Source organism: Hoplias malabaricus, chromosome 1 (assembly GCF_029633855.1).
Source record: "Hoplias malabaricus isolate fHopMal1 chromosome 1, fHopMal1.hap1, whole genome shotgun sequence".
NCBI lineage: Eukaryota > Metazoa > Chordata > Actinopteri > Characiformes > Erythrinidae > Hoplias > Hoplias malabaricus.
In genome coordinates this window covers 38,339,350-38,483,528 of record NC_089800.1, presented here as the reverse complement: position 1 = coordinate 38,483,528, position 144,179 = coordinate 38,339,350, and the positions used below count along the sequence as shown (strand labels likewise).

Here is a 144,179-nt window from a genome sequence, read left to right as displayed (position 1 = left end):
GATTATGAGCACAGCATCCAAATTTACCATGATCCCCATGTCCATGAGTTCCTGAAATGACAAACTTAATCTAGAGGAAGAGGTTTTTTGCCAAAAGCTAAACTGAACAAATGGGTTTTGAGGCTAGATAAAAAAATAGTGACTGTGTCTGCGTCCCAAAAACTAGCTAGAAGATTGTTCCAGAACTAAGGGACTTTGTAGGAGAAAGCTTATCCCCCCGCTGAAGTCTTATAATCCTGTGAATTATACTGTCATCTAAGTAATCGTGATGGTTCATAGTGCATGATGAGGTCTCACAGGTATTCAGAGGCAAGACCATGCAGGGCTTTATATGTTAGTAAAAGAATTTTGTATTCAATACGGAATTTAACTGGAAGCCAGTGAAGGACTGGTAAGACTGGGCTGATATGATTATATTTTCTGGTTTTAGTGAGGACATAGGCTGCAGCATTTTGAATTAGCTGGAGTTCACTTAAGCTTTTGCTATAGTGCATTGCAATGATCTAATCTCAATGTAATAAAAGCATGTACTAATTTCCTTTCTCTACGTCTGGCAGAGATAAGGCATTTCTTAACTTACTGATGTTACAAAGATGTAGGAAAGCTGTTTTTGTCATGTTGATCAAACGATAGTCAATTACGATACCCAGATTTTTAGCTGATGGACTAGGAAGAACAGGGAATCAGCAAAAAACTGTTTAGTAGAAGGAAGTTGTGTGACATCCAGTGCTTCACATATTTTACACAGTCCTCCATTTCCTTTAGTGTTGGTTCGTTGTCTGGTTTGGGTGATATGTATAACTGTGTATCATCAGCGTAACTATGGAAGGTAATGCCATGCCTGCTAATAACTCTGCCCAGTGGAAGCATGTATAATATGGAGGTCCTGAAATGGAACCTTGGGGTTTTTCAAATATACTTTGTTATACTTAGGTATGAGCAAAGTTGTTGAGCCACTGCTTATTCTAAGATCTTAGATATAAATGACAGGTTAGAGACAGGTCTGTAATTGGATAATACACAAGGATCGAGATTTGGTTTCTTGATCAGGTTTTGATCAAGTTTTTTTCTGTTGTAGTTTTTATGCTTGGTGATGCTACACTATCTAAAGTTAATTGAAGTGAATTATCTAAATAATCTGTCTATGTTTAATGGGTCTAATGGGCAACTAACAGAGGTTAATAAATCTGTGATGTTTTCAGCAAATTTAAGGGCTGTAGATGGGGTTAATATGCATTTTAGATTGTAACATGGGCATGAAAATATTTTGTAATTTAGACTTAGTTCAAATGAAAGGTAGGTGTTCCTAATCCAGTGACTGTTCAGTATATACAGTTCCATCTCTTTAAAACCACACTAATGTGTGGTAGTCACAGGATTCTGCTCATTATTGTCCGTTATTTATATAATGTCCATCATTATTGGAAGCAACATACAGAAAAACAACAAACACAGAGGCCACCCGAGCAACTCAAGCAGCTTGGAACAAAGTAAAATGCAGTTTCTGTAATCTGGATGTATTTTGATTTTGGTGAAGGCAACACTGAACATAAAGAAGTCAAATGTAAACACTGACAGTGACCAAATTTAATCCCACCAGGCTGTTTTAGCACTTGAAGCACAATCACATCACCAAACATGAACACTGCAAGAAAAGAGAGACATTAGAATGAATATATCCCAGCTTTAAAGGCAACGTTCATGGTTTAAATTAAAACTAACTTTTTATATAAAATCTGTAGATATTTCTTTACAATTTTAGCTCTCCAGTCTCCTGAATATTTAAAAGCATGAACCAAGATGAGGATATTGCTTTATTCCTACTCCATAAATTGGTAATATTGACTTATTTTTGCAGCTTTGTATGGTTTGGTTTCATACACATTCCGAATATACACCGTGAACTCCTCCCCAAAAACAACTGAGTTTACCTCCCAGTTTCAGGCTTGGTCTATGGGCATGGTCTTTACTAATAAATTCTGGAGATGGCTAACTGCATTCTGTGTAGAACTGCATAGAAAGTTCTAATAAGCAAAACACCTTGAATTACAAACTGAGTTTCTGCGGTAATTCAAACAGTGAATAAAAACTTACAGACAAGTTCATCTTCAGCCACGTACAAATTACAGTTGTTTTTTTTCATTAAACATACTGTTCCAACTTAAAAGATGCTTAAAAGAGCATCCCCTTTAATACCTGAGCACATTTACAGTACTTGTCAGTGAACTTTGAGGGATAATAAATAAATAAATATATAAATAAATAAATAGTTAATCTTAACTGAGGTTATAACACCCAGGTCTACTTTGGACATATAGCTTTAAAAAAAAGAGGCACATATCAGAGACCAGAGATTTAAACTTTTCCACTGCTCACAACACACTGCAGCTTCAACACATCCACAACACATAAGGTGAGCATATAATGATGTAATACACAGTAAAATGTGCTAACAGGCTAATAAATAATGAGCCACTGAAGGGTCTGTTGTTTCAGTACAACCATAACATGCAGCTATGGGGACCTGGGGACATCCCACCTGTTTTAATAAAACACCTGCAACCACAAAACACTTTTACAGTTTCACTTGGTTTGATTTTTAACTTCTAAATCCTTCAGGTTGAGTTTCTATGGACCTCGAGAAGAATGCTGCATAACACTGCATACTTCATCCAGGCTACATAAATAGTTTATGTGGCAATTATGGGGTGTTTGTTCTTCATAATTACACAAGATGTAAGTTTACAAAATGCAACTACACAAACGCTAAACTTCCTGATCACGGCAGGTGTGTAATTACAATGCTAAAGTATACACACTGCCTAAATGTGTAATTACTGTTTAAGTGTATATACGCTTCTGTTTAAAGGTATAATTTTGGATGCAGTTTGAGACATTATAACAGCATCAGTTTTCCTAAAGTGTTCTGAGACGCATAGACACTAAGTGATTTCAGTTACTTTATGGTACACTCATTCCTGACAGGGGTTCAAATGGGTTAAAATAATCTTCATTACTAACAATTGTTTTTAGAAGACTACCCAACATTTGGACATGTACAAAATAAACGACTTTGCATGAAACCATACTTAAATTATAACAGTTAATACCTGCATTTGAATATATGCAAATCAGTTTAACTGCCTCACTGTGTTAGATATGACAGGAAACACACCACTCCAATTCACTGATTGAGATGTTAATAAAATCAGTCTGAACATTTTGACATGAATTATTTTTTGCAGAGAAACTGCAATGTAGCCATTTTATTATAATCTATAATAACCACACAGACCCACACAACACCCTGGACCTTCTCAATTTTTTTCTCATAGAATCTCACCCACAAGTACATGCACACACTGCCACAGACTCTCAACAGAAAATTCTCTACAGAATCCCCCCACAATGGACTGTCAATATATATAGCTCATAGTTTTGTTTACAGACTGCAGGGTCACAATTTACACATTGCACTTTACAGCCTCTTTAGAGTCTCATCTATTGTCTTATTTGGTGGTCCAAAGTTTTATAATGTTTGGTCTCGCATTGTCCCACTGAATTGCACCACATGTGTTTTAGTAAATTTATATATATATATATATATATATATATATATATATATTAGATCTGCCACAGCCTGTGCACTTTTGGGGGTGGGAGGATGTGGGGGGTTCATTTACTATGAATTGTTCTAAGGACAATGTCCAAGTATTAAAAATTTGTTCAAAAGTATGAAAGCATAGGCCACTACTGCATAGCAGCTGTATCTGAGAGATCTGAAGCATAATGAGATATAAAAGTATACAAAAACCAAAACACTTCAGAAGTGTTTTTCACTTGAAATAGTGACTGAGCTCATTTTTAAAGAAGCATAAACCCACCCTGGTCAAATTTATTACAGAGACTGACATAAATAGGAGAATATTGGAGAGTCCGTATGCTTTATTTAGGGTGGTTTTTCAATAAAAACAAAAATCACTATATGTAGAAATGACCAAAAATTAAGCACAAAGAAAAGAAAATCCCTTAATATTAACTGATGCAAATAGCTAAAATATATTTATAACAGTAAACACAAACCTCTTTCCCATATTTTTGGGATGAATTGGAGTGGCATTTTGATCCAAAATGAATCCTAATATTAACAGCTGTCCTCACCTGCTGTGGCTGAATACAATCAAATATTAATAGCAAATAACTAGTGCAAAATTTGAAACAAATGACTTTAGTATCCTTAATTTTAGAAAAATGTTAAATAAGCAAGTGTCAACATTTAGACACGTGTAGTAAAACATTGCAGCTGTAACTCAAGACATTACACAGCACTGTTTATAACAGTACTAGTTCTTATTAACATGCATTTATGTCTGCTGACCAACTTTACGGGGTGTCACCAGTAAACCTTTGCCCTTCCCTGCCCCACAAACTATTCAATTTACTCCCTGTTTGCACACAACACAATGAAAAGCCCGGAACACAAAAAGTCCCTGCTGGGTGTGCGAGTGTGTGTGTGTGTCTCAGCATGGAGGATAATGTGCTCCATATGTTGAAACCTGACACTAAATCCCAACAGGAAGTATAGGCCGGCCGGTACTAGACGACTCCCTGAAGCTCAATCAGTGCTGGGCATGGAACCCTGGCCGGTTGGAGCTAAAGCTTAAGCTAAAGCACACTCCCCTACCCCTACACTGGGTTATAAATGCTGGGAGCAGGGGAGTGTGGTGTAAAGGAGTGATTTAAAGCTAGTTGTCATGGCCAGCAGAGCTTTACAGCACAGCACATCTCAGGGCAGTCCCCTGCGTCCCTTCACTGCATCCACCCTGAGAGATGGTTGTGAGAAGAGATGATTTATCATATATATATATATATATATATATATATATATATATATATATATATATATATATATATATATATATATATATATGTTTACTTCTTATTTTTTTCCACCGCACCACATTTGGGCCCCTTCCTCATTTCCACCACTGACCCTTCTTCTTCATGTGGATGATGAACATTAGAAAAAGACATCCAGTGTCAGGTCAATATCAGCAGGTCAATGACAAGGGAAATGAAGAATGAATATGATCCCATACTGTAACAAGTCTAACCTTAAATAGCACATATGTTGTGAAGTGTGTTTTTCTTCTGTGAAGTAGTGGAGGGTGTATTACAGCAAGTGATTTTTAAATTAAGTGCTTAATTTAAAAACAGCTTATTTTAAAGCTTAGAGAGCCCAAAGTCTCACTTTTGTTATTGGTATCAGAAATATATTACTATGTGCCCTTTCACAAGCTTTTTGGGACCAGCACTACTGTGTCTGATCCACTTGTACCAACACGCACTAACACACCAACATGTCAGTGTCACTGCAGCAAAGGAGAAGTGCTCACAAACACTTTTGACAAATTTGTGAACAATATTTGAGAGACAAAAGCTTTTTGTGTACATAAAAAAAGTCTTAGGTATTTGAGGTCAGCTTGTGAAAAATGGAAGCAAAAACAAAGGTGTTGCGTTTATATTTTTCTTCAGTATACATAAAAGATATTTTAACATGCCACATAAAGCTAATGACCTACAATATGTTTCCTGCAGACAGCTAGCACAGAAAGATAAAATATATTATCCTTTATTTAAATGAATCCTATGTCCTGTTTTGAGACTTGATTTTCTAGAAATATTACATCCCGTGTTTGTTTTCAAAGAGAAAATAAATTATATAAAATGTACTTGCTGATTCAAAATTAATAGGTGTTGCTTTTCAGTCTACACTTGGTGGTCCACCATCGTTTTCTTACTGCTCTGAACTTAAAAGCACGTGGCCATATTCCTCCAAAGCCAATAAGCAAGAACCTATGCCTGCTTGTTAATTGGAAACAGACTAACTGGACTGGCTCCCAAACATTAGTCAAAATTGTTCTTTTTTTTACTTTTGAAAAATTTGTGAATTAACATGTGAGCGTGTCTATCAGAAAAAAAAAAGAGTTTATTTATAGTCTGGCTGAAAACTCTAACAGAGAGTTCAAATTTTAATTTGAAAAAGGCAGTTTTGTATGAGACTTTGTACACTTCTTGTGTTGTTGATTTAGGCCCACTACAACACTCTCTGATCATTCCCAGTGGTTTGAAAAATTGTTTCTTGTGACCGCAGAGTGGATGTGTTCCAAGCAATGTCTCCTAAACACTGTGTCTTTTATGGATAATGGGTAAAAGTGGGGGCTTATTAGACACTGAGGCAACATTCTGAAACAGTGTCACCAGGGTGTCTTGCTCTTCTGTGTGTGTAAAAGTGTGTGTGTGTACGAAGGAATGGCGCCTGGCTGCGCTCCATGGCCATGGCTCCAGATGTGCTCTGACTTTCAGTGAGCAATGGACACACACATATATACATACATAAACCAAAAAAAATAAATAAATAAACACACACACACTATGAGAAAACAAGCCATGAATTGAATCTGGGATATGAACAATTGTCTCTTAGTTTCATCCACATTTGAAGAAGAAGAAACATCTCTATTGATCCCCTTAGGGAAACTGCTTCTCTGCATTTGACTCTGTGAACACACACACAACCAGAGAAGTGAGCTACCAACCACCCCAGTGGCCGGGGAGCAGTTTGGGGGTTAGGTCTCACTTAAGGGCACTTGAGCTGTGAATGAACTCTTCCTTACCGATCCCGGGAACTGAACCGGCAACCCTCCGGCCTCAAGCTCGCTTCTCTAACCTCAAGGCCACGGCTGCCCCCATTACTCACCCCACCCAGAGAGAAACATGACTCGTACATGTGAGCTGGAACTCAGCCTTTTACTATGAACTCACCACAACATCAGTCTACCAGAAGCTGCTGAGACTAACTCCGTGAGATTAGAACTAGAATTCCAAGACAAAGTTGGGGATGCTTATATTTTTTGAAAACTGCATAAACATTACAAATAATGTTTAAATATTTTTAGCAATAACACTATGTTTAGCAGAGTAAAGATTCTCTTAAAGGGACCATAACATTATACATGCAAATGTTTGTAGATGCCACTTATAAATGAATTCAGTTACTTTAGGTGCACCCTTTTGTAGATATTCAACTATATATACACAGATACTAAGGTATAACATTTAATCTATGTCACTTTTGAGACACCATTGTTTTTTTTTCTCTTGGAAATGACTTTTAAATGTGTAACTCTGATGAACAATAATTTATAATAATATTTCTGTAATTCTGACTTTTAAATGTCTAATTCTTTAAAATTCAGAATATTTGAATATGCAAACATTGCCCAACCCTCTCCATGTAGCCTGCTGCTCTGAAGGCCTGATGTGCAATTTGACAGGATTTGTTTCTTACATTTTAGACATAAGAAACCCTGGCTTTCTGAATCCACCCATTTGAGACTAGCTTTGGACCCCTGCAGGTGTTAAGCTTATTTCTCTCGCAGTATGATTTCTAGTGTATTAACACCACACTAACATGTAAACAAGGAGAAGTCTTTACAGTTTAAAAATACCAGTTTTATTCTATTACTCAGTGTAATGAAAATCAAAACACTGTCTTAAACATAACCACTACAGATTTGGGAAATTTAACAAATAATAAGTCTACAGAGGTGGGTGGAGTATTCAAAAATTGTACTTAAATAAGAGTAGAGAATGATAATTTATGTAATATACAATATAAGCCAATATGGCCATTATTGAATACGCAGATAAGTTTACAAGTGTTTTTGTTGTTTTTTTCTTGGTAAAAATGTTCCCAGGGTTCAAAGAGAGTCCCTATAGTTACGCACTTTAAAAGTTACAATAAGTTCTCAATTTATATAGTTTATATTTTAAAAATCCAATGTTGCACACTCCACACAAACAGATTTCATTTAAGATTTAATTAACTGCACTTTTTAAGAGAATGAGTTCATTGGTAATAAAGCATTTCAAGCGTTTAGTATGACATGCATGGCTGTGTGCGGCCCGCCCCACAGGAGTCAGGCCTGTGGTGGTCATGGACCAGAGGAGCTGTTTTGGACATCCCTTATTTTCATTTCTGAAAGGTGGTAACCCTATTTATAAGTACAATTTATCCAAAAAATTACTCAAGTAAAAATGCAACGGAGTAAATGTAGTGTGTTATTACCCACCTCTGTAAGTCTGAAATAAGCATGCCTCAACACATTAAAGGAGGTCAATGTCCAAAGAAACGCATGTATCTCCAAAATAGTAACTTCAAAGGAGTTGGAGAAAAGTTTAAAAAGTTTAAAGACATTTTGGAGCATTTCTCTTGGTTCATGCATAGTGACATTGTCACACAATGTGTCAAACACTAGTAAATGAGAATCAGGGGGGAAAAAGGAAAAACAGAACGTTTTTCTGATTTTTTTTTTGTTTATTCACTTTTCATGTTTTGGATTGTCAGTGGCTGGTGGCATTGCAAGTTATTACATTAACTTTTTCATAGTTTCATGATGTCTTAATAAAGTATCTCTAGCATGTTTTGGTCAGTATACCACAAGGATGATACCTCGCAACACTTTTCTTACACTGTCTAAACAGCCTCTTTCAGAACAACCAATTTCAGTGCTTGTTGAGAATGAGACTCCCTTTACTTTAAATGCAAGTAGTCCTGGGGTGAGGGGTAACAATTAAAAATGTTTTTAGTCATTTTAGCTAGTCTTTCTTCTGTTTTCTTGTTTTTTCCCCCATTTTTAATATTACAGGTATCTGTCACTTATTGTGTTTGTTGTGCTTGCTCTCTTTCACCTCATCTTTGTGCTTTCACATGGGTACAGCTCTGTCACTGGAGATACTCTGACAAGAAAACAGGACAATTCTGAAATGGCAGATATCTACATAAGACACAGCACAAAATCCCAACCACATTTATTATCCTATGTTTTCAGGCTTAAGCATAAGACCAAAAAATAATTTCAGTCCATAGTTTGTGGGTTGGTAGGTACTCCAAAACTCAAAATGAATGTCCTAAAGCTTCTTGTTGAGTTCCACTGACCAGACAGGAGCACTTTCTAGGTTATTAATTACAGACAATAGTCCATTTGTTGCTCTGTATACATAATTTTCCCTCTTTCACCCTGTTCTTCAATGGTCAGGACCACCACAAAGCAAGTATGATTTGGTGGTGGATCATTCTCACTGCTGTAGTTACACTGACACAGTGGGGGTTGCACTGCTACGGGTGGACCAGTCACAGCAGTATTGCTTGAGTTTTTGAAAAACTGTGTCCACTCATTGTGCACTTGTTTGTCTACAATGTAGATGTAAAGTCAGAACCATTAGCTCATCTGTTGCTGCACAGTTCATTGTCCTCTTGTGCTTCTGAATATTATTGGAGAAGCATTTTATTCCAGGTAGGTTCTGGAACCACTGTGACCCTGAAGAGGATACAGCATTCATTCATTCATTCACTGTCTGTAAACGCTTATCCAGTTCAGGGTCACGGTGGGTCTGGAGCCTACCCAGAATCACTGGGTGCAAGGCAGGAACACACCCTGGGGGTTTGTTGCAATCTGCCAAGCCCAGATGTTTTTCTTCCTTTCTTTTTCTAAAAAAATTACATAAGTTCCTCTCAAATAGGGCTCATGAAAAAGTGGTATGCGACACTAAGCTCAAATCTAGACCCCCCCTCAACAGGACTTTCCCTTTCAACGAGCATGACATCTTGCAGATTGGACAAATTGGAAGTCTTTCTTTGTAGCATTAATTCCACCACCTAATTATAGACTGACACTAAATGTATGCATGCTATTAGCGACATGAGTGGCAGACATTTTCCTCAAACCATTGTTGTCATGGCCTGACAGATTAACACAATTAAAATCCTTCGTCCTCATTGCCTCCCACATTCAATTACTCATACATAACCAACTGTATGTGTCAGGCAGTTTTGGGTATTGTACAGTGAGGGAGACGGCAGTACCGGCGGCCATCTGACATTAGTGCATTATTAATGCCAATGGATTCATTAACAAAAGATTTTGCACTCAGTGAGGTTTCCTGAGGCCTCATACATGTGCCATTGTCTTATGTGTCTGTGTGATCCTTAGTCTTGCTGGCAGTAACTGATGAGTTAATGGGGATGGTGAAAGTGACAGCCAAGATGGCAGGAGGTCAGGTTTGTTTTGATGCTCCAGTAATGTTGACCTTTGTCCTATCTCAGTGTGCCTATCACACAGCTGTAATGTGTGTAATCTTTGTGTAAATCCGGACAAAGTATTTTTATTCCTTTTAAAAATATTTGTTTTTTAAGGGAAATCATGGTAAAAGTGGACGCTTAAAAAATGTAAATGTATTGTTCATCATAAACAAGACCCCGACTCACAGAGCCAGTAACCCACTAACAATCAAAGACGTATAATCATGTGATAAAAAAAAAAATTAAAAACAGCTTCAGAGATGGGGTTACCCTTGTCAAAAATGAAAGTCGCAGTCACACAGCTCCAGGGACCTGGAGGTTGTAGGTTCTAGTCCCGCTCCAGGTGACTGACTGTGAGGAGTTTGGTGCGTTCCCCCCGTGTCCATGTGGGTTTCCTCCGGGTGCTCCGGTTTCCTCCCACAGTCCAAAAACACACGTTGGTAGGTGGATTGGCGACTCAAAAGTGTCCGTAGGAGTGAGTGAGTATGTGTGTCGCCCTGTGAAGAACTGGCACTCCCTCCAGGGTGTGTTCCTGCCTTGCGCCCAGTGGTTCCTGGTGGGCTCCAGGACCCACCATGACCCTGAACTTAATAAGTGGTTACAGATAATTAATTAATATTTGATATATATATATATATATATATATATATATATATATATATATAAAAATTTTACAAAAAGATTATAGCCTAAGAAATCCCCAACACATAATTTTGTTTTTAAATAATCAGTTCCATTTTATTCCAGAAAAAGCATTGCTCTCATAATGCATTCAGTTGGTTTGGGTTTGTTTTAAAGATCTGCAGATGCCATGGGTGTTTTTCCCAAATGTCAGTTTAAGGCTTCCGTTGATGTTGAAATACGATGCAAAGCCTAGATGTTGATGGCAGATGTTTAGGGAGGAAAGAATGATATTTGAGCCTCAGCACAGATGTGGGAAAGTAACTTATGTAGACAAAGGGTGTTTCTGCATATTAAGATGCATATATTTCTGACTTTAAGCATGATACATATCGTTATTGTCCAAGGAAAAGCATGCATCTCCAAAATGGTAACTGTATAGCAGAAGGAAAAAATAATTTTGGAGCACTTTTATTGGAATTTTCATGAAATTCTCACACACTGTGAAGGAGAACTGTTAAACATTAAATAAATAAATAGATAAATAAAAATAATATTTTAAAATGTTAAAGATCTTCTGGGCTGTTCTTGATTTTGTTTAAACATATCTTCACTTAGGCTCCGGACCCACTGCGACCCTGAACTGGATAAGTGCTTACAGACAATGAATGAATGAATAAATAAACCTCTCACTGTAGGTTTACACATAATCCATGTATGTCAACACAACTTTCATGTAAGAAAAGCTATATATTCTGGCAATGTGGAGTTTACTGGTAGCATATCAAACAGAGTGTAAGTACTGCAGGCTGGAACGGTTTACAGAGAAGGGAAATCTAATCTAGAGGTTTTAGTCATGATGAAAGAGGGCATAATACAGTGAAACACATCTTGGCAGCAAGACTGTAATACACTTATTAAAATGTGTCATAGTCCCATGGTGTGGGCTTCTGAAAGTGAAATGTGTGTGTCTTTATTAAATTAAAAATTTCACACAGTTGAATATATTGATTTTCTGATCTACTTTTGATGTAAGCACTGTATTTGGCTTTAACGTAACATTTTTTTCAGAGCAAATCTCTAAACTAGTGTGCATTTTCGTAGCATTAGAGGAATTTTACTAATTGATATTATTTTCACTTCTGAGTGTTGCAAAGGGAGAAATCAAAAATCAGATGAGTATTTGAATCAATATATTTCAAATGGTTTGTAGTTTATTATTGTAGTTTATGAACAATAACCGGATCAATTTCTCTAGAAGTAGCAAGGAGACAGATACAAAACAGCCAAAACAAAAAATGTCCAGTTGAAATAAACTCCAGTTGCTAACCTTCCCTCATTTCAGTTCAGAGTAAAATATCTGGTGATACTTTAAATTACAGCCCGCTAATTACTGGGTAAGTACAGAGTATGTCCCTGTTAAGTAAGCTGTAATATAAAATAAGTACTGAGTAAAAAAATTAATAATTTCGTCATTAGTCAGATATGTACATATAATGCCTCAATACATAGAGGCTAAACAGTGTAAAATATCTCCAGAGTATGTGATGATGTGCTGAACCTAATGAGTACAAAGCACCATGAAATGAAAGTAGCTGACCATGTCCTTCTCTGTAGGTTCACAGTAAAAGTACTTTTAAAGGATCTACAATTACATTCAGAACTGCAGTGAATTAAAAATAGTAGCAGCATTTCCTTATTTATAAAAATGACAGTAATAGTCACTTGCATAAATTCTTTTAATCTATAATTATGCTGAGCAGTACAATGGACTCAGAACATATTTATGTGCCTTATTTGTAAAGTGTTTGTAAGATATACCAAGTAATAACCACATATTTCTAGAATCATACACTTTACTTACTCTGTATTTACATTTTCTTACACCTTACTTTACAGGTACTTACTCTGTACTTACGGCATGCCTTATTTGTAAATTGCTTGTTACCCAGTAATAACCATATATTTCTATTATCATGCCCTTTACTTACTCAGTACTAATTTTATCTTACAGATTACTTAAGAGGTACTTTCCCAGTAAATAGCGGGCTGTAATTTAAAGTGTTACCGAACACAGTTGTCCTTCGTATTGTGTGAATTTCATGATGAATGGCCCAATAGAATTGCTCCAAAATTACTTGGAATAAAACCTTTTATGGATTGACTTCCATTGAAAGTACATTTTTTTCCTTCTACTATTAAAATTTTTGGAGAGAATTTTTTTTTCATGGGATAGTGATGATGTTAAAAATACTGGAAGATAACATTAAATATTCATTTTGAGTTTTTCTAACCAAAAGTATAATGAGTTAAAATAAATGGATGTGCAGATATATACTGCTCTAATAAGAGACAGTGCATGCTTCTCCTGAAGAGTCATGATGATGCTCAATTACAAATAAAAAAAACAAAAAAAAAAAAAAAAAACTAGCTGAAACTGGAGACAGTGGCCAAATATACGTCAGTGGTACACAATTTACTGCAATTCCTATGGTTGTCATATTGCAGTCACTTAGAAGGTCATGCTTAACATCCAGCTGAGCTCACATTTCTATAGTGTCTCTGTAGTGCTTGAAGGTTTTGATGTCCGCTGTCCTCTCTACTTCCACGCCTCGGTCCACCCCATCAGGGCGGATTACAAGCCTCTCCGTCCCAGCTACAATGCAATCACTCAAAGCCTAAAGCCAAAACACTGGGATGACTAAGATTAACTCCAGAATGCCCAGCTAAAGAGATTTGGACTAAAGCCAAAAGTGCTGAAGAATTTAGAGTAGAAGCCATTCCAAAAGGAAAAAATGATGTAGTTTAATAGCAACACAGAAAAAAACAGCTTCAGGATCACATTGCAAGCAGTGATGAAAATTTACTGAAGGGAATGCTAAAGCTAACCTAATAAATCTCATTTCAATACTTTGGAACTAATAAGAAGTAGAGCTTCCTTACACGGCGTACACTTATGTTAACTCTCAAAATAAATTCTTAAAAACTATTCTGGCCTTTTCTTTGAAACAATGCATACATTTAAAAAAACTTTTAAAAGGAATGGCAATATATCAATAGCCATAACTCCCAAATACAAACATATACACATCTGATCTTGAAGGTGTGAGAATTGGATTTTTTGAGAGGTAGACTATTGGAATTTTTTTCCCCCACTAGACACCTAACGTATAAAGAAAGACTATTATTACTGAAGCATGGGTTTAGGAGATATTTATACCTCATTGCTCTCCAATTACAAAGACAGATTTCCCAAAATAGTAACTTTACATGTGCAGGAAAAAACTTCACAACTTTCAGTTTAAGTTAATGCAAAGAGATTTTATTCCAAGTAATTGTGCATTTCTATTGGTTCATTCACCATGAAATTATCGCATAATATAAAGGACAGCTGCAGTGTTCAAATGCTTTCTTTGTACATTAGGTATCTAGGTGTGTGTGCCTTATCTTGCTTCTTGGTATTGCATTGGTATGGCTAAGCATTGAGAACAGTAACTATCCTGAGCACAGTTAAAGGTTGATTTACACATTATACAATGGACAGAGCAGGGACAAACTCAGCCACAAAAGCGAACAAGAATGTGAAGTGAGTCGTGGAGGTCAGCCACACTGATTCTTGGTTTTCTCTGAATATAGCCTTTCCTCCATCTTTCATCTCCAGAATCCACCGCTGTGAGGGCAGAGACTATCCTCTCTGACCTCACACACATTCTGAGCCACAGTTTCCTGGCTTGAGAGAAATGGCATTCTGTTCAACAGGGAAAAGCACACATTAAGAGTGCTTTTTTCATGAGATAGTGAGGTGGCAAGGAGGATTTCAAAAGAAAACAATAAGTGAATGAGTAAAGCGTATGTTTAGTGCACAGCCTTTCTGAGTTGTTGAAATTAAGGAGTATGGAGTCATTTAAATGACTGGATTCTTTTAAACTCAACCCATTAAGTGAATCAAACTGACTTCACACTGATTTAAATGTTGCACCCGACTCATACTATGCTACTTCCATGTCTTTATATAAGTCTGTTCTTTGAGGCCAAGGAGAAAGTTAATTTAAGTGATAACAGTAACCCAGCTACAGTTCATCATACACAACTCAGCTTTAGCAGTTGTTTATCGAGATGACTGTGTTTTTGTGTCTGTCAAAGTAGTCATGAGCCTGTGTGGTTATTCTGACTACAGATAAATTACAGATCTCCATGCAGTGCCATTTCAGGGATCTGAGCTCAAAGTAACAGAATATAATTATTGAGCTTAGGATTGAACTCTTGCCCTCTATGCACTGAAATTTCCTCCAGATAAATTGAATATTTTAATTAATTAATTAATTAATGCATCCCAAATTTATTTTGAATATGTTGCAGTCCTAATGGAAGAAATAGATACAAATTGAATATTATTAATTTTCAATTTTACTTATAGAGCAATTTTACAGCGCTTTTCCACCAAAGTAACTCTGGTTCTTGAACTGGTTCCGTTCCTGATTCTTGGAACCTTGGTTCTTTCCAGTGAACAACGAGTTGTGCTACCTTTGTCGAAATTTTCAACCCGTTTAGATGGGAACCAGGAATACGTCATCAGCGGGCAGCGGCACTGAGGCTGAATACAGCGCCAGAGCCACAGATAAACTGTTAGTCATGACAGGGGAATTACAAAAATCCAAATGCGATGTTGGAAACATGACCAAACTGCAGCCCTGAACTTATCTGCAATGTGGGAGCTAAAGAAATTTTTAATTGTCATATGAGTGAAATTTTCGTTGTGCAGATTGTGTCATTCATGCATTCATTGTCTGTAACTGCTTAATTAGTTGATGGTCATGGCGGGTACGGATCATACACAGAGTCACTGGGCAGAAGGCAGAGACACACCCTGGAGGGGGCGCCAGTCCATCGCAGGGCAACACATTTACACCTGGGAACACTTTTGAGCAGCCAATCCACCTACCAACGAGTGTTTTGGGATCGTGGGAGGAAACTGAAACACCCAGAGGCAACCCGGGCACATAGGAGAGAACATTCCACGCAGTCAGCCACCCAGAGCAGGGCTCGAACCCACAATCCCAGGACCCTGGAGCTGTGTGACAGTGACACTACCTGCTGCGCCCCCATGCCACCCCTAATTGTACAGATACTCAGGGTAAGGGTACCAAGTAGGAAGACACTGTGGGAATTAAATGGACTTTTTTTACATTTATATTTATGTTCTACTTCTATGTTGAATTCTTAAACAAAAAATATTTCAATTTGGTTATAGCCCATTTCACTGAGTGTTATTCATGATAAAAGGGACAGTGACGTCAGGGTGCCGGAAGAAGAGCCCAGTCTGAGCTAAAATGAAGTGCACTCCACACAGTGTCCACAGTGACTGGCACAGGCTCCATGATAAAAACGTGTTATTAGGTTTTTTTGTGAAAGTCTGTCTAGGAGCTCTGGCTCACAAAAGCTTTTCTGAATCACAAGACCATTGTTTCGTGCAAAAGGCCTTCATCACGCTTTTTCTAGCACAGACGTCAAAAGAATCACTGCCTATTTCAAACACAAACCATGTTATTTGTAGTTTCTGAAGGGATTTTTTTTTACAAAGTTGAGTCACAAATTTAATGTCTGTAATGCAAACTGTTGAAGCTGTTGGTCAAAATTTTATATTTCTAACTAAATTATAGTTTTGGACAAAACCTTGTTTGTCTGATTTTGTCCTTTGTTCTTTTTTCATACATTATTTGAAAACTTAAAAGGATATTGGTAAAAGGTGCACCCAGGTGTGAGAGGAAAAAATAAATAAAACCATACCACCAACAAAAATCACCAACAAAAATCATAATAGAATGTCCTGAGAAATAAAATTAAGAGAAATCACTTTCACAAATTGCAAATTGTTCTCTTCATAGTGTTTTAAAAACCTTCTCAAGATACAAGCAGGCAGGGAGCAACAATGAAGACCCAGGATTTCAGAATCACAGTAAGGGTCACAGCAACATCAACTATTGCAAAGAACTGCAGAAATGAGCTTGGAACTGTGCACAACCTTCACAAAGGCTGAATACAGCCATAGAGGTATATACAGGTGTCTGATGAGTCAAGAGAATAACCTGCACGTGTGTGAGGGAGGAGATGGACACAGAAAGGAGACAATTTAACACTGTAGCATTTTCATTCATTCATTCATTCATTATCTGTAACCGTTTATCCAATTCAGGGTCGCGGTGGGTCCAGAGCCTACCTGGAATCATTGGGCGCAAGGCGGGAATACACCCTGGAGGGGGCGCCAGTCATTCACAGGGCAACGCACACACACATTCACACCTACGGACACTTTTGAGTTGCCAATCCACCTACCAACGTGTGTTTTTGGACTGTGGGAGGAAACCACCCAGAGGAGACCCACGGGGAGAACACACCAACTCCTCACAGACAGTCACCCGGAGCGGGAATCAAACCCACAACCTCCAGGCCCCTGGGGCTGTGTGACTGCTACACTACCTGCTGTGCCACCGTGCCGCCCCTGTAGCATTTTGGGTGTTTGTATTTCTTTTCTGTTGTATACTAGAAAAATATGCTATAAAATAAATGTTATTATCAGTAGTGTTTTATTTTAAAATTTAATTTTTTTTATTATACACCATACAAAATAAAGCTTATGAAATATGCCCGTAGTGCTCACTTTAAATACTTAAAGACATTTACGATTACAAAATTTTGAGGATGTTTTCTCACCATTTGCTATCTGTCCAGTCTGTTTGAGTGCTCAAAACGGATCTAAAGTGTTTACAAAGCCCTAGTGTCTGTAAATGGGTTAGAAAAAAAAAGTGTCTCAGTCACATATGCTAGGCTTTCTATCTCTGCTAAAATGGAATTGGAGGATTTTAGGCTCCTCCGTAAGATGGTAATATTGACAAATTTTTGCTGTAGATGGACCTGATTCTAAATCCATGAGTAAACAGTAAACAGAGACTGAAAGTGCTACAGAACTAAACAACTCAAGTAATAAACAGTGAATAAGAACTTATTTTAAGTTAAAAATAAGCCGAGTGCAAACTTTTTCTCTCAAACATACTGTTCCACCTTAAAAGACGCAGCTTCTGAACCTAAACAAACCAGAGAGAACAGTGTTTCCCCACAATAATATACATTCCCTTTAATGTGTTGGATCTGCAGAATACAACTTAATATTGATAGCCTGTCTGTATTCAGTAAGAGAACAAAATATTTTGCATTAAATTCAAAATGAACTTATACATCTATAAATACATTTTGAATAATTGTATTTTTCCTGTTTTTACTAAGAATTCTTGAAGACCTCCTTTAAGGTGAAAAACAAAATTGTGTCATCCTGATGTTAGAAATCTTAGAAGTCTTTTGAGATGGTCTCAGTATTTCAAAGTGGGGGTCATTGTAAACCAGTGGAAATTCTCACATGGGTGTTAAATACTGGTTTTCCAAGTAGAAGCCACAGAGAAAGAGAAGCAGGAAGAGGTTCCAAAAGACAAGGCATTTTTCAGAACACTGGAGTTTGAACAAACATTGCAAGTGGTTGCTCTGAAGCAGCTGTCCATGAGCCCAAGTTCACCATGCTCAATGCCAAGCAAGGGGTATAAAGCCCCTGGGCTTTGGAACATTGATCACTAGAGTGAAGGGCCTACATGTAATACTATAAGTAATTCAATGTTGTTGCTGAATGCTATTGTTTGGAGAGTAATTGATTTGGGATGAAAATAATGCATATCCAGTCTTTAACCATGTGACAATATGGAGTCTGCCCTATTTTATTTGTGTATATCTTAATGTATTTATTTTTGTTATTGACAACCATTCTGATGAACTGCAAAATTCCTTTCAGGGAGAAGGCAATCTATTTAGTTTCATGAAAAATTAAACTAAAATTCTAATAAATTTTTATTTATTTATTTTTTTATTTATAAATTTTTATTTATTTATTTAAAGTACAGTATGTGAGTTTAAAGACAACACATTTGTAAATATACTATGGTCAAAGTTTTTTTTTACATAATAAAATTTGTGGGGGTGGGTTGTGGTGTTGGTAAATAAGGTTGGGGGCCTTCATATCTACTTAGTCTATGCTTGTCACTAAATATGGTAACCTTAGACTTATGGGCATCTGCTCCAAAGCATCCCATTCTAAATGCCAATTATTTTGTACAGAGCTTATACAAACAAATACGTATGGATCTACCATTAACAGCTGAATTCTTTAAGAAGAAGAGGTGTCCACACACATTTGGACATATTGGAGACAACACATGCATGTGAAAAATCACAAGGCTCTATAATTCAACCTTCCACACTTCTCTCACTCACACTGGAAGCTTTCATTCATCAGTATGAATTACAGAGGGGTGGGGTTTGTCCTCTGGTTACACCTAATGGTCTCCTGTGATGTTCAACTGACTATAGAGAGATAAACACTCCCTGTCAATTAACCATGAAGCAAATCACCAGGATGCATTATGATGGAAGATCTTAAAAATCATTCAAAACAAGTACAACCTACCCTATATACAGTACTTTAAAGAGAATGTATTAAAGATTTATCTTCCAAAAACAGGGGAAGCAGCAAAAACTTTGTTTTTTTTTTTTTTTTCTGACTGTACCTTATGAGAAAAATATATACATTTCCTCTGATGCTTTTTGGCTGCTCTGTATTGCACCAACAAAAACCCGATAAGGTTGATACTGGCTTAAAGGCAATGTTTGCTATTTTAATCCAGCAGACTTTTTTTTAAACGCAGCCCTGGCTTTGAAAATTAGAAAAACAATGATTGTCTGAAATGGCTCAGGTTTTCTCTCTGTGCCTTGCTGACTGAGCCACGGCTGAGGTGTCTGGACAATGGGAAGAGCACTGAAAGTTGAAAAGCATGTTAAGGAATGAGGTTGTTGGTCTATTCCTACTCCATAGGTCCTGCCACCAACCTTCCAAGAATGTCCTCTGAAGTGCTACAAAACTAAAAGGCTTTAGATACAAATGGGTTTCTCTGGTCACTTTCCACATTTAAGATATAGCAAAGACGGGTGGGGGGGGGGGGGGTTGTTTTGCTGTGAACATTAGCTCTCCAACTAGTCTACGTTGCCTTTAACAATTAACATTAACACGTAAGACAAATGGCAGGGCATATATAAATGTGTATATTTTTGTGACAAAAACCAGCTGTTTATGCAGTTTGGCAGACGTTTCTAACCGGAGCAATTACAAAGTTTATTATGTTACAAATGTAGACAAATTTCGTGTTAGGACTCTTATAGTTATGTAGTTTAGTGTGGTTGCCTGAGTCAGGAATCAAACCATAGTCTCTCATGTAGAGGTCAATGTTTTTACCAACTCTTCTACACCATATGCTTATTTTGGAGCTCCTGCAGACTGTGTATTGAAGGGTTTTCCATGATATGAGCAGCAATTAAAAAAAAGTACATATAGTAGCAATGAGCTAATGCAGTATGGTCGTGTCATGCATGAATGTTTCTATTTTTTGGTGAATAAATGCAAATGTTTTACAGTAATCGAGAGGACACAGGCAATCCATTCATTACAAACGGAAAAAAATCACTGACATTCGAACTCTAAAGAAGGTTTTGTTGGTGCTGGCCTCTTGCCTTGGCTTTGATAATGTTTTGCAGCAATCTGTGGGAGAGAAGAGCCAGTCAGCAGATCTGTCTGGTCCCCCCCCCCCAGGTCCCAGAACCCTCTTTGTTTAACTTTTAACATGAGCAAGAGCAGCATGGCACAACTACAAAAGCTTACAGCGTTTGATGTGTGTGAGAGGGAGCGAAGTCCACTGAGCTGGAGTCCTCTACATGCTTCACTCAAGGCTGTACCGGTGGGAACGCTCTTGAACACTGGGGTTTGCCAAAGTTCTCTATATAAGCTCTCACCTACCGAGAACAATGAGGCAATGGAGCCCTCGAATATAAGCACAGAGTTCTTCTCAAAATTAATGGACTGCAAATGTACACCATGTGCAATCTTTTAACATTTTAAGATATAGTTGATTCTCACTGTTACTTGTCAAAAAAGCAAGTAAAAAGCTGGAGGAGGAGAGATAGGCTGGGCAAGGAGTGTTGGGAGAAGGTGACCTGTGCTGGAAAAAGTAAAGCTTGTGAGGGAGAGTTAAACTCTGCTTGTGGGCGGAGTTTTTGTGGGTGAGAATACATAGAGTGTGACATGGTTAATGGGCGCTCTACAAGGTTTTAGTCCCTACACAAATAGCTTGTAACCATGAATGAGAAGTGATTAAAAAAGTCCCAGTTCGGGTAGGTACCATGCAGTGGAAAAGCACCATTAGGCTAAAAAGGAGAGTTTGGCTGGAGAAGGAGATTAAATATGGGGAATGGGAAAGAAGCTGCAGAATGACAATCTGTTTTTTTACTGTGAATTTTTATTTGAATGTTCCCACCATGTTGGTTAACACAAACTACAAATTGTAATGGCTATTTTTTTAAGGAAAATGATTTAATCTAATATTTAAAGAACAATTTAAGGATGTTAATTCATTCATTCAATGTCTATAACCGCTTACCCAGTTCAGAGTCACAGCAAAAACACACATAAGAACCCTTGCCAGCAGCCATTCCACATACCAACACTGAGGAAACCCATGCAGACACAGGGAGAACTCAACAAACTCGAGTTGTGTGAGAGTGACACTACCTGTTGTGCCACCGTGCCACCCTTTAAGGATGTTTATAATTGCAAACATCGGTAAAAGATTAAATATTAACTAAGACATAATGTTTTAACTAACATACATAGATTGTTTTTTCAACAGAAAAAAAAATTCAACCAACATTAGGACATTTTTAAGGTTAGTTCTGAAGCAAGAGAGAATGTTTTTAGAACAAAACTAGCTGGGATGTAGCTGCTGAAGCATTAAAGGTGGAAATGGGAATAGAACCTAGCTTTTAGCTTTGTGTTGCCTCAGTACTGAAGCTGGAGTTTGAGCGCAAGCGGCATGTGACGTTACCTTTTTTAAACATTACTATTTTCTCATTTCTCCTCCTCTCAGAGAAACGCAGGACTGCTATTTGAACATCCCGTGTGCCAGGAAACTTTAGCCCTAGTCAGAAAGACTTGGGTAATTATGCTAAACTTTAAATAACTTTATGTTTGTGCTGTGGAAAATCTGAGGAGAGATTTACTGACGAGACTGAGAGAGATATAGACTCGCTCAGCTGTGAACATGACTCTGCAGTTTTTCAGGTTCTTTCTCCACAGTTTTAGCAGAGAGGCTGAGAACATAGGGCTTATTTAAGTCCCAGTAATAGTCTGCTTTGGTCATTTAAAGTGGAGTAAATGCTGTTCTCCTCGGGGTGGTGGAACTTTTGAGCAACTGTTTACCCCCTCCCCCGTTTCCATAAAGCTCCATGTTCACAGGCACAGAAAAGAACCGCCTGGCAAAACATCAAAGCGAAACACGTGTCTGCCTCACTTCCTCTCCCTTCATCCCTCCATTTCTCTGGCTGTTTACAGGAGAGAGAGGGGGAAGACTAGAGCTGGAGAAGTTTGTGCTTCTCTGTCTGTTTTGAGGAAAAGCCTTGCCGCCTTGGCATCCTTCACCAGAGCCTGGCACAGGTGGCAGTGGAGTAAAGACCGATAGTGAGAAATGTCTGAGAGGAGTTCAGCAGCCACCACAGTAAAATGCTTAGAGGAAAAATCAGTGAACACTCTCTACCTGTTCCTAAAGCCTGAGCAAATTACATAAAACAATTAAACTCCTGTATGAGACAATGACAAGTTCAACTTAAGTGAAGCAAATTAAAGCTGTATGAGTACTTATATGTATTCATTGAAAAAAATACAGTAATAAAATTAAAAAGCATGGGAAGGCACAGTGGCACAGCAGTCACACAGCTCCAGGGATCTGGAGGTTGAGAGTTAAAGTCCTACTCCGGGTGACTGTCTTTGAGGAGTTTGGTGTGTTCTTCCTGTGTACACGTGTGTTTCCGGTTTCCTCCCATGGTCCAAAAACAAGTTAGTCAGTGGATTGGCGACTCAAAAGTGTCTGTAGGTGTGAGTGTGTGTCGCCCTGTGAAGGACCCCTGTGTTCCTGCCTTGTGCCTAGTGATTCCGGGTAGGCTCCGGACCCACTGCGACCCTGATAAGTGGTTTCAGACAATGAATGGACGAATGAGTTGATTTAAAAAAACACTAAAGCCACACCCTTATAACACAGGAATTGCTTGATAAGTTTGACATATGGACATTTCCCCTGCATGGTACCCACTCTACTTTACTCTCTTTCTGGAACCTAGTATCTGTGTTGTTTCTTCACCTAGCAGTGATGTGAAGCATTTTTTACTCATTGTGTATTCATGTGTTGTTTTTGTTTTTTGGGGACTGAACCTGGCTCAATGTACCAGTTCAGACAGAGCAGTAGAGTATTTTCAGTCCTTGTTGCACCCTCCCGCTTTTGCTGGATTCTTTCTTCAGCCACCAACCAAGAAAGTCTTCAAGACCATGGTGTAATTTTTCCAGCTGCATTTGTGAGTTGAATAAAGACAAATATGATGTCTCCAGTAGGTTGGATATTGTACCAATGGCTAGTTTCTTTAACCAACTAGTGCCCTACAAGGTTTACATGTCACATGTTACAGGTATTTAGCCCCTGTGCAGCTTTCTTGGACTAAAAAAGTACAAGTACCAATTACCAGATTTACTAAAAAGTGAAAAAGAGCCAAGAGAGAGCACACTGCGAGGAGAGAGGTGCCCAATTAGTGATGTTCTGATGCTATCCACCTACCTGATGTCTCATTTACATGTAAGAAAAACCCAAAAGCTACACTGATGTTCACTCTCAATAGTCCTAAACCTTCTCCCTGCAGGTAGTGCATGTGGAGTCTCCGCGCTATTGCTACTGGGATGTAAGGATTATTTCAAGAAATAACAAAATCTCATTTTAAGACAAATTACTCTGTTTTTAATAAGTATATTGTCCCTGTTAAATGACCTAAAAGCTTTTACTATTCTAAGAAGCTTTTACATTAGTTATTGGATCATTGCTGTGAGGATTAGCTGGCATTCAGCCACAAGAATATTAATGTGATTAAGTGCAGATGCTGAATGATCGCAATTACATCCATCATTCCAGAGAAATCCACTGGTATACAACTCAACTTTGGACAGCTTCATAAATTTCTAGACCACTCTTAATGAAATGTCTGTGACATGCTTTGGTCAAAATATCACTAGGATCAAACAACACAGCACCTTTAACCCTGTCCAAACAGCCCTCTCCAGATGGATCTGTTTTAGTACCTGTTCATTTAAATGAGAATGAGGCACTGTTTTCTCCAAACTGAAGGCACCTAGGCATTATGAGCAGAAATGTCATTAGTTTCACGTTATTCATGTAATTCATGTTAGTAGGTGGATTGGCGACTAAAATGTGTCTATAGGTGTGAGTGTGTGAGTGAATGGGTGAGTGTGTTGATTTGTGAAGACTGGCACTCCCTCCAGGGTGTGTTCCCACCTTGCGCCCAGTGAATGGATAAGCGGTTACAGACGATGAATGAATAAATTTATTTATCAAATGTATTTAAACATTTGCATATGTTTTACTCACATTTTTTCTACTGCCATCATAGCCATAGGCATTTTATAGCCATCTGCTCTAATTGATCACTGAAAGTCACAGCATCCATGCTGAGGGCTCTTGTTAGCACTGCTTTGACATCTCAGGTGCACACAGTTGTGGACTGCAGGACTGTGCGTGAACCAATTAGCTCTTGCCCTCGGCTAGGTTGGACTCAGTGAGATTATTAACTAGCTAAGCAAACTTGAATGTAAAAAACAAAAAAGTCAGAGGCCAAAATACAAATACCACTCAGGGCAGTCTCTGATTTTAAGTTAGTAAATAAAGGGTTATGGGAAGATAAGGATAACGCTGACTAGCTAGAAACGTCTGTGTGGCTGATGTGCAGAATTTAAAGTAACAGTAGGTTAGAATTACTAGGTCAGAATTATGACTTCAAAATCATAATGGTTCACCGACCTGTAACAGGGAGAATAGAGCCTCTGTCATTACAACTCTGGGATCAGCATTGCACAAACTGCACTATGTAACCCTTGGATGAGGGTAGGAAACCACCTTGATTTCAGGACAATTCTGTATTAGTTAATTACACTCTGCAGTTGTAGGGGGAGCCCAAAATACCAAAACTTTTCAGTTGTTCCTTTAATAGGAATGTGTGCCTTCGAAAGTTTGGTTACACCTACAGATCAACAGCCACCCTTTTATTAGACACTGCTAACCCATACTCATCAGAGCAGCCTGCCTTGATATGAAGAGCAGGTTTTCTGCTAGAGACTATATTTCTAAGCATATAATTAATATATTTTTGTCTCAAAGTTGACCTAAAATCTTAAAGGTTTGAATGTGCTGATGAACAACATCTTGACTAAAGAATAAAATATATGGTTCTGGAATTGGTGATCTTAATTACACTTAATTTTTTGGGCAAACTACCAAAAACAGCTTGTCCATGGGGAAAAAGAAAACATTCTGAAAAGCTTGGTGTCCCCAATATTTTCAGTGGCAGTGTATGAGTGTCCAAATGACTGAACATGTCTTTGTAGCTCTGCCATTGTCTACTGCAGTAGGTAGGAGCTTTGTGTTGTCAGCAGTCGAAACCAAAAGGCATGTGATGTATGTGAACGGTAAATATTTGTGACAGAGAGGCCTATAAACAGTGGTGCAATGATCTGCCACGTGACAGAAACTTGCACAGCACTAAGCAGAGCAGAACCAGACCAAAGTACTCATTGTGCATTTGCCCCAAGTGCCAGCAGTGGATCGTGGACAGATTACACAAACATAGACAACTGCTATGGACATTTTATTTCAAGGGGAAAAATGACAAGCATCATCAGTCAACATATAAAAAACATTTTGCGCCATCGTGTGTGTCAAGCCTATGCGACAGCTTAAAATAAATACTTTTCAAGAGCATAGAGTACAGACAAATACGCAAAAAACGGACAGACGAAAAACAACTGAGAAACTCCAGAGGGACTGAAATTGAGAAAACCTTCAAAAAGTCCAAGAACAGTTCCCTACTTGTCAACCCCCCCAAAAAGTGTTGTATAAAACATTTTGAAGCATATTTGTAAAATACAGAATCTTGGACATGAAAAAAAAAATCCCACATTTTCTTAAAGTTATTGTGAAAATATTAGCTGGTATTATAGCGTGAGGAAATCAGGACTTTTCATGAAGAGTATAACAATGAGGATGTGCTTCCACAGGTCTATTAGTAAACCACACATTTAGTTATCCTCAAAGTCCTCCGTTGGTCCGTAAGGAGAACTGGCATATCCATATTGCACGAAGCTCGACTTCCTCAAATTTGTGGGGAAAAACACGCTTCTGGAATTGAGCCACTGAAACCCTTCCACCTGAGGCACCATCGCACTCCTCCTCCTCTTTGCTCTCAACTGAGAGTGACCGGCAGAGTCAGACCAAGAGAATTTTAACTAGAAAGTCTAGAGGTCCCACTCATCCCACCTTAGTCCACCTGTAGATCAGGAATGATATCTGCACCCACTTGAGCTCACATTTGATTTCTATATAAAACAATTTTGGTGCTTTGCCAGACGCAAAAATGCCCTCAAGGGACAGAGGTTTCAAGAGATCAGGTTACAGTACAAAATGTGGTGCACACTCTTCACACTCTCGAGTGTGACAACTGGGAGTCCGATGTTGGAAATAATTACTAGGCATGTCCCGATCAAGGTTTGGTTCTACCGCAATCTCAGTCTGAGTGATTATCATTAGTAATTCACTATTACAGATATACAACGTGGGGTGCTGTGCTGGACAGTGATTAAGCTTAGTCCTGGTCTATACCCTCCTTTCTATGGAAATTAACCATTCAAAATGTTGTGTAGTCCAGGACTTGACTTAATCCCTGTCTGGGAAGCCACCCCTATGTCCTGAATTTCATGGATCCTTTCCTATCCAAACTTGGGGTGATTTTATACCGTTCTAGCCAACACTTAGCATTTGCACAGTGACCTTAGGCTCTGTATCTGAGCCAGTGTCCCATTCTACTGGTCCGTGCTTTTTCCCACAGTGTGTGCAACTTAAAGGAACACTAAGCAAGATTTGGTATTTTTGCTCCTTGACTATGCCTGGATTTTCAAATGTATTTTTACAGCACTATTCTGAAATAAAGGTGGGGGTTGGGGTGTCGGTGGTGCTTGTTTCCTATCCTCCTCCAAAAGTTACACATTGCAGTTTCTGCTGTGCTGAGCCTCGAGTAGCAACAACAAATTTTCCCTACAGGTCAGTGAAGCATCAAATTGATTTTGTAGCTGTAATTTTAAAGGTACCTACCTACCCTTCCTTTAAAGTAGCTATGAATGTGTGAACACAGTATATGCTAGGCAACATTTATTATTATTATAAAAGGCTACAGTAAAATTTAGATTTATAACTTGCGCATTGCGATTTTCTCAGCCAAACATCTTTGTTGCTCTTTTGAACCACGCCATTTCCAAACACCATTCTCAGCGCGCTGAATGTGATTTTACTCAAATTAACGTGAATCCATTGTAATAGGGTGTCGATGAAATCTGGCTATGCTTAGCTACAGTAAAAACATTACAAGTGTCACTATTAAAAGTGGCTGTTAGGGCTATTTTCATTTTCCACTTAGAATTCCAGGAGACTCCCCACTCCAGACAGATCTTTTGAAAGCACTGGCACAAATCCTGGATGATGCCCAACAATGTAAATACCAGAATGTGATAAAACAGACATAACAAAGGTTTATATCACCAATATCGACACCTTGATTTGGGACAGACCTAATAATAATTACCACTCCAGCTCCACCTACTATTCAACCAATGCCTATTGATCGCATGTAAACACGTTCTTACATCATGGCTTTCGCGTCACACTCAAGTGCAGAGGACTGAACACTAGCCCCATCATACCCAAGAACGCAACCAGGAGATCTCATGCTTTTGACAAGGTGTTGAGAAAACAAGCCAAAGCGAGCTTTGCACACTGGGACACCCTATTAAACTTAGTCTGAAAGGGCTTTGGGTGACAGAAGGTGACAGAGTGAGACATGTTTACTTCACAGCTGCTATTAGTTTACTTGGAACTAGTTAAACGGGAAAACATGCCCCTTTCTGGTCCCCGTCGCAGAGTCTGTGTTCAAGGACCTTTGCCAGAGGGTGGGGGAGCATGTGTAAACAAAAGGCAAACGGGTTTGTGTGTGTATGCTGAATTCCTAATGCAGACCACACAGGTTTGGCGCACTGGTGTGTACCAAGAGCACTGCTGCTTTGTTTCCAAACAACGTTCAAACATTCTCCATGTGCAAAGGCTACAGATAACCCTTCACACCCTCGTTCAAACTCCCCTTTAGTTACAATAAATCACATTTATTTTAAAACAACTTTAAATTAAAATTCTATATATAAAAAAAACGTTCTAGGCACTATTGAATGTCCAAAGGCTTTGCTGCAAATTGAGAAAGTGTTGACAATGTGAATCTAAAAGAAGTACGTGCAATGGTTTCTCGGACCAGAACACTTTCCTACGTTCTGACATTTCAACATGTGGGGGGGTGGGGGCCTCACTTCCACGAGGTGGGCAATCCCTCTTTTGCTTGAATGTTCTGAATGGAAAACAAGCATCATTAAGAAATGGGAAGAAACGTCTTCCCATGAAGTCAACTGTTTCCTTCCTTGGTGCCTCTTCATTCAGGACATGATCTTCTGAGGGATCTCTATTGAAGCCTTGAGGAAGATGGCGTTGTCCCGGATGTAGTTCCTCTTGCGGATCTCCTCGTGCGAGATGAACTTGGGGTAGCCGAAGCCCAGTGTGCTCTCGTCCAGCGAGTTTCGGCTGCTGCATGGCTTCTGGAAGTTCTTCCAGTTAGGATCAGGGTTGAAAGTCTCTGTGATGTGCTGAGGCTTTGACAGCGAAGGGTCGCTCTGGTCCAGGATGGAGAAGGTCACCTTGTAGGCGAAGGGCCACTCCAGCAGGTTATCATACTCGCCGGGCAGCACTCGGATGTAGATGGACAGGTGGGAGCCTTCTCCGCTGCCATTGCCGTTGAGGAAGGCCGACACCTGCAGCTTGTAGCCGTAGCGGTGCGAGTAGAAGGGGGGACTGAAGAACTCGTGGTTGTTGTGCAGCTTGGCCTCCTGCAGTTTGCGCGAGTAGTCACTCAGCTTCCATATCAGCACGCCATCGTGACTCACAGACAGCTCCTCCATCTCTCGACGCAGCTCCATGATCTCCTGCCGCTGGCGCCCCACCAGGTTACACATCATTGTCAAGTGGGACTTGGTGGTCTCTTCTAGGTGACGACTGATTGCCAGTTTTGGGCACTGCAAAAAAGACAGATGGAGTTAAAACTCTTCATCTGAAAAAAAAATAGATATTTGACTGTGTCCCAAATGTGTATTACACACTAATGCTATACAGTACTAATGCACATTATACAGTACAATGTACAATGTACAGTAATATGTACTAATGTTAATAGCATGAGTTTGGCAGGCTAATACACAAATATTAACATGCTACACTGTTTCTTACTAACAAGTTGTGATGAACACATGTCATACCAAGCTGCAGCTGTAACTGTGTCCACCATTTTTTCTCCAAGACTGAATCTCAAATATCTTCCTCCACACTATATAGTGCACAGTGTATGTCATAAAATAATGTTTTCTGCAGCGTGGAGGACTTCCTATTTCTAAACTATTGTCTATGTGACACAATTTTTGTTCCCAAGTTATAACTATTATATTTCAACTGCTCAGGTATAAACTTAATAAAAAAAACAACACCAACATTCCTCACAAACTTTGATTTTGTGACAATGACCTACACTATTCTGGTATTTATTACAAAAAAATACCAGAATTGATAAAACATGAAATTGTCTTGTGCTAGTATGTTATCATAGAAACAATCAACAATTCATTCATTCATTCATTCATTCATTCATTCATTCATTCATTGTCTTAAACTACTTGTCCAGTTCAGGGCTGTGGTGGGTCCGGAGCATACCCGGAATCATTAGGCGCAAGGCAGGAAAATACCCTGGAAGGGTGCCAGTCCTTCCCGGGGTGCAATCAACAATTCGATACAAATATGCGATTATTATGAAACTTGATCAATGCTGTGTGTAATAGCTCAAAAACTAATATATTTTCTGGATTTGCGGCTGTACTATCACTTTCTCTGAGAAGGCCATTTCTTTCTGCAATCATGTGCACTTGTATCCAGGTGTTCTGACGAGTTGTGCTACCTTGTCGAAATGTGCTACTTTGCTGAATTTCATTTTAAATATATGTTTTTCTCCTGTGCATTACACAAGCATAGTTCATTGTTATTATTTGCTTGAGTATTCCAAAACTGAACACAGCAAATTAAACTATAAAAACATTTGTTATCACCATAATAATCTTATAATTTCTTTTATAAGGGGATTTGGGCTGTGCATATCTCCTGCTTATACTTCTGTAGGTACTTCTGATACACTACAATTAGGTCATTATTTTATTTAAACAACTGTACGTATAAAAGTACACCATGGCAGCACATTTCAACAAATTAGCACAACTCATCAGAATACCGGCTGTACCAGAGGCAAAGAAAACTTTGTGTAAAGGCATTGGAGGCCCACCAAGAATGACAGCATTTTAAAATACCCCAATCAAATCCCATCAACAAAGAACAGTATGCATTGCAAATTTACAAAGTTAACCAAAACCATTCAGAAGTGTGTGGTTATCCGAGTTTTACGACTGTACTGAAAAACACTTTCACAAATCCGTCCCCAAATATAGTCTCCTGTCATGTTCTTATTATACTAACGTATAATAAGGTAACGGTGTTCAAAGTTCATTACGTCCTGGTGAAAGCACTCGCCTTTCTCCACTGAATAAGCTCCCGTGTTCTCTTTGAATGTATCAAGATGGGCATCAAGGATATGGAGCCCATTGCAGCATAGTTCTTTATCAGAGTCTGAACCAGCTGTGCATAGTTTTTATCCTTGTGATTGCCTAGGAAGCCAACACCAACAGGCAGCCAAAGTATGCTTTGCAGGCCTTACACATCTTAGCAGATGCTTACTTTTTCACTCGTCTTTATAAATTGGCCACATATGTAGCAAAATGTGTCTGCTGAATGTATGTAACCTAAATTAACTGTAGCTATGTGCACAAGTTCACTTACTCAGCAGAACATCAAATAAAATGGTTAGTTGTAGATAACTGTATGTATAGTGCCATGTACACTTCTGGACAGTCCCAGAAAGTTCTAGACAATTCTGCACAGTTCTTCTTGAGAGTTGTCACATTTCCAGAAGCTTTTTGAAATCTATACTCAGCACTGAATATTTCATGAATATTCTTAAAAATAGATCAATTTCAAAATATCACTGTACTGACCTCAAAAGCAAAGTTTATGGGCAATTCAATTTAGGAACAAAGAAGTAGGAAAACACACTTAACACACGGGAACAATAAATATATGTAAAATTGTTACATAGTGTAATTACTGTACTCAAAAATCAACTGGTTCTAAATGTGCAATCTGAATTTCTTAACACACTGACACATGTAACTATACTACACACTAAATACTCAAATCTAGTTCTAATTAGTATTAAAAATGTACAAATGGGACTTTTAGGAAAAGACAAGAAAAAAAAACATGGGAAAGACAAGAGAAGTTAAATTATTTAAATTTGCACTTGGAGGACTTAGTTACTGTAACAGGTATTGGATTTAAAATGAAGTATGGTCAAATTCCAGTTTTCAAGATAGCGGTTGACTACAGTACATTTGTGTCAAACAATGCCAGAAACCATATAACCAGATAAATAAGTTTGTTTAACAAGGATTTAATCCATTTGATCCCGTGTTCTGTCCTTGTCTTTTTATAAGGGGTTAAATCTGATTTCTATCCACCTATTCCTTTAAACTGAGCATTGGAGTATGTTAACTATGCTGCTTTTACAACAACCAAAAACTAAATATTGCATGTGCTAGTCGGGGCCTCTGCTGGAAACCGTCTAGATAAATTTGTGTATTCTGTGTATACATTTATCTGCATTCTCATACACTGTTAGGAGGAGGGGATACATTCATGTGCTTAGTCAGACCATCTGCACCCTCCCCCCACCCCCCACCATGTGAAAACATGAGTGGAGCTGACAACATGAAGCCCATCTGCTTCCACAGACACAGGGCTATTCTTTTTTTTTTCACATTTACATCAAGTGCAGAAATAAACCAGAATGCGCTGTCAAATTGGAAATGTGTGATTCTCATTAAAAGACATCCTGGGGGCATGGAGCCAGTCCTCGAAGACAGCTATTGTTTGGGTGATGCTTTTTCCATTGGCTTTCATCATCCATGTGAAAAGCCCATACTTTTACATTTAGATGTGCAAAATAAAAACAACAAATGACAAATTACAACAAACAAATCCTGACATGCTCAGTTCCATGATGGAAAGCATGTAAACCTGCTCAGTAGAGCGAACTGAGTGGATCAGAAAGGGAAGGAACTCTTACTCTGTGTTTGCAGCCAGCGTCTTTAAAGGGGCACAGCACCAAGGCACTGCCGCAGTTTTCCTTCACGTGGGTGGCCAGGTCTTCTCGAGCTATATTGGGGGTCCCACACTGATTTGGACACTGTACTGGGAAGCGAGGGCAGTGGTACTGATGATTCTACAGAAAGAATGAGAATAAGAAGATAAACATTGTGTACTGGAATATATTGTTGATTGTTCTTGGCACACACTTTGGTATTTTAAATTCATTGTATATAATAATTAACAGAATGCCAATTTTACACAGTGCATTTACATTGTTATATTAATGTTTTGAAAGCACATATCTGGTGGCATTTTGATGCACTGAAACTACAAATGTAGAGATTGATATATTGCAGCTTAGAGTGGAAACACATCAGGGCAAAAACTCGGGCAAGACTCCTAACACTGCATTAGCCTAGATCTATGACATAATTAAAAACTGAGTTGCTCTGGAAAAGAGCATCTACCAAATGTAATTGTTGTAGCTATAGTCCTATTGGCTATTTATTAATTTATTACCTTCAGCAAAAACTTTATTTTTATTTAATTTTATGCACTTGTGTTATCTAACCATGTTTTTATAAGCCTAAAGCATTAAACTTGTCAGAGACAGTAAACTGAAATGTATGTGGAAGTTAACCATGCACGTGTTCATGAAATGTGGATGAAGTCATTTATATTCTGGAGGGGGACTTGCTGAGCACTGGGATATGGAAAAATTCACATTAGCAAATACATATTAACAGACTGGATGCATAGTTCAGAAATAATGCTAATAGTATGAAAATTATCTTTAATCGCTGATTATAAATGAGTGCACCATGGGGCAGAGTTTACTGTGTGAGAGACATATGTGCATGATGCATGGCTTGGAACTGTGTGTGTGTATGTGTGTATGTGTGTGTGTGTGTGTGTATATATACACAGGTGTATGTATGCAGAATGTCTTGCCAACTGAATCTGTGGCTGACTGGCACCAAACTCAGCTCTAGTATGAAAGCCTCCGTTCATGCAGTCATGGGCCTTCTGCCATCCCACACTATGAAGCCTTCATACCCCATAATACACCACTGAGACGCCACTGTTCCATTAGCATCCAAGTTCCAAACACACACCACTTCTCTTTATCAACACCACACCACTTTTTACACCCAAGGAATTACCCATCTGACTCCATAAACAAATACAACTTAGACAACCACTCCTCTAATAAACTGGTGGTGTTTGAAAGTTTGTGAACCATATCCAGATTTCTGAATAAATATGACCTAAGACATAATCAGATTTCCACACATGTTCTACACTTAGATCACGAAAAGCTAATTAAACAAACAAGGTCTTAAACCTAGTATGCTCTGCCATGTATGGAGGAAAATGACTTGATATTCTATACTGTCGCTGCCCATTGAAATACATGCATTTCCAAAAAGAGTAACTTTACAGGAGAAGGGAAAAAACCTTCTTAATTCAATGGAAGTCCATATAATAAGATTTAATTCCAAGTCATTTTGGAGTATTTTTATTGGTCCATTCATCATGACATTTTCACACGATGTGAAGGACAGCTGCACTGTTCAAATGAAGTACTAAATTAAAAATACACAAGTAAATGTTTTTCAGTAACCTTTATCGTTGTTTTCAGTTTCTGGTGTGACTTCTTTGTGCAGTAACTACTACAAATTAATATTTCCTGTAACTGTTGAGCAGTCCATTAAATCAACCTGAAGTCATTTTAGTCCACTCCTTTGTAAATAATAACTTGTGTCAATCTGTATGAATATTTGAGCATGACTTGAAGGCCTCTTTCTATAAAATGTGCAGGATTGAGGTATTGTTTGCTGAATGATTAACAGATTTTAGCTGTTCTCTTTAGCAGGGGACAGACCTGGATGGTGTCGTAGACAAACTCCTTGCCGCAGTACTTGCAGGGTTGTGTCCGCTTTGGACATTCAGCCATAGTGTGCTGTGCCAGGAGCCTCCTCATCATCCTCGCCCCACACTTATTCTCACAGTACACACTCTCCTGAGGACAGATCCCCTGGTGATTCTGAGAGAGAGTGTCAAAGAAAGGAAAGTTTAAACTAAATAAATAAATAAATAAATAAATAATTAAAAAAAGGTACACATTATTGTTTGTCATTCCCACTTGTATTTGTGTTTATAAAAACGACCAAAACTCAAAATCAGTTTCACAGCATATGCTAACAATTTGGGACAATTTTTTGGTCACGATTTAAAACAGAGAAAAGACAAGATTGTAATAAAAAAGACACATTAAACAAGAATGTGCCAGTTTTATAGACTGCTTTAAACATATGAAAGTGGGTGTGGTTACTGTCAGATCTTTCCATCAAGGGGCATTTTTTTTGCCCCTTTACTCTCAATATAAAGAGTAAAGGGCCATTTTGAGCTTTTTAAAGGCATTTTTCCTAATGTTTTTGTCAGAAGGCCTTCTCTGCTGAATTAAGAACAAAACTACAGTAAGCTTTTACAAACATGGTATAAAGCCCATGCCTCATGTTAATGGACAAACTACCATGACATGTTCCATTTTCAAAAGTGGGGCAACAAAGTAAAAATGTATTTTGTTTTTCTAGATTTTTCTGGTTTCATACATGACCAGACATGAGCCTGTGAAAACTCCACAGACATACTCTTTGACGATTACATTTTATTTATGCTGAAATAAATATCATAACTTACATGTACTACTCTCTTTATCAAACACACACAGACACACACACAAACAGACCGAGATCCTGTAGCATAAATGTTCTCTGTTAAAAAGTCTCTCCCTGAAAGTTTTTTTCAGCAAATTAAGAGATTCTAATTTTAAAAAAATCATCAAATCTACATTTAGGTATTACAATAAACTAAAAACAGTTTTATCACATTTATCTACCTCCTAGAAATACAAGGAATACAAGCATTTTAAATAAATTGTTGGGAGTTTTTAATCAAATAATATTAAATTTATATATATAGTTATAAAAGCACTAATTAAAGTTACATTTAGGGATTTCTGAAGATGTACTGCAAATAAACATGATTTGAATAAATGTTTATTGTTTTAAGTGTATATTACACCAGTGTTTTTCTGGTCAGGGAAATATTTTTGAAATTCCTATTAAGAGGACTTGGCAACACATACTTTCCAATGTCAAAACAATAACAATCCTCATTGTTCTGGCTTGACCTGAGAAGGGGTCATTAAAGAGGTTATCGACAGTGCTCGTACCTCGAAGGCCTCCCCTGTGAACTCGCTGCCGCAGAACTCGCACTTGACCTTGCGCTTGGGACAGTCATGCTGCAGGTGCTCCGGCAGGTCACGACGTGTCAATTTGACGGCACAGCGGTTGGGGCAGGGGATCACGTTGAAGGCGCAGGTGGAGAAGTGACTCTGAGGGAGCAGAACATACAACAAGTGTCAGCGAGCACAATGCACACTTCCCTCAGGCTCAGTATACAACAGTCATGCTCACTCTGCATGCCAGGCCTCTACAGTACCCTGTGGCAGAAGTGATAATGACAGAGGTCAAGTTAAAAATAGGAGTGCATTTAGAAAGATAAGAATTGAATACAGAGGACAATAAAAAAAGGAGAGGAGAGTAAACTGGGAGAGAAGAAAAAACAGGAGACTGATGAGTAACAATAAACTGACCTGTAGCTGCTTCATCTGACCCGTCCAGCGGCAGCCCTCCTCACTGTGGATGCAGCGGATGGCGAGAGCCAGGATCTGCTGCTCCAGCTCCGGATCAGGATAGATCTGAGACACATAAAACACACAATAACATTTACTCATACAAACATAAAAGGCTAAGCACAAGGACTGTCTGCTCTAATAAACGTGATACATTTAGACTGTGGTTTCATATATTCCAACGTTACTTTATCTCCACAATATCTGCAGGGCTGAGTCCAGAGTAGCAATATCAGAGGCTCTATTCCCTATTACAGCTCAGTTAAACATCACAATGATTTTGAAGTGGTCCATCCAGCAAAAGTCAAAAGTCTGAACACACCTACACAGGGTTTCTTTCTAGAATATTAACAAAGACATTAAAGCTACAAAGACATTATCTGGGGTACACAAGAGGCTGGTCTTGCATTGCCTCCCAAAGGAGAGTCTGGTACCTATCATTGTTTAATGTGGTCAAGAACCACCTACGACTGTGGGAAAAGATCATTAATGGACACAACAAAGGACCAACCACGAGTCTGCCATTCTGGAATGACGTGTATATCCCTTCTGCCTCAATGCAGTTTTACACTATAAGCTATTTTTTTAAAAAAAGAGTGATGAGTCCCTTCAAAACAAAAGGTTATTGTATGGGAGGACTCTTAAATTTGACATGTTAATGTAGAGATACTTATTCCAGATGGTATACGGCTGCATCTTTACAGAGTATTAGTAAACCCATGAAAATTACGGTGGGTGTGTAGCTGAATGATTGAGTGTGTATGTATGCATGTATGTGTGTGTGTGTGTGTGTGTGTGTGTGTGTGTGTGCGTGTGTGCATTCGCTACACACAGCCGCAACTGTATTTCCCTCTTGTTCGTAAAGATGAAGAGGGATGAGGCAGTGCTCTATCCAATCAGCCCAAATCCTTTCCCCCATCACAGAAAGGCAGGATTTACACACACACACACACACACACACACACACACACACACACACACACACACACACACAAGGACGTGCTGTGGGAGGATCACACACAGGGCAGCACTGAAGGCGTATCTGTCTGTCAGCCACAAGAGAGTCAAGAGGGGCTCAAGTTATTTTTCACTAGATCTGAAACCCAGTTCTAATCAGGGCGTAGCTTTTTCTGACACACTGCAGATTCATATGGATTCATAATATTATCTGAATCTTACTGACATTAGAATATAAATGTATATTAGTGAGGCCAGATACAGACATTTGATAATTAGTTATGGATCACATACACCACTCAATCTCCTAAATGCATGAATAGAGTGTCTTCAGTCCAGAGAACCCAGTTCTGCTGTTCCAAAGCCTAAGGATGGGAAGATTAATACCCTTACAGTCGACAACAGGCATTGGGAATGGAGGATTCAAGCCTTTCTATGGAGATTAGACAAGCTATATTTGCACAAATAAACATCAATGTCAGCAAGAGCTAGAAGAGCTGTTTACAAACATTTAGACATAATACAAGTATATTAAAAATTTGGAAATTGGCATTGGATAATACAAACCATAATCCACATATCAATTTCTGCTTATTACAGAGGGGACCTCTGTTTTTCAGGTCAAATAAGACCTTAGGTTTTAGCGAGTTTCTGATATCCATAAATGAACTGAGGGATTTGTGGGACTGTGGGTTTCTTAATAAAAGGTTTCTTTAAAACGAGGGAAGAAAAAAAAAGAAAAGTTAAGCATTATATGCCCCATCATATGATGAATTCTGTTCTCTTGCCACTATCCTGCATTATACAGGGCAACAGAGGCCAAATCCCAGCAATAAGATTTCCAGATAGAAATAGGGAGGGGGTAAAAAAAAAATCAACCTAAAACTGTCACGTGTAGAGAACCAAGCCTTTGGGAGAAAAAAAGAAAAGATCAGCTGAAGTAAATGCTAATGCTTATTCATTGTTCCAGTGCGGGGGATTGTGGAGGTTAGTTATAATAATAACCTTTTAATAACACTTCCTGTGTGAATCTCGGGGGCTTAAGCTGCTCCGAGTGGAAATGATTGGCTTCAGGGTTCATGCCATCTCCCTGAAGCTAATGGAGTCAGCTTACAGTCGCTCAACTACTTTCCATAGCTCTTTACCACAGAGTTTGGAGAGGCTGTTAGATGCTGGATGAAGAGTGAATTCTGTTCACTGCCATGTGTCTCAGTTCAAACACTTTGCACAATATTCTTACAACACACACTCTATACCTCTATCACTAACGCTAGTCTTACAAACTAAATCATGCTACTTCATGTCACTGACTCATTATTCATTCATTGTCTGTAACTGCTTATCCAAGTCAGGGTCGCTGTGGGGACGGAGCCTACCGGGAATCACTGGGCGCCCTGGAGGGGTGACACACACTCGCACCTACGGACACTTTTTTGAATCGCCAATCCACCTACCAACATGTGTTTATGGACCGTGGGAGGAACCCGGAGCACCGGAGGAAACCCATGCAGACCCTAGGAGAACACAGCAAACTCCTCAAAGACAGTCACCAGTAGCGGCACTTGAATCCACAACTTCCAGGTCCCTGGAGCTGTGTGACTGCGACACTACCTGTTGCACCACCGTGTCCCCCCCTGACTCTTTATTTAGTAATATTAGTAACCTAACATGGTTAAAAATGAGCTAACATAGCCTGGAATCAGCTCACATGTAACACTACTGCTGAATTTTCAGAATGACACACTATAGCATGAATTCCAAGCTAGTTTATACAAGCAAATCAACATCAAACATACAACATTACTAGTTTGGTACTAGTAATATGCCAGGTTTGCTAGCAGGATAAGAATAGGAAATTATATTTCCCACTCAGGGTTACGCTTAGTAAGTCTACAATAGCATTACCTGCATGAATGTATAAATAAATGTGTCGTTTTTTACAATTTTTTCAATATTTTTACAAATATTAAATAATATAACATACTGGAAAGTCTCTTGGAAATACATCAATCAGACATTTGAAATATTCAAAGTGTAGTTGCTTCCACTGTGTGTATCAAGGCGATGGCTGCTGAGGCCAAACAGAGTGCAATGTTCAACACTTCATTTTTTTTTTTTTTGTCAACATCACTCACATATCAATACACTAAATCTAGTTTCAGTTTACAGTGTAAACACATTACTTGCACTACAAGTGGCTTGTACATTACAGAAGAACGGAATTTGAAAGACAAGCCAAAGGCATAAAGGGAACCAACTGACTTTCCACTTAAGTAGAGGACCTTGAAAAAGAGAATCGATGATGGGCTGATATTATATCAGTCTTACACACATCTCTGGTGCTCTTGGCTTTCGATGAGAGTAGAGTTAGTCCATTGACCCCCCCTCACACCCAAGCTTTAGAGGATTAAACTGTAAGCTTTTAGAAACACATGCTGCATTCTCCACCTACATTTACATTCATACAGAACTGTGCACTGTCGGATGACTAAGCAACTAGCAGGTTCTTGAGAGTTACTAAAGTCAGTACTTAGGTGCAAAAGGGCTGTAATTGAGGCTATTTATGAGATCATGATAAAGATCTTGGCGGGATTAAACTGTAGGAGCGCACAGCTTCAATGCAGAACTAAGCCCTCCTCATCTGTTGAGTGGCATAGGAGAAAATGCTTTGAATTTTCAGCGCAGAAAGCTTGGTATTTCCCCTAACCATGGCCTGATTAAATGCTTAAAGGAGGGGCTGAAAAACAAGCCAAAACTTTAATTAAAGAGACAGGGTGGAATCCTCCTCTTTTGAGGGGTGTAGTGCAGATTATCCAAAACGTAGGTTGTAATTTCCTTCCATAAATAGTTTCTGAAACGCAATGAAGCTTTTGGGGGAATCTATATATCTATAGATACGTGTCTCTGAAATAACATCATCTCATTTTTAGCCTTTTGCCGCAATCTCCCACACAACTATATCCATAGCTTCTTACAGTTTTCTTAGTCTTGACATCACAGGCGTATCAAGCAAACAATGCCTGAGCCTGGAATCGCTGACGAAATTCAGACTTATTCATCTCAAGGGCTGTGATGTGACATTTTCCGTGCCGTCCAGGAGACGGCATATCTTCCCTTTTCCAAGCAGACGCAAATGGAGACTGAGACAAATTGCGATGATTCATTCCTTCTTCTCTCTCTCTCTTTCTCTCTACCTTCTCCTCCTACCTCTGCGCTCTTTCTATCCTCATCTGACAGTGCCTCAGTAATGAGGAACATACAGTGGTTGGTTAGTGTCATTTGCAGGTAGCTTCGCCTGGACCTCCTCTGTGAAGCTACAGTTCTTTGGCAGACAAAGACACCCTGCCACCTTCCCAGTGGATAGATACAACATGAGATGAGTGTGTGTAATCACATACGGCTTGCCCACTCCCACCTTGGGGTGTAATTTGATTATGGGAATAAGCTGTGTAGCAGCTGGAACAAGGCCCCGCTTCAAATTGATGCTCTCAGTTAAAAAACAATTCAGAAAAAAATCTAATTAGGACTATGTCGTCTTTACCTCACTGCAAAATACAATGCAGCTTCCAACTGTGCCCAAGCATAAAGTATGTATGATCCCCAATGAAAATAAGGAACTGATGGGATGATCAGAAGTAGCTCAAAAACATGAGCATACCCAATGTCATGTCCAACGCATTCACTGGAAGTATATATTGGTGCCCTGACCAATTTTTTTTTGGATGATCTAAACAAATGTTTGTGATCCAGACCTAACCGTCTAACACCAGTACACTTTTACTGATGTTATGTGACTAAATGTCATTAAATACTCACAGAAATGTCCCACCATCAGAAACCCTACACAGAATTGCTGTAGTAATGTGGAAAAAATACCTAGTATGCTTTATTTAATAAACATATATATATATAATTTTTGCAATGCTCAAATGTAGTTGGTGAAGACATTCAGTGTTTAATTCTGCAGTGGATGGGTGGTGAATACAGTATGTATTTACAGATAATAGCATATTATTCCGTATGTATTTATAGATAATAATATGTCATACAACACAGGGGGTCCGGCCTTGTAGCTTAGCAGAATCCTCCTAAGTATTCAAATGTTTACCCCTCATACAATAAACAATTATTCCTCACACAATATAGGGGGTTTTCCATCCACCAAATTTTTGCGAATTATGAAAATACGCATTTAAAAATTTAATTTTATTGTTCAAATCCCCAACCTATTAAATCAACCTGGTTTATATAAATTATGTTTCTGATATAAATGGCTGTAAAAACTATTCTCTTCAAAAAACAAAGAAAAAAAACCCACTTAAATCTGTCCATCTCCCTAGTTTAGATGCTGCACCTGATCACGGGAGCCTACGTCATCTAAAGTTTATTCGCAAAAGCGGATGGATTATTTATATACATTTATATGGGTATCTATTTATTGCGCATAACATTTATGAATTCTTGGACGGAAATCCAGTGTATGCTGAAGACATGGTCTGCAGAAGAAACAACAGAATATTTGTCTTGATGAGGTTGTGTGGTTAAGGTATATATATTAAAAAAAAGGGTTTATGCTCATCTCCAAAGTGCTCTAAACACAGAGCAGTATAATTGGGTACATCTATATTTTGGAAGTGGTTGATGCAATGTAGTGGGTAACACCACTGCTCTCTATGAAGGAAACTGGGCTTTGATTCCCAATGCAACCAGACCTCTCTACACCAAGTTGTTGGGCAAGACTGCATTCACCTCCCTGATTACCATTTTAATGGATGGTGGTCTGGATAAGCCAGTCTGCCAAATGGTATAAAAAAAATGGAACTGTTTCTTTGATTGATTGGAGCTTGTTTGGGGAGCTTGTGAGGCCAATTTTTGTGGTAAGTTGGAACTGATTATATTTTATTTTATACCAAATTATCCCTCAAAACCATGGGTCTGTGTTGATCGGAGAAGGTTTGGAGGTTTGTTACCTTGGCGTAATCCAGTGGTAGCTGGTCCTCTGGACACTTGAAGACCCCTTCACTGCAAAGAAGAGAATAAAAAAAAAACATATGTTAATACCATGTCTGTTCAACAGCAAACATCACTTTTGATCATAATTTTCAGACGGCCAGAATCCTAACCGAGGAGCCAGTTTACAAGGCTTTGTTTATTGTAACACATTGATGTGTGTGAGGAGACCAAAAATGAAGACCAGCTTCTCCACCCTCGCATTCCAGCAGGAGAGCTGAGTAATCAAACAGTGGCTTCAATCCAGCCTCAGCTCACACCCAAGCAACAGTGCATTAACTCATCCACATTACAATCCCGAGCCAATGATTCTTCTTGTCCACCTCTTTTTCTTTCCCTATGACGTATACACAAGTTGGCGCTTTTAAAACTTTTAAAGACAGTACAGACACTAACCTGAGCCACCTTTCTCCAAAAACGTACAATGGCTCTTGTCCAAAGTAACTTTATTTTTTTTAATAATCTCATCCCTCCTGTACGAAGCTTAAAGTTCCTCTGTTTTATTCAGACAGTAAACAGTGACAACTATGTGGGGTCTGGCATATTCATGACATAGCATTGCCTGAAGGGTCCTTTGTGCTTTGTGCCTGGTCTTTGCCCACAGGGGAAATATTGATTACTTATTTTCCTTGTTCAAAGGGTGGGGCAGGTGAGTGGGGAGTGACTTTGCTTTGTTGTAGCTTTCTGTGTTTATCAAGAAGGGAGAGGAATATAGGGATAAGGCTGGAAGGCTATTTGTGTCTATATTAAAAACTGCAGATGTAATTCTAGCCTTCATCTTGGACACATCATCACATTAGTGATTGATGCAATAGGGCTATTCACTGTATAGAACTGTGTACCAGCCCCCTCCCTTGCCCCATCCCACATTATGGTCTCAAACACATTAAGGTGGTGAGCGATTCTACAAATTAACTCTTGATGAGGCCACAGCTGGTCACTGAAAACCATTCCAGGTGACGACCTCATGAAGCTGATGGAAACAGTGTGCAAAGCTGTCATCAAAGCAACAGGGGGCTACTGTGAAGAATCTAAAGTATAAAATATATTCTGGTTTGTGTAACTGTTATTTGTTCACTACAAAATTCCATATGTGTTTCTTCATAGTTTTAATGTCTCCCATATTCATTTACAATGTAGAAAATAATAATAATAATAAAATCAAACAAACAAAAAAAACCTTTGAATGAGAAGATGTCCAAATCTTTTACTGGTACTATATACTGTATATTCACAATATGGAAAGTGGCCCAAAACAAAGGAAACCCTCTATGAGGGGGCAGGCATTTGACTGGTAGTGTGTATATATATAATGTCATAATTTGAGAGAGAGAGAGAGAGAGAGAGAGAGAGAGAGAGAGAGAGAGATGGGGGCGGCAGAGGAACAGTGTGATTTAGAGTCATTTTGGAGTGGAACAGCTCATTAGAGAAGCCCTACTGCCAGCAAGACCTGTCCACAGTACTACTGACACCATGAAATATTTACACTGGTAAATAATGGAATGAATGTGTGTGTGTGTGTGTGTGTGTGGTGTTGGTGTAGGCTTATAAAGGACGGTAATCCAGAAATGATCCAGAGATTACTTGAAGGAGATGTATGTGTGAATGCAACTTGATATTTATAAAAATGTGTGGCACACTGTATGGCACATTTGCTCGTATGGAACTTCACACAGAAAATAAAATAAATAAATAATTAAATTACAAAAAAAATAAAAAATAAAAAAAAATAAAAAAGGGATCCCCAGTGGTGAGATAATAAGCATGAGCTACTGGCCAACACACAGGGCTTTTCCAAAGTGTAGTGAACAGTCCTTGTATCAGAAGAAAAGGGTAGAAAATAGCCCCTATGAGCACTGAAAAGTAAAAACAACAGTGCTATTTCAGTTTGAGGAGAAGAGGCAATTCTTTGTGTGCATGTCTGAAAAGGCTGAAAGTACGTATGAATGCAGTATCTCAATTAGTTGCTGTTAAGCTGAAGGCTCCACAAGAAGCTTCTGATGAATGGGACTTTCTCCAATTCCGTAAACAGACTTGAAAACAATAGGATGCCCAATCAGAGCTGTGAACAGCGAGAAAATCCCACAATATCCCCATTGAGTCCCAAGGGCCCAAATCTGTAGGGGTGCAAGTCACCTGACGAGGGTCAACACAGGTCCTCAGTGTGTGGGGGGCACAGTCTGGCCCCAGCTGCATGAGACCTGATGACCAAAGCTTAATGTAACACACTCGTTTCACTCCATTAGGGTCAGTGTGTCAGCAGGGCACTGGGCGAGCACTTAATATCCTTGATAGGGTCTAAAAAAAGACCAATCAATTATTCGGCAGAGATTTTCACGACAGAATTACAGCCTAGCTGCTAAATAAAGCACTTTATGACTGGCCCATTAGGGCCCTAACATTCACACTCATGCTACAGAGAGGTGATTGTTCTTTACATCTGGACCCAAGGCCCCTGATTAGTGTGTTTTTTAGAAGTGTAAAAATGCAGGACCATCAGGTTAAAATCAGATTTATAAAACACACAATCTTCTGTTTCACCAGAGTTAATCTCATTAATGAAAAATATGATGAAAAATATTCACTGACCTACTATTCACAACAAAAACTAGATGAGAGCTAAATAATATTAGTAATTTGAAGACAAGAACTGTCAAAATGTTTTGCACTATTTGTCAATGAATAAAAATGAAATGATAATCATTATCAGATTCCTCACTTAAAAACAGAATATCACAAGCAAGTAAAACTTGAAAAACTCTCCACCTGTTTGCTGTTTCAGGGCTATGACTCCTGAAGGAAACATTAATTGGGAGTCAACTCTTCTTCACTATTTTTTTTTTAAACTGTTGGCCAATGATTCATAGAGTTAAAACTCCTGGCGTTGACTCAGAGCACTTTGAACTTAAAATGTTAATGTTAAACAAATGTAAAATGTATGTGAAAAAATGTGGCAATATTAATGACTTTTTAAACGTAAATTAACTTTTAAGCTATTTTTAACACTTAGTAAACAAGTTAGTAATAAATAATACCTGTTTTACCTAGTAAAATATTTTAAAATTAATTACTAAAATTCAGCTATTTTTCATTTAATATTTTTAGTTTCCATTGACTAAAAGGACACCTATTTTCCAAAAGAATAAGACTAAAATTTAAATCAAGATCAGCTGCCAAAATGAACACTTTATAACACTTTAAAGTCAAAATCAATTATAAAACCATTGTGTTCTTTAATAAATAATCTTTGCTTGGCAAATTTATAATAATATTTTTTACCCATATTATTAAAGGGATTATTAATTTAATAAATCTTTTTTAAATTATTAATTTCACTAATACATCCATTCTTAAAATGGTTTGTACTTTTTTTAATGACCATAATAAATTGGTGGGCTGTTGTTTGAAGCATATCTCAAATCTTAATGGGAACTTGCAGGAATTATTCTGAATTGTGCTAAGATACTAGACAAATATCAAATCATGAGGCCTTCCATCTTTCAATGAAGATATTCGTTTGGATAATTGTAAGGTTGTGGATGTACAGCACTAACGTTCATACTGAGAGAAGAAGGAGAATTAGTCACGGGGAGGGGGTAAAATGAGTGCCTCCTCAGCTGAGAGGCAGAAATCAGTGTGAGGACGTGGGTATTGCGCTGTCAGGCCAATTTCTTGCAGGCAGGATGAGAGATGCCCTGCAGCTAAACATTCAGATGCACATTCACTAACACTAGCTGACTACACAGCTCCAGCTCAGCCCCACAGAATCCTCCCTGCTCTCTGACCGCAAATTAAGATTTAGGCAAGAAGAGACAAAGACAAACAGCTACAGAGCAGCACAATCTCTATGACCCCAGAGCAGTGCTTTGCATCCTTCTAAAAGGTTAAGAGCACACATGGGGTGGGAATATATGGAAATGAGTCACCATTTTCTGCAGAAACCATTCTATTTTATACTGGGAATTTTAATATTTAATATATTTATTTTAATATACACTATATATTTTAATATTTCTGTGGGGATTTGATGCCAATAAACCATAGGAGCTATAATAAAGTCAGACAGTAATGTTACGTTATTAGTTCTTGATCAACAAGTTCACTCCCGCTTATCACAAAATTAAAAGATGGAGTTCCATCACTCTACAGAAGAGGTCTTCAAATACGGATCCATGTTTCAGGCCAGGATTTTAAAATGGCCAGTTTGGTCAGGTATAATCTCATACTGGCCGGCCACTGCAAAATCCCGAGCTGGAGACCACTGCTCTGCAAGATGCTGTTCCACTGCTCCACAACCAAATGCTGGGGACTTTATATCCCTCTAGTCGATGCCTGGCTTTGAGCATTTTGAAGTGCAGCAAGTCCGGCATACAATTTCATACCTTTTTTGGAGATTATTATTGAAAGCCTATGTTTAAAAAAAAAATGAAAATAAACATACACTTATGCATCCATAAACATACACTTTGACCCAAGGGACAAAAACACCTTGATTCACAATGCATAGTTTGAAAGAACTTATGAGTGACAAACAGACTAATGGCATACACTCTCTTGGAGAGGTGCTACGTCATGGCCTGGTGTGTTTGGTGAGGTGGCCACATTAAAATTTCAGAGCCCCGCTGGTCTCCTTTAACATGCAGACAGGCGTGACAGCTGCTCTACTGCAGCCATGACCAGTAGAGAACTGGACCCACGTGCTGCAGCAGCAGGACAGAGAGGGACACCCTGCTGGTTAAAAGCATACACACTCACGTCATCAAGGCTCTCCACCCACACTGACCACAGCAATCTGTCTCTCAGATGACCCCAAAACTACCACATATTACCAAGTATTACAGATTATTAAATTAATTTACAAATCTACATTTACAATTAAAATATTTGGAACCAAATACTAGCTTCTCTAACCATTAGGCCACATCTGCCCAGTGTAACTATTGTATGATAATTTTCATATTCAATTATTTATGATATAATAATATATAATACCATATTGACTATGCATTTAAATATTCCAAACAAAAAGGTTCCCAGTGCATAATTCATGAACACTGAATTGTTACTGAATCACCTAAATTCAAGTGCATGTTATAAATTACAGCCATGTTGCATTATGAACACATGATGCAAAACAGACTATTCTCATCTCAGAGGATCCTACCATCCTTTTTTGGGGTGACTGAACCTCCAATGTCCGCTTGAAAGAAGAGCATTCTCGGCTGTTCCTTCATTGGAGGGTCAGTCACTTCTGTTCCGCTATAGATGTGGACAGCCATCACAACACTGCATTTAGACTCACCACTACGCCTCTGACAGAGGCCCGAACAGAGCAGTGACCAGTCATGAGCGCACATAACAAAGGACGGTTTGGCAAAGGATAATGAAAGATTACTTATTTGGACCTTAAAAGTAGGTTAATGGGCTTCTTTAACTGATGTAGAGTATTATGCCAACATTGGACGTCCTGGTCAAACAGCTTGTTTTGTTGATTTTATATGGGTAAAGTTAATCCCTGGGCTCCTGGGTGGCTTAACTGTTGATCCCATCATGAGTACCACAACAAATAATAAGTTAGATGTCGAAGCTGGAATGAGGCTACACCCCTGCTGATCAAGTTCCAGTTAAACATTCAGAAGACTCTATGCGCTAGGTTTTCATTGTTAGCTTGTTCTTGGTTAGCACTGTTAGCGATACCAGTTGATAACAGCACATTATATGATCTTTTATGCATCAAAACCCATTAACATATAGGGGTTGGACAGTACCGGTGTATGACTGATTTAATAAGATGCAAATATATAGAAGCGCTAATAAACCATAAAACACTGCTGCTTTTATACAGTGATGTGCAGGCAGCCATCTTGGATTCTGAACTCAGGGTTGGTGAGGCTCTCCAGACTTATCCAGACAGCAGAAAATCCAACTTATGGGGGCGGTCTCGTTAAACCTTCCTACTTGGAACTGGGAAATTCTGACATCCGGGGTTGAATGGAATGTAGCCTTAACCAATATAATGGAACTGATGTTAGTGTTCCTCTCTGAGCATGTTAAGCTTTCCAAAGAATTTGAATTAGCAGCAGTTCACAAAAGTTAAGCCTGGATTCACACGTCTCAGAAGGAACATCTAGCTTTGGCCACCCTGTGTGAAGGAGGAATGCTGTGTTCAAATGATGTTATAAATTAAAATACATAAGAATAGAGATACATGTTTTTCTTTGCACAGCAACAGTATGTTATTTGACGAGGGGGAGCCAAATTTTGCACACAACTGTATGCTGCCTAACGGAACTGTTGAGTTAATTAAGACTACTGAAGTGAATCTTGCTGAGGACCCCTGCCAACTGTTCCTGAGCAGCACCTTTTGAGAGCTACAGTGTCTATTGATATGTATATAGGAAAGTGGAGTAGTATCTTGGTTCGTGATGTGTTTGAGTGCTCGCCAGAGGGTTTTTGATGCTCAACCCATTTGTTCGCCCCCTTATTTCACAGGAAAAGAAATGGATTAGCTTTTACATACAAACAAAACCTTAATGTGGTTTGTGTTCCAACTATTCAGCCTATCTGACTTTTTATGTCCTGGTAGATGTTTCTGTGTTTTAGCTCTCTGAGTGTTTGTAGAAAACAGGAGTCATGTTTCATCTCTGCTGGAGTTCCCTTAATCCCCCAGAATCCAGCTGAGTATGTGGGCTTCTGTGTGTGTGTGTGAGCGAGACAGGGAGATAGAGCTGTGCATCTGCCCACTGAACATATTCACCCCCAACTGTTCTGCTTAATGAAACTGTCACTACGTAGAATTGGACTACTGATAGGCAGCCATATTTACACATTCTTAGGAGCGCAACAGTCAAGTTCTTCTTACTTCTGAAAACATATGCATACAAATAGTGACACTGCCAAAAATGGGCCACTGAAGGCAATAGGCAAGAACTTTGTAGCATAAAGAACAAATTCTTTGTTTTCCATGAGGAACTTCAGCTCTGAAAATTCATATGGGATTCAGTCTATTCTACCACTGTCAGATACAGCTCAATGCTATGAGTCTGAAAGAAGACTCAACTCTGGGGGTGGTGGGTCCCTACAGATTTTATCAAAAAGAATAAAACTATAATCAAGGCAAAGAGAGGAACTAGATACAAACTTGTACTGATTTATGGTTTTGACTAGAAACTAAATAAATGTAAAGTGCATAAACTTAGAGGTGCTACTAGAGATATTACAATGGGGCCTTCATCCATCATCCAACCCTAAATGGTGGTGGGGGGTGGGGTGTTGTTGCTGACCTAGTGAAGGACCGGTTGGGACGATCCTGAAGTTAATTATTTATAAAGCATTAAATCAGTTTGAGCCAGACTTAAGACTTAAAGAAGTTTTCTTAAAGTCAGACAGTAGAACTCTATTTAAGAGTTCTTCAAAATCCCTGTCTCCTTCCTTTACATTTGTGCACTATTGCTGAATATGCCATGTTTTTGGTTTATTATAAAGCTAGAAATCACCCTGGGCCAGAACAAATCAGAGTTTTTCTTAAAGTATGATAGGAGGATGTAGTGCTGGGTGATAAAATGTTATTAATATGTTTCGTGATTAATTTTTACTCAGTAACGATGCTAAGCTTCGGGTAATAGAGCTCAATAAACTTTCATTTCTATTCCCAGTTTGCACAGCCAGCTGCACCCTATCGGGCACATATACTCATGCTATTACAGTAAATGAACAGGCGAGCGCATGAATGTGAGAACGTAAACAAATCTATATAATAGGTTTAATTCAAGTGCTTGTGTCTATGTATTAAATATATATATTAAAATGTTATAGTCGCCTATGTTTTGGGGTGTATTTTGTCTGGTAAGGCAATACCCTGTCAGAATACAAATGCAGAAATCTTCCCTCTCATGCAGGGAGAATTCCCTGTATGTGTATTTTCCTTCTGGGAAATATTTTCCCATTTGCCAGAGCTCGTTACGAAATCACTCGTTGCCTGACGTGGTTTTCCTCACATGTAATTATCTTCTCCGCTCGCAAAGATATCATACTATTTTGTGGTGAGAAAATGTTATTGTTGCAGTGAAAATTTCCTTGTGAATTTGAGTAATGTGCATAATATATATGTTGTATAGTAATAAACATTTGGTGTATTTAGTCTACATGTGTATATGTCCTTTTAGGACAAAATGCTTATTAGCAAAAGGGGAAATCCAACAGAGTAATAGTGAACACGCTAGGGGTAAACAGCCCAGCCGACAGGAACACATAGGCAAAACACAGTCATAAATCCTAGAGGCAGTCCAAATAGTCAAAATCAGAAAGAGAAACAAAGTCCAAAAAGGGAGAGGCAAAACCATAGTCAAGGAACAATAGATCAAAACCAGAAAACACAGATAGAAAAAAGACTTGGTACACTTTAAGAACAAGGACCATACTTCGCAAACACAACTTTTAGAAAGAGAGAGTTAATAAAGGGTTTGATACAGGTGCAACCAGTCAATACTTAGGAAAGTTAGATCTGTGATAGGTTGACTGGGTGGCTGGAGGAGTCATGTGACAGTCAGAGGAGTTCTGGGTAGTGGAGTTTTTGAGATCAGGATTCAGATTCGGTTCAACAGAAGGCATGAGGAGGTTTTCAACGGTTATTAATAATTAATTTAAATAGTCCCTTTCTCTCTTACATTTTCTTTATTAGCCCATGAAAATTGAAATATAATTTGCTCAAAAGTGAACACTCACTTTATTTTACTTCCATTCATAGTATCTGCAGCTCTGAATAAGGAGCAACTTTAGTCTGTGAATAAAGAACTAAATGAAACTCAATATGGTGTATATACTTAAGAGCCCTTAGAAGTTAACATAGGCAACCACACTGGGAAAAGCCATCTGTTACATGTACTTGATCTGAATATGTACATCACTTTTGTGTGTTTTTTTTTTTTTTTTTGTGTGCATTTTTGTACTTTACAAAAAAATGTAAAGTAAGTAGAAGGTAAATTAAAAGCCAAATAGCCAAACTCAGGTCACGCATCTGGCTTATTTCTCCCTCTTTCTGCAACACCAGCAGTGGTTACACTACATGCTGTTGAATACACTTGAAGAAGTTTGAGAAAGAGATTTTTGAAACAAATTCCCCATGCGGTTTGAGGGTCTGATGTTTAAAACAGACCTGCTTGGTGTCTCATATTTCCCACGCGTGTACTAGTGCATCTATAAAATCAGCTACGCTTGACTTGAAGTCAGAACTGATTGAATTTACAGCGGTTAAGTACAATCCACTTTTTTTTCCCTCTTAAATTTTACACGGCTGCAAAAACCATTGTCTTTAAACTGTGTGATGATGCAAAAGGCAGCAACAAAAATCGCCACAGGAGCAAACACACAGGTTTGTTTCGTGTTTCTTAAACTTTTCTGCTGCACCTCAGGCACAACAAAACTTCTCTGCCGATGTAGGTCAACAGTGTTGCTTTACAGTGTGGAAGATATCTGTCAAAGGAGTGACATTTCTGAATATGTTCTTAGCGTTACAATTACTTACTTCCATCTAGAGTATGGGGCTATATCACATATCATATTACATACAAAATGTGTTACATTTAGCATTTTAATCTAAGCTTTAGCTCATTACTTCAATGAGAATGGTGCAAATAACTTTATACTTTAATAACAAGTTTACACTGAATAAGCAGATACATGTAACATCACAAAACCAGAAACTGAAAATTCATTTTCCTCCCAAAGTTACATAGTGCAGTTTCTGCAGTGCTGAGCCCGGAGTAGCAAAGACAGAGACTCTGGTCTAAAGGGTCTGGCTCTGAAGTTGTAATTTTATGGTAAAAATACTACAGATATTACTTACCTATATACATTTTTTGGCTAGAATTGCTTTGTAATTCGTGATTTTTATTCATTTTATTCCCCTGAATAAGTTTTTTTTCAATGCATTTTTTACAATGAATTTTGGCTTTATATCTTTTATTTCATCCTATATAAAGCTAAAATATACAAATGAAGAACATGGTCATCCAAAGAAATAATAAGCATTTCAGCACTGCATATAATTTTGTAAATATTATGTCTCTGTAAAATCATATTATTTATGTATTTGTGAGCAATATATTTAAAGGCTAGACATACTTAACTTTCTTTCATTTTCCCCTATTATTATATCTTTCAGCCACAACTGCACTTCAGCTTATAAGACACAGCGTTTAGGCACCCCTGAAAAACACCCTGAGTATCACTCCGCTCAGTGAAATAGTGCAGGCGAGGTGCTGGTGGGCTGATTACTCAAAGGTAGTGTTGATCAAAGCACCGTATGGCATGTGACGCACTTGCTGTCTGAAACTGTAAAAAAAAAATAAATAAAAAAATTTGAACTCTCTCGCCAGTGACGCAATGGCACCTTCTTTTCCTCGCTTCTCCCAGCACTGAGTGTGTGTGTGGTGACATTTGGGAGTGAAAACCATCTGGGTCCAAGCACACACGAACCCGCAATGTTAAAGTTTAGCAGAGTAACACCATTCTTTGGTTCCGAATGGCAGACTGCTTATTTGAGGAGCTGGTCAGTACAGATTTAGTTCTCTTGTGACACTTGAAAATAAACACAAGTCAATACAATTAGGTTTAGTTCAAGTGTAGATTTGTTAGAGGTAACCAGCACAAAACTATGCAATTCATGCTGTTAAATAGTCTTTAATGTCTGAATATACTGGATACTGAGGTGTAAACTTACAGAGTTTGGTTTTTATGCATGTAAAGTAGCTTTGAGAATCACAAAATTGCTATATAAATAAAACGTATTATTATTAAAAATTATTGTTATTATAGTGACTGGATGGAAAAAGCTGTTTTTGGATAATGGAAAAATGACTGACTCTGATTTCTTGGCAATGGAGATAAAAGTTACCATGTAACATGCCCTTTTCACCATATAGTGCACTATTTTGGGGTTCGCTCATATTATAGTAGTGTCCAAAAATATTATTGACCATTCTTATTGTAGTCAAACACAATGCATCACAAAAAGTAGTGTACAGTGCACACTACTGGATGGTAGACACCCATGAAAAATAAGTAAAAACCTGCATGAGGTAGTGTATGAAATCAATCATTGCCCCTAGTTCAGTTCAGTTCCCCATAATAGTGCACACTATAGTGAAATTATAGTACTTATGGAACTTATATGGTAGGGAACAGTGAATAGGAAGCCATTTTGGACAAAGCCAAATCTTTACATTTAAACAAACAAATAAACAAACAGAAACCCTTCTTATAGTGCTATTTTGTCTTATGACCTACTGCATATAAATCTCTGCCAGGAATCTATTTTTAAAATCCAGGCTTTAGGCCAAAACCTTATCTTAAAACTATGTCTGAGACATGAGAGAATGTATTCATAAACATTTCATAGAGAAGCTTTCTCTTGGTGCTTTTAGAGCCATTATGCTTCACACGACTGGTTCCCATCACCTCCACTGTGAACAGTTCTGACTCAGTTTCTCTAAAGCAAAACACTTCACATCAAACCACAGTAAAAGATGTGTGTACATCTCATCCATTTCAATTATGCAGAAAAATGGTCAAACTCCCTAAGCTCTTCACAGTGTTTCTCTGGCCATAGCGAGCCTCTTAGCAAGGACCTTTGTTATTCTCTCATGTAAGAAAAATTCAAAATCATAGTTCATGGCCATGAAATGTTCAGCTAACTCAAATATCTTTACCAGGCCAGTTCCTCTAAAGGACTGCAGCATGTTGGCAGAAGAGAAATCAATTCCATTTCATTAGCTCCCACAGCCTTTTGCTGAGATCAGAGCTGATCTTACTGATTGCTGGAGCAATGCATGCAAGACTGCTTTTTCTAGTTTAATCTCACTGTCCAATGCAAACATCAACATCCTAGCCCTGGATAAATGTAGGAGAGATTTAATGGAGCCTTCACGAAGACTTCAGAGAGGGGAATAGATTTGGTGTAGGAGGGATGGAGGTGGGTAAGTCTTTTTAGTTAATGTGGGCATTTTGTGTGGGACGCTGAAGGTGTTGAATTCTCCCTTCAAATCATTACAGGTGTGAAACCTCAGAACTCTTGCTTCTTGGTTCTTTCACATCCATTTCCTCTTCCCTACTTCATTTTCTTATTCTTCTCACATGTGCGCATGTAAACTAACGGTGCTTTTTCACTGTATGATACTCACTCTACTCACTTGATACCTTCTTGTTTTTCCACTGTAACTTGCCACCCATCCTCCTCCCACAATGTAGCCAGCGACATCACAAAACACTGTCTCTAATGGGAGCCGCAGGTTTTGGAGATCACAAGGTGTGGGATTTTTGTTGTTGTTTCTTTGCGACTGAACAGGACTTTGCACATCAGTTCAGACAGAGCAATAGAGTTTTTTGCTTCTTGTTGCAACCTCTCCAAACCCCTTACAAGATGCCATTGTGTGTTGGATAGAAACTAATGTGATCACTAATGTATCTCAGAGATTTTTCATAGGGCAAGTTTGTGCTAAAATTTGTGCACTTTTCCACAGCAAGGTACCAACAATACTCTACTAGGGTCTACTCTGCTTTCTTGTTTGCTGTTCAATTAGGAAAATTTGGCAGCTGATACCAGAAACTGGATAATTGTTTAGTATCTGCTCACTTGTGGTTTCAACAAGCCGAGAAGGGACTACAACATGACAGGTAAACCTTGCAGAGCACTGATTGGCCGGAGAGACACTCTACATGGCAAAATGCAGACATCCAGCACAACTAGGCATTTATAAAATTTCCATTTGCAAAACTACAGGGTGGGCCATTTATATGGATACACCTTAATTAAATGGGAATGGTAAAACACAGAAATTTGTATGGGTGGGCAATGTTATCCGCAAAGAGCCGGTGAGGCTGCTGGTTTTCATTCCAACCAACCAGGAGGTCACATGATTAGATGTTTTACTGAGACTAAAGGAGTGAAATTAAAGGAGGTGTAAATGGACTTAAATCCAGCAACCACACCAGCCCTTTGCGTATAAGATTGCCCACCCCTGGATTACAGCCAAAATCTGCAATATTAAAATCATAATGACAGCTAAGAAACAATATGTTGTGCAGACACCCAATACACATGCACATGAAATGTTGAAGTAGAAATGGTAAACAAATCTCTTCACGGTCTCATTTTTTTTCCTTTTAATTACAGATGGCAGGTCTAATTTTAGTGTGGTGAGCAGGGAGGTCAGACTTTTGCGCTGTGGAAAAGGGCAAAACCCCTCAAGACATGCAGCGCCTCAGTAATCCTGAAGAACGCCAAAGCAGATCTGAGCAGTTTCTTGTTCTTGACGAGCGTGCTAAAAGGGACACTGCCTATACAAACGTGCCACTTGTGAAAGTGCCAGTAATCCCCTCTAAAATTCGGACAAAAGGATAACTCTGCCTTCAGGAGTCGCATCTTAAGTTAGAAGTGGTGCATAGGAGTCTCATAAATGATTGGAGGATTCAAGCACTAAATATAACTGTGGGTATTGAGGCGGTTTTTACAAGTGCTGCTCTAAGCTCAGGTACTCAGAAGCAGGATATCGTGTGGATCTTAAAGATGGCTCTATTTCTCTGACAATTCCCAGCATTTTGGATAGCAGGATGCTTGCTTTTCTGTCTCCAGACGGCGTGGTAAGCCCCATCGCCTTAGGTCATTTAAACGCAGCCCAAAATTCTCTTTATATATTACAAGAGTAAGAGACCATAGAACTATTCTTTTCTCTATTCTGGAGCTCTGGAAATATCTGATCTGCAAGATGTTTTGAAACAAAGCCATTCACTCTAAACTGGCTTTTGTAAATACTTCTGAAAAACTTTCACACAAATGAGGAACTGCCAAGAAAGCCCTCCTTCATGTTCACATATGCTGTTCCAGAGGGTTGGACGATGCGCATTTTGTGTGGTACGGCAGACCACAGTCAAACATCAATAACTGGAAAGTTTCCAAGCTTCTACTGTATTAAAAAAAGGCAGATGATGCTCTAAGCTCAGAGCGTGATGAATCAAAGCAGTCGTAAATGAACACATTCATCAGCGTGGGTGTTTATGGCATGCAATAGCGTCATATCATCTATTATTGAGGGCAGTGACGACCAAAGTTCAGACCTAAAAACTGGAAAATCTGAAAGGAAATCTTCTAGAAAGAAATAATTATAAGGTTTAATCTTCTCACACTGAGTGGAAAGGCCTAGCTGTGGAGTCATTTCATCGTAAGAATAAATAGACCTCTCCAAAATCTTGATAGAAAATGTGTACTCAATATAATATAAATACCAATACGGCCTTTATACAAGTGAGTACTGGTAGATGAGTCACATTTTGGCTCTCGGATGCTCTCTCATTGCTTTTTGCAATCTCTTAATTGGCTGCATAGCTCTTCTGACAGATTCTTGAAAACTTGCACAGTAAGCTGTGGACATTTGGCCAGTTTTAGAAAAAAAAAAGCTATATTGCCTTAAATTATGGATAAGATGGTAATTGTATGTTAAACTGTGGAAACAAATCATAAAATACTACAAAAAAAAAAAAAACATACATTTTTTATAATGCTCGCCTATTGTTCTTAAGATTTCTTGTTCAGTAAGCTGTATGAATTCTCTCCTAAGTACTACAGCTTTCACTAGCTATTTTGTTTGTAATAATAAATAGTAAATAATAATTTAAGAGGTCGCTGAGTGGCTTAGAGTGCCTAATCCAATTGTTGGTGTCTCTATAGCTGTCACGTGATGCAAATGAGAATTTTGGGCGGCACGGTGGCGCAGCAGGTAGTGTCGCAGTCACACAGCTCCAGGGGCCTGGAGGTTGTGGGTTCGATTCCCGCTCCGGGTGACTGTCTGTGAGGAGTTGGTGTGTTCTCCCCGTGTCCGCGTGGGTTTTCTCCGGGTGCTCCGGTTTCCTCCCACAGTCCAAAAAACACACGTTGCAGGTGGATTGGCGACTCAAAAGTGTCCATAGGTGTGAGTGAATGTGTGTGAGTCTGTGTTGCCCTGTGAAGGACTGGCGTCCCCTCCAGGGTGTATTCCCGCCTTGTGCCCAATGATTCCAGGTAGGCTCTGGACCCCCCGCGACCCTAAATTGGATAAGCGGTTACAGATAATGGATGGATAATAATTTAAATAATAATAATAATAATAATAATTTCAACTTGCTTTGAAATGTAATTAATTCGTTCATTGTCTGTAACTATTTATCAGGGTCGTGTTGGGTCCGGGGCCTACCTTGAATCACAGGGCGCAAGCACACATTCACACCTGTGGACACACTTTTGAGTAGCCAATCCACCAGTTCTTTAGTCAGTGTATTTACATGCACTTAATAATACGATAACAGATTTGGTGAGTTATCTCATTAACATGTTTACATGCACTTGGAAAATTTGATAATGGGAAATCTCAGAGTTGGGCTGGATGACATGGCCAAAAACTATATCATGGTTTATTTCTTAATTCCAGTATGCAATATAATTGTGATATCGATATGAACAATATAAAAGCCAATACAAAAGCCATCAAAACTTTCAGTATCGATGCTGCTCATGGTATGCTAAGAAACTATGTGATTACAAAGATTGTAAACATTAAGGTTCAATTCAAGCTGAGAACGGTAGACATTCAAATAAAGGTTACGCAGGGGCCTTGGCTATTTAGAGAGTTAATGGCAGTTCATAATCATATTCTTTTTGAACATGTTCTTCAACAGCGAGACCAATGTTCCCTGGTGGGGACAAAACAGGCACAACAATGCCCATCAAACAAGATCACACCATGACTGGAACACATTAGCATGAGGCTAATCCATGGTAGCTAGTGGCTGAGGGGGGATTACCTCAGTGTATCCGTGCTGCCTCTCCCCGTGATCCTACCCTACAACGGCAGGTGGGATGGCTGGATAATCCCAGAGCCCAATAACTTAACGCAGTGTTGCTTTTCGTCAGCTCACAATCTGCCACCCGTCCCCTTGGCATTGTGCACATATACGTTGGTGTTCAGGCTTTGTCTTTCTTTTGTATTTCACTTGAGCTTTTGAAAGCTATAATTTATTAATGTTCTTTCACACAATGCATGATGCAGCTTTCTTATTAGAGGCCTATTCTGTCATACAATGCATGTTTTTTCCTAGCGGCACGACCCAGCTTTTATTAGGTGGTATAATCCTACTTCAAATTCCCAAACCCACACACTTTCATGACAATTTTTTCGTCAGTTGTTAACTGTGGGTTGCAGTTTCACTGGAACAGAGTGAGTCAAAAGAACCAAAGGAATGCCCTCTTCATCACCCTACCAGCTCGAGCATGGACAGTACAAAAGCTTCTTAGTGTAGTGCCCTGTGTCCTAGTAAAGATGGATTAAATAAAATCTAAATTGACTCCATAAGTCTGCTGCAACTCTCCTGTTAGCTCTGCATGGCTACAAAAGTCTTCATTGTGCACTGTACATAATGTCAAGACAATGGTATTTAACATCCTAAAAAGCATTGCAAAAATAAAGTTTTCATGTTGTTGCATAAATCAGGATGTGTTTCAGTCAGATGCTAAGCCAAGTTGGTGTTGCCTGGGCTTGTGGCAGTAATACTTTTGGCATTCTGGTTTTATTGAGTAAGCTAGGTGGCCATCTCCAGCAACAAAGTTATGGTGCTTTTCCACCGCATGGGTCCGGCTCTACACGACTCGACACGGCTCAGCACGCTTAAAGCTTGTCGCTTTTCCACTGGCAGGGCTCCCCCGCGAAATGGAGCCGGTGACCTCGCAAAACCCCCGTCTCTAGGAATCGCTGGCTTTGAGAACCACAACAATGGCAGCGCTAAGTTAGGCGCTGTTTACTCAAAGTATTCACCTGTTGTTGTTTTTTTGGACTGAACACGGCTCTGTGCCCCAGTCCTCAGAGATCAGTTATTTCTGGTTGCACATTCGACATTCACTGAAAATGTTCGTCTACCATCGGCCAAATGAGCATTTAAATGTCTTCAAAACACCTCGAGGTAAAGTTGCGAGGTGCCATTGTGAGTCCGATAAAAATAAATGTGCAAGCTGCTGTAATTTAAAAGACTTAACAAAACGGCAGTTTGTGCTGGATTTGAATGAGCTCTGCATTTCATGGTGAGACACATCTCTCTGTCCAATCAGTGCTCTGCATGGTTTACACGTCACCATTTAGTACCTACTCTGCATGGTTGGAACCCGGAGCGAGTTGGGACTGAAACCCTACCCGTTTCCAGGGACCAGGTACCAGAAATGGCCAGTGAGCCGTGCAGAGTTGAGTAGAGTAGAGTTGTATAGGTTCCATGCAGTGGAAAAGCGCCATTAGTGTGAATCATTATCTGGGACCTGTGTGTTTTTAGAAAGGGGGTGGATTTTCTGACTGTCAGGACTGAGACTAGCCCACCAACTAAAAATATCCATTCAACAGCATCCTGTGTCCACTGATGAAAAACTGGAGGACAACCAACACAAACTGTGCTAAGACAGATGAGCTACTTACTCTCTGTCAGTGTCACTGTAGTTCTGAGAATGATCTACCACCCAAATCATACCTGCTCTGTGGTGGTCCTGACCTTTGATATCAAGGGTGAAAGGAGGCTAGCAATGCATTAAGAGCAACAAATGCACTACAATTGTATGGAATTGGTCTGTTATTGTAGAACTGCAAAGTGCTCCTCTATGGTCAGTAGAGCTGATGAAATGAACAGTGAGTAGGGAACAAGGCAAGTGTTCCGAATCCAGTGATCGTTCAGTGTAAATCCATGTTTAAACAATGCAAGTAGTCTCAGGTTTGCAGTAATATGATAATTCTTCCTAGTAAATTCAAGAGTGGTAGGTGTGAATGGAATGGCTTATCTTGGAAATGCTGGAAAGGAGGCATTATTAAGAGCAATCCCTGTGGAATTCAACCACACCCTCAAAATGCAACCTTACTGTCTAATTATGCCTTCAGCATCCCTATCCTCGCAGGAGACATGGGAATGTAAGCTGTAGACAAAGGGAGAAGACCTCGCTGGGCTTTTCCAGTTGGAGGGTTGATTAAAAAAAGTTGTTGGGAAGTGTGGCACTTATTTTCGGGGGAAGTTGAGGATACGGATTGTTATCTGCAGCTGAGTAATTGATGGGCTGAGTCACAGGCTGCTGGTGGATGGTGAGGGAACGCACACGCACCTAATCTGTCATGAGTCACTTCCACCATCCTGAGACCAGAGCTCTGAAACTTTTGCTCTTCTGCTGATGCTTTTGCACTCTCTCCCTCTCTATTTCTTAAACATCCCTTGAAATCAAAAGCCTCTTAAAAAGCCTGAGCAAGTCAGAATGGCTTCAAAGAAAAAGAGGGGCGGGGGTGCATTACGCATTACGTAATTTGAACGTTTCTTCTGCTTTGACTGCAAGTCTATAGATCAGAGAGAAGGCCTGGCGGGGGGATGGAGAGATGGGAGAGCGAAAGAGGGAAAGATGGTTCATCATTTATTTGTCAGCGGGCTCATTCATCTCTGAACGTCTGCTTTACTCCTCAGCCTGAACACCGATTGGCTGGGACCACCGCTTTAGTGGCCATGGTAACGAGGGAAGGTGAGGCTCTTTGTGTCAGTGAGAGAAGGGCGTTCATCTCTGTGTGTGTGTGTGTGTGTGTGTCTGCGAGAGAGAAAGCAGGCTGTGCAGACCTACAGCTGTTAAAAGCATGATCAAGCTCCTGATCACACCCTCAGGCCACCGTTGGTAGGTAATCCTCACTAAGACAAGCAAACGTTTAGGGAAACACAGTCTCTTCATTCTTCCCCTACCACTGAGCAATGGCTTAAACCTCCATTTGCTCCAGATGATGGGCCTCTTTGTAAAGCCATGACATCAAGCAGACTTATTTGTCTGTAAACAAAAACCGCAGCACATGTTTCTCGTGTACATAAATACAAGACAGTAAATAATGGCAAGCAATTTTCAGAATTCAAAACATCAGGGGGGAAAAAAACAACTTAATGGCATTTGACCATGCGCAGCATCAGATAGATGCAGCAAAAGAAATACAATGAAAGGCCCAGAGTCACCTCACCATTTTGCCACAAGGATTCAACACCACAGCTCCATACTCACCAAAGCTAAACTGGGGTTTCAGTGCCTGTTCCCTCAGTACAGTGTGAGAGCCCAGGAGTGAGGAAAGATGAAAAGGAGCTCTGGTTTTTATCAATTTTTCCTTTCATTTTCACATAATTTAAACAACCTGGAGGTTGTGGGTTCGATTCCCGCTCCGGGTGACTGTCTGTGAGGAGTTGGTGTGTTCTCCCAGTGTCTGCATGGGTTTCCTTCGGGTGTTCCGGTTTCCTTCCACAGTCCAAAAACACACGTTGCAGGTGGATTGGCGACTCAAAAGTGTCCGTAGGTGTGAGTGTGTGAGTGAATGTATGTGTGTCTGTGTTGCCCTGTGAAGGACTGGCGCCCCCTCCAGGGTGTATTCCCGCCTTGCGCCCAATGATTCCAGGTAGGCTGTGGACCCACTGCGACCCTGAATTGGATAATGAATGAATGAATGAATCTAATCTGTCCACGCTTACGCTTATGATATAACTCTAGCACTTGCTTTAAATGAGAGAAGTGTCTGTAAATTGTTTGCAGACGCATGGTTGTAACAACACAAGTCTGAATTTTACCCTGACTGCAGTACAAAGACGGAGAAAGTGGTAAGGGAAAACAGGAAGCCCATTAGATAATGAATTAAGTGGAAGAGGAAGCGCCTCAGCAATTCATTCAGCGGCGAGACCCAGGAGTATCCGGCCATGCATGTGAGGAAGTCTCTTCCTCCCCTCGCCTCTTTAAAGGAATCAATGGTGCAGCTGTGTCAGCCGAGGATGGAGGATTTGGAGCGTTGGGCTGTATTGACGCTGCTGAAAACTGACAGCGAGGCCATGGAGAGAGTGCACAGAGAGACTGCTGTGCTTGGGGGAGCTTCTAGAGAGACCACCTTGGCAAACAGTACTGGTCTGTTGAAGGGAATGGGCAGGAAGGAAACCATCACAGGTGTCCTTTCTCTCTGTGGAACGGAACTGGGGGCTATGACCTTAACACTTTCTGTGGTCCAGTTGAAATGGTGAATGAGTAGAGCCTTTAACCGAGGGAGTTGATCTCCAGCACCAACACCTGTTGCGGCCTATACAGGGACCTTTCACAGAGACAGGTGCCTCCTGCTGGAGACGCCTCTGCTCCTCCAGCTGCTTCTCTCCAAAGCCAGCGTACAGATTCTTCACATGCCTTACTGTCAGCTAGGCAACTCCAGCCCTTTCACGCCAGTGGACACTTAGGGAGCTGAGCCTAGCCTACAACCCTCCCTTCCTTTTCCCACATGAAATCACACAATCACCTTCTATGTAGACGCTTGTTAGTATGGTGAACCCAAGATAAGACATAGCAGGGTAACTGCGAACTGAAAATTACACTAGAGTTTAATGGCTTGTAATGGTAGGCCTGTCACAATAGCCGTTTTGGGGGGTTTTTGCGATCAACAATTAAAAACTATTATAGTCATGGTCAAGAACATTTTATGTCACTTATTAAAAAAAAAATAAATAAATAATGGCATAATTATGCAATTAGACCCTTTTAAAGAGTATATTTAAAAGACATTTTTAGCAAAAATGTAAAATATACGATATATACACACCTATGATCACTTCACAACATCGTAGCTGTCCAATGAAAAATATGCATTTTTGTGGATTCTTAGTTTACTACATAATTTGAACAGAATTGAACAATACCATTGTGTGATGGAAGAATAGTTTCAATTGTGAATGCTTTTGTAAATAAATAGGCTATATTCATGTATTTAACATTTAATTAAATTTAATGCTAGCTGCCATTTTATAAAAGCAACAAGCTGCTCAGAACTTGTGCGCTATTGCAGTTTTGTCATGGTGAAGGAAGTTTTAAGAATTCCGCTACATGTTGTGCCAAAAACACCCTAACCCATGACAAAATAAAAAACCCTGGTGGCTTATTGTTTTACTAAACAAACACACCAGTAAACAGTGCTCAATTATAAAGCCAATGTCTTTATACTGTAATAAGTATTGACAATAAACCAATATTATCATTTTTGTGACAGGCCAAAAGGTGAGGTTCGTGATTTTAATCAAAAACACCATTTGTATAATTAAAAAAAAAATTGTATAGTTTGTTTGCTCCACATTCTGTGTGCTCAAAAGCAGTCTAATGTGTTTTTGAAGTCCAGGTGTCTGTAAATGTTTAAAAGAAACAACTGTCTCAGTCCGGTATGCTAGGCTTTCTCTCTCTTGCTCTCTGTTCATGGCAAAAAAAAAAAATGCATTTTAGAGTGAACAGGTTCAAAACAACTGCAGTAACCTGTGCAAATAGCCTAGACTGTAAAGTAAGTTCTTGCTATGGTCCCTCTATACTAGTGTGTCATTTAGGAGAATAAAGCTTCAGGGAAACAAATCTTACCCTGAGCAAATGTATTGTTGAGTAACCTTTAGTTAGGTGGTCCAACATTTCCCCACAACTACTCTTTAATCCATTCATGCAAGCAGCACTTCACACTTAAGTACTTCCCTTAATCTAGCACATCTAATTTAAGTGCTTAATAATTACCTGATGAATTGTGTGTGACTCACAAATACCCGATGAACCGAAAAACACTCGTGTTTTTTTTTTTTTAACAGAGTTACTCAAAGACTAGACCTTAGAGGGACAAACCTATATCTGCACATTAATGACCTTGTGTTTTCAGAACAAGTACCACGACACACACACGTAGAATCTGCGTAACAGGTTTGTCAATACTATTATTGTGTTCTAGCGCCTTCGCTAACACGCAACATGCAAATCTGTACATGTACAGTGATGCAGCACACCCACCCTGGCGGGTTAACCCTCTCTGATTGGGTTTCCTTCAGTCAGCCTGGTCCCAGCATGCACAATATGCAAGGCAAAGGGTACTTTAGTACATAGCTCAAATAGCTCACTGAGTACTGGCACCCCAGTGGGAGAGGGGAGTTTTGTACAAGACTTCTTTAGGCTGCAAACATGTCTGGGCATGTTCTAAATCTCCTCAAAAGTGCCTCATCCATATAAACTCTCTACAGCCACCGTTTGCACAATGCTTCAGAATGTACAAGGGTGCAGCGCAGTGGTCAATCACGAAAAGAATGCGGCCTGAGCACTCCGAGGTGCTGGACAGCTGAATGGGACAGCTGAATGAGAACCTTAAGTGGTCACTCAGCAAATGCTTGGCAGCAATTCAATGCACTGGACTAATGACACCCTCTTTGCTTAGAAATTAGCACTTCAGAAAATGGTATCCCATATAATCCCAGAGTATTGTAGATGCAAAATCTTCCAAAAGAAATCAAATGTGTTTTCCTGTGGAGGCCTCGCCCTGCACGTGTCTCTCTCTTTCTCTCTCTCTCTCTCTCTCTTTCTCTCTCTCATAAGCTTGCAGCTGTGTGAAAAAGGCAAAAGGTTTCCCAGCTGGGCCTGGGGAACCACTTTCCATCCTCTACTATTACGACTCCTTTATCCAAGACCATGAGCTATGACCTCACCTCCTCCCCACCCGAATTATTCAGAAAACAAAGCTGAAAGAGTCATTGGAGAAAATATTTGCACACGTGGAACACCCTTTTTGTGCACCTTGCTCAGAACAATAAAATTCACAAGGGCGAAACAAGACCTGCTCTGAGTGAATGTGAAAGCTCTGCTTGTCACCGTGGTTACTGGGCACCGAACACCTGCGCAAAACTTTAAATAAGTGTGGACTTTCACATGGTCAAGGGTCTCTAAAGGTCCATGCATTCATAAGCAAACTCCTTATGGGTTTATGACAACTTGGAATTGACTTGAAATCATTTGACAGCACCAAAAAGTTTTTCCAGCTGCAAACACATTTATGGATTAGGACTGCTAGGCACCCAAGGGGGTCTCCTAAATTGAATCAACACCTAAAGCTTTTTCCCAGGGGGTTAAACTCTGCCTACACTACTGACTGTGCCTTTGAATTATGCTGCCTTTATCAAACACTCTAACAATAAAAAATTAATAAATTCTTTATTCTGAATACAGTCACTGTTATTTTAATTTTCAATTTCATGCCACTACAGGCAAATTTATGCTTCAGTGTCAAAACTACAATTGAGGCAATGAATAGGTCCCATGCCAATGCAAATCATATGCAGTACATCACACCATAGCCTAATGCACACCTCCCCAGAAATGTAAACACACCTTTCGAAAACACTGTACAGGTCGGGGTTTTTTTTCTGTGTAAAAATTTCATGTGACTACCCCCAGATACTTTAAGATGTTTCGAAAATGACTACATTTTCAACATAGTTATGTTAACTCCCTCACATGTCATCTGGACCTATTCCTTCCAAGAATGCAGCTGGCTGGAAAAAAAAACAAAAAAACAACACTTTTATGACAGCAGGCCTTTTATGACTCTGTTCAAGTGCACGTGTGGCTTCATTCTGAGAAATGCTGTTTACATAAACACAGCCATTTCACATCTGAAGTTCCTGTGTCGTAAATATCATTGAAACACTCTATGAGGCGTGAGGGCAGGCAGCCACCTGTGTGGCTTAGAAGCAACCGTAAGGGGCAGAGAAGATGCAGACTCCTAGCTGCCACACGCCGGTTGGCTCGGTCACTACTCTGGGCACAGCAGACTTCCTCTGACTTCCTGACCTATTCATCCACAACACAGGCTCCAGTTATCTGAGTGACCAAAGAGACCATTCTATTCCTTTCAATTAAAAAAAAAAAAACTGTCAAGTCTCAACTGACAAGAGGTCAATACATTGGGTCTTCAATAGGAGAGAAAGTGTGAGAGTGCCGATGTTCTCACAGATGGCCCTAACAGAAGAGAGGATAACCTTGACCATCTTTAATTAGGTCTTTCTGTTCTCAGTAAACACATCCTGCCGCTGTACTTACTGGCTTTAGTGTGCACTCAGTACCATGGTTGGAAATCACAGGGCCTCTAACAATAAGTTCTAACTTCTAATCTACATAATGTTGCCTATATTGATTATATATATTTTATTTAATACTGTTTATCTTTTTTTATATGTTAATTCTGTTAACATGTTCCTACTGTGTGTTTATGTACTGTCCCTTTAAACCACACCACCACGCTGTATCCAACCGAGCAACTTGAGCAGCTTGGACCAAAGAAAAATGCTGTGACATATATGTCATTTTAGACATATTTTGATCTAAGTGAAAATTCAGTCATTCAATAATTCATTGTCTGTAACCACTTATCCAATTCAGGGTCGCAGTGGGTCCGGAGCCTACCGGGAATCACTGGGCACAAGGCCGGAACACACCCTGGAGGGAGCAGCAGTCCTTCTACGAGAGTCGCCAATCTGTCTACCAAAGTGTGTTTTTGGACTGTGGGAGGAAACCCACACGTACAATGGGAGAACACACCAAACTCCTCACAGACCCACCTCACAAGTCCCACCCAGAGTGGGACTTGAACCCACAATCTTCAGGTCCCTGGAGCTGTGTGACTGAGACACTACCGCTCTAAGTGAAAATGACACTGGAAAAAAAGAAGTGAAATGTAAGATATGATTCACAATACTTAAATACTCTATATATTGCAAGACAATACTCTTTGCTACATAATATCTGTGTAACTGAAGAAGATGAAATATTCCTAAATAGGCAAATAGAAGGAATCATTTATTTATTTGTGCTAGTTTCACAGAATCTGAAACACGTATGAGAAAATGTGGAACAAAATGGATTGCACACCACACACACTGAGTGTAACTCGTCCATGTCAAAGTGTGTCATAACTCCAGTGTAAAATAGCTATAAACCGCCAGAAAGCAGAACTGTTCGGTGGTGACTGTGCATGCTTGTTGCGTTGCCTGTGCACTTTACTTTAACTAGACCGTTCATGCAAATCACAGTCTTTGTCCATTTCGCTTTTGTCTACGCTGTCATAAAGGCCAAAGTGGGCCCAGAATTTTGATTTGAAAAAGGACAATGCCTGCCTCCCATTCTTTTTTTTCTCTGTAGGTTTACCCTATTCATTTGGTCAGTGTCATCACACAGAGTCATGAAGTAGTGACTCTGGTAAGTCAAATTAAAGTCTGTTTACAGCACTGCACCTTTCAGTAAAAACATCAATATTTGGCACCAGTATATTGATAAGGTACCTCAAAACAATGCAATCTGATATATCACCATAGCAATGTTTTTTCTCAACCCTATCCAGGGGGGAATTTATAGAGAGGATGGATGGAGATATAAGGAAGGATAGCAGAGAAAAAAAAGGAGTGCGTTCATGAAGTCCATAAGAGGGCATGAGCAAATGTGGCATTTGGCATTTTCATCCACTGACCATTTGCTGCAATAGTGCAATCAAGGCACAGTGACTTTACATTTGCCCTTTTCAAATGTAGCTTCTGAATTAAGATCTCATCACTGATCTCATCTCATCGGACCGCATTCTTTGTGCAAACTGTGCTAGTGCAAGGTCAGCACACAAGGCTAGGCTTTGTGTTCTGTTTAAAACTATTTGCCATCATGATACAGGGAGCTTAAGGAATCTCAAATTACTGAGAAAGAATGGATGGAAAGACATGTATGTTTGCTTACCAGCCATAACTTTAGCACATAAACTTGAAGGAAATGAAAAGGTATTAGTTAAAACCCACAGCCAAGTTTGGTGAGAGAATAGTACCCTTTGTTCAGCTTTGAAAACGCTGGCAGACTTCTCTAAATGAATGAGATAAATTGGAGAGGTTATGGGTGATGCTCACATGACATTAGTACACCATCCACTTTCAATTATGCACTGAACTATCACTGGATTAGGAACACCAGCCTTGTATCTACACTCACTGTTCATATTATTAGCTCCACTGACCATACAGGAGTACTTTGTAGTTCTACAACTTCAGACTGTTGTTTGAGTGGATCTGACACAGCAGTGCTGTTAGAGTTTTTAAAGCCCTCAGTGTCACTGCTGAACTGAGAATAATTTACCAAACCAAAATTATTCAGCCTACAGGCGTCCTGTAGGCATGTGCTGTGTCCAGTGATGAATGGCAAGAGGTTGATCAACACAGCGAGTCTCTGACTTTTTATGTACAAGGTTGACCAACGAGTAAGATGTGTCTAACAGAGTGGACAGTGTTTACAAAAAAATAAATAAATAAATAAAAATAAAAATAAAAACCGAGCAGCACTGCTGTGTCTGATACACTCCATACCAGTCTGATACACTCCCATACCAGTGCAACACATGCTAACACACCACCACCTTGTAAGTGTCACTGTAGCACTGAGAATGATCCACCATCCAAGTCCTGACTACTGAAAAACAGGGTGAAATGGGGAAAAAAAAAAAGTATGCAGAGAAACAGGTGGACTACAGTCTGCAATTGTACAATTACATAGCTCTACTGTATGGTCATTGGAGCTGATAAAATGGACAATAAGTGTAGATACAAGGTAGGTGTCCCTAATCCAGTGATAGTTCAGTGTATATACACTAACAGATAAACTGAAAGCCTGACTATTCTAGCTTTCCTAAGCACTTGATCTGCAAAAATGTTACACCCACATTTATGAGCTGAAATATACAGGAGACACTTCAATGCTAAATGTCAAGAGGGCCTAGGTTGTAGACTGATTTTCATACCTATTTGGATTCTACACAACTAGAGCCACATTCAGTCCACAAAGGAAACTGAGTCACACAGCCAATCCATTCGAGGACAAATTCCAACCCAGGTCAGATATGTTCCATGTTCAGGACACTACCGCATTCTATTCAATGGGTGTAGAAAAGTGACACGTGACAAGGTTTGGCTAACCAGCTGTAAACCACAGACTTATCACCTAAGTTGCTGTGCTCTGTGTAGGTTTGGAGTCATTAACCCGTATCATGAGGCATTCTTTTGTGATGAAGCAGCAAATTCATTGCCTTCGATTCAAGGTCTGCCCAACCCTCGTTCACAACACAGGCATGTGACTCAGTCGATTGTGGGTAGGATAAGCCACAAGGGTGGGCCTCCCTGCAGCCTCTCCCAGGGCTTCACCCAGCCTCCTGAGACGCTGCTTTATTTACACATTCCTCCTTCAGCGGAAATATGGTCCATTTACGACATCATTCAAAACTGAGTCTAGGCCATGAGATGTGTGTTGACAACAGTTCTGTTGGATGAACCCTGAATCAGCAAAGATTCTGGTAATGGAATGGATTGGAATCTCAGAAAGACTTTAAAGTGATGGACTATTTAAAGGGTCCAAATGGATATTTACTTTTTTTTTTTCCTCAGAAACGTATATGCAAAATAAATATACAGCTACAGTGGCAACAGTAACAGTAACAGTGGCAATAGAGTCCATAGAATCTATGTAAACACATGGAAACAGTCCTTTTTGAAAACAAGGTTGTTGCATTGTTTATCTACTTGTTACCTTCAAATTTTGTGTGTTTTAGTCTGAAAAATAGAAGTAATTTTCCTTTATCACCCTTAAAAGCACACTGAAAAGTAGAGAAGGAGCCTTTTTATTTCTAAAGTAGGGCTGCAACAAATAATCAATAAGATTATAAAAAAAAATAATAATATGATAAAAATCTTTTATAAAAATATATGGTGGCAATTTTCATTATCAGTTAGTTGGTCTATTGCTTATTCCATAGTAATACAGAAAAATATTTTGTCTGACACTGCAGTCCAAAAAGAAAGGGGGTACAAACAGACAAGAGGTTGTGGCAGGTACTAATGTTACTACTGTGGGCTACTGTGAGTGACACTAAAGTTAGGTAAGACACACATCATATACACCACATTGTTTCCACTTAAAGGAACACTAGGTAGCACTTTTACCTTAGAATTACAGCTTCAGAATCATTGTGATGCTCCACTGACCTGACACTGAGAGAGTAGAGGCTTTGCCATTGCTATTCTGGGCTCAGCGCTGCAGAAACTGGAACCCCTACTCACAAATTTTCAGGACAGTGCTGCAAAAATAAATTGTTCTTTGCAACTTTAGCGGGAGCCCAGGAACAAAAACAGTAGTAGTACCTAATTTTCTTTTAAATATTATGGTTTTAAAAATCATTTTGCATGTATCTATATTTTCAAATAAACCAACTAACCAAATAATAAAAAAAAATCAACATATTAATTGCTTATAAATATAACCATAGGGTGGCACGGTGGTGCAGCAGGGATTGTCGCAGTCATACAGCTCCGGGGATCTGGAGGTTGTGGGTTTAAGCCCTGCTCCTGGTGACTGTCTGTGAGGAGTTTGGTGTGTTCTCCCCGTGTCCGCGTGGGTTTCCTCTAGATGCTCCGTTTTCCTCCCATAGTCCGAAAAAACAAATGTTGGTAGGTGAATTGGTGACTCAAAAGGTGACTAGCGTCCCCTCCAAGGTGTGTTCCTGCCTTGCGGCCTGTGATTCCGGGTAGGCTCCGGACCCACCACGACCCTGAACTGGATAAGCGGTTACAGACTGAATGAATGAACATAATTATTATTTGCAGCCATATTCTAAAGGATAAAAATGTGGATCTCAAAAAAAAACAAACAAACAACAAAAAATCTGCAAATTACACAAAAATATGGGCCCTTTGGTTTAGTTTCAGCACCAATAACATTAGAGTGAATAACCATTAGAATTAAGAAAATGACATAATGCTAACTGGTGGCTACACACTTGCATTAACATGTAAGGCTGAGCTACAGGTGTATTTTTATTACAAACACCTCTAGAACCTTCTGTTGCAGTTGGTGCTGTTGTCTGTACCAGATGACTCAGACAAGGTACAGCTTTTTTTTTCCTGAGCACAGACATTGTCCTTTAGGCACAGGGCAAAACATTTCCTTAAAATAAGGATGGGCTGACAAGTCCAGACTGATAGGAGGTGCTTGGAGGGAATTATGGGTGGGATAATTTGGCTGCACACTGTACATATCTCTTTAAACACAAAAAGATAACATCACAAAACAAAAGGCCTAATGCTACCTGTATTTTTGCTTGGTCTTTATCACCAGAAAAATGTCTGGAAAAACAACAGTGTTTACTAACGACAGCTAGACCAAACAACATAGTATACGGTATGGGGGGCTGAATCCAAAACCCCAAAGATTCAGCTTTTAAATGTATGTACTGTCTTTAAAGCTAATAAAATTCACAATCAAATCTCACTGTAGTCAGACATTCTCTCAAACTATGTATGCCCCATAAAGCAGGTCCCCTAATGGGGGCAGCCATGTTTAAAACAGGTTTATACAAAATCTCCATCCACGTCATTATGATTCAGTATAATGGTTGCTTTATAACCTGAAGGACAATTATTGGAGACAATGACACTGGCAGGCCAAGTGTTGATAGTGATGAAGAACAAATAATATAGGCATGGCTTTGTCTATATACTTATATGAATTTTTCTCTAATAAAACAATATAGACCAGATTAACTATTGCCACTTTGCTGAAGAACTTCAACATGTAACCTTAACACTGTTGTTATTGTGTTCTTAAACATAAAGTCTTTCTAAAGGTAAACCTATGTTTTGAATGATTGTGCCGCTAAAATTAAATACACACAACTACATTCATTATATATTAAATATATTAAAAGGTAAATATAAAATTCATTCATTCATTATCTGTAACTGTTGTCCAGTTCAGGGCTGTGGTGGGTCCAGAGCCTACCCAGAATCATTGGGGCAAGGCAGGAATACACCATGGAGGGGGCGCCAGTCCTTCACAGGGCAACACACACACACACACACACTGAGACTTTTGAGTCACCAATCCATCTACCAACGGTTTTTTTTTTTGGACTGTGGGAGAAAACCCACACGGACACAGGGAGAACACACCAACTCCTCAAAGACAACCTCCAGGTCCCTGGAACTGTGAGACTGCGACACTACCTGCTGCGCCATAATCAGAATAAAACTGGCCCATGTAAACACCTCAATCGGAACAAACTAGTCCGATTGAGACTATTTCAAATACAATTTTTATCCAACTGAATGAGGTATGTAATCCTTTAAATAATCTGTTAAGTAGAAGAATAATAGCCATGTAAACATCAGTATCTGATTACTTTATATTACAGGCCATCACCAAAGCTACTTCTTCAATTGGCAGTTTTATAAGACATGTGATTGGTGACGGAACAATTCCTTTGCAGAACACATAAATACATTTCTTGATGCTTTCACGAATGCCAAACTGGTTGGAGTTAACGCAGAACTTGGAACAGGGGCTCTGTATGTTCTGTGGGGATGAGATAATCTTAAATCTAGTTGAACAACTCTTTATCTCTTTACTGTACATTTTCACCCAGATGTTTAGTGTCATTGGTGACAGGACTGGCCTCCATGTTATGTGTTTAAAAGTGTTGTAGGACATGTCTTCCCATCGCCCCTTCTTTAATAAATGGAGGTAAAGCACATTTAGCTGAGTTTGCAGTAACTGTAAACAAAGCAGGAAAGGGAAAAAAATCTCCAGTAGCACACTCCTGAACATTCACTCTGACTGGACTCATGGGCACATGCTCGTTTTTGATGTGTACGCTAATGTATACACAATGTGTACTAATGGCAATACATGCATGTCATTTGGAATAGATTTCTTGTAATATGCATATAAACAGATTATCATCAGATACTGTACAGTGTACATGAAAACACCACAGTGTTAATTTATAATCAGAATGAATTCAGTCTGGTTGGAGAAAATCTTTGTATGTAACTTTAGTCAGTGATAACCATTTGAGTTTTGACCAAACAATATTATGTACAGTATGAGGACTACCATTAGTTAACATCATCTAAATTCCAGTTTCCGTGACCCTGAACTGGATAAGCAGTTATAGACAATGAATGAATGAATACATTCAATCTTTTCTGAGACAAAAATCTATACTGAGCTAATGCAGGGATATGCCTCCTCTTCAATGGTTTGGCCTCAGCTTATGATATCAAAACCAATCACCATCTCAGTGCCTGTCACACTCATTGAACTTTTCGATGGTTGTCCTAATAGCCTGAGCAGTAAATCCTTTATAACGGTGGGTTAAAGTGATGTCAACCTTGTTTGCCAAAGAGACCAGCTCCTCGTATCATCCCTCAAGGACACACTGACTGCCGGATGATTCACCTTTTTCAGCCTGGGTTTATTCAAACGACTCTCTGTCTTTTCGTTTTTCTTATCTCGACCGATCGATATTTCCAAGCGCCGTGTTGCATGCCGTATGCCTGCAGCGAAATTAGGCTGCTCTGTCTACATGTGGGTGTGAGAGAAGAGACAGGAGAGTTACTGAAGGCATAGGAACCAAGACATTCATGCAATGTCTGTAAGCCACTAGAGGTGAACTGCCAGACTAAGGTCAAATTGCCACATACCTGTCACACATTGTAGAGCGCACAGGAAGAAGGAAAAAAATAGGCCCCAGTGATTTGAATATGTGGGGAAAAAAACAAGATAAGACTGCAGCTCAGCTATTAAATTCCACAATCAAATAAAACCCTTCTTAATGGGGTTACACTGGGGAAAATGGGGGTAGTCTGTGCAGCTGTTGTATCTGTTGACATAACACAGTAATCTGCTTAATTTCTAAAGATAAATGTAAAGTGATATGTTCCCAGGTAAGCTGTCTGAACTCCATAACGCCTGTATGACTGGATGCACATGAACATATACACGTTTTATGGTTTAAAAAGCTTTAAAATTAGCTTTTTCTGATAAAGTATGAGCTGAACACACAAAGTATGAGTATGAACACATGAACCTCACAGTGGGTTGCTCCTAAAGGTAATGTGGAAAAATCTATGGCTGGCATGTATAGAGCAGCAGTGCATGCCTCGGTGCTCAGATGTCACTCCAGTGAGCAAAGCACAAATGAGCTGTGAGCGAAAGCTCGGCCAGTCTTTCACCACTGTGGTGCCCTGATTCCAATAAAGGAATCCCTCACTAATCCTGCATGTGAGACAGCTCCACACCCCCCCCCCCGTCCCCACCACCAAAGAGCTGCCTCAGGGCAAAATGACAGACAGGGTTAGTGCTTAGGGTCTCCTCTGCCTGCACACAGACACAGAAAGATGTACTATACACAGGTCACAAAACTTCAACATGCTAACAAACCTATGGCTAAATGGTAAAAGTTAATTTATGCAAAGCGGGCATCACATTTCTACCTAGTTATGTACAGGTCATTCGTGTTTTCAGTGCTGACCCTCACTCAGATACACAAACACACAACAAATTCTGCAGGTCACTAATGAAGACTTAAATGTACAAAAATGTGCCAACTCAGACCCAGCTGACCGGCTGTGCAGGAAATATAGCTAATGCCAAATGTAGGTGTTGGGATCACTGAAGGTGAATAGTGAACGATGCTTTCTGAAGATAAAGCAAAACACGTTTTCACTGAGGTGTATTCAGCATAGATGATTGTCTAACAATGTTTCCTAAACATTCAGTCCCATGTATTTCAATTGTCATATTGGACATGAAGTTTTTTGTGGATATGATATGTAACCTAAAACTGAATCGCCCTGAGCAGACGGTGTCTATTAGCAAAGGCTTTAAAAAGATAAAAACCAAAAGTAAGAGTAGTCACTAAAACAATCCAGTGTGGTTGAGTAGTAAACAATGCCTTGTAAAATATGAGGCCAAATATAGTTGTGCCAATAATGTGAAACATCACTACATGTCAATACTAAACAATGCTCTCTAAAGATAAAGCCAAATATAAGGGTTGTCACTGATGTAGATTTATTGTAGGTGATGGATAAACAATTCTTCTCAAAGATAAAGCCAAAGGTAGGAGTTTGCACTGATGCAAAAACCATTGTCAATGATAGTATCCCCACCCCCATGTGGTCATCTTGTCTAAATCGCATGTGTGTGTGTGTACGGACACATGGCACAGTAAGGCAGTGTTTTATATTTTATAAAATAAAGCCAAATATACGTGTCTAGCATGTTGATGACTTTCCAGTTTGTTAAGGAAAAAAGCCTACATTTAAGGCCTGTCACTAAGACTGAATTATTGCAAGTGATGGACAAACAATGCTTTACCAAGATAAAGGCAAACGTAGGTGTTGTCACTGAAGTGAAACCATGTAAATGGCAATATGCCCAACCCAGGTTGCCACGGTGGTGTCTATTTTCAAATGGTATTTATGCAGATTGTTGTACCTGAGGAATTCTTGTATGAATAACGTGCAACGTTAATATGAATTGCTTTGAGGTTTCACAAGTGATGTACAAAGATAAAGACAATTGTTAGGGTTGTCACTATTGTAGTAACACTGGGAGTTAGTGATAAATACAACGTTTTATAAGCAGGAAGCTAAAATATGTGGAGTCACTGTAAATGACTGTAAAACATCCACATGTAGGTGTCTGAATCCTTGTAGGTGATTGGTAAACAATGCTTGGCAAAGATGAAACCAAATCTGGGGGTTGTCACTGATGTGAAAGCATTGCAAATGACAACATCCCCACCTCCATGATGTGAAGTTGATGTCTATTGTCACATGCTAGGCGTGCAGAGTGTTATTTACCTGAGGAATTCTTGCAGACATGTGTCGCAGAACCTGTGGCCGCATGTGGACACTTGGACAGGTTCCCTCATGGCTTTGCTGCACAGAGGACATTGGAAGCGCCTCTTGGGTTTCTCCAGGAACTTGTAGTCGTAGCCCGGCATTGTCACTGTTGCTACAGCTGCTGAGACAAAGACGGGAAAGCTGCGGTTGTCTCTCAGTCCTCGGTTAAATGTGCCTTCTACAGAGAAAACAGAAGCGACTCGATCCCTAAAGTGTCTTTCTCCTTCAGTCTTCACTCAGCAAAACACTGCCGTTTTTTCTCTCTCTCTCTCCCGGCGACCTGAAGCCCCTAAGCGGCGGCTCGGTTAAACCTCTCCCCGCGGCAATGACACCTCTCTCAGCTGAACAACACACAGCCACCTGGGTGTCTGTAAAGAAGGGAAAAATCAAGCAGGAAGAACACAGCCCTTAGCTCCTTAAACTGACAGACTGAAGACAAAAGCTCCACATCCCATCTGTTCTGTTTAGGTATAAAACTTAACTCCGCCCACACAGCTATGTGGGCGGTGCCTCACGTATCTATCCCCCTTTCCTCCTCCCTCCCCCCACCCCCTTCTCTCTCCATTTTCCTTTTTTCTAACATGATATGACATATGTTTAAATTATTTCTGTAACTATATTATTTATCGTAGGGATATCTCTATACCTAAATCGAAAATAACATTGAAGAGTCTCATTCCACAATGCGGCACAGCCGGTTGTAACCTGGAGGATTTTGGAATTCACAAATGTCACTTTGTTTAAAAAAAACAAACAACAACAACAAAAAAAAAACATTATATCACGTATAGTTCCCCTACATGTAAACTCCAGTCCTAGACCCATTCACGAAAATCATGAAAAAGCCAAAAGAAAAATCTTTTATTTACATAATAGCTGTATGCCTAGGCGCATAAGAAAGTCTCCATTTTGAAAAGCTGTTACCTGACACGTACATATTTATTTACATACAATAACGCACGATGTAAGCAGCATAAACACTTCAAGTATTGATAGCATCAATCATTTCTTCATGACAGTGCAGTATTCTTATTTTGGGTTAAGTACTTATCATGTACTGGATCAAGTAACTGGATTGATTAACCAACACTTGATTACACTATATATATAATGCCCTATACCCCATGCATAGCATTTACTATACATGGCATTGAGTATGGTGATTTCTTGAGGCCCTTGTCAGCTTTGTTTTTAACCTTAGCTTTTTTTTTATTGATCACTTGTCAGCTGTTCGTGACTTAGCTTTATTTTTCACAAGTCCTGAGCTTAACTCCAAAAGCGTTATAGTGTTATATTGCCAACTGTAAACATTTGCAGTCATTTTATCGATCACATGACAGCTGTGTGTAGACTTCAGCTCTATTCTGAACATTAGTGAGGGACGTGTTAGTTGGTGAGAGGTCTCCCTCTATCGGTAGATGTGCTTTGTTCCCACAAAGGTTATAAAAGCGGGTGGCCATTTCCCCCGAAACAAAGCGGCTGTAATATTCAGTATCAGGGAATGTGCATTGTCCGGGACTATGGTGCTCTTCAGAGTCCTTCAGCACCCTCTCTTTCCGCAGGAACTTCCATAAAAAGGCGAAGGAAGACTCCACACACTCGCCGAGCAACAGCCAACGCGCAGAGTAACGCATTGCCACTGAATTACATCATTGCATGACGGAATCCTGCGCTTTCAGTGGACAGCACAGGGAGTGAATGAATATGTAAAAACAGGATACTTCATTTGTAATGTAAGGGATTTAGACATATTTCTTTATTTACATTTTCAATCTTTCCAGAAGACATTTGACATAATAAAAGTCTACAAAAAAACAAAACAAAAAAAAAAAACAAAACACTATTGCTCTTCCATTTTGGAATGATTATGTTCGTCAAGCAATGTAAAGAGCAGGGTGAGGTGAACTGTAGGTCCCAGCTGGGCATAGTGGAAGGTCATAAAATACATAATGCCACAGACTGAGCTACAAGATGGTTCTGACTGAGGACAGACCTGTAGTCTCTTGGTGCTGGGGACTTTAAACCCCTGGCTGATTCCCCTGGGTGTGACCCAAAACACCTATCAAAAACATCACTGAGGATTCATCCAATGATTCTTCTGAAATCCTTCTGAAGTTTTCCCCACTTTCTACAGTTTAGTAATAGCTTAACACTAGATTCTGGAACACTGCTGTGAGGATTTATTTGCATTCAGCCACAAGAGCAATGATGATTAGTTGTAGATCACAGCCACCACCCACTCATCCCAAGGGTCCTGGACGGAGATCCATTACTCCACTGCTCCACAGGGGTCTTACATACTCCTGTAGCTCATGTTTGGCACTGAGCATGGTGATATTAGCCTTAGGTAAAGCTGCTCCATAGTGTCCCATTTTATTGGTCAAAGCTTTTCTCTGAACATTTTAGCAATGAGTGCACCTTAAAGTAACTGAATTTACTTGTAAGTATTTACAAACATCTGGATAAGGTACACATGTAAATCTAAATGATAAATCCAAAATGAAATCTAAATGAAAAATCCAATTCTTTCATGGAGGATCTTACACGTACTCTTCAGGTATCTTTGGTACTCAGCTTTGTCATGAGTTTTTTTGAGAAGCATTGTTTTCAGTCTAGGCATAAACTCACAAAACCTGTATAACTTCCTGGGAGGGACTTGTAGGTTTAAACAAAGTGACTCAAGGTGCTTTCAATTTAATGCAAGAGCTGAGAACTAGTGTAAGAAGTATGTATTTACTCTCCTTGGGTAGTTGACTTATAAGGCATCCACTTTCCCTTATTACATTTCAAACGCTTCTGAACACAGTATTACACTGTGTACGTGTTGTGTAAATGCTCCAAAAGAAATTCTCAGAAATTACCTAGAAAAAAAAAATCTTAATCCTAATCTGAATTTAGATTAGAACTAAAAGTGTTTTTTCAAATACCTCTTTTTTTGGCAGTGTTAATACGCTGGCATTATAACATTTTGGCACATAACTGACAAAAGGCATTAAATAAGACTTAGATATTAAATGAGAAGTAGATGTCAACTCTTCAGACACTATTGGACTTTCCAATAACTGTTATAATACTTTGAAAGTCTTTAAACACATCCTCTGGGAAGTCGTCAGCATCTTAACTCCACCAACCCTTTGTCAGTGTAATATTCAGGAAAGGAAGTCTTGAAATGGTGCTTGTCCTCCTCTTGCAGTCGTCACTGAATACCTCAACACATGGAGGGATCACTTGGGGATAGGCTCTTCAAAAAAGGCTGTAAAAGGGAGTATAGATATCATCAGTGCTATTACACAAACATAATTCATAGTAGAATGTTTACATTTCCTGTCCAGGAAAAACTGCTATGGAGGTTAAGCCATAAATCAACCATACAAACGACCAAACATTTTAAGTCATAAAATCCTGTAAAATGCTTTGAAACTATGTTAAAATCCCTTAGTATTGCCCAAGGAGGACAAAGGTCAATACACGACAAACAAGTGCTGCTGCTGATTGTACTGAGAGGAACAAGCCATAGTGAACTGCCTCCTCTTAAGTTAATTAGGTGCAGTTAGTGAAAAGCCCCTAGGCAACTGAGGCATACAGAGACCTAATGTATGAACATTGTGTTAAGAACCAAACAGGACACAAAAGCCTTTCATATGCCAGTATCAGTGCCTATTTACATTTCAGGCCCTGAAGCACAGATACAAACATATCAAACAAAACTTCCATAAAACAAATCAAAAACAGCAGAGCAAATAATGCACTGACTGAAGTTACTCAACTTGTAATAATGTGTGCATAATGTCCACATGGATAGTCATACCAGAAAAATCTGGAAAAACATTTCTAATTTGTAAAAAAGAAAAAAAAAAAAAAAAAAAAAAGTCCAAGCTATGTTATGCCTTTTCTAACAGTCAATTAATTATGTAATATTTACACAATATAAAGGTTATCCCATGTTTTCAAATGATTAAAAATAAATAAATAAATAAAAATTGGAGATGCAAAGTTTTGTAACAAAATATATGCCCATTTTATATTTATTTATACTTAGATTTACTTAAACTTGCTTTTAGTGCTGTCAAAAAATACAAATTAATCGCACATTTTCTGAAATGAATCATTATTAATATTTAAAGAATAAATGTTTAATAATGGATATTTAAAAGTAAAATAAACAAATCAATTTAAGATCAACACAGTGGAATTCTATTTATTTATCTGCTGATTTAAAAATATAATCACAAAAATAAATTAAAAATGTTTGTACTTCCTTGTATTTTGAGAAACTGGGGAGAGCAATTCTATTATAATTATACACAAAATAAGATGTAAAATATCCTATGCCAATCCATTAGAGGTACCACACACTCTTTCTATCTGCAGCTACCAAAATTCCTGTTGAACTCTACAGCTCAACACTAAGGTTGCTGTGGCTGTTTATGATCCAATCAGCTACCAGCTATCCTTAACAACTACGGTTACTCATTGAGCCCAGCCCAAGCAGGCTCCTCCTCTTGTTGGTGTTTTGCTGAATAAAACCCACAACACCTCCAGAAGGCTCAACAGTGAAGTCTGGGATCCCAGACCCACCCACCTCCAAGCCAGCTTTTACAGTCCTACCTTACCCTTTTCCATCAACAACCGTAAATCCACAGTGGACTCCCTGGTGACTAAGGCTGTACCTAGCCCCACTGGCACCGTTAATGCATGCTCAGTGCCATATCATATTAACAATATCTCAGTATAGTTTTGATGATTTTTGGAGTAGAATTCCCTAATCTCCTGAGTAAAAGTTTCAGGGAGAAATTTAGAATAGGACACAACAGCTATAATAGAGAAAATCTACACTACAGCACAGCTCATGGCTCAAACATAGAAGGATTAAGTGACGTAGGAGATGAAAGAGATGTGAATGTGTGCACATTCAGTCAAGGGAGAGAGAAAGAGGGAGTTAATTATGATATTTAATACATATTTCATCCATCCATCCATCCATTATCTATAACCGCTTATCCAAATTAGGGTCGCGGGGGGTCCAGAGCCTACCTGGAATCATCGGGCGCAAGGCGGGAATACACCCTGGAGGGAACGCCAGTCCTTCACAGGGCAACACAGACACACACACATTCACACCTACGGACACTTTCGAGTCACCAATCCACCTGCAACGTGTGTTTTTGGACTGTGGGAGGAAACCGGAGCACCCGGAGGAAACCCACGCGGACACGGGGAGAACACACCGACTCCTCACAGACAGTCACCCGGAGCTGGAATCGAACCCACAACCTCCAGGCCCCTGGAGCTGTGTGACTGCGGCACTACCTGCTGCGCCACCGTGCCGCCCATACATATTTCAGCATAAATAACTGAACTCAACAGTGAGAGTTGAGTTCAATGAGAGAAACACAGAGGTTTAATCCCAAATCCCTCCATCCTCCCTCTGTAGTGCACTACACACGTCCTGAAACGATTGAATCTAGATGTTAACACTGCTGTATATATTTCTAACACACATCATTTCTATTTATTCATCTGTGTGAATCTGAACTCTAGTGCTGTCTGTGTGTGTACAGTGTAGTTTATGACTTATGTAGTTCACTGTAGAGGGAGTGAGGAGCTGTGTGTGTACAGTGTAGTTTATGACTGATGTAGTTCACTGTAGAGGGAGCGAGGAGCTGTGTGTGTACAGTGTAGTTTATGACTGATGTAGTTCACTGTAGAGGGAGCGAGGAGCTGTGTGTGTACAGTGTAGTTTGTGACTGATGTAGTTCACTGTAGAGGGAGCGAGGAGCTCAGTGTAGTACAGTGTAGTTTGTGACTGATGTAGTTCGCTGTAGAGGGAGCGAGGAGCTGTGTGTGTACAGTGTAGTTTGTGACTGATGTAGTTCGCTGTAGAGGGAGCGAGGAGCTGTGTGTGTACAGTGTAGTTTGTGACTGATATAGTTCGCTGTAGAGGGAGCGAGGAGCTGTGTGTGTACAGTGTAGTTTGTGACTGATGTAGTTCGCTGTAGAGGGAGCGAGGAGCTGTGTGTGTACAGTGTAGTTTGTGACTGATGTAGTTCGCTGTAGAGGGAGCGAGGAGCTGTGTGTGTACAGTGTAGTTTGTGACTGATGTAGTTCGCTGTAGAGGGAGCGAGGAGCTGTTTTTGGACTGTGGGAGGAAACCGGAGCACCCGGAGGAAACCCACGCGGACACGGGGAGAACACACCAACTCCTCACAGACAGTCACCCGGAGCTGGAATCGAACCCACAACCTCCAGGCCCCTGGAGCTGTGTGACTGCGGCACTACCTGCTGCGCCACCGTGCCGCCCATACATATTTCAGCATAAATAACTGAACTCAACAGTAGTGACATTGTTTTTTCATTGCTAAATACAACTGTGGCATGGTGGTGCAGCAGGAAGTGTCGCAGTCACACAGCTCCAGGGACTTGGAGGTTGTGGGTTTGATTCCCGCTCTGGGTGACTGTCTGTGAGGAGTTGGTGTGATCTCCCCGTGTCCGCGTGGGTTTCCTCTAGGTGCTCCGGTTTCCTTCCACAGTCCAAAAACACACGTTGGTAGGTGAATTGGTGACTCAAAAAGTGTCCATAGGTGTGAGTGTGTCAGTGAATGTGCGAGTGTTTGTTGCCCTGTGAAGGACTGGCGCCCCCTCCGGGGTGTATTCCTGCCTTGCGCCCCAATGATTCCAGGTAGGCTCTGGACCCACCGCGACCCTGAACTGGATAAGCGGTTACGGATAATGAATGAATGAATGAATGAATGAATGAAATACAACTGTAAAAAGAGTGAATTATTGGAGGAAGTTGTGGCCAAATTTGGTAGAGTGATAAATTAGCACAATGTAATGTAATGCCTTAAATTCCCACGTGTTAATGTTGACTAATTTTGTTACATCCTTTGGAATGTTAAGGAATCAACTGAACCACCAACAATATGCAGTGTCCACGTAAATTATGTGACATCTGCATTAGTACGCTCTTTTAGAAATAGACGCGAGGCAGGAAACACACTATAGACAAAGAGCCAGTCCATCGTAGAGCATTACATACACTCAATGTGTGTGATTTCACATAGCCAATTGACTTAACGTGCTTTTGAAATGTGGGAGGAGTCCTGGGAACCTGTAGGAAACCTATGCAGAACACACAAAACTCCTCAATGACAATGACCCAAGGAGGGGATGGAAGCCAGGACCCCAACACCCGAGTGCGGAACACTACAGAGTAATCTACCATTGTATCCAATATAAGGGAGCTTAACTCTCTTTGCTGCAACAACAGTCTCTGTTCTACCGAGAAGACATTATATTACATGTTGGAACAATTCTGTGAGGATACGATGGCATTCAGCCACATAAACCTTTGTGAAGTCTGGATGCACTTTACAAAACCTGAATTCACTACTTAGAATTGGTGCAAAATATAACTGTCTGAATATATAGTGTACTACAAGAATTCATTACAAAAAATTTTCTCCATACAAGGAAAAAAAATAGTAGGTCTGGGTCTCTCCAGATCCTTTTCACAGAGCAGACAAGAGACAGATTAGGCTAAATTACCTTTTACAGCCAAGAGTGTGTTGCCATGGCAACAAGCCACCGATGTAACCGTGAATGGGTGGCTCTCATCAAGCTGCACAGCCTTTGGTATCCCAGAATCCTCCTCCTTCCTCCCGAGGCGGCCACGAGCTCCTTTCCCCCAGGTGTACACCTCTCCCTCTGAAGGACAAGAGTATGTGTTATTTACTAATACTGCAAATACTCTGCTAAATTTGATTTAAAGCAGGTTCAGATGAATGGAAATATTCTCATTCAAAATTCAAAGATAAGAAATAGCACACTTAACACTTGAACACAGAGGTTTCAGGCTCATAATTACTTTTTTAAATGTGAACCATGAGTAAAAGTATTTTAATGGGACTGAAAAAATTGGTTGTTACTGATTGTGAAATTGTAGTTGTTACTAAAATGTACTATGGAATTCACATCTTTATAGCAAACGTCTATGATTTTGGGGAAGTGCTGTTCTCTGGTTTGTTTACTTGGAACTGTTGGAACTGTATGTCTGACAGAAAATAATGTTTCTTATGTGTACGTGGCTGAAATTTAACTTGTCTGTATGATTTTATTCACAGTTTGAATTACCACAAAAACTGGTTTGTAACTCAAGTTAGTTTTTTAGCACTTGCAGTCTGTGTTTACTTTCATGCAGTTAGCGCTCTTTCGAATTTAGAGTCAGTTCCATCTACAGTAAAAATAAATCAATATTACCCACTTATGGAGCAGCAATAGAGCAATATATTCATCTTGGTTCATGCTTTTCAATATTTGGAAGGCTCTTTGTGGTCTAAAACCTCTACATGCCATTTCCCTGCCGTAAAAAAAAAAAACTTTGTAAACACATTAGACTGGTTTTAAGCATGCAAACAGCCAGGAGAGCTAGGAAATATAAATGAATTTTATAAAAAGTGCTTTTTTTATTTGTCATAAATGTTGCCTTTCAGTGGCATTTAGCCTTTCAAAAAATGGCCCACATATCATGTACAGGGGTTGGACAATTAATTTTTAGACCACAATAATTTATTAGTATGGTGTAGGGCCACCTTTTGCGGCCAATACAGCGTCAATTCGTCTTGAGAATGACATATACACGTCCTGCACAGTGGTCAGAGGGGTTTTAAGCCATTCTTCTTGCAGGATAGTGGCCAGGTCACTACGTGATCCTGGTGGAGAAAAACAATTTTTACTGACTCGCTCCTCCAAAACACCCCCAAAGTGGCTCAATAATATTTAGATCTGGTGACTGTGCAGGCTATGGGAGATGTTCAACTTCACTTTCATGTTCATCAAATCAATCTTTCACCAGTCTTGCTGTGTGTATTGGTGCATTGTCATCCTGATACACGGCACCACCTTCAGGATACAATGTTTGAACCATTGGATGCACATGGTCTTACTGGTGCAATGTGCAATTACTGAAGATTGGCCACCAGGCTGGTCCAATTTAGCCATGAAACCTCCCACACTAAAATGACAGGTGTTTCAGTTTCATTGTCTAACCCCTGTATATTTGACAAACAGCAACCCAAAAACAGCTGTATGAAAACGTCTGTATACCAATGGTCAAATGGTTGGTTTTCTTACTGAAATAGGTTTATACACAAGGAAACATCAACACAGCATTTGTTTGCAAAATTCAGTGCACAATTCCTATTTAATTATTCGTTCATTCATTCATTCATTCATTCAGTCACCCGGAGTACCCACAACCCGCAACCTCCAGCTGTGTCCTGTAGCTGTGTGACTGCGACACTGCCTGCTGCGCCGCCTTGCCGCCCCTATTTAATCATATTTAACATAAAGAAAATAAAATGTATTTTTGTCTATTTTTATTCTTTTTTTATAGTTTTTCCTTTAAATATTAACAAAAGTTCTCAGAAAAAAGTTTATACTTATTTTAGAAACTCCACATTTATTATTATGATCATTTTAAAAAAATGGATGGCGTGGTGGCACAGCAGGTAGTGTCATAGTCACATCTGGACCTGGAGGTTGTGGGTTCAAGTCTCACTCCAGGTGACTGTCTGTGAGGAGTTTTGTGTGTTCTCCCCGTGTCCGCGTGGGTTTCCTCTGAGTGATCTGGTTTCTCCCAACCAAAAGCACACATTGGCAGGTGGATTGGCTACTCAAAAGTGTCCATATGTGTGAGTCGTCCTGTGAAGGACTGTCGCCCCCTCCAGGCTTTGTTCCTGCCTTCCGCCAGTGAATCCAGAAGGGCTCCGGACCCAAGTGACCCTAAATTGGATAAGCGCTTACAGACAATTAATTAATTAATTATTTAGAAATTGGTATAGAAACTCCCCAAATTTTGGAATTTCATTAGACCTGCCTAAATTTTCACATATAGCTGAATAAGTAATATTAAATTATTTTGCTCATACCTGATACTGATTTACTGCTTAGCAAACATATTAAACTTCTACACATGTAACATTCTCAGTATGCTCTGATTTGAGGAACATGAATGTACCTGCTCCAATGGCCAGAGTAAAGGCATCTCCACATGCTGCCATGGTGATGCCCTGCAGTCCTGGCACAGGAAAGGGTACTCTGCTACTGCGGCGAGAACTGCAGCCAAGCTGCCCGTGCTGGTTACTGCCAAACGTGAAACACTGACCTTTCTCTGCGTTAAGAGCACATAGCACATTAACATAAGTTCATATTTTTAACATGATCAAAGGTTCTTTCTTTTGAAAGTTTCTTATTACATTTCCATAAATTCTACAGTGGTGTGAAAAAGTGTTTGCTCCCTTCATGATACATTTTTTTGCATGTTTGTCACTCTTAAATGGTTCAGATCATCATTTATTCTTGGCACTCTGCCATGCAGGCCATTTTTGCCCAGTCTCTTTCTTATGGTGGAGTCATGAACGCTGACCTACATGAGGCAAGTGAGGCCTGCAGTTCTTTGGATATTGTTGTGGGGTGGTTTGAAGTCTCTTTTGTGACCTCTTGGATGAGCTGTCACTGCACTCTTGGGGTAATTTTGGTCATCCGGCCACTCTTGGGAAGGTTCACCACTGTTCCACGTTTTCGCCATTTGTGGATAATGGCTCTCATTGTGGTTCTCTAGAGTCCCAAAACTTTAGAAATGGCCTTATAACCTTTTCCAGACTGATAGATCTCAATTACTCTCTTTCTTATTTGTTTCTGAATTTCTTTGTGTCTTGGCATGATGTCTAGCTTTTGAGGATCTTTTGGTCTACTTTGCTTTGTCAGGCAGATCCTATTTAAGTGAATTCTGAATTCAGGTGTGGCAGTAATCAAGCCTTGGTGTGGCTAGAGAAATTGAACTCAGGTGTGATAAAACACACAGGGCCATGTAGGTTTGGATTTTTTTCCCCTTAATAATAAAAATCTTCATTTAAAAACTGCTTTTTGTGTTTAGTTGGGTTGTCTTTGACTAATATTTAAATTTATTTGATGATCTGAAACATATAAGAGGGACGAACATGCAAATAAACAAGAAATCATGCAAGAAAGGGGCAAACACTTTTTCACACCACTGTGTGTATATATATATGCGTGATGGGACATGAGGAGTAGAGAAGTAGAGAAGACTTTGTATTGGAGGCATTGTGTAACTGGAAGCCAGTATACCTGGTGAAGAACGGGAGTGATATGAGCTGACTTCTTAGTGGATACCAATTATATTGAATATGTTGAAGAGGATGGATAGAATAAAGAATTACAATAATCTAATCTAAATTCAAGCTCTACTTTTGCTCCAGATCTTAAAAGACTCCACAGATATTGCACTGTGAATATGAAAGGTATATGTAACTGTCAAGATGCAGTTACTGAGAAAAGTGTATAAACAAAAAAGATAAATGCATTTGAAAATATGTGGGATATGAGAAGCAAAAAAATGCAACCAAAAACAAAGAAGGGGTGAAAAATGACCCTGTAGCTTTCTCAGAAAAGTCTCCCAAAATAAAAAGAAAGTAATTTAAGTAAAAGTTGGACACAGTAAACAGACATGAAAAATATGATATTATATCAGAACTGCAACTTAATAAATTAGAATATCATCAAAAGGTTAATCTATTTCAGCAATTCATTTCAAAAAGTGAAACTCATTATATAGATGCATTACAAAGAGAATGATCTATTTCAAGCGATGATTAAGGCTTACAGCCAATGAAAACCCAGAAGTCATTATCTCAGAAAAACTAAAATAATCAACACAAAACACCTGCAAAGTTTTCCTAAGCCTTTAAAATGGTCCCTTTATCTAGTTCAATAGGCTACACACTCATGGGGAAGACTGCTGACTTGACAGATGTCCAGAAGGCAAAAAGGTCATTGTCACACTCCTGCTGTATCTAAGCATATTAATGGAAACTTGAGTGGAAGGAATAGGTATGGTAGAAAAAGGTGCACAAGCAACAGGGATAACCACAGCCTTGAAAGTATTGTTAAGAAAAGGCCATTCAAACCTTTGGGGGAGATTCACAAGGAGTGGATTGCTGCTGGAGTCAGTGCTTCAAGGGTCACCACAAACAGGCGTGTCCAGGACATGGGCTACAACTGTCACATTCTTTGTGTTAAGCCACTCATGACCCAGAGACAATGCCAGAAGAGTCTTACCTGGACCAGGTGAAAATGAAACTGGACTGTTGCTCAGTGTCCAAAGTCTTGTTTTCAGATGTAAATTTTGCATTTAATTTGGAAATCAAGGTCCCAGAGTCTGGAGGAAGTGTGGACAAGAGCCAATCTGCTTGAGCCTAGGCTGAAGTTTCCACAATCAGTGATGGTTTGGGGGCTGTGTCATCTGCTGGTGTTGGTCCACTGTGTTATATCATATACAAAGTCAGTGCAGCCATCTACCAGAAAAATTTAGAGCATTTCATGCTTCCCTCTGCTAACAAGCTTTAAGGAGTTGTGAATTTCATTTTCCAGCAAGACTTGGCACCTCTTCACACTGCCAAAAGTATCAATACCTGGTTTAATAACCACAGTACCACTCTGCTTGATTGGCATGTTTTTAATTGGTCCTATGTAATATTCAAATTTTCTGAGATAATGACTTTTGGGTGTAAGCCATAATCATCAACATTTAAAGAAATAAAGATTTGAAATAGATCACTCTGTTTGTAATTAATCTATATAATATATGAGTTTCACTTTTTGAATTGAATTACTGAAATAAATTACATTTTTGATGATATTCAAATTTATTTAGATGCACCTGTAGTTATTAACTTCCACTGAATATTACTTCAGAGAAGAACTGGACACTGGTGAACACAAACAGATATCATGTAATATTAATGGATATGTTAGAGACATTCATCATCAAATTCATCAAAGTCTTTGGGCTTTCAGTCCAGTCAGTGCTGATGAGTGCTGATATTATATGAATTATGTGGGGGAAGAGAATGTGTGATGTTATTGCCATTATACTATCAAAAATATTTACGTGTGATTATGAATTTCCTCAAAATTAACCTAGTCAGTCTGTAGTCATTAGACACCTGCAGGGAAAACAAGCCTTATCTTTATTAAAAATATTTTTAAAGGCCAATATTAATTTCAATTCACCTTGTTAAATTCTAATAACCACACATTAAGACACAGGAGATCAACAGATAAAAATGATTTGTTGTCTTACCCGTAACTGCAGCAGAGTGTGCTGTTCCGATGTCAATGTATACAATCTTCTCGACATTCAGGGGAGCTGACTGGACAGGCTGAAATGTATGGATCTCCTCCACCTGACAGCAAGCAGGCGGTTCCTCTGTGTCGTTGATCTTATCTAGTCCAAGTTTGTTAAACCTGTAAAACGTTATGTTAAAGGTTTTTCAAAGTGTAATTACTTGAGGAGCTTCAGGTGAGATGTCATTTCCAACTGAACATGAGCTTTTGGTCACTTTCAAAATACTGAGTAATAATTCATGTTAATCAAACACATGAATTCATTCAAAAGTGTAGAATTCAAACATTAATATTAATTGCTCTGCGTATCTTACATCTATAAAGATTAAGCATAAAAAGATATATGAAGATGATTAAACGCTGGAATCTGGACGGTACAGGCAAAGATCATTTCCTGTGATTAAACATCTTTTGATCACTTTTCACAAGAATGAGGCAAGAATGACAGGAATCAACATTCAGAACATGTTACTCAATGCAAGGAAATGCTGCTTGACAGGATACAGGTCAAGAGTTTAAAGTCATGAAATGCACAAAGAAATACAAAGAATTTAGTGCTTAACATTTTTAAAAGTGCTGAACATCTGTCCATTGTTAGTACACTTAAGGCTTTTTAAAAAGTTTCCCAGTGAAATTCAGTCAATTTCTCAGTGTGAAGACTGTAAATGTATGTTACTTGAAAGTATAACTTCAAATAAATAAGAGAATATGGAATAAATACTCTTGCACATTACTACAGTATATCTATATGAAACATTTTTTTTCAAAATGTATTAAATACATTTTCGTCAGGTCAGAAGAAGACTTTTGTATGCCTTTCCTCACTGCAGCTTCAGCTACTCCATGGATATGTTGAATTCGACTACTACACCCTTGATTCCATATGAAGTTCTGATTAACTGAATCAGATAGCAAATGTGGTAATTCACACACGAATGGACTTCAAAATCCTCAGGGAAATAAACAGAAAACGAAAAATGCAAAGAAAAGCTGAAGCTGTTAATAGAAAGTAGAAACCTGCAGTTGCCAAATGAAAATGGTGTCACAGAGCAATCTCATCAAAAAACTCCATATTTTTAGTGCCACTAAGTTTTTCCATCATATATACCTTCTGTTTTTGTGTTAAGATGCAACGATCTTTCAAAAACTGAATTATAAAAAATACAACTTTAAAGGAAAGACAACATAGGAAGTGGTCCAGGGTGCACTATGCATGCTAAGGACACTCCAGCCTTACCCTCAATCTTTCAGCCTGGCTGAGTTTTAATTAAAACCAGAATATTATACCTCAGCTAAATTTCATGATCAATAACTGGTTACATGCATATGTCTCTGGAGATTTTAGCGTGCTCTGAATAATCATACTACTCTAGTCAAGAACTGTTCATGAAGTTTTGACTCAAAAGCCAAAAGTGAAAATATTTGTGAAGCAACAAACATTTCAGCCAGCTACATAAAGTGTGTTGGCATATCTATGTACAACTACACATGACCACAAGGTGAGTGGGGTTATGAAATATATAGCACATGCATGCACTTTTGAGGAGGCTTAAAATGTTTCAAGAGCCATATTCAGATGGGATTTTATTTTATCTGATGTCCTGGGGTAAAGTAATTATTCCCAGAGTATCTCAGTAGTTTTAATCTTGTCTGAATAAATCATTTTAGTGGCTTTTTTTTCGAGAGGACATCCTCTAATTTCAGGAAAGATTCTGGAGTATTTTACATACTGTAGAAAGAGCAGTAAACTTAAACCTATGTTAAATTAATCCACTGTGAATATGGCAGAATATTCCACCATATCCCAGTTGTTTTTGTGGGTTTTCTCGAGAATGGAAAAACTCTGATGAGTCATTCAAGTAGGCGGTGAACCTCAGGTGCTGAACGACCCAGCACATTCAAATTCACAAGATGATATAAAGGATCACTCAGAGGAGGGAAACTTCTGTCGGATGTAGGGGAGGTTTATTCCACACCTGTTATGAACATGTATGCTACTCATTAAGTTGAATCCACGCTGTGTAAAAAAAATAAATAAATAAAAAAATTAAAAAAATCCCACACAAACATTCCAGTATCATGTCAGTGTCAATGCTGAGAGTTGAGAGTGGTGTGACAGCAGTGCGTGAATCAAGTAGTCTCTCCCATCTCTGATATTTATACCAAGATTTCTTACTAAACATCACTGATATCCTGTGGTAAAATGAAATTATCCTAGCTCCTCAAATTAAACTACTCCCGTATGAAGGCGGCTAAGGAAATAATGGTTAAAAGAAACGTTTATGATTGTGGGGAGACACAGTTCTTTCTGGTTGTTTGCATTCAGAAGCTGCCATGAGCAAAGAGAGCAATAGAAAGCCTAGAATACCAGACCACAACAGTTTTAAAATTAATTTTTACAGATGCTGGGGCTTTGTATACACATTAGACACATTGAAACACTGTTTCGAGCTCCAAACAGACTGCAGTGGAGCAAAGTGTGAAGAAACATCTTCAAAATTTTATAAAAAGTGCTTTTTGATTACAAACGTGCACGTCGACTTTAAGCCAACACACTGATAGATGTCAAACCATAATTTATTTGTATTTATCTGTACATATTTACCAAGCAAATAAATACCTACTGACCATTTAAATTGCTTAATGTATTTTCAGGTGATGCAAGTCTTCTGCACAGAATTGTACAAAAAATTAATTTAGCAGATATATAAGATCATTTAAATGCCATATAATAAGAGAATAAGTGCTGTAAAAACAAATGCGGTGTACCTGTTGCTGCCACAGGCCAGTATCTGGTGTTGGGTGCTAATGACCATAGAACAGTCCACTCCACACAACACACGCTGGGCCTCAAACTCAACAGGGATATTCACCTGCTGTGGGGCATTGTGAGTATCTTGAGTACCCATCCCTAGACGACCTGAGAGAGAGAGAAAGAGAGAATGAAAATAATATCAGACAGTGCTGTCACAGAGAAGGAGAGATACACAGGAGAACACAGCAATCAGAAGAGAGGGCACACTGCTAATTTACCATTGTCTCCTCTTCCCCATGAGAAAACCTCTCTCTCATTGGTCACAGCCAGCACATGCGACGCTCCACAGGACACCTGAATCAACTCATAGCCCAGGAGAGCCTCCACTATTTTGGGCTACACAAAGACAAAGGCAAAGTTAGGGCCAGGGAAGAAACATTGATCAGTCAAAAATTTCCCCTGGCAAGTGGTGGGAATGTTTAAGAAGCTTGTGTTTTAAAGTTTAAAGGGATAGTTTCTAAATAAAATAAACTTGTTTTTAACCCCAACAACCTTCAAAGTGTGCTTTATTTTCCACATAGGTTACAGTGCTCATGGAACTGACAAGTAAATCTTTTAATCCACCAATGAGAAAAACCTGCATGCTTACATTATCACACATGTTTAACACAATATTAAGATGTTAAAGGAACACTAGGTAGTATTTTACCTTAAAAAAACACCTTCAAAATCAATGTGATGCTTCACTGACCTGTTATATGGAGCAGAGAGCATTTGTCCTTGTTTTTCTGGGCTCAGAACTGCAGTAATCACACTATGTAACTTCTGCAGGAGTAATATTGGCGTTTTTTCTTGTTTCAGATTACTTAAGGTGGAACTGACTCTAAATTCAGGAGACCGCTAACTGCTTTATCTAAATCTCTACCAAACACAGACCTAGCTGTAATGTTGAGGATAGAACTCATGATCTGCAATGGCCAAGACATTTGCTTAGAACGTTACACCAATTAGGACCCCATTTAACATGCATTTCTAAGCTCAATCCTTGATTTCTACAAAGACTAATAAAGCGTGTATGGGCATTAGCGGTGAGCAAACAGGAAAATCAGACTCATGCTAGATGCTAGAGTTTTATTGGTGCTAGCACACTGTCTAGTGTATTAAACACAACCTGCATTTTACGTCGACCTTGTAAAAGTCAGAAACAGTAGGTCATATGTTGCTGCACTGTTTGTGCTGGTCATCCTCTAGTCCTTAGTCCGTCAGTGCTCATAGGTCACTACAGGCTGGATATTTTTGGTTGGTTGGCTTTTCTCAGTCCAGCAAGGAAACTGAGGTGTTTTAAAATTGTGTCAGATTCAACACGCATTTACACACCACCGCTATGTCACTGCAGAGCTAAGAAACAGCCACTAAGCAAATAGTACCTGCTCTGTTGTTGCCCTGTGAAGGTCTTGGCCACTGAGGAACAAGGTGAAAAGGGCTAACAATGTATGCATAGCAATACACTGCAGATGGAATACAGAATATCTTACAAAATGCACTACAATATTAAGTGAAGCTGATAAAATGGACAACAAATGAAGAAAGAAGGAGGTGGCTTCAATGTTATGGCTTAATTGAGATGTAAAAAACATTAATTTCTCATATCGTTCGCAGTTATTTCAAGAAGAATCCTAAAAAAAACTTACCTGTGTCACATCATTGAAATTGCCATGTCCAAGACAGCCATTGCTGCCACTTCCAAAAGTCATAATTATGCCCCTGTCTTTCAGACAAATGACAGAACTACTAGTTAAATCTGACTTATACAACACAAAACGTCAATCCTAAATCAGAGCTATAACTAATACTCTGCTGTCGGTCAACAGTAGTAATCTAGAAAAAGGCTTGTGTCCTTGGGTTGTGACACTGGACTAATGGTTGCCCACTGAAGTAATGGACATTAACATCAATAACACCCTGGGCAGGGTGCCAGTCCATCACAGGGCATCACACACTCACAAAGTCACTTACACACTCACACCTTTAGACAATTTTGAATAACCAATCCACCTCCCAGCATGTATTTGGAATGTGGGAGTAAAACCAGAGCACCCGGAGGACACCAATGCAGACACAGGGAGAACCCAACAAACTCCTCACAGACAGTGAACCAAAATGGGGTTTGAAACCACAACTCCAGGACCCTAGAGCTCTGTATCTTCAACACTAACTGTAGTTTCACTGCACTACTCATTCATTTTTTCATTGTCTGTAATCACTTATCCAGCTCAAGGTCGTGGTGTAAATATATTGTTACATTTATATGAAATAGCAAACCAGATAAAAATCCAGATTTTAAAGTGTTGATCTGTGTCATCAGTTTACTACATCCTGATTCAGCAATATTTTCTATTAAATCTTGCTCTACTTAAGCACAGACTGATGTGACAGTGTACCTGTCATGCAGGTTGTAAAGAGATCCCCACAGGAGACTGATTTGATGGTGACACCAGACTGGCCCTCCAGGAAGCGAGAGACAAATTGTGGCTGCATCTGCTCCACAGCACCAGGAAGAGATGGCTCGCCAGAGCCCACAGAAGGAGCCTGTTACAATGACACATCAAAGACACGTGTCAAAATATCTTCAGAGGTCATTTGAATGAGATGTTAAAGATTGTTAAAGTAACACTACGTTGTATTTTTACCTTAAAATTACAGTTTCAGAACTATTACGATGCTTCGCTGACCTGAAATGAGGGAAATAGAGCCTTTGTCTTTGCTGCTTCAGGCTCAGGACTGCAGAAACTTCACTATGTAACCTAACCTCCTAACCTTAGAGAAGGGTAGGAAACCACCTGGCAACTCTTCCTTCTCACCCTTGAATTTAGGACATTGCTGTAAAATTGACATTCAGCAACTGTAGGGGGAGCCCCAGAGCAGAAATATCAAGTGTTACCTAGTGTTCCTTTAAAGAAATCAATTTGTTTTTTTGTGAAAACATTCAATACAAGGACAAAACTTATTATTTAATTCTTAATCTGAAGATTTATATTTCAGCAACTAAAATAAATTGTCCTGTAACTGCCATAACTGATTCAATACCTACTTTATGTTTAATGGAAAAAACACATAAATGTTATTGCCTTAAATAATAAATCCAACCAAACCATTGGCTGATCCCAGCAAAACATGAAATGCTCCATTATAATAAATTCTGTATTTATTTAGCAAAGAGGTAGAAATTAATCCAGTTTTAGAGAATTATGATGATTTTTAAACCAGAGAGGATTTCACTAAGAGGCTTTAGACATGTGTTGGCTGTTGGTGTGGAGTTTTTATTAAGCGACTGGGACCAAACATAGGGCAAGATGAGAATCTGCTTGACTGAAATCAATCTACAACCTGCAGGCACACAGGGCCTTTCTAATAAAAGGCTGGTGACACGTAATGTAGACTAACCTCCCAGGTGATGAGTCGTCCAGATTTAGTGACGCCCATCTTTTGTGTGCGGCCCAGGGACACCTGCAGCACTTCTGTGTTTAGCATTGGCAGACGCAGAGGCGTGGAGATGCCGCTACCCCACGTATACACAGATGACAGCGGGAGGGAGTGCATCATCTTTGTTGAACTTAAACCAGACAGACCACCTGATGAAAGGCAGAACATACAGCACACTCTGAAAATGAGCAATATCCAAGTATTGTGCATGAAGCTAATAGGTCATGACAACGACTGATATATTTTCATAGCTAGGCCTTTCACAATAATTACATTACCAAGTCATCATACACTGTATTTACATTTCCCTAATCATTTCTGCTGACCTCAGTATTGCCCATTGTGTTTACTGCCATGTTTGTTTACACAATGATGAACGTCTCCAACACTTTATTCAGTTGCTCTGTTCTCTGGTCTCTTTCTGTGACTCTATGTGAGGAGTTTGGTGTGTTCTCCCGTGTCTGCGTGATCTTTTTCAGGGTGCTCCAGTTACCTCCCACGGCCCAAATCAAACACTGGTACACAGATTGGCTACTCAAAGTGTCCATAGGTGAATGTGTGAGGGTGTGATGTCTTTTGAAGGCATCGAGGGTGTGTCTCTGTCTTGAACCCAGTGAATCTGGGTAGGCTTCAGACCCCCACCGCAACCCTGAACTCAACAATGAATGAATGAATGAATGCATATTATCCGCATATTAGATTGAGAATGGTCTTATTTCTGGGACAATAAAATCGACTACAAAAAATGGCTATTGTGACAGGCCTAATCATAGCCATGTAAAACTGCAGGCTGTTCAAGAGTTCTATTTATTTTATTTTCTTCAAGGGTTCTATTTATTTTATTTTCTTCAAGGGTTCTATTTATTTTATTTTCTTCAAGGGTTCTATTGATTTTCTTTTCACAATATCCCAGAAATGTTACATGTAAATAGAAAAGCCTAATCAATCAAAATATTTGACTATATTCTTATTGAGCTGTTTGAAGCATTAAATATTTCCACATAGTGGAATATAGTGATAGTACTCTCTAATCTGATTCCTTAACATCTCTATGATTCTGTTTGAGAGTATGAATAATAGATGTTAGGGCATGAAATCTGACCTCTGGTTCTGGTTCCAGATACTCGTCCTCCGGGTCTGCTATGAGAGCCTGTCTGCATGGTCGAGAGTGGCTTTTCAATTCTGTGGGGAGCAGGATATTTAGTTAAAGTACTCCTGAACACCCAGATTCTAATAAATGTTCTTCCAATGAATCTAACTAAACCACCACACCTGCGCATTTTGACACTGCCAATATCAGTGTAGAGGTTAAGTAAGGGCCGGATGCAGATGGGAAGGGCCATGATCTCATTGAGCTGGGGGCGCTTTGAGGGGTCCAAATTGAGCATGTTGAGGATGAGTTGCCGGAGCTCTGGGCTGTATCGATCTGAAATGGGAGCAAACGTGCCACTCATGATCTTTAAAACCAAGGCCGGTAGGTTCTGAGAACAAAAAAAGATAAATCCCCTCAGCTTATCATCTAAATGTTGAGGCTGTCTTATAGTAGAATCAAAAAGCATGTAAAGGATGTCTTACAGCTGCCTCGAAGGCTCTTTTGAGGCTGGCAAGTTCATAAAGTACACAGCCCAGGGCCCAGATGTCACTCTTCTGGTTGTATGGTTTTCCTTCACACAGTTCTGGAGAGATGTAACAAGGTGTCCCGACAACCTGAATTTAGAAGCAGTAGAGGACTTTATTCACAAATCAGGTATGTTAAAAATCAATCAAGTCAATTATGCCCCAAATGCTCAAGTATTGTTGTGCTTGTAGAAAAAAGGATGAAATAAAATTTTATTTACAAAGCGCCTTTACAAGATTCAGGTTCCTAACTGCAATTGAGCATTGCTAAGGTGTTGTCGGCATGGAAATTCACTCTTTGAACATCAGACGCTTTTCCACTGCATTGTAGATTCTTGACTTAGCTTGGCTCTACTCTCATTTTTTTAGCAAATTTTGTACATTGTACATGAAATCAGGTACTTTTAGTACCTGCTCGCTCATGATTCCGAATCAGGTACAGACTAAACATGATGTGATATCCTTGTAGAGCGCTGACTGTTCAGAGAGATTGTCAATCACAGTGGAAACAACCTAACTAAATGATGAGGACAAACTAACCATTTGTAAAATTTCTAATCTACATTAATGCAGTGGTGGACAGTAACAAAAATAAATTTTACTGTACTTAAGTTGTTTTTTCGCATATCTGTACTTTACTGAAGTATTTCCATTTTGGGCAACTTTTTACTTTAACACTTCAAAATCAAATATCTTATTTTTTACTCCACTGCATTATGAAAATATGCTGTTCCTTTTGGTTTTAAGTGTGTGAATAAAACTATAATATGTATGAACAAATCTCTCAGCTCCGCTCAGCAGTGAATCTGGTTTATGGATCATGGGACGTGGATTATGACTCTGCAGATATCATTAATCACTTAAGACCAAGGGTGACAATCAGTTGCAGGTTTTTAAACAATGTTTATGAAGGAAGCTGTGGTTGTTATGTTATGGAATGCAGGTGTACTTGATGAGTCACCTTCTCCATGGCGAGAAAAAAATTAATCACACTGAGGCTGGTGCGAAACACATTCTGGGATATCTGACTCTCTCAAGTTTACAGAAGTGAAATCCCAGTGCATCTTCGATATTATGGGCAGAGCAAGAACAGATCTGGGTATTTGGACTGCACTTGGCTAGATGTGGACTTTTAAACGAAACTGTACATGGGCTGGGACTGATGATGTTTCCCAAGAACGTAAGAACACACAAGGACACATATTGAGAAACGGCCATTGCAGTCTGTGTTGATATTTAGTTATTTTTCTGGAGAGGTAGGAGTCAGGCATATGGAAGCAACCTCTGTGGGTTTGGAGGGAAACACCTTGGATGTATGTGACGGTTAATATAACATTGATTGCAATAATTTTTTAGCCTTTTCTGTTAATCAGTGTCAGACTAATTAATAACATTCTATTAAAAGACCAATGAATCAATAGTGACATGAGTCTTTTCAACTACAATACGTTGATTAAGCATGAGTCTTGTTACAGAAATGATAACAAGATATTAGAACCATAATAAATCATGGCACTTTTACTTTTGATACTTAAGTACATTTAAAGGTAGATAATTTTGTACGTTTACACAATTAGAGATCTAAATCGAGGACTTTGACTTTTACTGGAGTAAAAGATTTTACTTTAACTCAAGTACTTAGTTTGTGTACTTTGTCCACCACTGCAATAAAGATAACATTGTTTTTATCCGACTCACAAAAGTAGTTTGAAAAATGGCGCCATGGCCTTTAGAAGAGTTTCAAACATTCTTTGGAGTTGTGACTGACAAAGGACTCCAGCAAGAGGTGGATAGTGCAACAAGGAACGAAAAGACTGTACTGATCTGTCTGAACAGATGCATGGAGTTGTGATAGTCCCAAAAAACAGCAACAACATTCAAATACACAAAGAGTAAGCATCACTTAACCTCACCGCTGACGTTGTTTGCGGTTCCCATTAGAGACCATGTTTTTGGGAGCATCAATGGCTACATTTCGGGGGTAGCTGTGCTAATGGAAAAGATACCAAACACCAGATCCAAAAAGCCAAGCTGAACTGAGTCAAGTAGCAATGGAAAAGCAACACAAAATTCTTTCTCTGGTCAACAATGTGGCAAAGCAATAAAAAAGAAACAATATACATGAAGACATATGGAGTTACAAGGATTGTACAGTAGTCTGTAATGTCATGTTATGAATGTTTTATGAGCTTGGTTAACAACGTATAGCAAGAAACAGAATAATAATAAGCAGATCTAGTTAAAAGAAAGGCACAGCCTCATCAGTTAGTCAGTGGGTGTGAAGGTGAGGCACCCTGGCACATTCAGGTTTCTCTGTGAGCGACTGTTCTATATTAAGCATTGAAAAAGCTTATTCTTCGGGAAACAACTTTAGATTGATTTTTTTAAGTAATATAATAGCACTAAATTGAAAATTTCACTACATGAAATGCTTTACATGTAGCCAGTAAAGCTAAAACAAAAAGCAAGATGTTTAAAAATATATATATTTTTTGAAATGTCAAGTATTTGAAGCTGGTAAAATTTTGTTTGGGTCAGCATTGGATCAGTTAATAAGAGTGAAATTCACAGGCTAAATCATATGGTACTTACAGTGTAAGCTTTACTCTTGCTAACAAGAATTTTGGAGATTCCAAAGTCACCTATTTTGACAATCATCTGGTGCTTGTCTAGTAAAATATTCTGAGTCTTGAGATCACGATGAAGAATGAGCTTGTTGTGCACATGGTACAGGGCCAGCAAGATCTGCACAAAGAAGTGCAGTATGGTGTCCTCATCCAGGAGAGAGTTGCATCGCTTCTGGATGTAATCAGCCAGCGTGCCTCCTACAATAAACATAAGTGGACAGCCTACAGATCAGAAATACTGGAAGATCTATTTCTTATTCAGTATGCAGAAATAAGTTATTTCTTGAAGTCATACTACACTGCATCTATTTATTTATTTATTTATTTATTTATTTATTGTAAAAAGCGTGATCAACAGATATATCGTTAATGTCCACATAATTGGCTTGGTGAGATCAAGTGCACTTTGCTCATTTGTATAATTAAACATTTAAGCTCACCAAGTCTAATTCATCTATAATGAATGTATGTATTACTGTCCAAATACATCAGGAGATACAAACATAAATGTCTGAAAGCCCTCAGGCATTTGGCACTTGATGTGACTTGTATGAAAATGAAAAAAAGGGGGCAGGATATCTGATACCTGGTGCATATTCCATGGCGATCATAAGGGCTTTATCCTCCAGGAAATTCTCATAGTATTCAATAATGTTTGGGTGGTTGAGTAATTTGAGCACTTGGCACTCATTTTGAGCAGCAAGACGCTCATCCCGAGTCATCTGCTCCACTGGGATTTCCTTTAGAATCACCAGAGCTCCATCAGTCCGTCGCCGGCACAAGTGCACTATGCTGTTCTCAAAAAACACAATAAGTGATATATTTGTATTTGATGATTTAAAACAAAATATGAAAATATGTACAGAAAATTTGGAATTCCTGAGCTAATACATCATGATTGTTTGCATCTTTACCTAATACTACACATCGCCCAGGGTCATTACAGAAAGAAACCTTTCAAATTCAAATTATTGTCTTCAATAAGAAATTTGGAAATGATTAAACATACACTGACATACATGGCGTTATTGGTGTTGCAATGTCTAATACTTCTACCCATTACTGACCCTCTGGAATCATATAAAGCCGTTTAATTAGTCATAGCTAATAAGGCTCTCATAATAATGAGCTTGTCTCATCATCATAACATACACTTTCATAATAATCACACAGATTTGTGTTATTTTGAAAGAGTCAGTCGGGATAATGAAATAAAAACTCATCTATTTATGACGACTGGGTATCATTGTACATCATCACAAGGGTTGAATGGAGTGTTCACAGATATGAGATAGCAGCAGGTCAAATTTATGAGATCAGTATTTTAATGACGTAGTAAATGCTCTTTGGTAGAGAGAGAGAGAGAGAGAGAGAGAGAGAGAGAGAGAGAGAGAGAGAGAGAGAGAGGTTATCTTACTTAGTAAAGTTAATCGAACAATGGCAATGATTTCACGCTCTGGAAGCGGCGAGTTCAGTCTAAGCTCGCTATGAGCGGTCTAAGTATGTGTTAATATTGTGTTATTTACCCAAAGGCCCCTCTTCCCACCACTTTTATCTTCTCGTATTTCTCCATCTTGTTTGCTGCTGAAAAGTTACTGGTTTCTATGCAACGACTTACCCACCGCTACAGAGCGCGGCATGGGACAAACTGGGAGGGGGTGGGCAAGCAACGAGTTTTAAAATTCCCCATTTCATCACTTTGAAAAATAACAGTCTTCATAACGAACGTTACTTTAAAGGGAGTTTTATCTAAATGACCACCAACATTTTTGGTATAAAGTGAATCTAAGAGTTCAAGCTAAATGCAAAGTGATTTAAATTAAGGTAATTCACTGTGGCAGTGATAGTATGTCTATAAGGTTTGCCTCTAAAAGCTCCCTCACAGAAAGTTACATAAAATTGTGATAAATTTGCTGCTAATGTATTAGTTTATTATGCTTTTGTACAGCTTAAAACGTTTTCCCTTCAACATTTATACATTTCAACTCTGGTCAATGAAGAAAACCATGGTGCTTTAAAAGTGACTTAACTCTACAGCTTTGCCCAGTATTTAATTAGTTTGCTTTTACCTATTTATCTCTCAGCCATTGGCTTGAAAACTATGCCAAAGCCCCACAAGTTGATGGGATGGGTCCCTTAGGCTTGTGACAACACCAGATGTGTGAATCTTTATTTTTGACTGGGAAGTGGGGAAATGCATACCCATGGCACTGGCTTCTTATTTTGTTTATCACTGTTTATCACTTTGGTAAGGTGGATTGACTATACAAAAGTGAGTGTCCTCAGGGTGAGTGTGTGAGAGTGTGGTGCCATATTGATTGACTAGCACCTCATCCAGCATGTCTTCCTGCCTTTTAAAATCAATTACTTTCATTGAAATACACTTAAGAGAATGTAAAATATTAATTTTAAAATATTCAATATTCAAATTCAAATTTGCTTAATTACAGGTATTGAAATTATAAGGCAATGTTGACATGAATATTAGTATTTTTATGTGTTTCACTGAAAATAAATGATCATTGTACACCTTAATTTAACACTAGAGATTATGCTATATGCTATAAAGTTAGGGCCCACAACAACAACAACAGAAATTTTCCAATCTGTTTTTGCTCTGAGGCAGGTTCAGTGAGTATATGACTAGGTTTGAGTGTCTAGATGCTGATGAATAAATGACTGTCCCCTTGGGGCTGAGAGATAAAAAACCCTACCTACCTGCCTTTAGAATAGTTTCTTATTCTCTATGCAAAATCACCAAGAGGGGATTTGATTTACAGAACTCAATGCTTATATACACCGATCAACCATAACATATGACCACCTACTTGTTTCTTCACTTACTGTCAGTTTTCTCAGCTCCACTAACTGCACAGGGTACACAAACCACCATTCTGAAAGCTCTGTCATGCATAGGATTGACTTCGAATATTAGAACATTATAAAGGTAAACCAAATTCATGTAAAATACAATTAAATTATGGCACCTCACGTGTACTAGGAATGCAAAAAAACATGAAGCCTAAGAAGTAAGGAAGGAAACAGCACACTGTTGGGGATTTTGAGTTGCATGCATGTTTTTATGGGCAGCTTTGGTGATGCTGCTCTACTGCATGCTTTTACTGGGTTCCAGTGAAAGAACTCATTTTGCACATTCCTCACCAATGACTGATCTAGTCTGAGAACACACAATCGAGACACTGGAAACATGCCGCCAGGCTTGTCCTTAGGCTGTGTGAAAAGGTTCGCATCACATTACAGTATACATTACAGTATAAAACAACAGTGCAAATGAAAATCTATTGCTGCATAGTTTAATATCTCACACAGTAGAGATCCCACACTTCCACTAAAAATCAAGAACCCCCTCCCCTGCTGGCCACAAGTGGTGCTGTACTGGAAGTGAGGGTAGCTGTCAGTTTTTTTCCAGTTCACATCTATTCTCCTTCAGATATGAAAGATTAAAATAAGAAGGAGAATCCTTTAGAGCTTTAGAGCTTTTGCAATTATAAATTTCCTGCATTCAACTTTGTCCATTTTTAGTGAATGTTCCAAATGTGTCTGAATATTTTGATCTGTAAACACATGTAAATCTACACTTTACTATTTCACTAAATAAAAAAAACAGAGTCAACATCCTATAACAAATTTACCCTGAAATAGCACACATTCACAATGACCAATGTTATTTATCACATTTGGAGAGTATTATGTTTGAGTAGTTTGGGCATAACACACATCTAATTCAGGGAAACGGATGAAAAATTATACCATATGATATCTACTACTATTATGCAATTTGTACTAAAATACACCTGGTTTTCACTCCTTTGACTCCCTCTAGTGTCATTACATTTTACATCTCTGTACTGAACTTAAAGGGGGAGGGAAGTAGAGGGTGGTTTCCTACCCTCTTCCACAAGATACATAGTACAGTTTCTTCAGGGCTAAGCCCAGAATAGCAATGACAGAGGCTTTGATCTCACTATTACAGGTCAGTGAAACATCACAATGATTCTGAAGCTGTTATTATCAGATACAAATGTTGCAGAGTGTTCCTTTAATTGAAAGTAAAATAATTTATGTGTTTAATCCCTGTCTGGGAAACAAGCCCTTAAATATACACTTATAAAATGTACACTTCCTACCATACCATATTTCTATGCCAGTATTTCTTCTTTCTCTGTATGATACAATATACACAGTGTTAATTACGATACAGTGCTACTGTACTTATAGGTATTTTTTTACACATTGAATACAGAGTTGGCCTACTATTCAATGCTTGAAGTGCAAGACGTGACACTCAAAACTGGGTAATTTAGACTGAAATTTAACTACATCTCGCTGACCCAATGGAGAAATTTATTAATTATTATTTATGAGTTATGATCACAATATAATGAACAGAATGAATATATTTAAGCAGAGTTATGTATAAACATTCTGTTCTGCCAGAGTACAATAAACATGTCATGAAACATTGGCTAAAATGCTGGGCAATGCTGCTATCTTAGTATGTATGACATATTAAATAGTACTGTAATATGTCAATATCCTGAGATTTCTGATATGATTAGCATACTATAAAAAAAGCTTAGTACTACTAAATGCTATACTTTAGGAATATGTATAGTAGTAGAAATATGCTTTATAAATTATATAAATCGTTCATGTTTCTTGCATGGGTTGGAAGATTACCTTGTGTGAGAAAACCCTGGAGACATAAGCAATCCTATCTCTGTCTTTGGCCCACGCTAATGGAGAGTTTTGACAAGCCTGCCAGTAATATTAGCCTTTAATGCTTTACAGATAATGATATGGACAAAATGATAAGGAGCTGCTGCCTTTACAAAAATTTTTTTGAATATACATCTACAGGTAGAAAAACAAAACTGAGTCATGAACAACTATTAACTCATTATATACATATAAAGTATACAGTCATAACGTCAGAAAAGATCATAAACATCAATTCAGTCTGCCCTAAATACTGCAGTGCTTAATGCATGAGCATTTTAACTGGCTTTTTTCAGCAGGCTTACTTTAAATTCATCAGTAAACAGGTTTCCTCTGCTAGAATGATGCTATTTCAACTAATGCATCAGTGACTTTTCAATGTGGTTAATTAAAGATCGTAACAATACTTTTTTCTGTCTTGAAATGATCCTCGTCGTCAGGAAACTCACCACACCTTCTCACACATAAAGATTGTGCATAGGGTTGCCAAAGAATGCAGGGGCGGGGGACCAGTATGCACTTTTCGACTGTAGTTAATCCGATAAAACATTTTTGTTATCAGACATTTATTAAGCCAACTGCCATCAGGATTGTCAGTGCCTGTAAGTAGCCTTTTTTGAACAATGGCAAATACTGTATTATCAGTCCCTTCCTGGATTAGGCCTTGTTGTGGTGGAAGGGCTTGTGTGGTCTAATGATGGGAGCTTTTAGCTTCCAGTAGGGTCTCCCGTGGCAAACAGGTCTGGAGTGAGGATCCAGACAAACACGATTCAAGAAGCACCCCTATAGACAGCATAGAAGGATTAAAGGGTACCCTGCCTGGGAGAGGGTTACCGGGGAGATACCAGCTAGATATAGTTGGGACGCAGTGTGGACTCTGGAACCATACTATTCGATAGGGGTTGGTCTCTCTCCTAATCAGGAGTTGTACAGGGTGAGAGACGCCAGGCGGGTGTGGGGTTACGCACAAGTCCCCGGCTGGCGGCTGTAAATTTGGAGTTTGTCTCGGTAAATAAGAGGGTCGCCTCAATGAGGTTTTGGCTCTCAGAGAAGACAACTTTCACTGTGCATATGCACCTAACAACAGTTCAGAGTATCCGGCCTTCTTGGAGGTAGTAGGTGGACAATGCTTATGTTGGCAATGACTGGAAACCTGGGGAGGAGTGATTGGGAGGAAAGGCCTGCCTGATCTGAACCCGAGTGGTGTGATGTAATTGGACTTCTGTGCTAGGCATGGTTTGTCCATAACAAGCACAATGTTCGAACACAAAATGGCTGATTATGGAAAGCCATTTTAATATTAAATTGTTTTTGTCTGAATATCTTTAATTACATACTGGATATCTTCAACAGATTTTTGACTAATAACAATTATATTTTGACTAGTCAGAATGACGATTTAAGATGCATTTACTATCGGACTAATAAGAACAGTAATTAAAGATATCTACAGTTAAATTGTGACTAGTCAAAATGTCTTTTAAGACATCTCTAATGACGTCAGCGTATTCGTCATCTGATGAGTCATAAATCCTGAATTAGTATTACAGACATCTAAAAATCGAAACGCGACATTTTCAGATATCTGAATTCTCGTCATTGCGTGAATCCCACATGTGCTGCCACAGTTGCCAGGTGTGCTCATTTTAACCGACTTTGGGCTTATGTTTCTGTAAACTTACAGTAGTTGCAGGTTGCGTTTTCCCTCCTACCCTTCCAAAACTACCACATCAAAACAAATTTTCTATTCCACCTTAAATGTAATGGCATTCAGTCGCCCATAGATGGCAACATATGATCATGACTTCAATACTGTGAAAAATTACATGTTTGGATTTTTGTGGACATTATCTCCATGAAGCAAGCCGAAAAAGGCAACTACATTTTAGAAACAAGCTCAAAAATTCAACCCACTACTACCAATATGTAAGTGATTTTATTGAAAATGTAAAATCAAAGTCTTCTATAATACGCAGACCTGGTACATAAATCATGTATATTTTGACTAATCAGAATAATAATTTTAAGATATCTACAATCACATTCTGACTAGTCAAAATGATCAATTAAGATATCAGAAGTCCAAAAGATGAATACGTTCAAAATATATGTAATTTATTTGAAGATATCTTAAAAGGAATTCTGTCTAGTGAAAAATACAATTTTGGATATCTCTAACTTAGTTTTGACTAGTCAATTTTAGATATCTACAATTTAGTTTCAGATATCTTATATTTTAATGAAGATATCTTTAATAAGGAGGGAGTTTAAGAAAGGCAATATATCTCTAATTTACTTTTTGACTTAATTTAATTGTACATATCTGAAATGCAAGTTTAAGATTAATTTCATGAATTGGAGCTTCCTTTGAAGTCAGTAGTAAATTCACTAGTTTTTCACATCATTTACAGTAGTCAGAATGTAATTGTTATTTCTATGGCAAGCTTTTTTAGTTTTTAATCGTTTTTTTCTTGATATCAAGATTTCAGTTTGCACATGTGAAAGTTCAATTGTTACTAGTAAAAAAAGCTAATTTTATTAGTAAGTATTGATTTCAATTGTCACTACTGAAAATTTAATTTATGAAATCAACAATTTAATATTTACTAGTACATTTTCACTAGTAGAGATAAAATGTCTGATATCAAAAATTGAATATTTACTAGTGAAAATTTAATTTTTACTAGTAAAAATGTAATTCTTGCTAGTGATAATTTAAGAGTTTCCCCATTCATTTTATTGGGGGAAACATTTTTACTAGTAAAAAATACATTTTTAATATCCAAAATTAAATTTCCATTAGTAACAATTTAATTCTTGATATCAAATATTAAATTTTCACATGTAAAAATTTATTTTTTATATCAAGAATTACATTTTTACTAGTGAACATTTATTTTCTGATATCAAGAATTGAATTTTTACAAGAAATATTTAAATTTTACATGTAATAATGCAATTACAACTAGTAAAATTATACATTTCACATGTAATAATATAGATTTTATCTGTGGGATTTAAATTATTACTAGTAAAAAATAATTTTCACTAATAAAATTACGGCTTGCCATACTGATACTCAGTAACCAATCTGGCCTCAATGTCAGGATCCTGCCAGTTGCATTTTGATTGGCTCATTGTACATCATATGCACTTCTGTGTATCATTTTGTAATGGCATTGGTCCAGTGTGATTGCCTCCTTCTATACTTCATACCAAAATAGCAGATTTGTCCTTTTGCATGTCAGTCAGATTTCTCTTCCTGATGTAGTAGGCGGATCTTGGCCACATTAAGTGGCAAAAGGCACCAGACTCTCCCTAGAGCAAGGGTGTCCAAACTTTTTTCAAAGGGGGCAGAAATGAATCATATATATAAAAAAAAGGCCAGTCTCTCTTTCCAAATACATTATTCATAAATTATTAATAATAGTGTATTCAAAATATGAAAAAACATAAATTTACAAAACAGTTAATATTTATTAACTACTGAATTTAATTTTAGAGCATTAACTGCTGCAGGATATCAAAAAAGTTTAAAATCCAACATTTTACTGCAAATACTCTCTTGAAATCGGCAGTTCTCACTGTCAACTGTTTTGGGCCTTTACCTTATATTTACGCTCATTGTTCATTTTATCAGTTCCACTGACCATAAAGGAGCATTATGTAGTCCTACAATTAGACTGTAGTCTACTTGTTTCTCTACATACTTTCTTATGGAGGTTGGAGGTTGGAGGACCTGGAGGTTGTGGGTTCCCACTCCGGGTGACTGTCTGTGAGAAGTGTTCTCCCCGTGTCCGCATGACTTTTCTCCGGGTGCTCCAGTTTCCTCCCACGGTCCAAATACGCACGTTGGTAGGTGGATTGGCGTAGGTGTGAGTGTGTGAGTTAATGTGTGTGTGTGTGTGTGTGTGTGTCAGCCTATGAAGGATTGGCACCCCTTCCAGGGTGTGTTCCTGCCTTGCACCCAGTGATTCCGGGTAGGCTCCGGACCCACCGCCGCCCTGAACTGGATAAGCAGTTACAGGCAATGAATGAATGAATGAATATTTGCATTTCACAAACTGTCCCACACTGACTTTTATGGATATTTTTGACCAAGCTCTGTCATGCACTGAAGCCAAAGCCATAATTTGGTAATATTTCCCTCTCCATCAGATTGGAGTTATACAGACGTGGTCTGTGGAGCAAGTGTTCTAACAGACTTACCAGAGTACATCCAGAGCACATAGCTTTATGTACTGCGGGGCTCTTCTGGGAACTTGGAGCTTGAAGTTTATGCCAGGATTTCTGTCAGTGAAGCCCATTTAAAATACACCAATCATAATAATGCTAATAATGATGATGACAACGATGATGATGATGATAGAAAAGCAACATTTTAGTGAAATTAACTTTCATATTGATTTGCTATTTCCACTAAATAAATCACTTTAACCTGGGGTTTCAAAATGTAAGTACTGACAAATTTGCTGCCATGTTCCTTTTCCATTACCATTTTTCAGAGGAAGAAAAATAGATTAAAAATACCACATTAAAAAGGACTTCAATTCTGATGTGACCAAATGATCTTCTGGTTACCTTGTTTTTTATTAAACCATTAAAAAAATGTTGACAGTTAATTTTCTAAAAAGATTTCCATACATCCAAAGTACAGTCTTCAATCTGTGGCATTCTCTACTTCACACAATCCAAGTAATCCCAAATACATTCAGTGATGTTGAGCTCTGGGTTCTAGGGTGGTCATTCCTTTGTTATTCTTTACTCTGTAATGAGTTCTTGACCACTGTGCATACTTCAAGTCACAGTGAGCTGCTTACAGTTGAGCTGTCTTTTCTCCTGTGTCTCAAGTTGCTATTTATCTGCTAATTATCTGATCTGGTAAGAGAGTCTACCATATGCTACACAATTATAAAAACACTATTTATCTCTGTTTTACTTTAGTTTTTTTTTCATTCACTCATTATCTGTAACCACTTATCCATTTCAGGGTCACGGTGGCTCCAGAGCCTACCCAGAATCATTGGGTGCAAGGCAGGAACACACCCTGGTGGGGGCGCCAGTCCTTCACACATTCACTCACACCTATGGACATTTTTGAGTCGCCAATCCACCTACCAACATGTGTTTTTGTACTGTGGGAAGAAACCCATGCGGACACGGGGAGAACACACCAACTTCTCACACACCCGGAGCAGGAATTGAACCCACAACCTCCAGGTCCCTGGAGCTGTGTGACTGCGACACTATCTGCTGCGCCACCGTGCCGCCCTAGTTTTTTTTTTATTTATTTATTTTTTTATTTAAGTTAATAAAAAGGTTATATTAAAAAGTTAATAAGTTATATTATTATTAGTAATATAATATAAAGTTATATTATTAACTTGTTTGTCCCTTTGCTCTTCACTTCATTATCTAAGTATACCTTATGTCTATTGTCCTCAGAAGTAGCTTTTAACAATAAATGTTATAGTCAACGACAGTTTTGATGGGAATTTTCTTAACAGACGCTTTGAAACAGAAGCAAATGTTCTTGTGTCCCATTTTTAAAACTCAATTTTAAAAATTCTTCTACTCAAAGTCAGTTCACCAAGCTGCAGAACTATTGCAGGAGTCATTAAATCAAAAGTGATCTTTCACCTTTTGTCCATTTGTTTTTGGAGGAAACCAAAGAATGCAAATATCTTTTGTTACCTGTTACAAATAGAGAAGTGTGTCCAAGGGTATGCATTTAGGCAGGTGTTTGGGTGTTAAAATGGGTATGAGGGGGGAAAGCTGATTAACGGATTCCCCTTATGTTCACTTATTTCAGGCTAAGGAAGAATGTGACTTCCAGTCACGAAATATCACTGCCTAAATAGTGAATTCTACCCGTTATATATACACACACTGCTCAAAAACTAAAGGGAACACTAAAATAACACATCCTAGATCTCAATGAATGAAATATTCCAGTTGAAAATCTTTATTCATTACATAGTGGAATGCGTTGAGAATAAAATAACAAAGATGAGTAATGTAAATCTAAATTATTATCCCATGGAGGTCTGGATTTGGAATCATACTCAAAATAAAAGTGGAAATTCAAATTACAGGCTGATCCAGCTTCAGTAGAAATCTTTCAAGACAAGTTAAAATGAGGCTCAGTAGTGTGTGTGGCCTCCACGTGCTGTATGACCTCCCTTCAACACCTGGGCATGCTCCTGATAAGGCGGCAGATGTTCTCCTGAGGGATATCCTCCCAGACCAGGATTAAAGCATCAGTCACATTTAATGGGATTCAGCTCTGGGGAATGGGCAGGCCAGTCCATAGCATCAGTGCCTTCATCGTGCAGGAACTGCTGACACACCTCAGCCACTTGAGGCCTAGCACTGTCATGCATCAGAAGGAACCCAGGGCCTACTGCACCAGCATATGTTTTCACAATGGGTCTGAGGATCTCATACTGGCACCTAATGGCAGTCAGGGTACGTCTAGCTAGCACATGGAGGCCTTTGTGGCCCTCCATAGAAATGCTTCCCCACACCATTACTGACCCACTGCCAAACCGGTCAATGCTGGAGGATGTTGCAGGCAGTAGAACGTTCTCCATGGCGTCTCCAGACTCTTTCACATGCTCAGTGTGAACCTGCTCTCATCCGTGAAGACCACTGTGACCCAATGATGAATTTCATAATCTTGGTCTTCTCTGGCAAATGCCAGTCACCCTGTACAGTGTTGGGCTGTAAGCACTTGTGGACATTGGGCCCTCATACCACCCTCATGGAGTCTGTTTCTGACAGTTTGCACAGAAACATGATATTAGTGGCCTGCTGGAGGTCATTTTGCAAGGCTCTGGCACTGCTCCTAATGTTCCTCCTTGCACAAAGGAGGTGGAAGAGGTCCTGCTGCTGCGTTATTGCCCTCCTACGGCCCCTTCCACATCTCCTGGTGTACTGCTCTGTCTCCTGGTATCTCCTCCATGCTCTGGACACTGTGCTGAATGACAGAAAGGATGAGAACAGAGAAATGGTCTGTGGTCACCACATGAAGAACCACTCCTTTATAGGGGCTGTCTTGCTAATTCCTCTCATTTCTATCTGTTGTCTGTTCCATTTGCACAACAGCAGGGGCCTGGAGGTTGTGGGTTCGATTCCCGCTCCGGGTGACTGTCTGTGAGGAGTTGGTGTGTTCTCCCCGTGTCCGCGTGGGTTTCCTCCGGGTGCTCCGGTTTCCTCCCACAGTCCAAAAACACACGTTGCAGGTGGATTGGCGACTGTGGACTGGCGTCCCCTCCAGGGTGTATTCCCGCCTTGCGCCCAATGATTCCAGGTAGGCTCTGGACCCCCCGCGACCCTAAATTGGATAAGCGGTTACAGATAATGGATGGATGGATAAAGTAATAGGTGAGTTTGAAGAACAATGTTTTGTTCAGATTCTCGTTGATTGCAAGAATTTGTTAAATCAGCAGCACACATTATTTAAAATCATTATTTATTAACCAACAGGAACATTGAGAAACTCATGTGGCAGCATATTTGTCACTTCATAAATGTGTATTGTAGCATTTATTAGAGCAGCACAGTCTATGCCCATAAACATTTTCTGTGAACGTTTATACTCTAGTACTCTAGTGTCTAGTTCCCTTTTAGGTTCACATTAACATAATTTTATATAACTCTATCCACTCCTGGACCCCAATAGTGTACAAAAGCCAAAGATCACCCTTCATTTAATTGATTACCAAAACTTTAATTGATTGTCAAAACAGCCATGAAATATGTCATTCCATTTTTAAGAGAAATAACAATATTTTATAAGCTTGAGTTTGAATTAACTTAACGCTTAGGGTGGCACGGTGGTGCAGCAGGTAGTGCCGCAGTCACACAGCTCCAAGGACCTGGAGGGTGGGTTCAAGTTCCGCTCCGGGTGACTGTCTGTGAGGAGTTTGGTGTGTTCTCCCTGCGTCTGCGTGGATTTCCTCCGAGTGCTCCGGTTTCCTCCCATGGTCCAAAAAGATGATGAAATAAGATATAAGATGAATATAAGATGAAATATTGCATGCGTATAAAAATAGATACTTCAAAAGCCATTAAATTATTGAGCTGTTAAATATGTAATTTCTGGAAGCGTATGTGCTGTATGTGGACCAAACTGTCTTGTATGAATCTACTGTGAATTTGTGCCAGGGCAGTGGGGGAAAGCATGAAGAGGTCATTGTTTCACAGTAGCTGCGTGCCACATGGAAACGTGAGGGGTTGGAATGGGCCCCTAGACTTGCAATAGTCAATAGTTTTACAAAGGTCTATAGTTCATGCTTGAATTCCTCCTAATCTACCAGCAAAAACTCAATTGTGCATTCATAAATCTGTGAATCTGTGGTCTTTTTTTTTTTGTCAGATTCTTTATATAAATTTATTTTGTCATTTTCAGAATCTTTAGACATATTAAATTAGTTAAGCTTTGTCTCCTAGAATGACCCCTTGCCATAGAGGCCAAAGCATGGTTATGAAAATGCATAACTGTGCAGCAGGGGTCTTAGACTTTGATTTGGCCAGTGGTCCACTTCTTTGACCTAATTTATATGGACCTTTTCAGCACATAATTCTGGTCTGGATTTTGCTCTTCGTAACTGATCCTATTTTTGATGAGATTTTTTTTTCTGAACATTTACCAGTTCACACAGCATAGAACTTTTGAAAGCTGGCCTACTGTCCTCAGAAAATTTGAATGAAGTGCACATTCTTGCACAGCTCTCAGTCTGAAAGTGCTGAATAGAGCAAGGCTCAGTGGGAGGGGTTTAGAAGGTGTGGCCTTTCCCATCTGACCATAATTTGAATAATTGTAAGCTTGGTATTTCTTATTAGGGTATTCCCTGCTGTGGGATATTTGTTATAATATGATTACTATGGATTTAAGAGAACATTCTGTTCATTTTTTTATTATTTAATAATAATCTGGATTATTACTCAGTAAAGACTTTGATGGCCATATCTTTGTCTAGTTTTAGACCTACCTGGGGTTGCTTTCACTAACATTATGGATTAAGCCTAGTCCTGGGCTACATTCGTTCCATGTAGAGCCTTCATTCAGAATTAATACTTCAGCAGTTAGCATAGACCTACTCCTTTCTCTGAAGACCTATTTTTTTTTTATATATATATTTTAGCATGACCATGTGATGATCAGCTGGTGGGAGATTTAATCTGTGTGTTCTGATGCTAATTGAAAGTGGTTAGGCTTGTCGGAGGCACCAAAACCAGATTATCCTTTTGCAAAAATGTGACCCTTTTTCACTCAATGCCCTTAGTAACCTGGCAAATTACAAGGGAGGGCTGAAGTCTGCTAGAAGAAAGGCTATAGGGAAAAGACCCAATCATCTGCTGGTATGTGGCTTGGACACTATGTATACAACATAGCAAGCATTACTGAAATATTGCAAGAATTACATAGACTTATTAGTATATGAGTGCTTCTGTTATGTGTAAAGCAAATGCAACCCAATAGGGAATAAAATTGTATACTCAAAGGTATCTGACAGTGATTTTTAAAACAGATTTTATTAAGTGACAAAGGGGTATTCCAAATGCTTCATACATGTGATCTCACTTTCTACCATCAGTAGAAAGTAAAATACATTGAAAAACATGCCTGTCCTTTTTATATAAACTTCTCAGTATATCATACAGGCTTTGTACTAAGCTACCAATCCACCGACTTCTTTTATGTAGTTAAATATATTATATTTACTTTTCAGTGCCTTTGCTTTTTCTTCTTTTTTTGTCACCTCTCTTTCTTGTCCCTCTCTTATTGGCTGTTTTGGCTGTGAGGGGCAAAGTTGATGGAGTGCTAGTGGGTAATATTGCAGGGAATAACTGCACAGTGCTTGCCTCAGAGTTCTTGGTGTGCAGCAAAACTTGGGAGTCTACGGAGGTCAATGCCTGAACTGTTCTACTGGTAACAGTAGTGATCTTAACTTTTTGCCTAGTGTCTACCCTAGCCGATTGGTTAGAACTGGGCATTAGATGTCTCCTTTTGTCTCTTGTGCCTTTTAACCTTTGGTGCCTCTTAGGTAGCCCTTCACTGGATGTGGGTGAACTTGCCAAACTTTCTGTGAGTTTCTCCTGAAGTTTAGGCTGCAGTCTTTCTAAAATGCCCAATGGCTGAGGGCACAGGTCAACAGTCAGATCTTGAGTTGCGTCAGTGGAGTGCACTAAGGGATCTTCTGCTGCTGCTTTGGGACCTTCTTTGTCAATGGGGGAGGATGAAGGACAGAGTTTCCTACTTCTCTTCCTCCCCCCTCTTACCCTCAACCTCGGCCTTTTGGTTCCAACAATGGACGTATTCTGGGTGGCGGCAATAAATGCGTCTCCCTTTTCAGGCCAGTACTCTAAGTTACGTGGCACCTCCTCCCCTGCTGGACTGCTGGGACTCAGTGTTGTCTGACCTGCTAGGCTGGTGCTTTCAGTGGCACTCACTAGAGGGTTATCTTCCATTCTATTGTGTATGGTTGCTTCTAAAGGAAGGGAGGTAGGAGTTAGATGTCTATGTCTTTTTCTTTCCACTCTTTGTCGTAGCCTGGCCCTTCTAGGTTTGCTGGAACCTGCGGTAGGGATGTGAACTGCAGATGCAGATTCCAGGTCCTTAATTTGTTTCTGAGGTTTTTGCATCTCGTCCCTTTGCTTTGCATTTGGTTCAGTGATGGTGGCGGTGGGGGGACTGACCTGATTTGCATCAGGCACCCTCTGAAACTCGTCTCTCATCATCTTATTGGAGTGTCCTCCATCGACCAGAGTGTCGAACGCACCGGTCATGAAGTTATCATTTTTGTTGATCCTTTTGAAATGACCAGGATCTTCTACAAAATGGTTCTTGTTGATTACCTCCTCTGTTCTGTTAGCTGAAGGAGCACCTGCGATACCCTCGTCTGCTTTTATAACCCTTCCTGTGTTCTGTTTTCTCTTTTTCCCTTTCCCTTTCCCTCTCCTCTTCTTGTCTTTTTTCTTCTTGCCACCATTTTTCTTCCTCTTCTTGTCAGATGTCTGTGTTTCTCCTTTGCCACTGTCTGCAGAGGACGTTTGTGAGCTAGACACTGTGGCAAGCACTTTGATGAAGTCTTCAGCTGCCGTGACCACATTTGTAAGCGAGGGTTCTTCTGGGGTGGTGCTTTTGGATCCCGAGAAGCTTGCCTGTGTGGTTTTGTCTTGGTTGTCCCGGTCTAGATCTGAGAGTTTCTTCTTTGGGGGCGCTAAAGTCAAAACGTCAATAACTTCGATGCCTCCAAAGTCATAGGGGATTGATTCTCTGATTACTGCAACAGGCACCCTGTCATATCTCTTACACCTTCGCAGTGGGAAAGAGAGCAAAACACATTACATGATTTGATTTGTGTACTTATTCAGTAGCATAAATATGTCAGGAAGCTAAGAAAGCGTCATACTTACACGCCATACCAGTGACGCTCAACACACTGCTCCTGAAAGGAGAATTCAAAGCAGGGAACTTCAATCACGTTGAAGAAAGCTTGGCCGACCACTCGTGAGGAAGTGTCATTGACTGACCTCAGGCATTGTTTCAACCTGCAGGACCCAGGCACAAGATTTTCTTATTAGTTTCCCTTATTCTTAATTATTAAATCAAGATAAAATAATAAGATTTCTTTTGAAGGTGCAAGTCATTTTCAGGAATTATGAAATAAAGGAAGAGATTAAAATAATTGTCAGTTAATTCTCAACCTCACTAAAGTGCTATTTTACCACAAAGTTTAGTCTTAGGGGTTGGTTACATTTTATTCAATGGCAAATTTGATTGGATATGAATGCAATAAAATGTAAAATATAAATTTTACTCACGTGTTGTCGCAGTCACAGTGTGAAATGGAGTGCCATTTGAAGTTGGTGTAGCCATAGTAGGACGAGAAGGCATGGATGACATGCGGACAGTGGTCATGAGTCCGGCAGCATTTATCCGTCTCACTGAACTCTCCTGGAGAAATGGACACATACGCTAAACAGCATATCAAATAGGCTTAAAGACATGTTCTGACAAATGATATGTTGATTTTCTAAGGGATTATGGCTTCTTTTTTCCACATATGATGGCACCATTTCTGTTCATTTGCTGGATATCTCTGAATAAGATAAGCATTTTACAAAAGTGTGCCGTCACTTTAACACAAACCACTTAGACAGTTCATAGTAAAATAGACAATTAGAAACATTGGAAACAATTTGGAAACATTGGCACAGGAGTTTAACTTTGCGGTACATTTGCTTTCTCTTAGAAAGTCTTGTACTGAATTTAGTTCATGAATGAACTTGGTATATTGTAATGTGTGTTTTTTTTTTTTTTTTTAATGTGGAAACAATGGAAGCAACCCAGTGAATGAAAGGTCATTATGGATTCCATCATAAAAAAAATAATAATAAAAACACTATTAATTATTTAATTTAGGACTTATTATCGCGTAGGGAATATATATTTAAATTATTAAGTAGTTTGCACATCTTAATTTTAATCAGGAATAGGTCTTGCGGCAACCCGGTGTCACGTGACATGCTCACCGAGTTGATCGTAGTGGTCCGCGATGTTGCCTGCTCCACACCACAGGGTGCCCGGGTAGGTAAAGCCGCGCTTGGCTCTGCGGTGCCTCTGCGCATGCTCAGAGACCCCCGCTGCCTCCCTCGCATGGAGTCGTTCGCAGTCCCTCTTGGCTTCGTCCACAGTGGTGAAATGCTCTTGCTCATGCGCTTGCTCGCGGTCCTGCTCCCTCAGCCCGAGTCTGCACGCGCTCATGAAGCTCGAGACCTGCGCTCGGTCACTGCTCATCGCGCACTGTAGCAGCTGTCCGCCGGGAGCGCGCACCGAGCGCACTTCCACCTCGCTGTCACTTACCCGGTGTAGGCGGTACCCCCACACCGAGGAGCTCCTCGCGCACAGAGAGTCTCCGAGTGCGCGGAACACGACTTCACTCTCACTTTCCGCGTCCGGTGAGAGCCCCGCGAGCTTGCCCCGCACTAGGTCTCCGGCTAAATACGAGAGCACGAGGAACAGCACTGACCACATCGCGGAAGGTGGCAGCGGTCAGTTCGGAGGCAAAACAATAGTCCACCTCTCCCTCCTTCTGCCCGGTCCCCTCAGCTGCCGGGTGTTTAATAAGCCGCGCTGCCCATAGGGGAGGGGTCTCTCTGCCTCTTAATTAACATCCCTCATCAGAAACAACTCCTGGAGAATCTCAGGCTAGCAGACTTTATTTATGGGCTCAGACCTCCCCAGTCCCTCCTGTAACTTGAGCCGTGCTGGAAATGATGTAAAATAACTTGTAATGAGGTCCACTGCCTTCCATTAGAAGTTCTTTCTCTTGTGCCATTTGGAGACGAAAATCTTTGGTCCTGACAGCCAAAGTCGGCCATGGTCCATTCTGAAAATGGTTCTCTAGCACCAGAATATATTGCACTATTGCTGAAAGAAAAAAAAATTTCACCATCTAGAATTATTGTGGTTGTGAAATCTACATATTCGCAAACTAATTTCAGTGCATGTAGTAGTGTGGTCTGCTCTGTATCCTTGGTTTGACCTTTGCTTTGGGGGATGGTCTATGAGGAGTTTGGCAAATTTCCTCCAGGTGCTTCCATTTTTTTCACAGTCCAAAACCACATGTTGGTACCACAACCATGCTCAGGATATAGCCGTTTCAGAAAAATTAATTAATGATTTTCTATTCATTATTCAATATTTACAGGGAATAAGCTCCAGTCTGCAGTTTTAGTATCTATCTATCTATCTATCTATCTATCTATCAATCTATCTATATGTAAAGTAAGATGTAAGAAAATTTAAGTACAGAGTAAAATGAGTATAATACTAGAAATATGTGGTTATTACTTGGTATATCTTACAAACACTTTACAAATAAGGCACATAAATGTGTTCTGAATCCATTGTACTCAGCATAATTATAGATTAAAAGCATGACTGTTTATGCAAGTGACTATTACTTATTAGTCTTATTTTTTTTAATAAATGAGGAATGCAGCTACTATTTTGAATTCACTGCCATTCTGAATGTAATTATTGATCCTTTAAAATGATTTACAGTGCACCTACCACCACAATAACCACATATTTCTAGTGTCATACACTTTACTTACTCAGAACTTATTTTGTCTTACAGCAACTTAACAGGGACATACTCTGTACTTACTCAGTAATTAGCGGCTTGTAATTTAAAGTATTAACAAATGTTTTTATTCTGGTGTTGGTATAAAATCCTGAGAGTTTGGCTGAATATGCTTTCACACTCCTTTCATCTCAATCATTTGTTTTTGATGTGGTCAGGACAGTGGTCCTAAAGCTGTAGTAGAAACCAGTAAGTTTAAGCCAGTTTTTGAAAAAATCAATCAGAAAAAGTCCTACTCACATTCAGCACTTCCTGTGAGCAACACGTGCAGGTTGATTTATTAGGCAGGTGTAGCCATCCAATCAATTTGTTCGGTCAGAGAGAAATGACTGGACTTAACTTTTACATTCCTGTGGCCTAAATAGAAAATGAATCTTTTTATGTATGTCACCTGAGTATTTGATTTACAGATTGCTATCAGGACGTAAATAGTATTTCAAGAATTATAACAAAAAATGTTTTGAATACAAATCACCTACTCAAGCTTTAAACCAGTCTTTTTTTCTCTTTACATTGTGATAAAATCAATGTTTAATATTATCATGGGTTTTTAATCTTGGTTTATGCAAAGAGTGATGTTCAAAGCCCACGTTTTTGCAAAAATCATACTTTGTGAATAAAAACTTATATATGAAAGGGGTCATACTTTAAGATTAGTCAGTGTGTGGTTATATTACAAACAGTGAACTTTATAGGTCCAGTTTTGAATTGTGCATGTGGCAGAAACACAAATAAGCATAACACCCTTTGTGGAAGAGCCAGTGTTTTAAGACATGGTGCACTGTGTAGAGTATGGGGCCAGTTGAGATACAGCCTCAATAATTAAATTAGCAGTTACAACTGTTAACAATAATGCAGCAATGCAGACTTCAGAAGCTCTGTTTGCAAATATAACAGAGCAGCTGCCTCTGTAAAATGACTGTGATAATGCTATTCGCGCTTATAAACAAAGGCAACAATGAATGAACACAGACTTTATGAATAACTTGGTTCCCATCGCGAAATTGTGCTATGACCGCAAGTTACTTCAGCTCCCCCGCGAGGATTTTTTTTTAAAAACCCGCCTTCTTTTGTTATGATTGGCCAGTATTTCGGTTTAACCCGCCAATTGGCAGAAGAGTATACTATTAGCCAATCAGAGCGCAGAAAGTCGGGGCTTTGAGGGAAAACTGGTGGGAAAAGAAATGTCGGACATTTTGCAGGAGTGCTGCGGCAGGGAGGAGCTTCTCAAGAGCCAGGGATGGGGTGATTCTTGGGACCCAACGAAATTGAGCACTCTCCACATTCCCCAAAAGGCATGAGAACTGACCTAATTTGGAACATAATAACACGGCTCCTTTTCACTCCGCACGTAAAGGCGACAATTGATTATTTGTAAACCGGCAACACAAGCTTTTTCCTCTAACTTCTGAAGGGTTTACCAGCGAGCACCACCCATCTTTCATTCTTACAACACCAGAGATGCTCTGCACGTTTCTCCCAATGCAAATGAAGGACACATTTGACTTTACATTTTTGTGTCTGGAGTTTAACACCCATCTTGATGTTTTTGCAGTGTACTGGGTCAACGGTATACATCTACTCTCAAAGTTACAACAAATTATCTCAAAATAATGTAATAATATAAATAGGAAACAGAAAAACTAGAGTTACAATCTGGGTGTAAAAACAGAATGAATGGAGTCAAAACAAATGCAGTTTGAATGACTAATATTTATAATATTCATATTCATTATGGAACCTTCTGAATAGAACCGGTTCCCTGCCTGGCTACAATACATTGCCTGGTCGGAAATAAATAAAGTAATTTTTATTAACTGTGCTTTTCATGCTCTGTGGTCCATCTGTTTCCCATTTTCATCCCCATTTGACCATGGTCTTCAGTGGTCAGGACCCTTGCACCACTACAGTTATTGTTGGCTGATGGATCATTCTCAGCCCTGCAGGGACACTGGTGATTCTATATACACACTGGTGTGTGTTGTTCTGATATGATTGGATCAGAGTTTTTAAACCCCGTAGTGTCACTGCTGGACAGAGAATTGTGCACCAACCAAACATGTCCAACCAACAGCATCCTGTGTCCACTGACGAAGGACTAGATTATGACGAACCCACACTATGCTGCAACAGATGAGCTACAGTCTCTGACTTTATATCTACAAGGTGGAACGGCAGTCTACACATTTCTAATGCAGTGGACGAAGAGGGGACACTATCTGATTTAGGGCATTGTTATACTTTTGAGCATACATTTATAATGTGTGTGCATAATTATGCTGTATACCTGTATATACCTGTAATTTGTTCTAATAGTGCATTTGTATAAATTGGGTCTACAAAAAGAGAAAACCTGAGATGCAACTGAAAATCCTCTGATGTTTTTTGCAGTAATGTTAATCCTTGTAAAATTTCCAGTTATTACATTAGGATTAAAGTGGAGAGCATGGTGTGTGTGTGTGTGTGTATGTGGAGACTGCCGTGTTTTGTGGAGACTGGGTGTGTTTTGGGTGTAATAATGAGATTTTTTCTTTCTTTTCTTTTTTTTGTTGGAGGCGGAATCAAATGATGTAAGATCACCAGAGGCAACATGCCACACTGCTGGTAATGCCCCTCGATTTATAATGTCTTTTAAAGCTCATTAAACCTTTGTATGAATCCAAATACCTGCCAGAGTCTTTATTCAGGCTGAGAGTTCTCTGTAGAAAGAAGGTGATTTAGGCCTCGTTCTAGACGAACTTTAACAAAATGTACAGCCCTTTTGTTTCTGAACTTGCTGAACCCTCCACAAAATAATTACAGCATTTAATAAAACAGAAGTCACTACATGCTGTGAAAAAAAAATCCCTGCATTTCACAGAACATAGAAAACAAATGGAAAATATAAAGAACTTATTTAGATTTTTACACAAATAACAATGCCTTAAAGTAAGTCAGTAGGTGATGCACTTGTATTGTAGCTTGCCATTTTTCTGCTTTTTCCAGATGTAATTCTTCCCTTTCCATTTTGCATTGCAGTGAAGGAACAATAATGGCCAAAACCACCACCCTAATAAAGGCCCTTAGTTTGCAGTGTGAATTATTTGTGTACAATTAAACTGGAGATTTTCATGACACTACATACTCAAAAACTGGACAGTTTTGTGTGTGCAACTGGGATGTAACCTTTATTTGACCAATAGGTCACAGCTGACTTACTAAATTATTTCTTTACTGAATTAAGTAATGGGCGGCACGGTGGCGCAGCAGGTAGTGTCGCAGTCACACAGCTCCAGGGGCCTGGAGTTTGTGGGTTCAATTCCCGCTCCGGGTGACTGTCTGTGAGGAGTTGGTGTGTTCTCCCCGTGTCCGCGTGGGTTTCCTCCGGGTGCTCCGGTTTCCTCCCACAGTCCAAAAACATGTTGCAGGTGGATTGGCGACTCGAAAGTGTCCGTAGGTGTGACTGTGTGTGTGTCTGTGTTGCCCTGTGAAGGACTGGCGTCCCCTCCAGGGTGTATTCCTGCCTTGCGCCCGATGATTCCAGGTAGGCTCTGGACCCCCCGCGACCCTAAATTGAATAAGCGGTTACAGATAATGGATGGATGGATGAATTAAGTAATTATCACCACCAAGCATTTGCAGAAATATGAGAAGGATTATTAATTATATTATTTCATGAAGAGAATTTCACTTGCAAGTGCTTTTATAGAAATGTATACTCCATTATGTTGTTCCCCCACATGGATACATCTGTTTTAAAAGAGATTCTGTTTTCAGTATTTCTCAGAATCTCTGATATATTCAGGCCACTAGGTGTGAGGGTATTTTTTTTCTTTGAACGATTGTGGTTGCACCCAATGGCCCTACCTTCAATTTCACAATCATTTGGACAGTGATCGTCCCGGTCCCTGTGCCTGTCCCTACTGTACACGCTCTGGGTTCAGTTACAGTCTACAGCACTTGCAGTTACAGTCAAGTGCATTCATGATTGCAGCATTAAATTGGGTTGGGTAATATGCAGCAGTTTTACATAAGGCCTCTGATTTAAACAGTTTTTCAAAGGCAGATATTTTTTTCAGATAAGTTGTCTAACCACAATCCACTACTTTTAAAGTGTAAAGTTTTTCACACCAAACTTAAAGCTACATCTTACAGCTACATTTAGGTAAAAACAATACTACTCAATTTTTTTCAAAAATCAGTCACCAGATGGATGTACTGGGTTCCTTGAGTTGTACCTTTGTTCCCTATGCCCTAGAGTTTCCTTGAACCAATGTCTCCCAGCCTTGCTAAAGTATAAGATGCTTGCTAAAGTATAATCATTTTTTAAGTTAATAAACAACTACAGTTGGATCAAAGTACATTGTAAACTTGTTTTAATTTTCTATGTGTTAGCAAAGTTGCAAAATAAATAAATAAATAAAATAAAAATAGCATTTACATAACAAACAATAGTTCTTGCTTCCATTTATTGAGAACGATTCTACACTATTTTGTAGGACTGAAACCTGTTGTTTGTATTGATGTATTGTTTGTCTTTGAGAATTTGAGGTTTTTTTGGAGGTGATTTTTAATTGTTTATTAAGAGAAAATAATTATGAGCACAGTTTTCCAAACCGTTGTGACTGGAGTATGTTGACTGCCTATGTTTGTACACCTGTCTTAGACATTAATCTCTTAGAAATAATAGTACAATATTAATACTCTATAAAATAAAAATATAAGTGTGAGCAAATCTACAAATATTGGGCAAAATCAACAGTAATTTATTATCTATTATTTTTATTAACAAATGTAACACATTGTTAACGAGTTCAGCAGAAGGTATCGCTAGGTGATTTAAAAAGATAGATAATGTTGTTAAATTGGCCAATTTGTGGGGGAACTGCCAATGAAGAGCTGATTGGGAGCTGCAAGAAGTAATCGATTCTTTTTAATGAACCGAGTAAATGTATCTGATTCATGGTAAAGAGCCGACAGTCCTTCAGCAGTAGGCGGTCAAAACTGAAGATAAACTCTTACTTAAAGTTTGATTTGACCTTTATTTCTGTCAGAACAGCGTTGCTTACCTGCACCAATTTGAGAATTTTATTAGCTACACCAAAAACTATACTTATATAAAACATTAGTTTTCGTTGTGAGCACGACCCCGCCCCCCCTTGCTACTGCTAACGGGAGATCTTTCAGACCCCTGTCCCAATACTCGCACTTGTGCCCTTGCGCCCAACGTTTGCGCGTGTCCGTGTCCCAATTCTTTTCCCCAACAAGTGTGCTCGCGAGCGTCCAATATGCGCACTTCATGCAAACTCTTCAGAAACACATTAACAGGTGTGTGTAGCGTTTTGGTGAGGATTATAGAATCAGACGGGATGAGATTGTTTGGTAAAGTGCAGAAAGGTAAAAGCTTGTAGGACACAGCCTCTAAATATACTATAGTATATTAAATTATCACAACAACTTTATGCATATTTACGTCTAAGCGCCTAATAAAACACTGTAAAGCTCAGCAAAGTGTGGTTAGAATCCTATATTTCGCTTTTAAACCGTATGTAAATACTTGAAGGGAGCGAGTGTCCTATTCTGCTCTTAACGCTCCGACCCCTTGAACACTTAGGGCAAGAATTGGGACAGGGAAGGGTGGACAAGTTCAGATTTAGTGGCGAAGAATAACAGAGTAACAGCTGTTAACGCTCAAAATGGACCCTTTAACCGTTCCCCAAAACAGAGAAAATGGTTGGTATTTGTCATTAATGGCACCAAACACAAAGGGACCAAAGTTTGCGTGGCTTGACCCTTCCAGACTGTACTGCAGCTCCCAGGTATGTTTCGTTTTATTTACTGACTCTTGACTTTTCATTCACCCGTTTCACATAAGGCTGCCCCTATAACAGGGCAAGAAATGTCTTAAAACTAAGGTGTGTTGCACCAACAACCATTTAAATTATTTATTTATTCATTTATTATTATTATTATTATTATTAATATTATTAAATTTGTGGTTTCCCTGCTTTGGACATTGTATTAATTCAGTGGCACCAAATATTAAACCTAGTTTTAAAATCATGAAGTTGTTGCACTATTCATTTTATTATAATTTTCAGTTTTTAAACTAGTAAGCAGCATTTTTAATATAAATAAATTAATATAAAACATATATTTATATTATTAATAAGCATTTATAGAAGAAAAATAAGAGGGACAGCAGTGACCTGTTCTATAAAATGAAGCTGACTGGTATATTAAGATCTGTAGTTAAAGAATATAAATAAATCCTGGATCACTATTGGGTAAGCAACAGATCAATGTTGCTCATGAATGTGTATTGCAACTGTTTATCAGTGATAATGACCTTAGTAAACATTAAAATTTATGAATGTAAAATAATGGCAACATTTCTGGCACTCTGATCTGTCATGGTATTTGACATCGTCCTTGCTTTCTTCTCTGGATCCAGGCCTTGTCAGACTGTGTGCAGGATCTTATCAAACCATTCCAGAAAGCTGATGTTGATCTGGTGGCTGGAATAGAAGCAATGGGCTTCATTTTGGGTACAGCATTTTTCTGAGTTTACTCCTGAAGATTTAGACTCTCAGAGCAAGAGAGAGTGTTTTTATTTATAACTCTCTCCACGTGTTGGTTGATCACTAAATTTAGATCTTGGGGTAAAACCCTAAATATAGGATCGCAAATAAGGTTTCTGCAGTGTTAGCAGCACATGAACTATAACAGAGGAGGTTATTTCTTTACCTTCATTTACATTACATTCATATATTCACAAACACCCCTGTACACAGATTTATATGAAAATACACTATATGGCCAAATGTATGTTAACAGCAGCTTATACAACATTTCTTCTGAAATTACCTAAGAGATTGACTAATTAAATTGAGATTACCTAAATACCTGCAGTAGACATAAACCTGCTACTGTATTTTCAGGTTCAGCTGTGGCCACCACACTGGGAAAAGGCTTTCTGGCCATTCGCAAAGCAGGAAACCTGTGTGTGGAAACCAAAACGCAGGAATACAGTGATTATTCCAGCAAAGGGAAGTTCATGGAAGTGCGAACTGGTGTCCTAAAACCAGGTACTAACTTGTATTTTGCTTAACTTGAATCCCAACCACAGCTATTGTATTTCAAATAAGAGCTCGCCAGAGGTTGATACCAGCACTTAAGCGAATGTCAGAAAGTCCCTAAGGTGACATAGATGTTTTGAATAAGTTGTGGCCACAAAATAAACATATTGAGGATACAAAATAATATTTTTAGACCACAAGATAATATTTTGAAGCCACAAATTAATATATTGTGTCCATGAAATTATATTTTTAGGCACATTTTTGGAAAACCCTAACGATGGAAAATGTGGCTTGTGAGAAGTGCAATTGGGATCAATGGGACAGTTTTAGCACATACAGGCTGGAAGCAACCACCCAATCCTATATGGACACTGTGGAACGAATATAACACTACCAAATGTATATATTGTGGCCTCAAAATACATTAATTCATTTATTCTTTCTGTAACGGCTCATCCAGTTTAGGGTCACGGTGGGTCTGGAGTCATTGGGTGCAAGGCAGGAATACACCCTGGAGGGGGCGCCAGTCCCTCACAGGGCAAAACACACACACCTGTGTTTTTGGATTGTGGGAGGAAACCACAACACCTGGAGGTAACCTACGCAGACACTGGGACAACACACTAAACTCCTCACAGACATTCACCCAGAGCAGGAATTGAAATCTCAACCTCCTGATCCCTGGAGCTGTGTGACTACAACACCTACCTGCTGCACCACCGTGCTGCCCTCAAAATAAATAAATGATGTCGAGCACAAAGGTATGACTATGTTTTCCTGTGTTGTTGGACAAGTTCAGTCCACATTGCTCATTAGTGAATGTCTTTAGTCACCATGAACACACTCACACACACATGGAGCAGCGGGTAGCTAGCCATCCTTGGACCAATTAGTGGGGGTAGATGCCTTGCTCAAGGGCACTTCAGCTGCAGAGTTTCCTGCCAGGTGTGGGAAATGTACCGGCGACCTAGTAATCCCAAGCCTGCCAGTGTAGTCTGTTGTAGATCAGTTTTCTTAAGATTAATTTCGCAAACCTGGGGAGTATTCTACAAAGCCAGATTTCTTAGTTTATCCAGGTATCCAGCTATCCAGATATTTGATCACCTGAAAGACATTTTACATCTGAAAGAGATTTGCAGATTTCTGTGTGACAATTCTAATTCAACCCTCTGGTATTTGCCAGATTGGGTAAGGCTTCTGAGCGTTGACATTACCACTAAACACTGCACAACAACACATTTTAAACAGCAGGACATAACATTTGTTTGAACAGTCAGTGTTGTTTGTAACTGTGTTTCAGGTCTGCGTGTTCTAATAGTTGATCAGTGGATAGAGACTGGAGGAACAATGAAAGCGGCAGTCAAACTAGTAGAAAACCTGGGAGCAACTGTTGTAGGTGAGATTGTAAATTTTCAAGAGCTATATTATCAGTAGGAGTAGAGGTAATACATTTAGTTAACACTTTTAGGTCGTAAAAAGTATTTAAATTTATTGCAAATTAACATAATATTTAACTACAACCAATCCCCTGACCAGGCATTTGATTCGTTTTATCTCAAGAACACCTGATGCAACTAGAGTCCTTGACTAGTTGCATCAAGTGTGCTTGAGATAAACTGATTTGCAAATGTGTCCTTACACATCCCTTAGAAAGGTCTCCATTCAGGGGACTGAAAAATCTGCAGTATTAAAAGTGGCATTTTGTGGTTTGTAAAACCATTTGTTAAATTAGTAATGTAGAGCTGTTTAAATGGTTGTTTGATTGCTCTACAGCCTGATGCTGCTAGGTATTAGGCATGGTGAACATTTTATTGTTAGGCTTTTCTTTGGAGGTTTTACAAGCTGTTTGTGTACAGCAGGGTGTAACTTAAAGTCACCGAATTCCCTGATTATAAGGGATGTCTCAGATATTTTGGGACATGCAGTGTCACTCACTTGTATGGGTGCTGGTGTGTTGCTTTTTAGGTGTTGCAGCAGTGGCTATTGAGAACAGCAAAGGCGGAAAGTGGATTAAGGAAAACTACAGGTATTCCCACTGTGTCCCTAAGGAACTCCAGTCTCAGATAGACAGCCACTATCTGGATTCTTTCAAGAACTTGAGCCCATAATAGAGAGATGGCTCCTTTCGAGACAAATTGTGGAAAGAAAACAAAGCAATGACAGTTCGTCTGGAATGTGATCTCTAATGATTTTAAAATTATATAAATGTACATTTAATCTATACTGCCTTTAACAACAAAGAGGCGTTGTTAAGTATATTGCGTTATTTAAAGTGTGGCATGAGATCTACATATTTCTGTACACGTCCTAGGGATAATGTTAACTAATTAAGTTTGTGTTATTGTTAACTGTTATGTTGTAGATTTACAAATTTCATGAGAAAAAAAAAAAAATACGTCTTACTCGTTTAGGAACAGTTTAACATTTATTATATATCAAAATGCACATTGAATCTGTTCAGCCTAATGTAATATACTTTTTAAAAATGTATTCTACACTGGAATGTACACTACAGTAAAAAAATTATTACTAAAAATTGCAATTCAGCAATTTTGATGAAATATTAAAAGGCAATGCCCCTTTTTTGTGCAATTTTATACTTGGAAACACATTACAATATTACACTGCTCCATGTAAACCTGTATATAAAAGTGATCTAGCACTGATACTGTAATCATTCAGAAAGCAAAATGCAGAAAAATAGATATGTTTGTGCATAGATATCTTGAGAGAGAGAGAGAGAAAAAAATATATATCAAAGCATCATTTCAATTCCATCCTGTCTGCAGAGAGCTAACCACAGCACTAACTATGAATTCCTTTTGTGTACATGTGGGTTTATTAAAGGACGGTTCTCAAATCTCCCTCATTGAGCTGTACATATCATACTTATTGCTTTGGTACCATGATTTTCAGTGCAAAATTCTCCATTTTCAGAGTAGCTCCCTTTACTGACAGCAGTTTGGCTGTTTCTTCTTAGATGTTGCGTACAAGTTACTTGTGTTGCTGTTGATTTCTGTGACAAAAAACATTATTAGAGAAATAATAAATTAGGACACCTTATCACTTTTGTAGGCTGCTTAACAACACAAGTCATTGCATATTCACAAAAAGTTGATGTCACAGTCCCAAACAACTATGTAATTAGTTTTCCAAAGCCAGATATGATCCTCTAACAAGTACCACTGGGAGAAAATTTGTGATTTTGGGCTAAATCCAGGTGGGCACATAGACCTCCTAGCAAAAATGTTGGAAAATATGACATAACTTGGTCTAGTAGCTGAATATTCTGGCTTTGTTAAACACACCTCAAACAAATTAGATTATTTGAACAAATAAAAAATTTTCAACATGGAATTAATTTTTCTATCCAATGTTGAGGGGGGAAAAATCAATTACTCAGTGTAGAGGAAAATATGAAGACATCCCCTTCTAAAACAAACACAATTAAAATTAATCTGTAGTTAGAAATGGATGTTTATGGACCTTTCAAGCTGTTTGACTTGGCTAACTGGTGTTTTTCCAGTGCTAATATCCCATTCATTTGAATGATTTATTCCTGTTGAGGTGTTTCTGGAAGCCAGAATTTTATTAAACAAAACATGTATATGGTATCTGTGACTTGTGAGTGGAATGGTAGTGCAACAGGTAGTGTCCCGCCTGGTTGACAGTCTGTGAGGATTGTGAGGGGTGTTTTCTGCCCTTGTCAGCCTGGGTTTCCTCCAGGTGCTCCAGTTTCCTCTCACGGTCCAAAAACACACATTGGTAGGTGGATTGGTGACTCAAAAAAAGTGTATATAGGTGTGAGTGAATGTGTGTCGTCCTGCGAGGGACTGGCACCCCTTCCAGGGTGTGTTGCCGCCTAGTGCCCTAGTGATTGTGGGTGTGCTCCAAACACACCCTGATAAGCAATTACAGACAATGAATGAATATTTTGTGACTTGTTGATTTATCAAGTAAAAGCTATTAAGTTGAGAAGCTGAGGCACAGTACGAATTTTGGCTAAACCCTAAAGTCTTCTTAGAAGTGCACACTTTTGTGACATTGCCATTTATTAAAAATATCAAGCTTTAAAACAGAACTGAGGCACACTAAGCTCATGCAACCTTTAACTGTGTGAGGTAACATTAATAGGTCAGCTAAATGTTGACCTTTACTCCTAACTTCAAAGTTTGAAATACAGGACCGTCAAAACCACTTCTTCAATCTTGACTCAAATCAAGAAGGATTCTGCAGTGTTTTCTTTACAGTGTTACATTACAATTACAAATGTAAGCCCTATCAGACTACTCAGTGATTTGATCTACATTAAGAAAAAAACAGCTAAGTCTAAATGCACTGGACATCTTGACATTAGTCGTGGAACTAGGGACATACAGTGATATCAATAAACAGAATTCTTAACTTTTATGTACATAAAACTGTTGTATTAGATAATTGTATCAGCCCTGTATTTCCATTTTGGCAGCAAAGAAATCTCTTCAGTGTTAAGTATATTATATTTTTCACTCACTGACAACTTCTCCAATACGCCTGGATCCACATTTTTCCAGCTCTGCCAGCACATTGGCTTCAAAAGTTAGTGACGCCACACGGAAGAAAAACTCCCTCACGTTTTCCCCTGTAAGAAATCCAATTCATATTAAACGACTCTCTAAAATATATTAAAGAAATGATTAAGCAAAAATGAATTCACACATATTGCCATTACCAAAAATTATAGATTTATGGTGTATTCGAAATGGAATACTACTATGCATAAAAATGTATAATAATCACCTTAATAATAATATAACACTGTCCAATATAAAGTGTTACAGCATAACTGCAATTAATATATCATTTAATAGATAATTACGTTTGATGTTTTTAGCTACCTCTTTGCTGCATTGTCTTTAAAATGTGCTGTCAGAAAAATACCCATGCAGCAAAATGACATTGGTGTCGCTTTTCCACAGCAAGGTTCCTCTCTATTTGAATCTATACTGCTCTAATTGCATGGTCCCCCAACCCCTAAATGTAGCCAAGGACATCACAGCAAAACATTGTCTCTAACTGTAACGACAGGTTTTGGAGAATACAACAATGGCAGCAGTAAAATTAAGCGTTGTTTACTCATTGTGTTCCTTGTTGCTCTCACTGTTTTCTTTCATCAGCCAACGATCCAAGGAACATTTGAACCTCTTCAAAACACCACTGCGAAAATTTACAAGCTGCTGTTCTGAGTCGGATAAACCAACGTGATGATTAGTGTAGCCTCCTGCAGGGTGTGTTCCTACCTTGCACCCAGTGAGAAAACATGCAAGTGGATGCTGTCCTCCAGTAGGCGCATGGCATGAGAAGTGTGTCATCGTGGGGCACAAACACTGGTTCACTGTTTTGCATACTGTGATTACTGTGATAGGTCATCATACACTGGTATGCAGACATGTCATCCCCACCTTAATATCTTATAGTGCAATTACTCTTTAGATATTTATTTAATTAGATTAGGGAAAATGCTTGCATTATATATATATATATATATATATATATATATATATATATATATATACACACACACATACACTCACACACACAGCATACATATGAAATATAAATACTTTAAAATGTTTAAGAGAATTTTGGAATTTATCAGGTTGCATTATGGGATGCAGTATACCACAGATATTGCTGGCTGAATATTGGAATATAGAAATTCATTTTGGTCACATACTGCATACTACTGATTTTGAGCACAATTAATAAGCAATTCTTAGGTAGTATGCCAGTTTGAATAGACCCTGCTTTTCTGCACGAGAGTTACAAGGCTAATCGAGCAATCAAGTTTTGGAAAATTATCCTTTTATATACAGAACTGGCATTGTAATATTACAGTGACAAATGGACTGCATTATGAACAATAATTCCGTTATGGATGTAGCTAGCACAGTTCCCCTGATCCACAGCCCAGTGCTGGGAGCTCTCTAGCCTTTCCTTGCCACTGACCATTGTGACCTTTGACTTAGAAAATGTGCATGTAACCAAATGGGTTGTATAGAAGATAAATCCACTATATATATATATATATATATATATATATATATATATCAAGAGAAAATTACTTACCAGACAAAGATGATAGAGCCCAATATTCTGCTTTGATTTCTGAGGCCATTTTAATAGCATCTTGTTCAATGAGAGAATACTGTGCAGGAGACTGAAAAACAGGAACAATGGTGGGTTATGAGATAGAAAACATTTTAAAGCCATATTTTAACACAGTATGTGTACTCCATCAATTAAGTTTTAAGTGTATGCTGTGTGTCAGTCATATTTGTCTGTTATGGTTAAAAAATGGTCAAAATATCTTTGCCTTTACTAAAGTCCTACAATTTAAAAGTGAGACTTTAGTCAAATTAATTAGTTAAATGTGACATATTATACCTATTTTCCACAAGTTAACACATTTCTGATAAGCTTTCATCAAAACCCAGAAGAATCAAACAGCAGAGCACTGATCTACTCCTGTCTAAATCACTCTGTTCAGAACAATCTGTAGCAGCCCGTTGCTTTAAATTAGAATGAACCAGAGCTCAGGTCAAAATGAAAGCTCAGGAACGAAGAACAGATTGGATTGTTGCTTTGGTTCTTGTATTGGTTCCCTTTTTTCTCTGTTTTTGGCATATTTAATAAATTGCCATATTGACAAATTCTTTCTCTGCATTCGTTCTTGTATGATTTGCTTCCTTTAAACTCGCTTTTGCATTTTCACATAAACTTAGATCCAGCACTGTGACTGGTGAGACTCGGATGAGGATGTGGGACAACTCTAAATTTTCTGCACTCTATGTAAGATATAGCACAAATCGGAGCAACTCCTTTTATCCATGTTTTCTGACTTCCACAAAACTGATTGCGAGGTCTCGTTTCACAGTTTGTGAGTTAGGATACAGGCATAAATCCCACCAGGATACAGACATAAATAGAAAATCCACTTAAAAGAAAACGTTTTCTTGGATGTTTCTCTCCAGTCTGTTGTCGTGCTTAAAAACTGGTCTAATGTATTTACAAAGCCCCAGTGTCTGTAAATGGCTAAAAAACAAACTGTCATCATCACAGAAGAAAGGCATCTGTGAGTTTTTTTGACAACGGGGAGAACTATAAATGTTGAAAAACATGACCTGAGATGAGGATATTGCTCTGTTCATGGTCCATAAGTGAGTAATATTGACTTATTTTTGCTGTTTCTGATTACTTAAAATGGAATATTTCCAGATTCAGGAGACGGTAAACTGCATTACCAAAAGTGCTACGGAACACCTCTAGTTACAAATGTGTTTCTGTGATAATTCAAACACTAAAGTTAAATTTCAGGCATGTACAAACACCAGTAATTTTTTCCCCTCAAACACTGGTTGTAGGGGCGATGGGCTCAGGGTCTGGGTCAGGGGGTACCTCCCTGAAAATAGTTTTTGCAAATTGGGATGTCTGTGAACATAAAAAAACAGAGAATGTTTCCCCAGAGAATTGTAGATCTCATGTTTAAAAAGACATTTCATGGGTGTCATGTAATGCACCGAGAGAGATGGCAGCGTAGAGAAGAGTTCTGCATTTTATTATTGATTGTTAATTACGTAGTTAGCCGGTCAGGTTTTGTGGGTTCACCTCACTCACTCAAACACTTGGAATGTGCAAGATGTCAAAACAGTCCAAAATTTCTGCTTCTGGTGATATAAAGAGGTACTTAAGTTTGCAAGGCCCAGATGCAGCTATATATCAAGATGGTATCGATGTCGTTGGAGCCAGTGGCGAGCACCAAGATTATATCATGATTATATCTATGTAGCCCTGAAGAAAATTTGAGGATATGAATGGTCTGGAGGGAATTAGCACTACATTGTCAGTGGAGTCTAAACATTCATACTTGATTACGCAGCAGATAAAGAAGCACAGGCAAACCTGCCAGCCAATAAAACAGAAGAGAACACAGAGGGAAAAGTGGGTAGACATGGAAAACCAATCTCCGATTCGTTGGAGTCCCTGAGGGAGCAGAGGCACTAAATATATTGAAGTTCATAGGTGAATTGATACCCGAGTTGATCGGAATCACCAGCCGGGAGTTGAAATTGAGCAGTCGCACACTGCGGGATGTCCACGTCCTGCTCCTGGGGATAAACCTAGACTGATGAGATTTTTAGAGGTGTGGAGAAAGAGATTTTATACTAAAGGCTGCTAGAGAAAAGGGGAGAATGTGTTGGTCCAACAGTTGCATTATGGTTTTCCAGACTTTGTTAGAGCTACGCAAGTGAAATGGGAGCAATTCAAGGAATGTAAGATGCTTCACATGTGGAAAATGAGATTTGCATTGCTTTTCCCAGCAATTCTATGAACAGAGACCAAAGAAGGACGCCAATCCTTTGACTGTCAACGAAAAGCTATGCAGTTTCTTCAGTTACTGGAACGAGGTGAACTTGGAAAAACCTGAGGTAAATCACATATGTTAATGGTGCAGCGAATATGCAAAATGCAAGGGCTTATTGATATTTGCCATTTATTGAATCCTTCAAGAAAGGATTCCTCCCTTCTTCAAGATCCTGTGTTTAGAGAGGGATTTATGTCACAAATAAAATTTTTAATTTGCAGGATAATAGAACATTAGTGTCCTCGGCAGGAGTTGTGTAGGAGGCTATAGTATTCAATATGCTTCATATAATAAGAAATCAAAATGAAAAAAAAATGCTAGCTCTCAGACAAAATTAAAGTAAAAATGTAATTGTTGGGTCAAATATCATCTATAAGGCTGAGAGAGTTGACATGTTTGTAATACCATTATAATAATATCTTAGCTAAACAGGTAGTTTACTCTATTTAGAGCAAGACAGACTTATTTTCAGAGTCGAGAGATAAGGCAGGGAGGTGGCTTGCTAGATATATAAAACAGAGGGAAGTGTCTTTTGTTATCCCCACTATTAAATCTCAGGGAGGTCCTAACTTGACTGACACTATGGATATTAATAATGAATTTAAATAATTTTATATTAATATCTATATGTCAGCCTCAGATCCTGCAGAGGAGGGAATGATGCAGTTTTTTCAGTTTCATTACAATTACCAAAGCTAACTTCAGAACAGAAGGATAAGTTCGAATTTGATATAACAGAGGAGGAGATCATTGATGTAATTAAGAATTTGCCCAAGGGGAAAGCCCCAGGACCGGATGGTTTTACAGGACAGCTTTGGAAATTTAAGTCCCTAAAAAGGATAGAGACCCTTCTGAATGTAAGAACTACCATCATTGATGCCAGTAGATATAAATAGAATACTCTCTAAAATTCTAGCACATCGACTGGAGTAAGTAATCACGTCGCTAATACACCCAGATCAAGTAGGCCTTTTAAGGGGATGGAGCTCCCCAGATAACATTCAGCATTTTATTATGATTTTGTGGGCAGTGACAGATTCTCAAACACCAGTAGCAGCAATCTCCTTGAATACAGAAAAGGTAGAGATGCATGAATACCAATACTGGGATACACATACTCGTAATCGCAAACGAGACTCCGATACCAACATCCTATACCTTGTGCCTAGTGCACGTTGCTGCGCTAATGAGCAGACAACTCAAAAGGTCGGCGATCTAGATTTATTTCACAGAAATAAGTTCAATAAACCTTCATTTCTATTCTCAGTTAACATAGCCAGCTGAACGCTATCAGGTGTGTATACTCATGCTATTACGGTAAATTATCGTTGGAGACCTCATAGACATGGACATGTAAACAAGACCATAATACGTTTAATTTAAGTGCTTATGTGTGTGTGTGTGTGTGTATGTTATAGTCTCCTGTCCTGTTCACTGTGTTTTGGGGTGTATTTTGTCTGGTAAGGGCCCCCTGTCAGAACACAAGCACAGAAATTTACCCTTGTATGCACGGAGACTGAGTTTGGGGCACTGTCTTGACTGTCCTCGAACATGGTTGGGTGTTCTTTACTCAGTGTATTTTCCTTTCAGGTGTATTTTCCTCCCAAGAAATGTTTTCCCATTTGCGAGAGCACTGTTTGTTGCCTGACGTGTTATTTCCTCAAATTAAATTGTTTTGTCCCTTCGCAAATTTTGAACTGAATCCGACACTGTAGATCAGGCTGCTGCTCTTAATAAATAAACACTCCCAAGTGTGGAACTTTTCCCGCCTTGCATACAGTGTTTCTGGGTAGGCTCCAGACCCAGCGCGACCCTGAACTGGATAAATGGTTACAGACAATGAATGAACGTGCAGAACTGAACACGATCTAACTTTCCCAATGTTATAAGCCTTCCACTGGTCTAATGGGTTAAGTGCAATATGTTTACAGTTCAGCACTTGGAGTATTTATTTATTTATTATTTTAAAATCTTTAAAATTAATCTATGTACTCTTTCTGCTTCTTTAAACACTTGAGGTGGTAATGCCCCAAGAATGCTTTCATGACACAAGACATAGATATCATTCATTTTTTTGTAGCAAGAAAATTGTTATGGTTCCAGTGAATTCTTTCCTTGTGAATCTGAGTGCACACTATGTATATAAGTATATAAGTTTTGTCTGGATAATAAAAATTGTAATATTTTATAGTAATTAACATTTGGTGTATTCAGTCTACATTTTTAGAAATGTGTCCAAAATATTAACATTATGATAAATATTGAGATAACCAACGTAGCCCACCACCTAATTAGATTTTATCCAAAGTAATTCAGGTTTATGGCAGAGATCATGAGGCCTCAACGTATTACTCCATGCTGGTAATGAACCTTGATAATGGAACCTATGTAGCTCCTAAATAAATATGGGAAAAGGATGTAAATTTATCATTGGATGAGAAAGTTTGGGAAAGCTTATTTCGAAGTTATTAATTGGCATCAAGGGACATCAAGGTGCGCCTTATCAAATTTAAAATTATACAGCGTTTTTATTGGACCCCTTACAGATTGTGTAGATTGGGCTTAAATTCAGCAAAGTGCTGGTGCTGTCAGAATGATGAAGGGTATTTAATTCATGCCCTCTGGTACTGCTGTAGAATACAGGAATTTAGGACATGCATATATGAATACATATGCAATATCCTGGGGTGTCAAATCCCCTTATGTCCTAGGCTGTTTATTGTAGGTGACCGCTCGGTCTTGAACATTAAGGAGAAATATTTTAAAAGTTGGGTACAAACCAGCTTAATGACTGGGAGACAAATTATATTCAGGGGTTGGAGAACAATGGGATCACCATCATTTCAGGAGTGGGCTACAGACCTGAGTAAAGGTTCAGCATATGAAAAGTTGTTTTTTTTCCTCCTCTAATTCATTTGCCTGCATGTATATGGGAATAGTTCTTGGGATTTGTACAATATTATAAAAGTTATGAATAATTTGGGAAGTGCACATACTCTGCTTCTTTTCTTTTGTGTGCCCTGACTCCAGTGGGGTAGCGGGGTTGAGGGAAAGGGGTTAATAAGATGTTATTTCATTGACACTTATGCTTCTGTACTTTGTATTATGTATGGAAATGCAAAGTAATAAAATTAATGCATGATAAAAAAAACACATTTTATGACAAACGTTTCATGTGTTTCATGTACCGGTTTTCACAACATAGTAGGGTGATATTTAATTCACTGTTATTTTGACTAATTCAAGTCTGTAGGTCCCTCCACATATAAACACCTTTAAAACTGCACTCACACTTAAGTCTTTCTTTGTGCCCACTAGGAAGAGCAACACACTGGTGGGGTCGTTCTCTTTCAAAGCGTCCTCCAGCCACTGCCTGTGGAAAAATAATGTATTAAAATACATTTACAAGCTTTTTATCCAGTTTTTTTTTTTATTTCTGTATTCAAATTAGTTTTACTTTATTTCAAAATGTAAAGAAAAGTGCATTTACTTTGTATGCTGCAAGGAGGCCACATCATTCAAATCAAAAACTATTATTATTGCTGGAAGTGAAGAAGCATAAATGTGATTATTAGCAAAGATGGCACAATTGATGGTGATGTGGTAAGGGTTTATAATGATTCTTGAGCAGTAGCACATAAAGGCTACAACCTCTCGTACTCAAGGATAGCTGACACTAACCTTGAGCACCTCTGTAATATGTAGAAGCAATGCACTTGAATCTCTCTTGGCCCGCAGTGTCCCACCTACAGAAAGAATGAAAAGCCTTGGTCTAGTGAATATTCAGCTGCTCATACAACTGAGAAGAATTTCCAACAATCACTGATACGTACAGCTGAAGGCTGAAGGGAACTCCGAGCACTTCAAACCTCTCCATCTCAAAGTCCACTCCAATGGTTGCCTTGTAATTTTTGTCAAAAGCATCTTTACAAAACCTAAAAGAATGCAAAACCTGGTTTAACCAGACACGTGACAATGTTTGACAATGGCTATCATAGAATCCCAATACTGACACCTAGTGGCCTAGATATAGCACAGTTTGTGTTCAGGAGCTGTATAAGTACAGTTTATTTCAAATTGCTTACCTATTAATTAGACATGTCTTTCCCACTGCCAGGTCACCAACAACAATAACCTTGGAGATTTTAAACCTATTGGACACATAAGTATTGAGGAAAGATAAAGGTAGACCAACATAGAACAGAATATAAAATCTGTGGCAAATAAATGAAATAACAGAGTCTGTTCTGCTGTGCTGTTTTACTTCAGGGGCTGTTTTATAGGGAGTACTACAACAATCCACATGCATAAACAATGTAAAGTTTACAACAAATTACAATCTTGAAAATCCATATTCCTTAATGTTTTTTTCCTTGTATTATATTGAGAAGATAAAAGGCCAGGAAGTGTTGGTCGTGTAGGATCCTTGTGACCTGAACAGCTGTTTAATTACATAATATCAAAAAAAAATATATATATATATATATATATATAATCCAAGCCAGTTCTTTGATGAAGCTTATGTTTGCAGTCCACTAAAAGGTAATCTATCCCTTTTGTGTTTCTCTCATTTGCCTTGTTTTGTGGAAACTGCCCTCACTAATCAAACTGGGTTTCCTATCAGAGTGCAATGGGCTGGAGGGGCTAATCCTATGCTAACACATTTTTTACATTGGATTTGGTTCTAAAATCTAGGAAGTTTTATTTTTTGGGGCTTATACAGGTGGAAATCCAGTTTTGACAAAAGGCTACACTCTCAGAAAAAAAGTTACTTTAGGAGGTACGTTATTGGTCACTAAAGGTCCAAACTGTTTAAATGCACCTTTAAAAGCTACAGCAATGTTTAAAAGTCTAGTTGTATTCCCTAAAGGTACATTACATTCTCTTCTCCAGAAGGAGAGGTGAATATTTTTAAGATTTAATTATAGAATTGTGTACAAAAAAATAAAAAATAAATAAATAAAAGGCCTGGAGATAAAATGGGCCTTATTAAATCAACACAATTTAAAAATCTCCAATTATAATAAGATAAGGTAAAATAATGTTCTCTAATTTAAAGGTACAAATATGTACCCTAGATGGTACCACCACATTGTATATCAACAATATGGCAACCATTTAGATTGCCACTATGTTGGTGTCAAATTTAGTTATTCTAATGGGAACACGGGGATGTGTCAAATCAATTAATCAATAATTAATTCTCATGCTAAAAAATTGATTTTTGTGGTGTTGTGAAAGATGGTGTTATCCCAAGCAGAACATGTTGAGATTGTTCCTATTTCTTGTGAATGAAGATAACACTTGAAAACAAGGGGTAGGGGTAAAATTTAAAATCGGGATTCTTAAAATTAAAGTCATAAACACACCCAACTGTCCCAGTCCTCTGCTCCTGGCAGGCTGTTTTGACTTTTGTGTCAAATTCATCCTTTGTGTGTAAAGCAGCACCTTTATTGAAAAACTAAAAAGAAATAATCATCAATGGTTACTTATATTAACATAAAGAAGAGAGGAAGAAATATCAAGTCAACTGCCCAACTATTTGAACACCACTGTATACATACAGGGGTTGGACAATGAAACTGAAACACCTGTCATTTTAGTGTGGGAGGTTTCATGGCTAAATTGGACCAGCCTGGTGGCCAATCTTCATTAATTGCACATTGCACCAGTAAGAGCAGAGTGTGAAGGTTCAATTAGCAGAGGGTAAGAGCACAGTTTTGCTCAAAATATTGCAATGCACACAACATTATGGGCGACATACCAGAGTTCAAAAGAGGACAAATTGTTGGCGCCAAGTCTTTGTGATGTATCAAGAGCCACGGTATCCAGGGTAATGTCAACATACCACCAAGAAGGTCGAAAAACATCCAACAGGATTAACTATGGACGCAAGAGGAAACTGTCTGAAAGGGATGTTCGGGTGCTAACCCGGATTGTATCCAAAAAAACATAAAACCACGGCTGCCCAAATCACGGCAGAATGAAATGTGCACCTCAACTCTCCTGTTTCCACCAGAACTGTCCGTCGGGATCTTCACAGGGTCAATATACACGGCCGGGCTGCTATAGCCAAACCTTTGGTCGCTCACGCCAATGCCAAACCTCGGTTTGAATGGTGCAAGGAGCGCAAATCTTGGGCTGCGGACAATGTGAAACATGTATTGTTCTCTGATTAGTCCACCTTTACTGTTTTCCCCACATCCGGGAGAGTTACGGTGTGGAGAAGCCCCAAAGAAGCGTACCACCCAGACTGTTGTATGCCCAGATTGAAACATGGGGGTGGATCAGTGATGGTTTGGGCTGCCATATCATGGCATTCCCTTGGCCCAATACTTGTGATAGATGGCAATGCACCAATACACACAGCAAGACTGGTGAAAGATTGGTTTGATGAACATGAAAGTGAAGTTGAACATCTCCCATGGCCTGGTCACCAGATCTAAATATTATTGAGCCACTTTGGGGTGTTTTGGAGGAGCGAGTCAGGAAACGTTTTCCTCCATCAGCATCATGTAGTGACCTGGCCACTATCCTGCAAGAAGAATGGCTTAAAATCCCTCTGACCACTGTGCAGGACTTGTATATGTCATTCCCAAAACGAATTGACTCTGTATTTGCCGCAAAAAGAGGCCCTACCCATACTAATAAATTATTGTGGTCTAAAAACAGGTGTTTCAGGTTCATTGTCCAACCCCTGTACATATAGGTATGGACACATCTTACAGTGAGGTCTTAATATTTCAGTAACCATTCCACATTAGGAAGGATAGTAGATGTAAGGTTATACAACATGTAAAAAATGATACAACACTGAAAATAAGTGTCCATATTGTGGTTTGAAATCTTAGTACATTGTTACACAGTAATTGTCATACCCTAGGAAGCTGGGTGATGATGCGGTCTTTCCGGACAGGGGGCAGCACACTCATGATGGCACTGTGGGGCAAAAACCTATGTATGAATGGCACATTGAATCACATAAAACACAAACACACCCCTGCTCAGAGAGTGATTAATGACTCTTTGTTGAGACTTGCTCCTGTACATATGAGCGTTTTTCACCTGGTTCAAATGTTAAATAAATTGTTTTAAATACTTATTTAATTGTTTTAAATGACCATTTAATTAAATGGTAGCTTTAGGGAAAAGTTTTAAGCCCCTTTCATGCTGGAGAATGTACGCATGTGTCAAGAAAATTCAGATTTAAAGGTATGACTACTGAAGCTTAATCAAGATTTTGAAGTCCTCCTCAATAAAACCCCTATATGTTAATCTCTGATTATCAAAATTACATATTTAGAATTGTTAGATACAACTCAAACCCTTCACCCTCATTCAGTACGCAGTCCTATGAAAATAAAATAAGTCACAGCCTCTATCTACAGTTACAACTCCCTTAACACACCTGCAACTCAAAAGCTCTACCCCACAAATTGATTGGATTTGTCTCTTACATTTATGATGTAAGAAACACAGGCTGTCAGAATTTGCCTGTTTAGTCTCTCAAATTTTGCACTTTAAAAGCCAGAATGCTCAGCTATGGTTTTGGCATGTTATTTCCCTCATAAAATGTCTTCTAGCACATTTAACAACACCACACAGAGAGGTTAACATGGTTGAAAAAAAAAGTCATTTTCAATCTCTAAGGGAAAGGATGTTCACCTAAAGGATTATTTAAGATGAAAATGAGTCACTGGGATGTTTACTAATCTCTCACTAATCTCTGCCTTCAGACAAAGAAAAATCCCACTATTTACTTCCTCAAATTAACTACTCTAATGTAATACAGCTACAATACTCATACATTTGGCTGATATATACCTTATATGACTTTCTACTCCCTATGAAATGGATTATAGAGGTCACGAATTAACGGCTTTACACCAAATTTCTTCATGTCGAATTACACCCAGTAATATGTTTAAGGCTCTCGTTAAATCGTTAAAATTCAGCGCACCGTTTGAGTGTAAAGTCAGAGTTACACATGTATGGTGCACTACATTTTGAGCAGGGATCCATTTGAGACGCAGCCGATTTAAGTTCACTGATTTATGCTAAAGCTAAGATTTCTGCTGTTAGAAGAGGAATCACAACACTGACTTTTAAGATTTTATGGCCCGTATACCTTACCGTATAATAGCGTCTGTAATCCAAAATATAAAAGTTTTCATATGGTGTACAGTAATCCTAAAATGGACTTAAAGGCGTTTGTAAAGTATCCGTAGCACTTTTTTGGGTCAGAAATGCGGCTCCGAACAGAACTCCACTCACCACAGCCTGGACACAGCGCCTTGCTTTACCTCAGAGACCCGTCCCAATGCTGTCTTTTCAAGGCAGTATTACAGAAGTCTTCGTTTAACACCGGTTTTTCTCTCATATATTAAACTCCTTTAAACTCCAGTGTGCGGAAGTGTTGTGCCCCAACGCAGACAGACTCAGTCAACACTTCTCTCAGGATTCATCCCTCTGCTCCCCCTCCAAAAAAGAAAGGAAAGAATGGTGGAAAAATGAGGAGGCAGAGGAGACTCTACACTGCACCCTGCTGCTGATACCCTGATCATCACCCGGCTTCAAACTGCTCATGAAAAAGAATCTATGGAAACCTGTTTCGTGAGGGAGTAATAACATGAAATTAATATCGACATCTTACGTACGAGGGACAGTGGCATTTAATTGTTTTTTTTTTCTTTATTGTGATAGTGACATATGTCGATGTCGTTGACATGTTTTTGTGAATATCTGCCAGTAGCCTACGTTTAACTAGCACGTGGATGTTTAGACATCTAGCTAGGTACCTTATCTACATGCTAGTAAGCTAATAAGACGGTGAAGCTGACATCTTTTATTCGCCAGCTTCTTATTCGGATTTTCTGTTCCACCTTAAATGGTGCAGTAATTACATTCTATCGCCATTAGATGGCAACACATTAATTTGACTGGACATATTACACGTGTTTGGCTTAATTCATTGGATATTATCTCTTTATTTTCAATGTGTCTCAAAAGTCTGAAAGGCCCATTGAAGACATAGTAAGATGCTATTAAAATCCTGAAGATGAAGAAATATTACTGTGGATGTTTTTTGTTTTTATTTGTCAATCTTATGCAACGTTTGGACACCCCTGAACAGGTCGTCTTATTGGTTTTCTAAGTGACAATAAATTGCCTCTAGAGGGAACCAAGGTCTGCTCATTTTAATTAATTTAACTTGGAAAAAAAGGTGAAACATGGCCTGGCATTTTAAATATGTTTGTTATAGAAAAAAAAAAAGAAATGTAAATAGATCACTAAACCTTAAAAATACTATATTTAAAGTTTTTTTTTCTGTATAAGTGGTGGTGTTTTTCACTGTTCTTTAAAATATCCTTTAAATTAACTACATTTAGAATTAAAGTTACAGAAATGTGATAACACAAAAGGCCTTTATTTTTAAATGATATACAATAATGCCTTGATATTAAATGATCAACATATTCAGGTGGTGTATGTGAAAATGGTAAAGCATTCCTTTTTAATAAATTTGGTGTAAATCGATAGAAAGGTTATCATTTAAGAGCATTTATTTTGAAATGACATAATGTCTTGATATCCTCATGACTTGTGGCTTTTCCTTTGAAATCAGTTCACCTACACAGTCCTAGCCTAATGTTTAGGTATGTAAGATGTCACTGTCACCCTAACGTAAGATGCCAATGCCATTTTCACGTGCCATCATCATCTGAACATAAGGTGCTGATGACTTTCCATGTTATTACCACTACTGCCTGTTTCTATAGAAGCCCATTTCCACAACTTAAAGAAAAAAGCTGAGGGTCCTTGTACAACAAAATCCCAAAAAATGAATATGAACAAATATAAATTAAAATAACAAGTTTTTTTCATTCCTTATTGTGGCTGATTATGGATTGGGTTGCAGATTCTAGGCAGAACCAGACATTTATAACGCTGTATATTTTGAAATGGAAGAGCTTATTCTGCTGGTAGATTAAAAATGAACATGTTTGATGCATTTCACTATTTAATTAGAGATATAGTAAAGGACAGGGCAACATATGCTGAGCTTTCTATGCACATTAAGGACATGGGCACCCAGAGAGGGTGTTCTAAGGCTAGTATAAGTAAGTTTGTGAAACTGCAGCAGAACGCTGACATTTATGTGAAACCAAATATCAAATTGATATCAATGAACTAGAATAAAAAAAATAAATAAATCATGAATGAATGAATAATCTAACATGCCTGGTCAATATGGCCACTGCTCTTGGACTGCTTTGCTGTTGCTGCATTAAACTAAACATTTTTAGAGTTTTTAATAAAAAAAAGAAATGCCATCAAAAAAGCAAGTTAGCTTTAAAAACCAGCTAGGAGTGGGTTTCCCAAAAACATCTTAGAACAAAGAACTTTCTTAAGTGGTAGGGTGAGCATCACTCTCTCTCCCTGTTAAGATGATCTTATTAACAACACTAAGTTGTTTTGGGGGAAACTGGACCCTGGTCATTTAAATTGGCAGACAA

At 38.9% G+C, this 144,179-nt stretch overlaps 5 protein-coding genes across 8 annotated transcripts; 1 reads left to right on the top strand and 4 right to left on the bottom strand.

Moving 5' to 3' along the window:
- Window positions 1-25,618: 25,618 nt before the first annotated feature.
- On the bottom strand, window positions 25,619-76,050 carry traf4a (tnf receptor-associated factor 4a). The gene is made up of 7 exons (XM_066662478.1): window positions 75,569-76,050; window positions 41,974-42,025; window positions 36,008-36,112; window positions 35,585-35,746; window positions 34,232-34,393; window positions 32,324-32,479; window positions 25,619-29,120 (listed from the first exon to the last, which is right to left on the bottom strand). The coding sequence occupies exons 1-7, from the start codon at window positions 75,709-75,711 to the stop codon at window positions 28,488-28,490; spliced, it is 1,413 nt and encodes a 470-aa protein (XP_066518575.1). The 5' UTR covers window positions 75,712-76,050; the 3' UTR covers window positions 25,619-28,487.
- A 1,303-nt stretch (window positions 76,051-77,353) lies between these two features.
- Window positions 77,354-100,947, bottom strand: nek8 (NIMA-related kinase 8). 3 transcript variants are annotated; one of them, XM_066662477.1, is made up of 15 exons: window positions 100,825-100,947; window positions 99,885-100,095; window positions 99,264-99,496; window positions 96,630-96,761; window positions 96,327-96,535; window positions 96,157-96,236; window positions 95,016-95,203; window positions 94,013-94,160; window positions 93,263-93,339; window positions 91,850-91,967; window positions 91,586-91,736; window positions 88,773-88,936; window positions 85,629-85,781; window positions 83,159-83,317; window positions 77,354-78,863 (listed from the first exon to the last, which is right to left on the bottom strand). In XM_066662477.1, exons 2-15 carry the CDS (start codon window positions 100,018-100,020, stop codon window positions 78,835-78,837), a joined length of 1,977 nt encoding a protein of 658 aa, XP_066518574.1. In that variant the 5' UTR covers window positions 100,021-100,095; window positions 100,825-100,947; the 3' UTR covers window positions 77,354-78,834. The 3 variants fall into 3 exon arrangements, with proteins under 3 accessions (XP_066518574.1, XP_066518572.1, XP_066518573.1); XM_066662475.1 differs by having other exon boundaries at window positions 99,885-100,090; window positions 100,825-100,912; XM_066662476.1 differs by lacking the exons at window positions 77,354-78,863; window positions 83,159-83,317 and adding an exon at window positions 85,036-85,409 and having other exon boundaries at window positions 99,885-100,090; window positions 100,825-100,912.
- Window positions 100,948-113,631: 12,684 nt separating this feature from the next.
- On the bottom strand, window positions 113,632-117,083 carry proca1 (protein interacting with cyclin A1). Its single transcript, XM_066642093.1, has 4 exons — window positions 116,582-117,083; window positions 115,871-116,003; window positions 115,463-115,597; window positions 113,632-115,361 (listed from the first exon to the last, which is right to left on the bottom strand). The coding sequence occupies exons 1-4, from the start codon at window positions 117,081-117,083 to the stop codon at window positions 113,765-113,767; spliced, it is 2,367 nt and encodes a 788-aa protein (XP_066498190.1). The 3' UTR covers window positions 113,632-113,764.
- A 6,756-nt stretch (window positions 117,084-123,839) lies between these two features.
- zgc:174895 lies at window positions 123,840-127,789 on the top strand. The gene is made up of 5 exons (XM_066678049.1): window positions 123,840-123,995; window positions 124,631-124,724; window positions 125,118-125,264; window positions 126,559-126,654; window positions 127,224-127,789. The coding sequence occupies exons 1-5, from the start codon at window positions 123,873-123,875 to the stop codon at window positions 127,364-127,366; spliced, it is 603 nt and encodes a 200-aa protein (XP_066534146.1). The 5' UTR covers window positions 123,840-123,872; the 3' UTR covers window positions 127,367-127,789.
- On the bottom strand, window positions 127,780-142,332 carry rab34a (RAB34, member RAS oncogene family a). Of its 2 annotated transcripts, none has more exons than XM_066678047.1 (11): window positions 141,796-141,932; window positions 140,541-140,601; window positions 139,032-139,123; window positions 137,748-137,813; window positions 137,496-137,597; window positions 137,344-137,408; window positions 137,153-137,204; window positions 136,954-137,035; window positions 131,367-131,457; window positions 129,772-129,879; window positions 127,780-128,274 (listed from the first exon to the last, which is right to left on the bottom strand). In XM_066678047.1, the coding sequence occupies exons 1-11, from the start codon at window positions 141,834-141,836 to the stop codon at window positions 128,207-128,209; spliced, it is 828 nt and encodes a 275-aa protein (XP_066534144.1). In that variant the 5' UTR covers window positions 141,837-141,932; the 3' UTR covers window positions 127,780-128,206. The 2 variants fall into 2 exon arrangements, with proteins under 2 accessions (XP_066534144.1, XP_066534145.1); XM_066678048.1 differs by lacking the exon at window positions 141,796-141,932 and adding an exon at window positions 141,937-142,332 and having other exon boundaries at window positions 127,789-128,274.
- Window positions 142,333-144,179: the final 1,847 nt, after the last annotated feature.

What these genes read in the sequence shown, in the direction of transcription:
- traf4a (XM_066662478.1), bottom strand. Translation starts at nt 75,711, where the DNA reads ATGCCGGGCTACGACTACAAGTTCCTGGAGAAACCCAAGAGGCGCTTC. An exon ending in TGTCTGCAAGAATTCCTCAG is followed by an intron (nt 42,026 to 75,568) that starts GTAAATAACACT and finishes TCTTCTTTGCAG; the next exon opens with TGAAGGGGTCTTCAAGTGTC. An exon ending in TCACAGGGGAGGCCTTCGAG is followed by an intron (nt 34,394 to 35,584) that starts GTACGAGCACTG and finishes ACTCTCTCTCAG; the next exon opens with AATCACCAGGGGATCTGTCC.
- nek8 (XM_066662475.1), bottom strand. Translation starts at nt 100,871, where the DNA reads ATGGAGAAATACGAGAAGATAAAAGTGGTGGGAAGAGGGGCCTTTGG. An exon ending in ATCTGGAACCAGAACCAGAG is followed by an intron (nt 95,204 to 96,156) that starts GTCAGATTTCAT and finishes GCCTTTCATCAG; the next exon opens with GTGGTCTGTCTGGTTTAAGT. An exon ending in CACACTCTTGGCTGTAAAAG is followed by an intron (nt 78,864 to 83,158) that starts GTAATTTAGCCT and finishes TCCCTTTTACAG; the next exon opens with CCTTTTTTGAAGAGCCTATC.
- proca1 (XM_066642093.1), bottom strand. Translation starts at nt 117,083, where the DNA reads ATGTGGTCAGTGCTGTTCCTCGTGCTCTCGTATTTAGCCGGAGACCTA. An exon ending in CACTGTGACTGCGACAACAC is followed by an intron (nt 115,598 to 115,870) that starts GTGAGTAAAATT and finishes TGGGTCCTGCAG; the next exon opens with GTTGAAACAATGCCTGAGGT. An exon ending in GAGCGTCACTGGTATGGCGT is followed by an intron (nt 115,362 to 115,462) that starts GTAAGTATGACG and finishes CCCACTGCGAAG; the next exon opens with GTGTAAGAGATATGACAGGG.
- zgc:174895 (XM_066678049.1), top strand. Translation starts at nt 123,873, where the DNA reads ATGGACCCTTTAACCGTTCCCCAAAACAGAGAAAATGGTTGGTATTTG. An exon ending in AGCAATGGGCTTCATTTTGG is followed by an intron (nt 124,725 to 125,117) that starts GTACAGCATTTT and finishes CTGTATTTTCAG; the next exon opens with GTTCAGCTGTGGCCACCACA. An exon ending in CCTGGGAGCAACTGTTGTAG is followed by an intron (nt 126,655 to 127,223) that starts GTGAGATTGTAA and finishes GTTGCTTTTTAG; the next exon opens with GTGTTGCAGCAGTGGCTATT.
- rab34a (XM_066678047.1), bottom strand. Translation starts at nt 141,836, where the DNA reads ATGAAAACTTTTATATTTTGGATTACAGACGCTATTATACG. An exon ending in GCACAAAGAAAGACTTAAGT is followed by an intron (nt 131,458 to 136,953) that starts GTGAGTGCAGTT and finishes CCTGTTTTTCAG; the next exon opens with TCTCCTGCACAGTATTCTCT. An exon ending in GCGTATTGGAGAAGTTGTCA is followed by an intron (nt 128,275 to 129,771) that starts GTGAGTGAAAAA and finishes TTTTTGTCACAG; the next exon opens with AAATCAACAGCAACACAAGT.